The 144,179-nt window shown below is 39.3% G+C and overlaps 2 protein-coding genes and 1 non-coding gene across 6 annotated transcripts; 2 read left to right on the forward strand and 1 right to left on the reverse strand.

Annotated features, from left to right (window-relative positions):
- Positions 1-37,449: 37,449 nt before the first annotated feature.
- On the reverse strand, positions 37,450-37,524 carry Trnas-gga (transfer RNA serine (anticodon GGA)). The gene has a single exon. It is a non-coding gene; the product is annotated as a tRNA-Ser (tRNA).
- Positions 37,525-38,193: 669 nt separating this feature from the next.
- Positions 38,194-63,764, forward strand: LOC126095678 (uncharacterized). Its single transcript, XM_049910435.1, has 3 exons — positions 38,194-38,480; positions 62,216-62,262; positions 63,721-63,764. The coding sequence occupies exons 1-3, from the start codon at positions 38,194-38,196 to the stop codon at positions 63,762-63,764; spliced, it is 378 nt and encodes a 125-aa protein (XP_049766392.1).
- A 4,004-nt stretch (positions 63,765-67,768) lies between these two features.
- On the forward strand, positions 67,769-111,726 carry LOC126095173 (troponin T). Of its 4 annotated transcripts, none has more exons than XM_049909902.1 (12): positions 67,769-67,857; positions 79,722-79,761; positions 79,853-79,978; positions 84,651-84,815; positions 89,610-89,663; positions 91,610-91,828; positions 92,026-92,096; positions 92,317-92,338; positions 92,686-92,766; positions 96,089-96,167; positions 104,596-104,817; positions 111,290-111,726. In XM_049909902.1, the coding sequence occupies exons 4-11, from the start codon at positions 84,654-84,656 to the stop codon at positions 104,811-104,813; spliced, it is 906 nt and encodes a 301-aa protein (XP_049765859.1). In that variant the 5' UTR covers positions 67,769-67,857; positions 79,722-79,761; positions 79,853-79,978; positions 84,651-84,653; the 3' UTR covers positions 104,814-104,817; positions 111,290-111,726. The 4 variants fall into 4 exon arrangements, with proteins under 4 accessions (XP_049765859.1, XP_049765862.1, XP_049765861.1 ...); XM_049909905.1 differs by lacking the exon at positions 96,089-96,167 and adding an exon at positions 97,771-97,849 and having other exon boundaries at positions 111,269-111,726; XM_049909904.1 differs by lacking the exon at positions 96,089-96,167 and adding an exon at positions 97,771-97,849 and having other exon boundaries at positions 67,772-67,857.
- Positions 111,727-144,179: the final 32,453 nt, after the last annotated feature.

The raw sequence follows: 144,179 nt of genomic DNA on the forward strand, positions 1-144,179 counted from the left end.
TTGAAGCTGCATGGGCAGCTGTACCTGTACACGCCATCCAAGCTTTGATGGACTCAATGCCCAGGCGTAACAAGGCCGTTATTACGGCTAGAGGTGGTTGTTCTGGGTTCTGATTTCTCGGGATCTATGCACCCAAATTACGTGAAAATGTAATCACATGTCAGTTCTAGTATAATATGTTTGTCCAATGAATATCCGTTTATCATCTGCATTTCTTCTTGGTGTAACAATTTTAACGGCCAGTAGAGTGTTTCATTTCGGTTGCCAACAATTAATAATAGCACGAAACTAATTTTTCACCATATTCAACCTCAGTCGACACACTGGCCAATTGAGACGACTGTCAACAATGAACTGCACGCTGTATATTTTTGAAATTCTTTATACGATCCTTGGATTAATCAAGCTTACCAACCATGAACGCGCAACATAAAAGGTTCCATTTTTTCATGTAAATTTACGAGACTTATAAAACCACCCTCGTACAATACTGAAAATTTAGAATGCATACGCCCAGGAGTCGGAGCTACCACACTAATAAAAAGCTGGTTATCACTGTTAGCATTCAACCACGATTCTTAAACATTTATTTTAACAACGCGTTTCAAGAGACAATGCTCCCATCATCAGGTTGTAAAATCTATGTCATGAAATTAAACGGACTAAAAAGACAAAATACCATCACAAATAGTGATGGTATCACAAATAGTGATGGTATTTTGTCTTTTTAGTCCGTTTAATTTCATGACATAGATTTTACAACCTGATGATGGGAGCATTGTCTCTTGAAACGCGTTGTTAAAATATATGTTTAAGAATCGCGGTTGAATGCTAACAGTGATAACCAGTGTAACGACAACTGCTACCTCGACTCCATAATGGATTATATTAAAACTAATAAAAAGCGTTGGAATCATTTTAGTAGACATGGACTACAATTTTAAAAAATCATAGGCATAGCGAAAGTAGAGACGCAATAGTTATGGGTGACTAAAAAAAAACACCATCCAATTGTCGAGAAAAAAGTATAATAATGCTGAGAGCGAGTTGCTTATCAATGAAAGTAATATGCAGTACACGAAAATTAAATCAGATTGGAAGAAAGATACAAATTAACATGAAGTACACAAACATTAAATCAGATTAAAAGAAAGACACATAACTACATTGAGAAAGAAATTATTGTAGGGAAAACCGACCTCGCTAACAGTAAGATTAAATATAGCTTTCGATTTAAGAGTACGAAGAGCAGATAGTGAATCAATAAGTGCAGAAGAAAGGGCGTATACACTGCAAGAGTTAATCGAAGACATGCAAAATGGTGACAACTGTTCGAAAGCGTGATAAGACAGAAGTCAGTGTTTGACAGAGTACTAAATGGTCAGATCTAAACAAGTCAACAGGCGTCGACGATACACCTGCAGAATGACAAAAACTGCGGGTCTTAGAAAGTCGAAAATTAAATGTAAAGAAGACAGACACGAAACGAGGAATCCCAAAGGGCAGGTGATGATTTAAAACAATAGAAACTCTGAATAATGAACAGGTGTGGGACATTTGTAACTGCATCCAAAATAGCTAAGTCGGGAAGACTTGTTAGAGCAGACAAAGACAGGAAAATTTGAAATATGTTGTAGAGGATCTTGGGTGTAATACACTGAGACGCCAAAGAAACAAATACAGAAATACACTATGTGATCAAAAGTATCCGGACACAACCAAAAGCACACTTTTTTCATATTAGGTACATTGTGCTGCCACCTACTGCCAGGTACTCCATATCAGCGACCTCTGTAGTCATTACACATCGTGAGAGAGCAGAGTGGGGCGCTCCGCGGAACTCAAGGACTTCGAACGTGGTCATGTGATTGGGTGTCGCTTGTGTCATACGTCTGTACGCGAGATTTCCACACTCTTAAACATCCCTAGGATCACTGTTTCCGATTTGATAGTGAAGTGAAAAAATGAAGGGACACGTACAGCACAAAAGCGTACAGGCCGACCTCGTTTGTTCACTGGCAGAGACCGCCGACAGCTGAAGAGCGTCGAAATGTGTAGTAGGCAGACCATCAAACAGGAATTCCAAACTGCATCATGATCCACTGCAAGTACTAGACAGTTAGGCGGGAGGTGAGAAAACTTGGATATCGTGGTCGAGCGGTTGCTCGTAAGTCACAGATAACGCTGGTAAACGCCAAACGACGCCTCGCTTGGTGTAAGAAGCATAAACATTGGACGACTGGACAGTGGAAAAGCGTTGTGTGGAGTGACGAATCACGGTACACAATGTGGCGATCAGATAGCAGGGTGTGGGTATGACGAATGCCCAGTGAGCGTCATCTGCCAGCGTATATAGTGCGAATAGTAAAATTCGGAGGCGGTGGTGTTATGGTGTGGTCGTGTTTTTTATGGAGGGGGCTTGCACCCCTTGTTGTTTTGCGTGGCACTATCACAACATAGGCCTACATTGATGTTTTAAGTACCATCTTGCTTCCCACCGTTGAAGAACAATTCGGGGAAGGCGATTGCATCTTTCAACACGATCGAGCACCTGTTAATAATGCACGGCTTGTGGCGGAGTGGTTACACGACAATAACATCCCTGTAATGGACTGGCCTGCACGGAGTCCTGACCTGAATCCTATAGAACACCTTTGTCATGTTCTGGAACGCTGGCTTCGTGCCAGGCCTCACCTACTGACATAGATACCTCTCCTCAGTGCAGCACTCCGTGAAGAATGGGCTGCCATTCCTCAAGAAACCTTCCAGGACCTGATTGGACGTATTCCTGCGAGAGTGGAAGCTATCATCAAGGCTAAGGGTGGGCCAACACCACATTGAATTCCATCATTACCGGTGGAGGGCGCCACGAAAATGTAAGTAATTTTCAGCCAGGTGTTCGGATACTTTTGATCACATTGTGTATGTAAACAGGCAGACTAAGGCGCTGTGTCGGCAACGCCTATATGAGACAACAAGTGTCTGGTGTAGTTGTTAGATCGGTTACTGCTGTTACAATGGCGGGTTATCAAGATTTAAGTGAAATTGAACGTAGTGTTATAGTCGTCGCACGAGCGATGGGACACATCATCTCCGAGTTAGCGATAAAGTGTGGATTTTCCCGTGCGACCATTACACGAGTGTACCGTGAATAGCAGAAATCCGGTCAAACATCAAATCTCCGACATCGCAGGAGCCGGGAAAAGATCCAGCAAGAACGGGGCCAATGAAAACTGCAGAGAATCGTTCAACATGACAGAAGCGCAGCCCTTCCCCAAATTGCTGCACATTTCGATGCTCGACCAGCAACAAGTGTTCGGAGCCGAAGGCCCACTCGTGTACACTTGATGACTACAATTCACAAAGCTTTACGCCTCGCCTGGGCCCGTCAATACCGACACTGGACTGTTGATGATTGGAAACACGTTGCCTAGTCGGACGGGTCTCGTTTGAAATAGTATCGAGCGGATGGACGTGTACGGGTATGGAGTCAACCTCATGAATCCATGGACCCTGCATGTCAGCAGTAGATTGTTCGAGCTGGTGGAGCATCTGTAATGGTGTGGGGCGTGTGCAGTTGGAGTGATATGGAATCCCTGTTACGTCTGGATACGACTCTGATGGGTGACAAGTACGTATGCACCCTGTCTGATCACCTGCATCCATTCATGTCCATTGCGCATTCCGACGACTTGGGCATTTCCAGCAGGACAATGCGACACCCCATCCGTCCAGAATTGATACAGAGTGTCTCCAGGAAGACTCTTCTGAGTTTAAACACTTTCGCTGGCCACCAAACACCCCAGACATGACCATTAATGAGCATATCTGGGACACCTTGCAATGTGCTATTCAGAAGAGATCTCCACCCACTCGTGCTCCTACGGATTTATGGACAGCCCTGCAGGATTCATGGTGTCTGCTCCTTCCAGCACTACTACAGACATTAATCGAGTGCATGCCACGTCGCGTTGCGGCACTTCTGCGTGGTGGCGAAGGCCCTACACGATATTATGCAGGTGTACCAGTTTCTTCGGCTCTTCAGTGTAGATCCTAGAATATTTCTCAGGTGTGGGGGTACCATGCCAGTCAGGACGTATACAAAGAATGGCAGCTGGAAGTGTCGCAAGTTTGTGTGACTCAGAGGAGAGTGCACGGAAAGGCGGGAAAAAATAATCTGGCAGACGTGAACTATCTTGTATAAGGGCATTTACTAAGTTTTAAGACCAGTATTAAGGGGAGACTCTAGCAATATACTACATACCCCAGCGTGCCGCTCTCGAATGGACCTCGGAGACCAGGTAAATTTAAGTACAGCACGCACAGAGCATTTGAACAGTCATTTTTCTCTCGTTCCATTCTTGATTGGAAACCCCAAAGTGCGTTACAATTGTAAGTACCCTCTGCCATGCTTGTCGCAATGCCTGCAGCGCAAGTAGATGACGTCAGCGTGACTGTGTCCTGTGTCGGGACGTACCCATTCTGTGGCTACCGCCACAACAACAGGCTGTAGCAGCAGTGCTATGCTATGAGGAGTATTTCGGTGTCGCTATTTCTATGACTATTTCTTCATATGGAAGGTACTTTTGGCCTACCTGATTACTAGTAGCGTGTACTGTCACACGTGTAGAAATGTTGGTAAACGAGCGAAAGCGCATAAGCAAGAGGTCAAAGTTCCGTGGTCCTAAAATCCCATAACCTCAAATCAGTTAATAAACTGTGAGAAGTACTGTAGACAGCGTGGACGCAGATACCCGTCGAGAAGAGTTAGCACCTGACTTCCCCAGCTCGACTAACTGCTGTGTGTTCTCAGGAAGCTAACAGCAGATCATAATAATATTACAACAGATCACATAGGCCTACCAGCTTCTGGGAATTTTTTTCCATATCGATGGTGGTAGCGGGAATGGATTCCGAAGTTGCTTTCGCCGTGATGTTCGGCTCTTCATCTCTAATTTGGAAATTATCTTTCTCCTGTATGTGGTGACGCTGTTGAGTACACCGACTGACCGTAAAGGGAATTTGCCAGCCACTATAGACAGAATACACGAGGATGTATGTAGCAAGGCAGATGTTTCCTCGCGAGTGCCAACCACATAACGCCAAGCATTCGTCAGCAGTCTGCCAGGGCATTACGAAACAATCCATTGTACCCCTCCTAAGGACCGCGACTCTGAACTAAGACAATCGAATTAGCTGACTGTTGCCAAGAAAACGATGCGTACCCATGTCAACAAGCCAAGCTGTTCTTGTATTCATATTGCTCGTGTCAAAGTCCTACGGCAGCAACGAATCACGGTATCCACATCTACCGGTATACACAGTATACCTACAGGGTGTTTCAAAAATGACCAGTATATTTGAAACGGCAATAAAACTAAACGAGCAGCGATAGAAATACACCGTTTGTTGCAATATGCTTGGGACAACAGTACATTTTCAGGCAGACAAACTTTCGAAATTACAGTAGTTACAATTTTCAACAACAGATGGCGCTGCAGTCTGGGAAACTCTATAGTACGATATTTTCCACATATCCACCATGCGTAGCAATAATATGGCGTAGTCTCTGAATGAAATTACCCGAAACCTTTGACAACGTGTCTGGCGGAATGGCTTCACATGCAGATGAGATGTACTGCTTCAGCTGTTCAATTGTTTCTGGATTCTGGCGGTATACCTGGTCTTTCAAGTGTCCCCACAGAAAGAAGTCACAGGGGTTCATGTCTGGCGAATAGGGAGGCCAATCCACGCCACCTCCTGTAAGTTTCGGATAGCCCAAAGCAATCACACGATCATCGAAATATTCATTCAGGAAATTAAAGACGTCGGCCGTGCGATGTGGCCGGGCACCATCTTGCATAAACCACGAGGTGTTCGCAGTGCCATCTAAGGCAGTTTGTACCGCCACAAATTCACGAAGAATGTCCAGATAGCGTGATGCCGTAATCGTTTCGGATCTGAAAAATGGGCCAATGATTCCTTTGGAAGAAATGGCGGCCCAGACCAGTACTTTTTGAGGATGCAGGGACGATGGGACTGCAACATGGGGCTTTTCGGTTCCCCATATGCGCCAGTTCTGTTTATTGACGAAGCCGTCCAGGTAAAAATAAGCTTCGTCAGTAAACCAAATGCCGCCCACATGCATATCGCCGTCATCAATCCTGTGCACTATATCGTTAGCGAATGTCTCTCGTGCAGCAATGGTAGCGGCGCTGAGGGGTTGCCGCGTTTGAATTTTGTATGGATAGAGGTGTAAACTCTGGCGCACGAGACGATACGTAAACGTTGGCGTCATTTGGACCGCAGCTGCAACACGGGGAACGGAAACCCGAGGCCGCTGTTGGATCACCTGCTGCACTAGCTGCGCGTTGCCCTCTGTGGTTGCCGTACGCGATCGCCCTACCTTTCCAGCACGTTCATCCGTCACGTTCCCAGTCCGTTGAAATTTTTCAAACAGATCCTTTATTGTATCGCTTTTCGGTCCTTCGGTTACATTAAACCTCCGTTGAAAACTTCGTCTTGTTGCAACAACACTGTGTTCTAGGCGGTGGAATTCCAACACCAGAAAAATCCTCTGTTGTAAGGAATAAACCATGTTGTCTACAGCACACTTGCACGTTGTGAACAGCACACGCTTACATCAGAAAGACGAAGTACAGAATGGCGCACCCACAGACTGCGTTGTCTTCTATATCTTTCACATCACTTGCAGCGCCATCTGTTGTTGAAAATTGTAACTACTGTAATTTCGAAAGTTTGTCCGCCTGAAAATGTACTGTTGTCCCAAGTATATTGCAACAAACGGTGTATTTCTATCGCTGCTCGTTTAGTTTTTATTGCCGTTTCAAATATACCGGTCATTTTTGAAACACCCTGTAAATCTATATTCCGCAAGCCGTTGTATACTGTGTATCAGGGAGTACAGAGAGTACCACAATCGAGCCTCCACCCTCCCTCCACTTTTTTCCGTTTCATGAGTGAATGGAGTGCCGGTGGACACGTTGTGGATACCTCTATCTATATGTTCAGCTTCGTCAAAATTTCGCCCTCATGTCAGTAGGCGAGACATATGACGATGGAAATTATATGTTTCGTGACACATAATGAAATGTAGGCACCCGGAATTATTGAAGTACATCTCTCTGTGATGCACGGGGCTATCTCCTAGAGTCTCTCACTGCAGATTGTTAATTATATCTATAGCAACGAATATCATCCGTTAATGTTATTCCCTAAGGATCTCAAATCGATAAGCAACACTCTCACGAACTGGACGAAGTTAACAAGAAAAACGCCTTTTGGCTGTTGCACATTAACTTTTTATTTTATTTATGAACCCAGCGCGTTTCGCCTTTTTAACGAGGCATCTTCAGTGGGCGTCCTGGAATAGCGCGTGATTTTTTTTCACTGTCACATATCGGTCATAGATTTATAACAGTTCATGGAAGTTTATTATTATAAAATGGAAAGGTACTTAAAGCAAAACGTCTAATTCATCATTTGAGAAACAAGCAGCTTTCCCTCATACACAAAACTGGCTGAAAGCGTTCAGTTCTTCGTGAACTCACTGTGTTTTCGTAACTTAGCACTCTATTTGCCATTTTCTGTGTCTAAAGTGCCATTTATTTTTGTAAGTGTTGCCAACTTTCTCAATTTTTGCTGTCATTTATTTTTTGTTTGTTTGACTACATGTGTGTTGATGTAAGTATGTATGAATCCTGCAGGGCTGCCGACAAATCCGAGGGGGTGGAGATCTCTTCTGAATAGCACATCGCAAGGCATCCCATATATGCTCAATAATGTTCATGTCTGGCGAGTTTGGTGGCCAGCGGAAGCGTTTAAACACAGAAGAGTGTTCCTGGAGCCACTCTGTAGCAATTCTGGAAGTGTGGAGTGTCTCATTGTCCTGCTGGAATTGACCAAGTCCGTCGGGATGCACAATGGACATGAATGGATGCAGGTGATCAGACAGGATGCTGACGTACGTGTCACCTGTCAGAGTCATATCTACATGTATCAGGGGTCTCATTTCACTCCAACTGCACACGCCCCACACCATTACAAAGCCTCAACCAACTTGAACAGTGCCCTGCTGACATGCAGGCTCCACGGATTCATGAGGTTGTCTCCACACCCGCACACGTCCATCCCCTCGATACAATTTGAAACGAGACTCGTCCGACCAGCCTGGGTTAGGCTCCGAAATCCCACATCGATGATATTTCGTTGAATGGTTTACACGTTGACACTTGTTGGTGGCCCAGCATCGAAACTTGCATCAATCTGCGGAAGGGTGCAGTTCTGTCACGTTGAACGATCTCTTCAGTCGTCGTTGGTCCCGTTCTTGTAGGATCTTTTTCAGTGCGCAACAATGTCCGAGATTTGATGTTTTACCGGATTCCTGATATACACTGTATACTCGTGAAGTGATCGTAGGGAAAAATCCCCACTTCATAACTACCTGGGAGATCATGTCTCATCGCTCGTGCACCATACAAGGGACGAATTGTATTTGAGATCATCTGTTGGGATGTTTCTCTATTATACAGGCTGTCGCAGGAGGAATGATTATTTTTAAGAATATGACTGGAATGATCATTTGAAGCAAAAAACTTTATATGGACATACGCCCAATTTTGAATGGTTTCTGAGATACAACACATTTATTTATTTTTTGTATTATTCAATACACTGTCAGTTTTACACATGTACAGATGTACAACCGTTAGTAAACATTACAATATGGGTTTTCCAAAGTATCAATGTGCTGGACACTCTGGTAAACACTGTACGACCACGAATTCAACTGTTGGGAAGAGCCGATGGTAATCTTCGGCAAGAGCAAACAGCTAGAGCACTACCACTGTAGACGCCGTAAACATACACCATAACTGCATATTCTTCATTAGTATATATGTGTGGCATTTTAGCTAGCACCTGAACAAACACAGTTAACCGATGCTTCTCTCTGATACACTTTCAATCTCTCGCGCTACTTCACTGACCATGGAAAACTGTACGTTCAACAGGCTTGTTTAATGGCAGTAGGACATACCGAGGAAAAAACTTGAAAGCAACAAGTTAAGCTGGTCTAGAATAAAATGTCAAAGAGGTCTGGTGTGTAAGACACACACTTGGACGCCACTAGCCAAAAAAAGTACCTTGAGGGGGGACATTGATGAAAAACACGCACTATTTCAAAAATGCACCAAATCCACAGTTTTGGAGATATGGCAAGGAAGTTTTGTCCCACGCTTTACATGAAAGTAACACATTTAGATACAAAATCCTTTGATTATATAGATTCAACTTTTTTAATGAAATTTGAAGTTTTATTTTCAAAAAATAATGTATGTCCCTTTTTCTCAGAAAGTATTCAAGAGATTTCTACAAACAATTCTCTGTTTCATCTCTTTATATGTTGTAAGCTTCTCTCATGAGGTTTTTGGACTAGGTCAAACAGGAGAATTTTCATAATTTTTTAATTATAATTCCACAGGTACAATATTAAATTCATGCAAAATTCCAAGCACTTTGTCCCATATCTCGGCTTGCAATCATAATTTCAAATTTTGCTCTTGAGGCAACATTTATTAGGTTTACAGAAATATGTGTACAAAATTTCATAATTCTACCATTAATAGAATCTGATAAAAAGGTACATAAACTTTAAAAAAACAAACTTTTCAAGAAACTCAATTTAAAATTCAACCTAACTTTTTTCTTTATGTCACTTCTTGAGAAGGCACCACATTTGTACTCTCTGTCGTCTTTCCCTTCAAAGCTTCTCTTCTGGCTTCTTATTGTCTGTCTTCTTTCCTTTACCAGGTCTTCAACTGACTTTTCAGCTGCAGAGACGCGCTGTAAATCTATTTTTCTCAGGATGTCTTGAGTAAAATTTCTTATGTTGAAGCCTGTTCTTTCTAATACCTTCATCCTCCTGAAGTTCCCATCATTAAATACAATAACTTCATCATAAGTTGCAATCCTGACAACTGTAGCAGATGTAAATGTGTTTTTAGGGCATCGTTTCCATATGAGTGAATTTAGAGACTCATTTGGATTTTGGATTTTGCCATGAACACACTTTTTGAGAAGTACAGGATCGACCAGGAACCTGTAAGTGGGCTTGACAAGGTCCAAGATACAATTTGGAAGCCTCTCCTTGTGAATGTAGGGGTTGTTATTGAAGTGGTATTGAAATGCTGCTTCAAAACGTGGGCTTGGCAGGGAGGCTGTATCACACTTTTAATCAAGTTTCAGGCGCTTCGGATGCGATTTCAACATTGAATCTTTGGGAACTTACTGTCCATGAGCTGTACTAACAAATAAAAAAGAAATCGAAAGTTGACATTTTTGGTCAATTTCATCAACTTCCCCCCTTAAATGTGTTCTATCACACAAAACATTCGGAATGAAGGACATGTCCATATCAAGTTTATTGCGTTCCGGTCATATCCCTGAATACTGACCATTCTTCATGGGACACCCTGTACAAACAGTTATGTAAACAGTGAGTGGTTAGTCACATTCACGCCGCCATTTAGTACAAGCATTATTGCTGCTTTTATTTTATTTATACAATAATTTTCTTGTGCAATTAGGAGGCGTCTTTCGCTATTCAGTCTATTTTAATGTCTTTCTGCCATGTAGCAGGCTTGTGGCTCATTTTTCTTAAATGTTCTCCAAAAGTTGGATGGCTTGTCCCATATTTCTATTCTCTGATATGTTCTCTGTATCACATGTCGAATGTTCTACTAGTTTATTCTACATACATTCCACCATAAGTGTTGCATAGTAGTTCATATATTCCTGCTTTCTGGTAGACGTCTGTGTCTTTTGTTATTTGTGGAATGTTCTTTTGGACTGAATTGCCTGTTTGGAAACATTTATTATTTTATGTGTGAGTTAGTGCTTGTATGTCACTAATTACCACCTTGAATCTTCTTTCTTGTTGTCATATATTCTTTGTGTTGTTGGTGTTCTGTCACTTCAAGTCCCTATTTATATGAGGTTTTATTGTGTTATTTTTTGTGGCTGTATGTATTGTGTTTATTGACTGCATTTTTTTGTTTAATTTTGAGACTAGATTACTATTGTACCCAACGTTTGTTGCTGTTTTGTGTGACAAGTCCAGTTCTTCCTGGTGGTTTTCTTTGCTGAGTGGTACTGTGTTGAGTCTACGAAACATCTGAGTGCTGCTTCTTTATGTTAGTGTGGGTGATTTGAAGTCCAATGTATGACTTTGATACATGTTGTGGGTTTATAATAAATTTCATAGTTATGTTGGTTATTTTGTTTTTTGTTATACCTAAGGCACTAATGAGAACGTGTGGCGCCATAAAACGGAGATGCGATCGTGACTCACGGAACTTCTGATGTAGAAGGTTTTACCGTCCCTAGAGACGCTTAACTGAGCTAATCCAGTACATCATCAGCAAAACCCTTTGGAAAAGAGAACAGGATTCAGATATTAATCAGTTTGATGACACAGCTGGGCGATGATACTCAAAGATGTTGACAAAGCAGAGTGAAGAATCAGAAGACAAGACTTCTTGAACATACGAGAGAGACCATTACTCGAAATCAAGACCCAACTGGAACACACCAAAATAAATCAGTAACAGATTAGCACTGTAGAATGTCGGCAAGATGGACAAGATATTTAAGTCGTGTGTTGTACTTCCTGGCGTGTGTTCGCTGTAGTCAACGGTTCGGCCTATGTGGCTGTAAAAAAGCTAAAACTACACCCCGCCCAAACAGGCCATAAAGGCCCAACGGTGCAGACCGACCGCCGTGTCGTCCTCAGGCCACAGCCGTCACTTTATGTAGATATTGAAGGGCACGTGGTCAGCACACTGCTCTCCCGGCCGTATTTCAGTTTACGAGACCGGAGCCGATACTTCTCAGTCAAGTAGCTCCTCAGTTTGCCGCAAGGGTTGAGCGCACCCCGTTTGCCAATATGTCCGAAAGAACAGACACCGTATCCAATTAAGTATATAGTTCTGGCGATACCGGCCATAACCTTCTTCTTCTGTGTGAATGCACACATATTCCCCGAACTCTTACGGGACTTGGAAGAATGTCTTACACGAGTTATGAGTGTGTTGGGGTGGGACACTACGAATGTAGTGTGTGGACATACAAGGTGAGAATGTGAGTTTCGCGGGAGGCGTGCGCGAGATAGTCCCTGCTGTCGCACTATAATCTGTGCCCTCGGTGGCTCAGATGGATGGAGCGTCTGCCATGTAAGCAGATCTCGGGTTCGAGTCCCGGTCGGAGCACACATTTTCACCTGTCCCCGTTGATCTATATCAACGCCCACGCGCAGCTTACGGTATTAATATAATTCTAATTTCGTGCTTAACATTGGTGATCTGACAGGAACCGGTGTTACCACTGCGGCAAGGCCGTTGGATGTGACTGTAGCGGGTGTTATAACAAATCTGGAGATGTTCCTAATTTCGTCGCTCTTGCAATCCCAATTTTCGTCCCGGTCACGAAACTTATAACTGTTATTAAAAATTTATTTTAGTTCCTATTTATAGATATTATTTTACTTTTTTTCACATGGGGAAACGCAGGCGAAGAGAAATAAATTCGTTGCACGAAATGCTTGGTTTGTTGTCATGAAATACGCTATTCACCCACACAAACATACAAACTCATATCTGACAGATGTTTATAAGGTTGAAAATAACTGGAAAACATTGTTCATTCGAGGCCTTTGCGTGATTTATAACAGTGAAAGTATTTGCCAATGTTAGTGTGGAAAAATACATTTAAAATAATTGTACATTTTAGAATTTTTATGAAGGACGAAATTACGAACTTTTTTAATTTCTGTTTCTAAAGCGCTGATGATTATGTCAAATACTCTCTTTAGTGTTTTATAACAGTTTAATTGTAACTTGCCTACAAGTGAAGAATAAATTGAGGGATACATATACCAATTTCTGACGTTTTCGATAACCTTTCAGGACTGATACAATCTCTAACCTACTAAAGTGACGAAATTTTCGCCTGCTGCATTGCATGTTCAATACCGATAGCGGAAACTATAGAAGTACAATCACTTCTCGAGGTATGAATGATGCTTCTTTCTTGCAGGTGACGTAAAAACTTACGGCGTTAACACGAGCACAACGGTGTTTAGATCGTCCTGATGTCAAGAGAAATGAGTATACATCTTATCATAGAGGATTTCAATCATTGTCATCCAGACAGTGATGGTGAAACTTCTCGCGAAATTCCATAAATTGTGTCTGTTGCAGACAAACAGAAAAGCTGAACGGTCGAAAACTATTACAGATGAAACAACGTCAACAGCTGTTCCGACATCATTCAGTAGGAGTCTAAGAGTGCAGTACCCATTACGTCTCACAAGACATCGTGGTCAGTCAGGCATACCTAGATATCCAGCTTCCCCGCAGTTGGATACGTCTTGGAGGTCCGATGAAGAGGACGCCACCTTAACCGTGTGTAAGTCCAACTGATTTCTGATCAGAATCGTTGCACGCCTCAGCCAACGGAATGTTGATGCTTGTGCTCGCATTCGAGTGCATGTATTGGTTAAAACTCGTGAGGATGAAACAGTTAAGAACAACCTTACAATGAGCTGGACAACGCATCGAGCACTGCCTGTGACCTTTGTGTGTTAACACCAGCATTTGCCCTGTTTTGTACGACTCAAGAATGAATAAATCCACCATGCTCAAATGAAAGACACCATTGTTTTTCATGTATAATTCTCTATCTGCTTTATATGTCATGACCCCCTTTGTATCTGAAAACTACGAGTTGCATCAAGATAGCGTCTTCCAAAATGGCCGCCGTGTTATTAACATATTCTCAGTTTCCGCCCTCTACTACCTCACACTGTTTGACTTTACATTTCTGTTTATACACAAGTTTCTGTTCTAGAATGGCTGTTCCATACTTCTGGACCACCCAGCGCTTTGCGTTTAGTAGGCATACGAACACACGCTTCCTAGTTGACGGACGTGACGTCACACAGAAAGTGCCGGAATGGCACAGCTGAGCAAGGTGACACCCTATTCTGTTCCTGGCAGATACGGTGGCCGTTTTCTATACCTGAAGTGTGGCATCCGTGAGTCTTTACACTGACGACAATTTATCATCAAGTATTTGAAATTATTTATCAGTCTTTATTTTTAAAACCGTGATTTAACATCCTAACGTAAATAATTAATGTTGGTTGGTCTTGGCCAGGGTACTGGACAAACTCTATAACACTTTTGATATGTGGTGAGAGTCACACTGAAATTTAAATTAATTTGGAAATTTTTGTGTCGGCACCCAAAATAGAAAAGAAGACTACAAACGAGGCCTGGGCTGCCTTCCTCACCAGGATATAATGTGCACTTCATAAAATGTGGCACTGCATGAAAATTTAACACGTCTTGTTCGACAGAATTAATACAAGGTCACTAGTTTCAACCACAATATGTGGTTACCTTCAGGGCTATTGATAAGACAGCCAAATGAAAAGTATGAGATATAACCAATTAATTACAACATTACATAGAAAACAGTATACGTAACCACACAATACTTACTGCAGAAGCTCGTCGCAGTTGCGTAATCACCAGTCATCACGCTGAACGGTTTCCAAACTTCACAGCGTTAATATTGGAACTATGCGCTAATCTGGACAGTGGAGCGCAGGTTTCTGCAGTTTATAATCCAAATAACAAAATATTACATATGAAAAATTTCAAAAGAAAAAACTACAGTCCAAATCAAAATTATATTAACCAAAAGCTCACGATATTCAATGATACAAATACAAATTAAGTTCTCTAAAATCAACAGTAAGAGAGGAAAGTAACAAAACAACCTATAACTCGTCTAGAGTAAACGGTACTGCTATTAACGCAATAAAGTTCATGACAAGATTCTGAAGGCATATTGTGTAAAGGAGTAACAGAACAAAACGCAGTATGAAAGTAATAGGTGCGAAACAGTAATGGCGAGCAACCTGCAAAGGTCGCAGCGCTTGCTGGTCATCTATTCAGCGTCATCTACTTTCCTAGGATACAGCCACTTGGCTCGTACTGCAGGGAAGGAAGGATGGCTCCAAGCTGCATGCACGGGGCACTCTTCGAGGAAATACCAAAATACTTTCTCATGGCGAGACACTGCGACACATCTCCAGCGAGCGACTTCATCCCATTAATAATTATTTAATGAAACATATGAGAACTAATAAAATTACGTGATCAGCTTCTCAATAATGTTAAAAAAATTGAACCCATCTTCACATTCCTCGTTCAAAAGACCCTGCGAGAACCTTTTCTTATCACTATATATCTCCCAACTCTTCTAAACTTCAATGTATAAGGGACAGTCAAATGAAAATCGAAGATCCACCACAGCGGGACCGTGAAATGGTTCCAATCAAAAGTGATCACCACACGCGTTAAGACGTTTACCCACAGGGAGACGAGATTTTCAGTTTCTGTGTCGCAGATTGCATGGCGGATCAACAACCGCACCCAATCTTGCCCGTCCTCATCGGACTGCAACCTACGTCTTCGCATGTCCACGTTCGCCAATGATGTGAAAATTACATGCTGAACGATCCGAGCTGTACATCTACATCTACATCTACATCTACATGGATACTCAGCAAATCACATTTAATGCCTGGCAGACGGTTCATCGAACCACCTTCACAATTGTCCATTATTCCAATCTCGTAGGCGCGCGGAAAGAACGAACACCTATATCTTTCCGTACGAACTCTGATTTCCCTTATTTTATCATGGCCATCGTGTCTCCCTATGTAGGTCGGTGTCAACAAAATATTCTCGCCTTCGGAGGGAAAAGTTGGTGATTGGAATTTCGCGAGAAGATTCCACCGCAATGAAAACCGCCTTTGTTTTAATTATGTCCACACCAAATCCTGTATCACTTCAGTGACGCACTTTCACGATAATACAAAACGTGCTGCCCTTCTTTGAACGTTTTGCATGTACTCCGTCAATCCTATCTGGTATGGATCCCACACCGCGCAGCAGTATTCTGAAACAGGATGGACAAGCGTAGTGCAGGCAGTCTCCTTAGCACATCTGTTACATTTTCTAAATGTCCTGCACATAAAACAGTCTTTGGTTAGCCTTCCCCACTACATTTTCTACGTGTTCCTTCCAATTTAAGTTGTTCGTAATCGTAATTCCTAGTTATTAAGTTGAATTTACGGCCTTTATATTTGATTGTTTTATCGTGTAACCGAAGTTTAACGGACTTCTTTTAGCACTCATGCGGATGACTTCAGACTTTTCGTTATTTAGGGTCAATTGCCAATTTTCACACCATACAGATATCTTTCCTAAATCGTTTTTCAATTTGTTTTGATCTTCTGATGACTTTATTACTAGATAAACGACAGCATCATCTGCAAACAAACTAAGAAGGCTGGTCAGATTGTCTCCCAAATCGTTTAATCGTTTATATAGACGAGGAACAGCAAAGGGCCTATAACACTGCCTTGGGGAACGCCAGAAATCACTTCTGTTTTACTTGATGACTTTCCGTCAATTACTACGAACTGTGATCTCTCTGACAGGAAATCACGAATTCAGTCACATAACTAAGACGATATTCCATAAACACGTAATTTTACTACGAGCCGCTTGTGTGGTACAGTGTCAAAAGCCTTCCGGAAAGCCAGGAATACGGAATCGATCTGAAGTCCCTTGCCAATAGCACTCAACACTTCATGCAGGTAAAGAGCTAGTTATGTTCTGCGATAACGATGTTTCCTAAATCCATGTTAACTGTGTGTCAACAGACCATTTTCCTGCAGTTGGAGCCAGCGGGCTACCCATTGCTACGCCGTCTGTCTGATCGTAATACTGGCCGTTGTACTGGAAAGAGAAATACGTAAGTGTGTGCCTGAGTAGCTCGACCACGTCATTTACAAAGTACTGGGAAATTAGGTCCAAAGCGTCTTTGATAGGCACATTCGTAAACAGCTCCACTACATCAAAACTGACCATAATATCATCCTCAATAAGGCGTAGATGGTTGATTCTGCTGATAAATTCTACTGAGTTTTTTGTATGATGTTCGCAGTGTCCCACATGCGGAGCGAGGAGGTTGGCGAAGTACTTCGCCAGCTTGTATGTTGGAGAACCTATTGTGGACACAATAAGGCGAAATGGCGTCCCGTCCTTGTGTATCTTCGGTAAACCATAAGCAGTAGGTGGTCTAGGCACCTGTGGGTGGTCTAGGCACCTGTGGGAGAAGGTTCTTAACCAAGCTATCTTCCACTGAATATCGCTTAAGAAGATCTGATGATTTTCTTACTATTCTTGATGTCGGGTCGCGTGGGAGCTTCCGATAAGTATCTTCGTTCAGTAGCGCACAGATCTTCGTATCCTAGTCCTCGAACTCCATAATTACGGCGACATTGCCCTTGTCAGCAGGAAGTACCACAATGCTTTCATCATTACGTAGTGCTCGAAGGCCGTTGGGCTCAGCCCTGGTCATGTTGGATGATTGTAACTTCGCCTTTGTCAGTACACAGCTGGTTTCTCGCCGTATTTCGTCCACTGTTTCATGTGGGAGCTTGAGGACTGCCTGTTCAACACCGCTTATTTAGGCACACAGTTACGTCCTGCTATTTCGTGTACAACGGCCAGTATTACGATCAGACAGACGGCGTAGCAATGGGTAGCCCGCTGGCTCCAGCTGTTGCAAACAACTTCATGGAGAATTTTGAGGGTATTGCCATAGATACTGCGCCATTGAAGCCGAAATGTTTCTTTCGATACGTTGAAGACTCGTACGTCATTTGGCCACACGGACGCGAGAAACTAAACGAGTTTTTGGAACACCTCAATGGCATCATCAGTAATATCCAGTTCACCATGGAGGTGGAAAAAGATAATGCATTGCACTTCCTCGACGTCCTTGTCCACCGTAAACGAAATGGGTGCCTTGGCCACAGCGTCTAAAGAAAACCCACACACAGACCAGCACCTGCACACCACCAGTCATCATCATTCAGCACAGAAGCGCACAGTATTACAAACATTGGTGCATCGTGCAAGAGTAATATCAGACGACAATAAACTGCCCCATGAACTGAGCCACCTACGCAAGGTTTTCAGGATTAACGGCTACAGCGCCCATCAAGTGAAAGAAGTGACTTCTGGGAAATATCAGAATAAGACCACCGACGAAGAGCAGGAAAAGAAACGTGCCCTGTTGCCATCCTGTGGCTCTGTGTCGGGCAAGATAAGCCGCCTGTTGAAAAGACACAAGATCAAATCAATCTTCAGGCCTCCAACGAAAATCCGTCAATTACTGAGACCAGTTAAAGACGCAGTAGGTCTCAGAACACCTGGAGTCTACGAAATACCTTGTGAGTGTGGCCAGAAGTACATTGGACAAACAGTGCGCACTGTGGAACAGTGCAGGAAAGAACATGAGAGGTATTATCGCCTACGCTATCCAGAGAAATCTGCGTTAGCTGAGCATGCGTTAGAAAACGGTCACCACATAAAATTTGACGATACCCCTGTCGTGGCGCGCACTAACGGCTCCTGGGACAGTTTAATATAGGAAGCTATGGAAATAAAAATTACCGCAAACGCCGTGAATAGAGACGGTTGCTTGCAGCACAGCGCTGCGTGGGATCCAGCGATAGCGCGGTTGAAGAGGGCACGTCGAACGCCGACTCAAAACATGCCCATATATGGCAATGTCACGGGCACCAGTGACGTCACAGCCGGCAGCCAGCGTGTATAAGGGCGCACCAACAGCCCACTGGCAGTCATACCACTTGACAATGGCCAAGGAGTGCTTGGCCGAAAGCTCGTGTAGTTTTAAGCAATTGACGCGGTTGGAAACCCGAGAACATTTGATTCAATGTGAACATTAGTCAACGCCCTCCATCCGGTGGTCCCCCGTGCGCGGAAGTCATCAGTGGTGTACTTTGGTTCTACTTTTTCTTGTGCTTTTGATCCTCATCACTGCATGGCTGGCGTGGTTAGTAAAGGATTTGGCAAGGTTATGTCAAGAGATGGATGGATGTCCTTCCTGTTACCCCATGGGATGCAGAATATGTACCCCAATTGTGTAGTGATATTTCAGTGAACGCGAGCGAAAGTTTTCGAAATGTTTGCTAATCGTTGAACTGAGGTGAAACTTGGTTACCAGCCTGGTATTCTCCTAGCGGGATGTACCTAAAAGCTTCATCCAGGATGGGCAGCACACTGACGCTCATCCTTAGTCCGCTGAGTGGATTCGATTTGGGACCAACGCACATTCCTCTCCCAGAAGCAGCACTTCAACATAGACGACCATCCCAGTGCGTTGCTGGTGCCATTTAATTGGAAAAAAATTAATGTTACTACATAAAATACACTCCTGGAAATGGAAAAAAGAACACATTGACACCGGTGTGTCAGACCCACCATACTTGCTCCGGACACTGCGAGAGGGCTGTACAAGCAATGATCACACGCACGGCACAGCGGACACACCAGGAACCGCGGTGTTGGCCGTCGAATGGCGCTAGCTGCGCAGCATTTGTGCACCGCCGCCGTCAGTGTCAGCCAGTTTGCCGTGGCATACGGAGCTCCATCGCAGTCTTTAACACTGGTAGCATGCCGCGACAGCGTGGACGTGAACCGTATGTGCAGTTGACGGACTTTGAGCGAGGGCGTAAGTGGGCATGCGGGAGGCCGGGTGGACGTACCGCCGAACTGCCCAACACGTGGGGTGTGAGGTCTCCACAGTACATCGATGTTGTCGCTAGTGGTCGGCGGAAGGTGCACGTGCCCGTCGACCTGGGACCGGACCGCAGCGACGCACGGATGCACGCCAAGACCGTAGGATCCTACGCAGTGCCGTAGGGGACCGCACCGCCACTTCCCAGCAAATTAGGGACACTGTCGCTCCTGGGGTATCGGCGAGGACCATTCGCAACCGTCTCCATGAAGCTGGGCTACGGTCCCGCACACCGTTAGGCCGTCTTCCGCTCACGCCCCAACATCGTGCAGCCCGCCTCCAGTGGTGTCGCGACAGGCGTGAATGGAGGGACGAATGGAGACGTGTCGTCTTCAGCGATGAGAGTCGCTTCTGCCTTGGTGCCAATGATGGTCGTATGCGTGTTTGGCGCCGTGCAGGTGAGCGCCACAATCAGGACTGCATACGACCGAGCGACCGAGGCACACAGGGCCAACACCCGGCATCATGGTGTGGGGAGCGATCTCCTACACTGGCCGTACACTACTGGTGATCGTCGAGGGGACACTGAATAGTGCACGGTACATCCAAACCGTCATCGAACCCATCGTTCTACCATTCCTAGACCGGGAAGGGAATTTGCTGTTCCAACAGGACAATGCACGTCCGCATGTATCCCGTGCCACCCAACGTGCTCTAGAAGGTGTAAGTCAACTACCCTGGCCAGCAAGATCTTCGGATCTGTCCCCCATTGCCATGTTTGGGACTGGATGAAGCGTCGTCTCACGCGGTCTGCACGTCCAGCACGAACGCTGGTCCAACTGAGGCGCCAGGTGGAAATGGCATGGCAAGCCGTTCCACAGGACTACATCCAGCATCTCTACGATCGTCTCCATGGGAGAATAGCAGCCTGCATTGCTGCGAAAGGTGGATATACACTGTACTAGTGCCGACATTGTGCATGCTCTGTTGCCTGTGTCTATGTGCCTGTGGTTCTGTCAGTGTGATCATGTGATGTATCTGACCCCAGGAATGTGTCAATAAAGTTTCCCCTTCCTGGGACAATGAATTCACGGTGTTCTTATTTCAATTTCCAGGAGTGTAGATGATTTAGTATTGTGGCGTTTTAATTGATTGACAGTCAGATCTACGATTACTAGCAGTGAGCTTGAAATTTTGCAAGAAACTCGAATCTATGATTGAAATTACGCAATTAATTTTATTCGGCTCTGCTTCTTTGTGATGTGGACTGGACTACACAGACTTTTTGGCTTCAGCACCTGCGTCGTGCTCCTTCAAAAAGTCTTTGCGTTATAGGACAGACACACCCCGCATTAATGTCCACTAGTAGGTGTCCAGGCACATTTGATAAACCACAAAAATATGGGTCCACGTTTAGGAAGTTAATACCATTACTTTTTGTCCAACTGTAAAATTTATCTGAGTGTGCTGATTTCATTCCTGTCCTCATTATAAATACTATTACCATGGCCTGTAGGCGTTCTTATTACATCATTTCTGCTATTCAGTAGATATATTTAAATACAATTGTTGTGAATTATGAAAGTGAACATCTGTCGAAACTTCCTGGCAGATTAAAACTGTGTGTCGGACCGAGACTCGAACTCGGGACCTCTGACTTTCAAGGGCAAGGTCGCGAGTTCAGTTCTCGGTCCGGCACACAATCTTAATCTGCCAGGAAGTTTCATATCAGCGCACACTCCGCTGCAGAGTGAAAATCTCATTCTGAACATCTGTTCCTGTACTTATATAGCAATCAGTCTTGAGTATACAGTCAGAGTTCATTTATGTCAGGGCGGGCCATGACGTGCCAAACCTGTCAAGAGCCATATGCGCGGGCTACATGTAGGCTGAGGCTCAGCCTGTCTTGGTTTTGCTCGGTGTAGTATTTTGCAACCGGCACAACTCTCTTCTGTTCGGCAGAATCGGGGCGTCAACGCTGTTTATTCTTCGCCATTTGTTCGTGGTATGAAGGACGTTCAGAGGTCCAGTGGCTGTTTGCACAAAAAGAGACATAAAGAGATATAGTCACAAGCCTTTAAAAATGATTAGGAATGAGAGAAGAAAGGGATTGGTATTCTCAATATCTATGACGCAGTCGCATGATTGATGGGTACTCCAAATTCGCTATGAAACGACATTAAAGTACCATGCAGAAAGAATTTTAAGACTTAGTTGACAATGAGACAGTAAAAAACTACTCTGATCGACAGACGGGGTTCATTGCTCTGTACATCAAGTATCACTTTCTGCTAAATTTGCAGGCATGGAGCATTTGAAGAAATTGGTGGTACTAATATTGAATTTCATGAAGTCGCACGCATTATTCCGCTGTCAGTTGCAACAGTATTCGATGGAAGCGAATGAAGAGTGTGGAGAGTTTATACACGGTGGTCCGTTGATAGTGACCGGACCCAATATCTCACGAAATAAGCATCAAGCGAAGAAACTACAAAGAACGAAACTCGTCTAGCTTGAAGGGGGAAACCAGATGGCGCTATGGTTGGCCCGCTAGATGGCGCTGCCATAGGTCAAACGGATATCAATTGCGTTTTTTAAAATAGGAACCCTCATTTTTATTACATATTCGTGTAGTACGTAAAGAAATATGAATTTTTTAGTTGGACCACTGTTTTCGCTTTGTGATAGATGGCGCTGTAATAGTCACAAACATATGGCTCACAATTTTGGACGAACAGTTGGTAACAGGTAGGTTTTTCAAATTAAAATACAGAACGTAGGTACGTTTGAACATTTTATTTCGGTTGTTCCAACGTGATACATGTGCCTTTATGAACTTATCATTTCTGAGAACGCATGCTGTTACAGCGTGTTTACCTGTAAATACCACATTAACGCAATAAATGCTCAAAATGATGTCCGTCAACCTCAATGCATTTGGCAATACGTGTAACGACATTCCTCTCAACAGCGAGTAGTTCGCCTTCCGTAATGTTCGCACATGCATTGACAATACGCTGACGCATGTTGTCAGGCATTGTCGGTGGATCACGATAGCAAATATCCTTCAACTTCCCCCACAGAAAGAAATCCGGGGACGTCAGATCCGGTGAACCTGCGGGCCCTGGTATAGTGCTTCGACGACCAATCCACCTGTCATGAAATATGCTATTCAATACCGCTTCAACCGCACGCGAGCTATGTGCCAGACATCCATCATGTTGGAAGTACATTGCCATTCTGTCATGCATCTTGTAGTAACATGAAATTAACAAATATCGTTACGCAAACAATACTTTTGACGACACTGTTAATTACTTTGGAATTAATTAAGGGCTGCCTTTGCTAACATGTTTTCGAATAGAGCAGAAATAAATACCTTAAAATACTATTTGTTGTTCCTCCAAATGTTTATAATTAGTATAGAATTTATATTTTTTTAACAGCAACACAGAATTTAAGTTACGAAGCAATTACTGATTTAATCTATAATGAAAGGTATTAACTAGGAATAGTCAAAATAAATTAGAAAATCAATTACATATATAAAACTAAGCACAAAATTAGATCTGGTACTATATTTTTTTAAACTGAGGGCCAACCTTTCTTTTTAATGAAAATGCAGATTATTTTAATGAAGCAGATGACAAAACCAGAGGGGTAGTAAAAATATCTCAAATTGCTTCGTCACATCACCCCCTCATGGACTAACCAGATAGAAATTGAAAATAGCTAACTGGGCAGTTTCAGTGACCACTAGTGACGCCAAAAAGTTGGTTTAACTATTTACGCAAAAGGATCTGGAGGATAGCCAGAATGGGTACGGAAATTGTAGGAGAAATTCAAGTAGAAGAAATGGAGGAGATGACTTTAATTCTGGATCAAACCATTTAAACTAGATAATGCTCCAGGTTTGGCTCGCACTCGAGAAGGTAGTGATGAAGAACCACTTGTATATAAATGTGCTGTAATCACAAGTAAGGGTAATGCAAATGATAGTAGTAAAACGAGTGTAATTTCTAATTCTAGTGAGATGTTGAATGATGGTGTGGGTAGCAATGTTTATCCAATAAAAGGAGAGGAGGAACTTACTATAATAAAATCAAGTGATGAAACAGCTTGTGTTGCTGGTGCTCAGGATGCCCAGTGTCAAAATGGATGTTAAATTTTTAAGAGAACACAAGGAATTCACGTGTTTTGCTTTGTGGTCTAGTACAGGACACAAGGACAAACTAATCAGTCAAGTATTTTAGGACAATGAGAGTGACAGAGGGTCTGATTGTGGCAGTAGTGGTAATGATGATAACGGTGACGAATCCAGGAGTGATGAGGACGAGGTATTTGAATTTGTAATTGATAATGATGGCCTTTGGTAAGTAAAGAAAGAATAAAAGAGGATAATATTAAGCCTAATGAAGAGTTAGAGTTTGAGGGTGGTAATGAGGAAGAGGGCCATGTTATCTGTCATTTGACTGAGTCTATAATAATTTTGATAAGCAGGATGATGGTTTTTCTAGGGAAAGGATTAATGAGGATGTGTTGTATGAAGAAGATCATATGGCAAGTAAAAAGGAAGCGTGGCTCCCTGTAATAGCAGCAAGGGTACAAGGGATACATGTTAAGTGTTTACTGGACAGTGGTAGTGACTTGAATGGCATTTCACAGGCATTTTTCGAATCTATTAAGAACACAGAGGGTATCGTAGCGATGCATGTTTCTGGAATAAAAATTATCGATGCTACTGGTAATCTATAGAGTGTAAAACAAGAGGTACTATTAACTGTGGAATTGGCAGGACAGCTGTTGGAATGCAGTTTCTTGGTGATTCAAAATTTCAGCATTGATGTAATATTTGGAACTAATTTCTTGCGCAGATGATGTGTAAATATTGATTTTGCTAGTGGTAAGTCTAGTTTTAAGTACAACGGAAGTAGGCACAAAGTATCATTTTGAAAGGTATGGACAAGTGTATGGAAACTGAATTAGATTCGCCATTAACAGTTTTGACCACAGAGCAGGTTACTGACAAGGGAACCTCCCCATCGCACCCCCCTCAGATTTAGTTATAAGTTGGCACAGTGGATAGGCCTTGAAAAACTGAACACAGATCAATCGAGAAAACAGGAAGAAGTTGGGTGGAACTATGAAAAAAATAAGCAAAATATAGAAACTGAGTAGTCCATGCGCATCATAGGCAACAAAGGATAGTACGAGCTCAGGAGCGCCGTGGTCCGGTGGTTAGCGTGAGCAGCTGCGGTGTGAGAGGTCCTTGGTTCTAGTCTTCCTTCGAGGGTAAAGTTTAATTTTTTATTTTCAGACAATTATTATCTGTCCGTCCGTCCGTACGATGCGAGGTAAACTGCGCCGTAGTATCGGGCAAGGTAGAAGAATCTTTTTACCCATTCGCCAAGTGTACAAGTTAGGTGGGTCGACAACGTATTACTGTCATGTGACGCACATGGCGTCGCCAGTGTCGTATAGAATGTATCAGACGTGTTTTCTTGTTGAGGAATCGGTTGACCTATGACCTTGCGATCAGATATTTTCGGTTCCCATTGGAGAGGCACGTCCTTTCGTCTACTAATCGCACGGTTTTGCGGTGCGGTCGCAAAACACAGACACTAAACTTATTACAGTGAACAGAGACGTCAATGAACAAACGGACAGATAATAACTTTGCGAAAATAAAGAAAAAAAATTCTTACTCGAGGGGAGACTTGAAGCTAGGACCTTTCGTTCCGCAGCTGCTCGCGCTAACCACGGGACCACGACGCTGCTAAACTCTGTCTCTCCTTGATGTTGCTTATGTTGTGCATGGACTACTCAGTTTGTATATTTTGCTTATTTTTTTCATAGTTCCACGCAACTTCTTCCTGTTTTCTCGATTGATCTGTGTTCAGTTTTTCAAGGCCTATCCACTATGCCAACTTATAACTAAATCTGAGGGGGGTGCGATGGGGAGGTTCCCTTTTGAGGAAGAAGAGGGGGAGAGAGTAAGGTTGGAGATAATAAAGAGAGTTGAGGATATTGAAGGTATTACAAATAGTCAAAGGGAGGAATTAAAAGGTATTCTCCTAAGCAACAGTAAGTCATTTTCAGACAGGCCAGGTTTGGTAAAAGATTTTGAGTGCAAACTAAAGTTTAAGGATCATGAACCATGTTCGAAAAACGTTATATTATTCCATTTTCAAAAAAGAAGTAGTGAGGAAAGAAATTCTAAAGATGGACTCATTAGGGATAATTGAAAGGTCAAACACTTGTGGTTGTAAAGAAGAAGAACGGTGGTGTCAGGTAGTTTCTGGATGCCTGGAAGTTAAATGAAATTGTAATAGGAGAGAGAGACAAACCCACTAACATACGGTAGATGAAATTGTACAAAAGTCCGGTGGACGTAAATTTCTGAATTTTTTTGATGTGACTTGTGGCTATTGGAATATCAGATTGGCCACGGAATCTAAGCCATGTACAACATTTTTACATGAAGGTTAGCGCTACCAGTACTGTGTGGCGCCATTTGGTCTGAACTTGTCTGTGTGTGTTTATCACAACTATTGACTAGGTGCTAGGTGAGATATTAACCAATGAAATAACGGACTATGTAGATGCTATCCTAGTAGCGAGTGCAGAATGGTACAAGCACTGTAAGATTCTGAATGAAGCACTGAGAGCTATGCACAGAGGAGGTATGAAACTAAAATTAAGCAAATCTGAATTTTTAAAGAAGGAAATTTCATTTTTGGGTCACCGGATTAACGAGGAAGGTATACAGCCTGATATAGAAAAGCTTTCTGCTATTGCCGATTTCCAACCCCCAAAGAACAAGAAGGCTCTTAAAGATATGTTTGGTTTGTTTGGCTTCTAATGAAAGTTCGTATCAGATCAGGCATTTAACCGTCCTTGCCCTGGTAATTTATTGAAAAAGAATGTGGTGTGGAATTGGACAGAGGAGTGTGAAGAGGCATTTCACAGTTTGAAAAAAGAATTAGTTAGGACATACAAATTTTTCACTGCCTTTCTGTAGGAGTACTGGTGCAAGTTTTTGTGGTTTGGGGGATTGTGAATAGTGAAAGTAAAGTACTATGAAACCCAACTGTGCATCTGTCGGCTACATCATTTAAAGTAGACAGTACTACACTTCCACCCTCTATTCTTTCAGCCAGTACGTCGACGCCGAGGACAATCAACGAACAAATAAAAGCGGGCGAACCGTCACAACTGTAGCAATATTCCACAACAGGTCGCAGTAGCTTACGAGCTGTAGTCAGGAAGTTTTAATTTCCACCTCAAACAGCTAACATTATTTAATTAAATTTGTTTGTAGGTACATGTCTGCAGTCTACACAAACATTGAAAATTCCTGTACCACAGTAACCTACCATGCTGCAACAAAGCTTGCTGCCTGCTGGGTTCATCAATTCCTCATACCCACTCAAACATGTTGAAAAAACGAGTCAGCACCAGAATTCTTGCAGCTGTGAAGGCCAGTCATTACGATATTTTTAGCCTCATATACAACGTGGACTAGTGCTAGGTGTATCACTACAACTTTGAGACGAAGGAGCAATGTAACAGTGAAAACACGTGGATTCAGCATCACCGAAAAACGCAAAGACCAAGCCATAAGACGGCAAGGTGAAGTCTGTGTGTTTTCTGGGGCTGCCATGGTACACTGTTAAGATATTATGTTCGTAAAGTGAAAAAAGTCACAGGAGCATACAACAGAAATCTCATGGCGACGAGAGCCTGTCAAGACTAAGTCTTGGGAAGCTCCCCAAAGATGTGTTTATGCTCCACAACACCCCAGTTCGTTCTACACAGCAGACAGATGCATAGCTTCTTTGGGCTACCAAATTATATACAAGGTGAACAACTTTGCTTGCGCCGTTTGCCGATAGGTGGCGACAACGGTAAGTAGCGGTCGAAAGAAACAGATCGCAGACGTCAGGCAGTTAGCTTGGACCTCGGTCAACATAATTTCATTCAAACATTAGTCGATTTGTGTCTGCATCATAAAGTTGTGCTTGATTGAAAATGTCAGTTTACGAGACTAATTCTCGTCATTTGCGGGAGGTGTTACCGTTTTGTTTCAATATGAAGAAAACATCGGCTGAGTCTCATCGAATGCTCTCAAGTACATACGGTAAGGACGCTATTAGCGAAAGAACGTGTCGTGAGTAGTTTCAATGCTTCAAGAACGGTGATTTTAACGTCGTAGACCGGCATAGTGGTGGAAGAGAGAATGTTTTCGAAGATGCAGAATTGAAGACATGGCTGAGTGAAGACTCGCGTCCAACTCAAGAAGTATTGGCACTATTAGTGGGAGTGACACAGCAAGCCATTTCAAAACGTCTGAAGGCCATGGGCATGATTCAGAAAGAAGGAACTTGAGTCCCGCGTGAGCTGAAACCAACAGACGTTGAACGGCGTTTGTGTGTTTGTGAACAGTTGCTTCAGAGGCAAAAACGGAAGTGATTTCTGCATCGCATTGTGACCGGGTTCATTACGATAACCCTAAACGCAAAAAATCATGGGGATATCCCGGCCATGCTTTCACGTCGATGGCCAAACCGAATAGTCACGGCTCTAAGATCAGCTCGGCGTAGTGTACTATGAGCTGTTAAAACGAAGTGAAACAATCACAGGTGCTCTTTATCGAACGCAATTAATGCGTCTGAGCAGAGCATTAAAAGACAAACGGCCGCAATACAGCGAGAGGCACGATAAAGTGATTTTTCAGCACGACAACGCTCGACCCCACGTGCAAAAGAGGTCAAAACGTACTTGGAAACGTTAAAATGGGAAGTCATATGCCACCCGCCGTATTCTCCAGACATTTCTCCCTCTGATTATCACCTGTTTAGATCAATGGCGCATGGACTGGCTGACCAACACTTCCGATCTCATGAAGAAGTCACAAATTGGATAGATTCGTGGATCGCTTCAAAAGATGAACAATTTTTTCGACGCGGGATTCGTACACTGCCCGAAAGATGGAAGAAAGTAGTGGCCAACGATGGAAAATACTTTGAATGATACATGTGTAACCAATTTGTTTCATTAAAGCCGCAAATGTTGGGGAAGAAACGGCGGAAGCAAAGTTGTACACCTTGCAACTAATCTGATATTGTTTCATTTTCAACATAAAAATGTAATTTAATATATTACATTTAATTGAACATCCTTACTTTCCACTCGGTGTATGTGCTTATTCTACCTTATATCGCTCCAGACAGAATCTTCTAACTCTCTGTAGGTTCTGAGTGACTGCTGATAATGTATGTAAATGGTACTGGATTTTTCCATATATTTATGCAAACTTCATACGTTTATTGATGTTCAGTCAGCTGCCAATCTCTGCACCAGGCGCTAACTGCTGCGTCGATGCCTTATGTCTACTCAGCCAGCAACAAGCACACAGAGGGGTTATAAGAGCACAGACCTCACAGGGGACAGCTCTTCACATGACAGACAAGCGATGGCTGCAGTCTGCCTTTCCACAAGGCCACCAGAAGTCACTGGCCCAGGAACCTTTTCTCCTCCAAAGGTCATTTGACTGAAAGTACTACCTGTAGTATCCTGGCACCCGAGCAGTATTTATGCCAGTGCCCAGGCTACACTCGAAGAGTTCACTCCGAGTGAGTTTCCTGGGCAAGGTGTCAACTGCAAAAGCATTCCCACAATCAGGATCTCGCTCTGGAGCTGCTGCTATGACGACGCTGTGTCCATTCGAGACTCATCGCCAGGAGCTGCCAGCTATTGACTTGCACGATTTTTGCCTCTACACCAAAGTGATGTGGCCTCAGATGTCTTGAAAAGCAATCGGACTTTTTGATATTTGCTTCTGTTTTTCATCAGAAATACGCTGGACTTTTATTCTCAGGACCTTAACTTTCACACATCCCTTCCAGAGTGTGACTGTGGTACACTTAGTCTATGGACATTGGAGTTTGGAACTTTCAGATTACTGTGACATTTTAGGGTCTTCAGCCTTCATATAATATTGCTGTTCTCTTAATGTCCAAGAAGTGACTTATTTACAATCAATGTGTTCCATACCAAATCCCATCAGAGAAGACCAGTCATGTGTGCTACAATTGACTTCATATTCATCTCAAAGAAGGGTATGTTTTGATGTGAGTTCTTCCACTTTCAAGTACACTTACTGTCATGTTTCTTCCAGCATGACAGAACCGGGGATGTCTCTGCCCAGGTGTTGTTACTGCTCCAGCAGATGCACAGCACACATGAACTCCTGATCGAGTGGCTGGCGGCCATCACCACGTTGCCTGCAGAGCTCTCCAACTGTCTCTCCTGGATTGACTCCATAATAAAGGGCGCCCTTGCCGCTTCAGCAGCTTGACGTGAAGGTTGAACCACGGGCAAACTATGTCGCATGCATGGAACAACACTTCTTAGACCGTAGCACACAGAAGATGCCCACTAGTTTTCCTGTCATACATGGGTCCAGACATTAAACACCTTCTAGAACAACTAAATTTGAAAGCGGAACCGCAAGATCTGCCCTATGACAGGTTGATTTCGAGCTTTTTAAGAATATTTTACTCCAAGGTACATATGGTGGCAGTCCACAACAAGCTTTTCAGCTGCCATAAATTTGACCGTGAATGCCTCCAGGGTTTACCTCACAACTGTCATTTCCAGTATAGTAATCTTTAATGTAAACAATCGTTTTTGAAGTCTCTCAGGTCGATAGCCTAATGAAGGATCGTCGTTTTTTCCTTGGCCAGATATTATCTGGTCCCTGTTACACCTGGTTGGTTGGTTGGTTGGTTTGGGGAAGGAGACCAGACAGCGTGGTCATCGGTCTCATCGGATTAGGGAAGGAGTGGGAAGGAAGTCGGCCGTGCCCTTTCGGAGGAACCATCCCGGCATTTGCCTGGAGCGATTTAGGGAAATCACGGAAAACCTAAATCAGGATGGCCGGACGCGGGATTGAACCGTCGTCCTCCCGAATGCGAGTCCAGTGTCTAACCACTGCGCCACCCCGCTCGGTACCTGGTTTGGTGGGTTCCTTCTTGGGGGACTCCTGGTTAATCGGCCATAGATGCTGGCTGTAGCTTCCCCTATGCCCCAGGCATGGCTGCCATGTCTGCAGATCTGACCACTTAAATTCTGTCCTGTATGTATTCAGTTGAAGGGCTGCCAGAATCCACTGTCATAGATAATGGCCATCAATTTTTTCTGCAGAGTTCTCCACTTTCTGCAAAGCAAATGGGATTCCATTGATACATATTGCACAATCCTGCCCTTCTTCTAATGGTCTAGCTGAACACTTAGTCAGTACCTTTAATTCCCAGCTGTCCGAGCTCCAGTGTCATCAACATTTGGATGAGGTCCTTATGCTCTTCTTGGTTTCTTGTCGCTCCACTCCTCAGGGCAGGTCAACCCCAGCAGAAAAACTCCACAACTGACCCCATCAGTGGCAATTACCTATCATCCAGCCTGGCAGCACACGCCCTTCCTCTTGGCTGTGCAACACAACTATTTCTCTCCCGAACATAGCCTGTGGGCAATTGTCTTCACCAAAAGCTGCCGCCATTGGTTTCCTGTGGTTGTTTCCAATCTTCTGACCAGGTCTTTGGCTGAGGTGATACTTCAAGAAGGCACAGAGTGCTGTAAGCACATTAACCAATTGCAGCTTTGCCGTATTCTTCTTCCTGTGTCCAGTAATCTACCAACATCTTTTATTCCAGAGGCAAAGCCCTCCTCAATGAACACTCCAGACACCACTTGTCTGTTTCAGCTCTGGCCTATGACTGGCTTCCTTGAGGTCCCCCAGCTGCTGCACATGCATCGCAAATGCCAATGCTGATGGAGGTGCACCTGAGACCCCCCCCCCCCCTCCAACCCACTCCAGCCACTGGCAGGGCCCTATCCCTTCCAGAGACATTGAGATGTGCTACCACCTCTCCTCCTCTTTGGAGGGGGGGATGAGGAATGCTGTGTCGAGGTCTTGTACCTATTTAGTCAGTAAGCAACAACACAGACAGGTTATGTGGACACAGACCATGCAGAGGACGACTCTTCAGATGACAGTCAAGGGATGTCCACACTCTACCCTGCCAACAGGCAGGAATTGAAGCATTGCCAGAGGTCACTAGCCCCACAGACCTTTCCTCCTCCATGGGGCATGTGACCAAAAGTATTACTTGCTGTAACCTGGCGCCTGGGCAGTTTCTAGGCAGGTACCTAGGCTACGCTCAAGTTCACTCTGAGCTTATTGGGGGTAGGCACTGATTGTAAAAACATCCCCACAATCAGGATTTCACGCTGGAGCCACCGCTTCAATGACAACGCCGCCAACGTCCATCTTCGCTTCCAGGGGCTGCCAGATATGGACCTACACCATCTGTGCCTCTATATTGAAGAGACATGACCTCTGACACCATGACCAGCAGTCAGACTTCGTATTAATGGTTCAAATGGCTCTAAGCACTATAGGACTTAACATCTAAGGTCATCAGTCCCCTAGACTTAGAACTACTTAAACCTAACTAACCTAAAGACATCACACACATCCATGCCCGAGGCAAAATTCGAACCTGTGACTGCAGCAGCAGCGCGGTTTCAGACTGAAGCGCCTAGAACCGCGGCCGCAGACTTCGTATTATTTGTCTTCATTTTTGATTGGCAATCACCTTACTTAAGCATCTGTATGTCACTTCGGGACTTTGATTGTGATATGCTTAGCGTATGGACATTGGATTTTGGAACTTAATATTAACTTTTTTTTCAGGTCTTCAGCCTTCAGATGTTATTGTTGTTCTTTTAAGATCTAAATAGTGACCTGTTTTCTAATATTTTGTTCCAAATTAACTTCCATAGTTGAAAAGTATTTATGTTTGTTACAATAAACATCATGTTGTTGTTGTTATGGTCTTCAGTCCTGAGACTGGTTTGATGCAGCTCTCCATGCTACTCTATCCTGTGCAAGCTTCTTCATCTCCCAGTACCTACTGCAACCTACATCCTTCTGAATCTGCTTAGTGTATTCATCTCTTGGTCTCCCCCTATGATTTTTACCCTCCACGCTGCCCTCCAATACTAAATTGGTGATCCCTTGATGCCTCAGAACATGTCCTACCAACTGATCCCTTCTTCTGGTCAAGTGGTGCCACAAACTTCTCTTCTCCCCAGTCCTATTCAATACTTCCTCATTAGTTATGTGATCTACCCATCTAATCTTCAGCATTCTTCTGTAGCACCACATTTCGAAAGCTTCTATTCTCTTCTTATCCAAACTATTTACCGTCCATGTTTCACTTCCATACATGGCTACACTCCATACAAATACTTTCAGAAATGACTTCCTGACACTTAAATCTATACTCGATGTTAACAAATTTCTCTTCTTCAGAAACGCTTTCCTTGCCATTGCCAGTCTACATTTTATATCCTCTCTACTTCGACCATCATCAGTTATTTTGCTCCCCAAATAGCAAAACTCCTTTACTACTTTAAGTGTCTCATTTCCTAATCTAATACCCTCAACAACACCCGACTTAATTCGACTACATTCCATTATCCTCGTATTGTTTTTGTTGATGTTCATCTTATATCCTCCCTTCAAGACACCATCCATTCCGTTCAACTGCTCTTCCAAGTTCTTTGCTGTCTCTGACAGAATTAAAATGTCATCGGCGAACCTCAACGTTTTTATTTCTTCTCCATGGATTTTAATACCTACTCCGAATTTTTCTTTTGTTTCCTTTACTGCTTGCTCAATATACAGATTGAATAACATCGGGGAGAGGCTACAACCCTGTCTTACTCCCTTCTTAACCACTGCTTCCCTTTCATGTCCCTCGACTCTTATAACTGCCATCTGGTTTCTGTACAAATTGTAAATAGCCTTTCGCTCCCTGTATTTTACCCCTGCCACCTTTAGAATTTGAAAGAGATGAACATCATAGTCATTTTATACCCAGGTGTTTTTTCTGCACCGTCTTTGGTGGACTTATTCAAGAGTCAATGGAGTAATTTTTTATGAGGCAGTGTCGCAATTGTGTTGTCTGAGCCAGGTAGACATTATTTTGGAATGTACTCTTCCACATTCAAATACACTCCTGGAAATGGAAAAAAGAACACATTGACACCGGTGTGTCAGACCCACCATACTTGCTCCGGACACTGCGAGAGGGCTCTACAAGCAATGATCACACGCACGGCACAGCGGACACACCAGGAACCGCGGTGTTGGCCGTCGAATGGCGCTAGCTGCGCAGCATTTGTGCACCGCCGCCGTCAGTGTCAGCCAGTTTGCCGTGGCATACAGAGCTCCATCGCAGTCTTTAACACTGGTAGCATGCCGCGACAGCGTGGACGTGAACCGTATGTGCAGTTGACGGACTTTGAGCGAGGGCGTATAGTGGGCATGCGGGAGGCCGGGTGGACGTACCGCCGAATTGCTCAACAAGTGGGGCGTGAGGTCTCCACAGTACATCGATGTTGTCGCCAGTGGTCGGCGGAAGGTGCACGTGCCCGTCGACCTGGGACCGGACCGCAGCGACGCACGGATGCACTCCAAGACCGTAGGATCCTACGCAGTGCCGTAGGGGACCGAACCGCCACTTCCCAGCAAATTAGGGACACTGTTGCTCCTGGGGTATCGGCGAGGACCATTCGCAACCGTCTCCATGAAGCTGGGCTACGGTCCCGCACACCGTTAGGCCGTCTTCCGCTCACGCCCCAACATCGTGCAGCCCGCCTCCAGTGGTGTCGCGACAGGCGTGAATGGAGGGACGAATGGAGACGTGTCGTCTTCAGCGATGAGAGTCGCTTCTGCCTTGGTGCCAATGATGGTCGTATGCGTGTTTTGCGCCGTGCAGGTGAGCGCCACAATCAGGACTGCATACGACCGAGGCATACAGGGCCGACACTCGGCATCATGGTGTGGGGAGCGATCTCCTACACTGGCTGTACACCACTGGTGATCGTCGAGGGGACACTGAATAGTGCACGGTACATCCAAACCGTCATCGAACCCATCGTTCTACCATTCCTAGACCGGCAAGGGAACTTGCTGTTCCAACAGGACAATGCACGTCCGCATGTATCCCGTGCCACCCAACGTGCTCTAGAAGGTGTAAGTCAACTACCCTGGCCAGCAAGATCTCCGGATCTGTCCCCCATTGAGCATGTTTGGGACTGGATGAAGCGTCGTCTCACGCGGTCTGCACGTCCAGCACGAACGCTGGTCCAACTGAGGCGCCAGGTGGAAATGGCATGGCAAGCCGTTCCACAGGACTACATCCAGCATCTCTACGATCGTCTCCATGGGAGAATAGCAGCCTGCATTGCTGCGAAAGGTGGATATACACTATACTAGTGCCGACATTGTGCATGCTCTGTTGCCTGTGTCTATGTGCCTGTGGTTCTGTCAGTGTGATCATGTGATGTATCTGACCCCAGGAGTGTGTCAATAAAGTTTCCCCTTCCTGGGACAGTGAATTCACGGTGTTCTTATTTCAATTTCCAGGAGTGTACATTTAGTGTCACATTGCTTCCAGCAAGACGGAACCAGTTTATGTCTCTGCGTAAATGTTGTTACTGCATCCACCAAATGCAGCACATCGATTGGCTGGCGACCACATCCACGTCACCTCTGGAGCTCTCCAACCGTCTCTTCCAGATCGACTACATGTTCAAGGGCTTCCAGACGGCGTTGTCGCCGTTCCAGCAGCTCGACAAGAAGGCCGAGCCATGGGTGAACTACATTGCATGCGTGGAACAGTACGTCTTAGCCCTTGGCATCACAGTTGATAGCAATGCCTTCTTTCTGACTCACGTGAGCTCAGACATTTGCCACCCGGGCCGGCCGCGGTGGTCGAGCGGTTCTAGGCGCTTCAGTCCGGAACCGCGCGACTACTACGGTCGCAGGTTGGAATGCTGCCTCGGGCATGGATGTGTGTGCTGTCTTTAGGTTAGTTAGGTTTAAGTAGTTCTAAGTTCTAGGGGACTGATGACCTAAGATGTTAAGTCCCATAGTGCTCAGAGCCATTTTTGAACCACCCGGAAGTGGAACTCTACAGTATACCCTATGAGAGGTTGAAGTCGAGTTTGCTAGAATACTTTGGATCACAGGTACATATACATATGGCAGCAGAAAACCACAAGTTTTTCAGCTGTCATAAACTTAGCGGACCATCTTAACACGAATGGATGGCACACTTCCAGGGTTTATGTCGTGACTGCCATTTCCAGTCTAGTAATCCTCAAAGTAATCATATGTGGCTTCCTTGGCCTGGGATATGATTCTTGTGCATGCCCTGATGATGAACTATTTGTGTACCTCCTTAAGTTGGAGGACCCTTCCTTAGAAACATGTCTCCCGAATAGAAGAGCTTTTGAACAGTCTCTTAGATCATCAGCGAACCTGCAGGACCCATCACAAGTGTTTAACGCCCGACCAACACGCCGCCCTCAGCCCCAGCTGCACTCCCCATGAAGTCGGTTTCACACAATGCAGACAAATACTCGGTAGCCTGACTTCGCCCTCAGCAGCTCCCTTCCAGAAGCCTGTGTTGTATTAGTCACCAGAGACACCAGTGACACTACTGGTGTGCTAAATGCAACTCTTGTGGGAAATCCGGATATAGTGCTGAAATGTGCCAAGCAATATTCAAAAAGAAAGACAACTAAACACTTATTGACCCGTCAGACACAGGGTGGACGACAGGGCAGACATATTCCCGGACATATCCTACATCCAGTCTGTGCTTCCTCATTCAGAGGAATCTCTATCGCTCATGGTAGCCTTCAAAAATGTGCCCATTGTGGTACAGATAGACACAGGGTCCTCCATCATTATCATACATCGGTGATCATATTGACACTCCACAGCACAATTATATCATTAGAATCAACAGCTAACTTTCAGCCGTAGTTCAGTATCGTTCAAATGAATGCACAGCCAGGATTTTGGTTGGTAATGCTCCTGAAGCAATAATTCTCTTGGGCCTGGGTCTGTTCTATGCTATTGGCTTAGAAATCCATGACTCTGCCCCCACATCAAATCGCTAGCCACCATCCCTTACCTGAAGTACCTCTTTTCCAAGATTAGCTCAGGTGCGACAAAATCCTTCTTGGGTCTCAAAGCTTTTGAGGCACATATGGACTTCCCCCGGAAGTGACACTGAAATTCTTCAAAGCCAGAAATGTACCTTCACACTGAGAGACAAACGTCGACTGGAGCGACAGCGACTGCGAGGTGAGGTGTACCTCCAGCTTGCATTGGCTGAGGATACCCGATGCTGCTTGGTAGTCAATACTCGTTATGGACTGTTTCAGTGTAATAGACTTTCGTTTGGCATTGCCAGTGCTCACAGACACGTGAATGAGGCCCGAACAAGATGACAAAGTTAAGAAAGAAGTCAAATGATATTAGCCGGGCGGACGTAACTAACCCCCATCATGACTATCGACTACGCAGTTGCATGCCTTCCTAGCAAACATGTTTACAAACGGCTATAGCACGGAAACGATACACTTCCGGACATGGGTTACTATTCAAAATATTACATACTAACCCCTCCCCCCCCCCCCCTCCTACAAGTCCTAGATGTTTGAAACGGGAATTCCCGAAAACCCTGTATACCGCACTGTTTATAGGTATTTCTGGCGCATTAAACGCGTTGCCAAATAACGTTGGTAGTAGAATGAGATTTTCACTCTGCAGCGGAGGGTGTGCCGATATTAAACTTCCTGACAGATTAAAACTGTGTGCCGGACCGAGACTCGAACTCGGGACCTTTGCCTTTCCCGGGCAAGTGCTCTACCAACTGAGCTACCCAAGCACGACTCACGCCCCGTCCTCACAGCTTTACTTCCGCCAGTACCTCGTCTCCTACCTCCCAAACTTTACAGAAGCTCTCCTGCGAACCATGCAGAACTAGCACTCCTGAAAGAAAGGATATTGCGGAGACATGGCTCAGCCACAGCCTGGGGGATGTTTCCGGAATGAGATTTTCACTCTGCAGCGGAGTGTGCGCTGATATGAAACTTCCTGGTAGATTAAAACTGTGTGCCGGACCGAGACTCGAACTCGGGACCTTTGCCTTTCGCGGTCAAGTGCTCTACCAACTGGGAGGTAGGAGACGAGGTACTGGCGGAAGTAAAGCTGTGAGGACGGGCCGTGAGTCGCGCTTGGGTAGCTCAGTTGGTAGAGCACTTACCGGCGAAAGGCAAATGTCCCGAGTTTGGGTCTCGGTCTGGCACACAGTTTTAATCTGCCAGGAAGTTTCAACGTTAGTAGTGACTGGAAACCGCTCAATAGCGGTCAAATCTGTGAGCGCATATAGTAATTTCGAGCATTTTCGAGCGACAACAAATCTGATGCCAATTTGCAACTGCGTAACGCAGGGATGTCGGCTTTACGGTCACGAACGACGTTGGGCGGGGCCGAGAGTTAACGACCGAAGTGGCAAGGAACCGGACGGCATACGGCGCTCTCGTAGCAGCCTCTGGATGTGTGCGGGGGCGGTGGAAGCGGCGGAGGCAGCGTCTGGAAACATGATCGCGACCGTGCGCGCTGGGCGAGCGCTCGATTTGACTGGGCCGGGCGGCGACTGCTCTATTTCTGGCCGTCTCGCCGGCGGGGGGTGGGGGGCGGCGGCGCCCCGGGGGCGGGGTGGTGGGGTGGCGCCGCCCCCTGCGAGCCGTGGTGGTCGCCGCGCGCTGGCCCGCCCTCGCCAGATCCGCTGCAAGCCTCGCGGACTCCACATTCCACGGCCCTCGGATTCTTCGCGGACAGTGTGAGTGCCTCGCGGCTCAGCTGCGTCTGTGTGTCGGCCGCTTGCCGCTTGTGTGCGACTGCAGGTGATGCTTGTGCTGCCGCGGTGGAACGACAGTGGTGAACACAGGTGCAACAGGCAGACAGTGCAAGTGTTCTCTCTAACGGCTCGTATTCGGGATGCGCGCCGCGAGAAGCGACTGGCCTTCGTCTGATGAAATCTACGTGAAGAGCTACGGAAACAGTGCGGTAGCTGCCAGCAATTCGCAGCAAGTTTCAGTTCGTGTCCGGGAACCATTGTACAAGTTTTTCTTCGAAAAGAATTCAGAGTGTTCTGGCGATGGATTCTGAATGAGATTGTGGCCACAGAAGAACACGTTCTGTGGGACTAGAAACCTAACTCGATACTACAAGAATCTACTCTCTCGTTCGCTCGGAGTAACTGCACGCGCTCATTGGTTTCATATCTGTGACAAAGTATGACAGGGACGAGTCTTTCGCTGTATAGACACGTAATTTGGCCGAAGGAGTAGAGCCTATCTCTGTTGCCTGTGATCACCGCTGTTTTCAGTGAGAGTGGCAGTGTGTTAAAAAAAAACTATAAAAATAAACAACTTATAACGACGGGCAGGTGCAATGATGTCGATTCTTGCCTTACTTCTCAAGTCCCGAAACCAACCAAACGGAAACTAACCTTCCTTCTCACACCCACGAACTACTGTAGCTTTCTTAATTTACTTTCCTTACCCTTCGTTCTACACTTTTATTTTACTTTGAAAACATCATTTTCATTTTTCTATTTTGATTATACAGCGTACTTCGGTAACAGGTACTTCGCAATTTAATATTGCCCTGTCGATTTTGTCTCTCTTATTTTTCCCGCCTTAGCTCATAGTTCTCACACTTGCATAATGTTTCCTCAGCAAAAATCTAATTATACCTAATCTAATAAACTGGTAACAGGTACTTCGCAATTTAATATTGCCCTGTCGATTTTGTCTCTCTTATTTTTCCCGCCTTGGCTCATAGTTCTCACACTTGCATAATGTTTCCTCAGCAAAAATCTAATTATACCTAATCTAATAAACTGGTTACATTTTTTTCCAAAATTCAGCACTATAGTGGTAGTTTCTTCGTTCATCACTCTGCAATGTCTAAAACCATATTGCCCCTCACCCATCCCCCTTGAGCTGTGTCACCATGCAGCTTTAGACTCTAATCTGTCACTCCTGACTGACTTACAACTTAAATTCAATGTTAGGAATAAACCTCAGAAGGCATGAATGGTGAAAATAGTTTTTTCATTGTCACTGAGTGCACAGTCTTAGCAGACAAATTTCCGTTGTCACTGAATGCAGTTTTACCAGAGAAACTCCCCCGTACAAGAGGGCATCGCCTCTTTCAGTCTGTTCTGTTCACTGTCACTGCACTTCACGCTAGCTTTATTAACTCAAACGCCATCATTGCTTCTGTTGTGTTTCGCTCCTTCTCCACAGTTCTCATAAATATGCTTTATCCTCAGAAATAACAATCATTCACTTGATGCAACATCTTATAAACATAAGAAATAAAGTGACAATTTTTTATTTAGTGCTACACCAGAACTCGTAGTTTTTATTACTAGATGCTGCACATGTATCTTGTTGAGAAGAGTGAGAATCAGTTACGACACTTAGATAGTCTAGTGTCATTCCAAGTCCACAAGGAAGCGAGAAATATGAGAAATAGGCCTAAATATCGGTAGAGGAAATAAAACGTATAAACTGAAGGTCCCTTTGAAACGCGGGCACCATTTACTTGTCACAAACGGGGCAAAAAAAAAAAAGAAAAAAAAGAAAAAAAAAACCTAGCTTTTCAGCAAATGACTGTACGTAAATGACGAAAGATATGCTGTATGAAGGTCCTGTGTAACGTACACAACACAGACATGTCATAAACGGGGCAACATAAAAAAATTGACCTCTCAGCAAGTGATTGTACGAATATGCCGAAAGGTATGCTGTACTTCTACGTTTGTCATCTACTGCTATGTATAGTAATTATGAAAACTTCCCTGTAACTATTAGTAAGTTTCTGAAAAGAAGAATACAGTGATATAATGCTTATTAGTATTTGCAGCACCATGTTTCTCAAAAATGAACGCGAAATGTGCTAAATGTGTCCGAGCCACGGTACGCAATGTTTGCGTGGTAATAGAGGTGAAAGTTTGCTCTCCCAGAAACTCTTGTTCCCGTATCTAGAACTCTTCTCAGCTATATCTGCGAAAAGCCTCAAGTCATTACATTATAGTTCCCCTCTTTTCAAGAGCATTCGCAAAAAAATCATTCAGTTGGAAAAAAGGCAGTTCTTCAACATATCAGTTCAGTCAGATGAAGTTATGAGTATGAACCATACTGAACCATACTTGCTCTCGTGGGTAATACCGTTTGTAGAATTCTTGTTTCCATTTCACAAAATTCTCTACTCCGGTTTCGGGTTACAAGCCCGTTTTCTAATGTTACTGTTTCAAAGAGTTGCACCTGCCTGTCAGCAGTCTCTTCGTGGAGAGTAGGGAACAGAGATGTTGATGTACAGTACAACCATCAAAGAAATTAAGTAGTAATTCGAAATACTTCAAGATCTTATAATATATATCAGATAAATTAAGTGGTGTATATGAAACATTGATAAAGTAATATCTAATAGATCATACCATATTGAAAATCGGTTAAATAGATTATAGGTTAAACACACAACCACAAAATCTTTCGCGGCGGATATGTTGTACAAACTGTCCGCCTGCTTAGCTGGGTGGTAACGTGCTCGCCTCCCATACAAGCGGGTTAGGGTTCGATTCCAAGCCTGGTCGGAGATTTTCTCCGCTCTGGGACTGGGTATTGTGTTGTCCTCATCATCATTTCGTCGTCACCACCGGCGCGCAAGTCGCCCAGTGTGGCGTCGACTGAAATAAGACTTGCACTTGGCGGCCGAACTTCCCCGGATGGGGCCTCCCGGCCAACGATGCCATGCGCTCATTCGCATTTTTTTTTTTTTTTTTTTTTGTATAAACTGTTCTTGGTGCGCTCCCATCAATTGTCTATTCCATCTGTCTAGTTCATTCTGTATAGAGAATAAAGTACATCAAGAACAGTTTATACAGGTTAAATATATGGTTTCTAAAAACAGAATAATGGACACTATTTATTATAAAGCAGAGAATCGTGGTTCAAGTCAGTAAGTATTTAAGAACGTAGAGCAAGCAAAACGCTTTAGGTCACGGCAGTTCTGGGTGAGCCCTTCTTTCAAAGTCAATAACATCTTTAAAACAGTAATACTATATACTTGTACCCAAAATCTAGATCGTTCGTGGACACAAGAAAAAAAAAAGAGTTTTCTTGTGTAATTATTTACTATGTTTCAGTAAGAACACACAGTTAAGCCAGTTAAGCCAATTAAAATGATTCAATTAGTACTCATAACAGTCATGTCACGTCTAATTAAAAAGCTTGTACTCAAAGTTAACTCTAATTCTTCCAAATTAGGAAACTATGTCCGAGGCATGCTTTGATTTCTTCGACTTACAGTGAAACCAATTCCGCTTCTTTGTTAAACAGAGTATTCGAAGACAATATAGTAGGCAGGCAGTAATATTCATGACCTTCGCCTGGCCTTTTAGACTGAGAAACTGTTTACCTGGATTAGGCAAAACTCCTAAGGTCGTCATTGTGCAATGGCCAACCGAATGTGTATACTACTTGTGTATTTGTAAATGACTCAACGAAAGGGTGCTGCGATTAAGACACTGGTTGGAATAGGATTCAAATCCCAGTCCAGTAAGCTTGATTTTTCCGGGTTTCGCTAATCAGACAAAGACCGAATGGCACCGTTAACAAAAGCCACGGCCGATTATCTTCCTCCGCCTTTTATGATCGAGTTTACGTTTTGTCTCATCCTGTGGGGTGCACGTCCTGCTGAATACAAATATAAAAACTTACGCTGTTAGTTTGAATACTGGTTCGATGCAGCTTTCCGCGCTAGTCTATGTTGTGAAAGTACTTTCATACCTGCACAGCTACTGAACCCTATATCTATTTGAAATTGTGTATGTACCTATTCTAGTGTTGGTCTCCTTTCACAGTTCTTGCATCCATGCTTTCGTCCACTACCAATATATTATACACCAAACGATATTTAACATTCCTTGCTGCCACAGCACATGCCATATCAGTCATCTCATCTTTTAGTTCAGCTCTTTTTTCCGAAATCGGTTCAGTACCTCTTGATCATTTACTCAAACGGTTCAAATGGCTCTGAGCACTACGGGACTTAACTTCTGAGGTCATCAGTCCCCTAGAACTTAGAACTACTTAAACCTAACTAACCTAAGGACATCACACACATCCATGCCCGAGGCAGGATTCGAACCTGCGACCGTAGCGGTCGCGCGGTTCCAGACTGTAGCGCCTAGAACCGCTCGGCCACTCCGGCAGGCCATCATTTACTCCCTCTTCCTATCTAATCAACAGAATACTGTAGCACCAGATTTCTAAAGCCACTACTTTCCTCTTGTTTACCTTCCACGTTCCACTTCCATATAAGGTTACTATTCACACAAATGCTTTCAGAAAAGACTTCATGACACTGAAATTTATAATCGACATTAATATCTCTTTCCAAGAGAGCTTTTCTGTTAATACCAGTTTACATTTTATATCATCTTTGCTTCTTCAGTCGTCCGCTATTTTGCTGCCCAAGTAGCAGTATTGTCTACACCTTTTAACGTCGTTTTTCTAATCTGATTTCCCTCATCCTCATCTGACTGATTTGGCTACACTCCATTACTCTTGTTTTACATTTCCTGGTGTTAATCATAAAAATCCATTCTTTTCGACTCATCCTCCACGTTCTTTGCTACCTCTATAGAATTATAATGTCATTGCCAAACTTTAAAACGTATACACACAAATAAAATATTTGACACTATAGAAAACAAAGATGACTTCAGGCGCTCGGTTGCGTAGGTTTACCCATAAGGTAAAACTGCAGTTTGTGAATCCGTGTGCCAGCTCGCATTCTCGTCTTTCTCCTATCTCTATCCCTTGTCGAAGGAATCAAGCCATCTCATTATCGACTAGACGTAAAATTCTACTGTAACTTTCCTTTTGCGTATGAAACACAGGCTTGATTGTTCAGAGACAATAAGGACAGAAGAGCAAGGCAAGTTATGCAGTCTTGTTTGTGATAGCAGTGTTCATTCAACATTCATTCAACATTCTTCGATCGACGTTGTCACAATTGTACTCCTGACACTAAATTAGTGGCAATACCACCTACGAGGATAGTTTAACGAGTCCGCTAAAAAGTCAGGAAAACATGTTTGTTTTGTAAACAACTCACCCTAGACATAGTTTTCTTTCAGGGGTATACACTTGGTCCAGCAAACCTCCAGCTATCAAACTGCAATACACTCTTTGACTCCAACTATCATTTCCTCATTCGATTAAAATTTATTCCCAGCAAGCCAAAGCTTCAAGGTAAGGAACAGGAAGAAGTCACTTGGGACTAAGCCTGGTGAACAGGCTGGATGAGGGACCAAGTAAAAGTCTAATTCGTGCACTTTCGCCTTTGTTATCGTTGATGCGAGGGATGGTGAACTATCCTGGCGAAACAGCGCATTTTTTGGGCCAACCTTGCCTTTCTTCAGCCAGCGCATGTTTCAAATGGTCCAACAATGAAACATAATACGATCCAGTTATGTTCCTATCTTTTTCCAAGTAATCTACGAGGATTGTTCGTAGGGAAACGCAAGGAACAGTGGCCATCACCTTACCACCTAACAAAATGGTCTTTACCATCTTTGGAGCACTTTCGCCAGCCTTTGTCCATTGTTCTGACCGCCGTTTTAACTCTGGTGTGTAATGATGCATTCAGGTTCCATCAGCAGTAGCAGATCGGCACAAGCCATGAGGATTGCGATTAAATATCGCCAGACATTGTGTTGAAATGTTGTGCCGGATGCGCTTTTGGTGGTCTGTTAGCATTCGTGACACCCGTCTCGCGTGCAGTTTCTTCATAGCCAATTCTACGTGCTCGATATGCACTAGCTTATTTGAGATGCCTGTAGTCTCAGCAACATCACGAATTTTTATTCAGCGGTCTTACATTACCATATCATGGATTTTGTCAGTGGTTTCCTTTATGGTGACATCAACTGGGCGGCCGGAGTGCGCTTCATCTTTGGTGCTTGTCGGACTATGTATAAATCCAAACGTAAATGGTATCCAGTGATGGTGCAGATTGCGCGTCAACTTCATCCAATCCTGTTTTGATTTATGTGTCAGTCCAGCTCTTGAAATTAAAATGTTTAATAACAGCACTAAACTACGTTTTCTCCATTTTCAATCTCAGTCAACACACTGACCATTTCAAACGGCTGTCAACAATGAACTGTACACTGTACACTATTGAAAGTATTTATACGATCCTTGGAATAATCAAGCTGACCAACCCGAAAGACGCAACAAAAATGTTCCATTCTTTCATGGTAATTTACCAGGCTTATCAAACCGCCCTAGTACCTTCAACAGCATGGAGGTCGATCAGCACTGAATCCAATAACAGCCGATAGTATAAAGGAAGCAACAAGCCGCTACGGCTAACGTTATGCCATGTCATAGTGCAGTAGCTACCAAATGTGCACTTGACAGAACAGAACACAGTCATTATCTTCAGTATGATGTAGGAACAGCTGATCAGCAAGGGTGTCTCAAATAAGGTCGTAGTACAGTAGGCAATAGTAATCCTCATTACTTACAAATGACTGCTATCATTCGCCTTGTGTAGAACAGTCGGGGCACTGGTCATTTTGAGTTCTCTGTTATTTTTTCTGGTTTTCAACATGATACTATACAGCGCGACACATGCAGTTCTAAGCTCATGAAATGGGTCCATTTTCTTCCTACACCCGAGGACATACATCATTTCCACGTTTCACACAGTATGTGAAGAAGGGACAGCTGGACATTGCTTTCGTCCGTAGGACATTGTACTTTGACTTGCATTCTTACTGGATAAAATTAGTAATAAGGTCAAATCATATATCCAATCACTCATTCAATTATACTGACACGGAATCGGAAGACGATAAAGCGAAAGAGGAAGTACTAAATTCGATCTTCCATAACTGTTCCGCTAAAAAAAAGGCGTACTACAGCTTCTACATTGACAGAAAAAAATCAACGCCAAAAAATAATTAATGTAGAGTAATGAAATTTCGGAATTAATTTGTCTGTGTAACATAATTAAGTGATTAACACTGCACGATCACAGATTAATCGCGATATAACCCACGTCAAATGTAAATGCGAGTTAAGCCATCACCGATGCGAAATACTGGTATGTTAATAACCAGTGAAACCGGCTGACTGTTGAAAGCAAACATACAAACAAACGGGCACACATTTTATTGTACAGGTGTCGGATGTCAGTTTGTGTGATGGAGTTCCACGCCTTGTTGCACTCGGCTGGTCAATACAGTGACAATTAATGTTGGTTATGGATGACACTGGAGTTGTCGTCCGATGATGTCCGATATGTGTTCGATTGGAGACAGATCTAGTGATCAAACAGGTCAAGGCAACATGTCGACACTCTGTACAAGTTGGGTGACAACAGCTGTCTGTGGTCGAGCGTTATCCTGTTGGAAGCACCCCCGGAATGCTGTTCATGAACGGCAGAACACCAGGTCGAATCGCCAGAATGACGTACAAATGTGTAGTCAGGTTGCGTGGTATAACTGCGAGAATGCTCCTGCTGTCATACGAAATCGCATCCCAGACCGTAACACCAGGTGTACTGTTCGTGCGTCTAACTTGCAGATTGGTTGAATGCCCTCAGCTGTCCTCCTTCTAACCAAAACACGGCTATCACTGACACCGAGACATAATGAGCTCTCATCAGAAAACACAAGACCCCAAACGTGACCTCCAACACGCTTCCGCTTGACACCACTGAAGTCGCATATGGTGTTGGTTTGGGGTCAGTGGAATACACGTTCAAGGGTGTCTGGCTTGGAGCAGTCCTTGCAGTAACCGATTTGTAACAGTTCACTGCGTCACCGTACTGCCAACTGCTGCTTGAATTGCTGCTACAGATGCAGTATGATGCGCCAGAGCCATACGCAGAACACGGTGGTGTTCCCTCTCTATAGCGCCATGTGGCCGTCCGGAGCCCAGTTTTCTTGTGACCGTACGTTCCTGTGATCACCGCTGGAAGCGCCACAGCCATATGCAGAACACGGTGGTGTTCCCTCTCTATAGCGCCATGTGGCCGTCCGGAGCCCAGTTTTCTTGTGACCGTACGTTCCTGTGATCACCGCTGGAAGCGCCACAGCCATACGCAGAACACGGTGGTGTTCCCTCTCTATAGCGCCATGTGGCCGTCCGGAGCCCAGTTTTCTTGTGACCGTACGTTCCTGTGATCACCGCTGGAAGCGCCACAGCCATATGCAGAACACGGTGGTGTTCCCTCTCTATAGCGCCATGTGGCCGTCCGGAGCCCAGTTTTCTTGTGACCGTACGTTCCTGTGATCACCGCTGGGAGCGCCACAGCCATACGCAGAACACGGTGGTGTTCCCTCTCTATAGCGCCATGTGGCCGTCCGGAGCCCAGTTTTCTTGTGACCGTACGTTCCTGTGATCACCGCTGGAAGCGCCACAGCCATATGCAGAACACGGTGGTGTTCCCTCTCTATAGCGCCATGTGGCCGTCCGGAGCCCAGTTTTCTTGTGACCGTACGTTCCTGTGATCACCGCTGGGAGCGCCACAGCCATACGCAGAACACGGTGGTGTGCCCTCTCTATAGCGCCATGTGGCCGTCCGGAGCCCAGTTTTCTTGTGACCGTACGTTCCTGTGATCACCGCTGGGAGCGCCACAGCCATACGCAGAACACGGTGGTGTGCCCTCTCTATAGCGCCATGTGGCCGTCCGGAGCCCAGTTTTCTTGTGACCGTACGTTCCTGTGATCACCGCTGGAAGCGCCACAGCCATATGCAGAACACGGTGGTGTTCCCTCTCTATAGCGCCATGTGGCCGTCCGGAGCCCAGTTTTCTTGTGACCGTACGTTCCTGTGATCACCGCTGGGAGCGCCACAGCCATACGCACAACACGGTGGTGTGCCCTCTCTATAGCGCCATGTGGCCGTCCGGAGCCCAGTTTTCTTGTGACCGTACGTTCCTGTGATCACCGCTGGGAGCGCCACAGCCATACGCAGAACACGGTGGTGTGCCCTCTCTATAGCGCCATGTGGCCGTCCGGAGCCCAGTTTTCTTGTGACCGTACGTTCCTGTGATCACCGCTGGAAGCAATCATGTACAGAGGCAACATTCCTGAAAAATCTTTCTGCAATTTGTGGCGCGAAATTTGAATACACATCATCTTTCAGATGTAGAAACATGAATACCAATTTTATTTTACGTCGCACAACTCGTTCTTGGTGTTGCAATTTTTTTCGATTATAGTATTTTTGGGTGATGTAAGGACACAAAAATTCCATACCTAGATATAAGGGAATGCAAAGTTGAAAATCGTCTAAACTCGTACGAAAGGTGGAAGGTCGCTGGACCTGGCAAGGTAACGGTAATATCCTGGACTGTTTATGCGACAGACCTGACCGCCCCCAATAGGATAGGTGAGTGGTCGGTGCGGTTGACTATTATTTGGAGGGCCTGGGTTCAATTCCCACTACTGGCAGGGAATTTTCCTCGGTGGGTGGACTGGAATGGAGTCTACTCGGCCTTGTGAGGCCAAGACTACAAATACAAATACAAACTCTGGCTGGGATTGAGACGGCCCTCGGTCGGCTAGAATGATGGAGCTTTACTTTTCTATGCAATAGATCTGATCCTTCATTTACCAATGGTTTACAGTCAGATCGCTACAGCATTGCACTATGATTAAGGTTTCTTCCCGTTCCATTTTCGGATGGAGCGTAAGAGGAATAGTTGCTTGTAGCCTTTGTGCAAGCTGATATTCACCTCTGCGCGATCTCTACGAGATAGGTACGATTTGGGTTATGAATATTCATAGTTTTTGTGATTAAAAATGGTTTTTGATGTTTTCTAAGCAAGTTTTTACAAGGTCTACGTCATCATTTTTTCGAGTGGCTGGCAGTTAAGATTTTTCAGTGTTTCTGTTGTACTCTCTTGTCAGTGGAACAAATCTATCACAAATCGCATCCGCCTTTTTAGTATATGTTCAAAGTTCCCTGTTATTCTGACCTGAATTGTAGTTCCCCAAATTTCTACCAATGGACAGTGGCCTGCCATTTGCTTTATGTACAACTGAACATTTAGGGCTGTTCAACTTCATACCTCCACAAATTATTATCCAAATACACTACCAGACATAGTAAAGTGAAGCACCCAGAAGACACAGTCGGATGTCATTGGCTGGCATGTAAATGGTTAGACTGCAATTCTCTATAACAGGAAGAATGGCCACCAGGTGCATTATTGTGAAGGATACGGAGATTCCATGTACTCATATGAGACAGCACTATCTCCCCTGACAGATTTGAAAGGCACCTCACTGTGCGTCTACATCTGACTGCCCATTCAAATCACACAACTTTCAGATTTTTGGGGCATTCAAATGTGACACTGGATCAGTGCTGGTATGTACGGAAATTTTAGGGCATTAATGTTTGGACTGACCATATCTGACAACAACAAGGAAAGACTACCACACTGTCTACATAGCACATCATAAACCGTTCACATTCCCACTTGCCTTCTGAGAATAAGTAATGGACTCCCTGCAACATTCTGTCATCTGGAACCACTGGTAGGAGACTGGCAGTGGCCGGACTAGGGATCTACCATCCCATGAGCAGGCTACCATTAACATCACAACATATCCGGCTGCATTTGTAGTTGTGCCATGAGGGGTACCATGGTCTGTTGATGAATGGCATCACATTATTTTTAGCCATGAATTGCAGTTCTGCACTACCCGGATGACCACCGTCAATGTGTACTGCAGTGTCCTGGGAAGACATCATGGCAGATGGTGGTTCTGCCAATGGCTGTTTCAGAATTCTCAAGAGACGTTGTTGTGAATTAACACATCCAGCATGTATAGGCAGATGTAAATCTCCAAGCAATTCAGGAGACATGACACCAACACCGATTATCAATCAACATATGGGCAGGTGTAATTGGCGATAGATTAATAGGGTCATACATGCTACCACAAAGGTTAATTGGGGTACTTTTTCATTAATGTATTGCCAACCTTGCTGGAGGCTGTGCTATTGCAGCAACGAATACACGTGCGAACATCTAATGCAGATATCTCAGGGCTGCTGGATTGGTCAGAGGAGAGGGGAGGGGGGGGGGGGGTCAGTCAGACCTCAATCCCCTAGACTTCTGATTAAGAGAACACTGGAAGGAACTGGTCTATGCCACGCCAATCAATGATGTGCGGGCACTACAGGGTCACATCTTCAATACAGCCCAGCAGGTACAACAACCGGATGTACTTCAAAGGATGCATCATTCCTTCTGCCAGAGGACAGAGGGGCACATTTTCTGGATCAACTTCACGTTGGGCACTTCCTGTAAACACGTGTTAGGCAGCAAGTACGCATTTCCGGACCCATATTTATTGAATGTATCACAGAAAGTATGCATTTCTGGACCCATGTTTACTGGATTTATTTTTCTTGCTTTGATGAGTACTACCACCTCTCAAAGCACTCAACACTTTTTTTAACACCCTGTACATTTAGAATGTGAGGACGAAGTGCACTAGACCACACGGAAATGGAAAGCTCCTTCTTTGTGTAAGATCCTCTTTATCAAGAATTTGCGTTGGCCTTAAAAGGCCCAAGTGAGTACCCAACAAGGGTACGGAAGGGCAGCTCCCAGCCACCACCCCCAGTTTCTGCCTCAACAGGGGGGGGGGGGGGGGGGGGGGGGGGAAGAAAGAAAGAAAGAAAGAAAAGGAAAGAAAATACAACTTCACAAACCCAACTCATATCCTGAACCCTGCCAACTAAAGAGACGTACGAATTTGGTAACAGTTTGAAGAAGGCCAGAATATGTAATGGATACTGAAAAGTAATGGTAGCTCATGCAAAATTATATCTGTGTGCTACAATGTGGTGACCTACAGCATTCAACTTACTAGGGCAGCATTCATAACTAAAATGAATATATTATTTTTGCATATGTCAATTGATATTTAAATTTTATTATTAATAATTCAACATTGTGAGGAATAAGATACAATGGAAAAATAAAGAATGTTGATAACAGCATGAATTCAACCCAAGTCAGAGAGCTGCCAGTCTGTGCTTTAGTCCACTCACTAACAGTGGCACTGAGAAAGCCACCCTTTAAAAATCCATCACACTCTATGATTGTACAATACGCTATAGACAATTTCAGAGAAAAATACAGACCTGCTGCTGTGAGCAACATAGCACTCTTAGTGCCAGAAGAGATGACATCACATAAGATCACGTGCAGTGGAAAATGGACAGCTGCATCATTCCTCTGAATTGATCCTAATGCAGCTGGCCGTCATTTCAGGACTTGATGCTGGTTTCTAGTTATCACAGACACAGAACTATAAAACATGTTTTTGTTCATTTTATTTGCCTATCAGCACACATTTGAAGACAAATGGCATAATTTTAGCGCAATTTCCAGCTCATATGCAAAGAGAAATTGTGTAATTTTAGTGCAATTTATGGTTTTCATTTGAACCAAAGTGGCACATTTGATATTTACAGTGAGCTATTGCATATGATAACTGGAAGCCATTGCTAACAAATAATATGTGTAGTGAGAGCTATTTGTTGTGAGATCTCACAGCTGTTTTGCCATTCACTGGGAAACAGACATGAATTGTTTCACCCCCCCCCCCCTCCCCCCACACCCTCAACTCTGGTCCTGGATATGCTCTTGAAACTACACATTCAGTTTAACTCATCAATAACCCAGGTATTAAACTGTGGGAAATTGAAAAACCGTATAACTGGCAACGTGTTTTAAATGTTCAGGAATGGAAAACTGTGCATTTCACAAAACAAATAAGCATAATATCCTATACTTATAACATCAAGGAGTCACAAACAAAATTGGTATTCATAAAAATACCTGGATGTAACAATTTGTAGGAATATGAAATTGATTGATCATGTGGGCTCAACTGTAGGTACAGCAGGTGTCAAATTTCAGTTCATTTGTTGAATACTTGGGAAATGCAATCAGCCTACAAAGGGGATTGGTGACAAAAAAACTCATGGGCACGTCCTAGAACACTCCTCAAGTGTGTGGGACACGTACCTAACAGGACTAACAGGGGATATTGAACGTATACAGAGAAGGGCAGCACGAATGCTCACGATTTGTTTGCGCCATGGGACAGTGTCATGGAGGTGCTGAAGAAACTGAATTGGCAGACGCTTGAAGATAGACACAAACCATCTCGAGAAAGTCTACTTTTACAAAGCTTCAGGAATTGTATTTAAATGATGGATTTAGGAATATGCTACAACCCCCCTCCTCCTGATATCACTTCTGCACGGTTAGCAATGACACAGTTAGACTAATTACAGTGCACCCAAAGGTGTTTACACACTCATTCTTCCCATGCTCCACATGTGAATGGTACAGGAATAAGCTGTAATAACTGATTCAGCGGAGAGTACCCTCTGCCATGCACTTCACGGTGTTTTGTGGAATATTGATGTAGATGTGAACATATTGAATGTGAATGATAACACATATCTTGTAAATTCTTCTCTTGAATTTATTAATCAGCTACTTAAACAAGGTTATGACTTCTTAAAATCGTGCCACGAAGAGAGATCCATTCTGTCTTACATTTTACCCACCACATCAAGAACAGCTTCTTGTTGTCACCCCAATGTCCACAATTTCCTGGTCAGACCTGATGCTCCTTCTGTACCCATATCCCTATCCTATTGCTCTTACCCCTGTGACTGCTGTACCACACTAAGACTTGCCCTACACACTCTCCTGCCACCACATATACCAGAGATTTAACTGGCAAAACTTATATTATCAATGGGAGAACCATCTGTGAAATAACATATGTCACTTACCAGGAGTTATGTAAACACTGTTCAGCCTACTTCATTGGAATGACTACAACCAAGTTATCATTTTGGATGAATGGACATAGGCAGATGGTGCATACTGGCAACACACAATATCCTGTCATAGAGCATGCTCTACCACATGACAGTCATGACTCAGTGCTTGTTTCACCACACACACCATCTGGGGTTCTCCCTCTTGGCACCAGCTTCTCAGAACTCTGCAGGTGGAAATTAGTGTACGCCTGTGTTCTGTCCTTACCATCCACCTGGCCTAAATTCACGTTAATTTCTTTGGTCTCATCATTTCTTTTCTGTAACTATTCCATTTCTTTACTTCCTTTTAGTTTCCCTGTAACACCCCCCCCCCCCTCCCACCACCTGTTCACCACACATGTTGCACTCCGCTGGTTTAAGCTCACCCAACTATCAGTCTTTCCTTCTCATCATATTCAATAAGGTCCCCCTTATCCAGGGTTCTGGGCATTTTTTCCATAACTGTCCCCATTTCCTAAACTTCAGCAGTCCTTTCCCTTCAACTCTTCTGCCAGAAGAAGAAGCCACTGGCTCTGAAAGCTTGCATACTTCCATAACTTTTATACGTGTTTTCTCTTGCTGCTGCCTGGCGAGTAGATTTTTTCACTTGTCTAATTATAAAGGGGAAAATACATAACATCAACAACACAATGTTAAAAATAACATCATCTGAATACAGAATGAGCAGAACAGAAACTAATGAACTAGTTCAAATACAAACAAATAAAAATGAAGGGAGATAGGAAAAGATCATCTAAGTTAAACTGTAATTAAAATAAATGCTAGTCTTTGCAGCAGTGAGATTATAATAGCGTATTGGTAAATAGTTATACTTATAACATAAATGTGCATTTAGTTCTGAAACATCAGTTAAAAAGAGTGAAATTTAATGTAACTTGATAGATAAAAAATCTACTAACCAAACAGTGGCAAGAGAACATACACAAGACACATGTGTAGGTTAAAGAAATTCGCATGCTTTTGGAGCCAGTGGCTCCTTCTTCTGGCATAAGGGTTGAAGAGGAAAGAAGACGGATGAAGGAAAAGAGCTGCTGGGATTTGCAAAAAGGGGGGGGGGGGGGGGGGGGAATTTTGAAAAGTCACCCAAAACCCTAGATCAGAGGAGAACTACCGGATAGGATGAGAAGGAAAGACTGATTGCTGGAGACTGCACTGGATGAGAATTGAAAGAGATTACAGACAAAGAATCATGCAAGAGTTAACAAGAATGGAAAGCTAAGTGCATTATACATTGCAGATGTGAGAGGGGGGAGGGGATAATGCAAGGTGTAGAAAATTATAAGCAGGCGACGAAAGGAATGGTTACTGAAAATAAATGCTGAAGCTGAAGAAATTAACATAAATTAAGGCCAGGTGGTTGGTGAGAATCAAGGACATGTTGTAACGCCAGTTCCTAGCTTGGTTCTTACTACCCACCTGGTCTTAATTTACAGGGTGATGATAATTAAAGTTAAACTTTCAGACCACTGTCGAAATAACACCACTGGTCAGAATGACATCAAATTGCAATGGAACATTATCTTTGAAGGGGGAAAACATATGGCAATTTAATAGTGGTTGACTAAAATGACAAATGAATCATTCAACAATGCCTAAGGTGTACGTTTGACATTAAACAAACTGAACTACTCAGTGTGCATGGGTTTACAGGTGTGATACTGTTAGTTATGTAAGCCCGTCCACCACGGTAAGATCACATCACATTGATTTTTAATTGTCCTGAGGCCAGAAACTGCATAAAAAACATCAATCACATTGGTTTTTAATTGTCCTGAGGGCAAAAACTGCATATAAAGCATCGATCCAAATCAAATCGGATTATTAATTTACATGTGACTGGCACAAAACATGTTCATTATGCTGTCCACCATTTTCTGCAACATGTTGAAATCGAGAAACAGCATGTTCCACAACTGATCGAAGTGTTTCCGAGGTCGCGTTCAGAACGTGTTCCGCAATGTGTGCCTTCAATGCAGCTAAGTTTGCAATTGGAATACTGAACACAACATCTTTCAGACAGCCCCACAGTCATAAGTCACACGGATTACGATCAGGTGATCGGGACAGCCAAGCTGTAGGGAAATTCTAGCGTTTCTGAAATGGCACTTCAGTAGCTGCTTAACTGGATTTGCAATGTGCGGAGGTGCACCACCTTGCACAAAAATGACCCCATCCACATTGCTGGCGAGCCGGAATGACGTAGTTGCACAAAAGACACTCATAGCACTTACCAGTGATGGTACAGGTAACAGGACCGGAAGTACCCGTCTCTTCAAAAAAAATATGGGTCTATGATAAATGATTTCATTTTCCACACCACATAATGACCTTTTCAGGATGAAGTGGATCTGGTTGAAACTTCCTGGCAGATTAAAACTGTGTGCCGGACCGAGACTCGAACTTGGGACCTTTGCCTTTCGCGGGCAAGTGCTCTGTCATCTGAGCTACCCAACCACAACTCACGCCCCGTCCTCACAGCTTTACTTCTGCCAGTACCTCGTCTCCTACGTTCCATCTGGCACACAGTTTTAATCCGCCAGGAAGTTTCATATCAGAGCACGCTCTGCTGCAGAGTGAAAATCTCATTCTGGTACTGGTTGATTTGCATGTGGATTTTCTGTTGCCCATATTCGACAATTCTGTGTACTGACATATCCTGTCAGATGGAGGTGGGCTTCATCCGTCCACAAAATCTTCCACAGTCAGTCATTGTCCAGTTCCATGTGAGCAAGAAATTCTAAAGCGTAGGTCTCTCTTGGTGGCAACAGGAAGCAACTCTTGGACATGGGTAATTTTGAAAGGATAGCTAAAGAGCATGTTTTGTAGGAATTTACACATTGTGCTCACGTCCAATGTTCGGGCAATTCTCTGTACACTACACTTTCGCACACCACCACTCGTCTCCTCCTGCATTGCTGTGGCCACTGCTTCCACTGACGTCGAATCAATTCATTTTGTCCCTCTACCATGTTGCACACCATAAGAACCTGTCTTTTCCAAATTTCTGAATCATTTTCTCCAGACCCACTGCATTCAATGGTCCAATGTCTTTTTTCAAACCCTTCAGTGTACGGAACTTCTGCAGAGCAATGTGTGCACAGTTATCATTCTTGTAATACAGTTTTACAAGCAGAGTGCAATCCTGCATTGAGGCAGTCATAGCAAACATCGCAGATGCGAAAGGAGGAAAAGCCACGTACCCGGGGTATTTATACCAACTTCAATGAGTCATGCGCATGACAGGTGTTTTCATTTATGCATTCTGACACATACAGCACCATCTATTCATCAATTTACACACAATTTCTTTTCTTCTCCAATAATATTCCTTTACAATTTGATGCTGTTCTGACCAGTGGTCCTAGTTATACAGCGGTCTGAAAGTTTCACTTTAATTATAATCAACCTGTACATTAATTTCTTGAGTCTTAGCGTTACTTCTCAGAGCAACTATTCCTTTCTTCAGTCCATTTTAGTGTTATATATATATTTTTTTAACCTGTCTATTTTTCTCCACCTCCCCACTTTACCACATACTATGCACTTAGCTTTCCACTCTGATTATCTCTTGCACAATGTTTTGTCAGTAATCTCCGTCTTGCCTATTACTGTATCTTCCACCTATAACCCCAGTTCTCAAACATCATCCTGTGCTGCCCCAATGGTCAGTCTTCCCTTCTCATCCTGTCTGGTAAGTCACCCTGATCTGGGTTTCTGGATGACTTTTCATTCTCCTGCCACCACTTGGTGAGTAAATTTTTTATCTATCGAGTTATATCATATTTTCAAAAATTGAAAAGTTAAAAATGTGAGATTCATAGCAGGCTTGATTGAAAATGGTGTTGCTGCTGGACAGTCTTAAACAATGGAAGAATACAGTGTTTATATTATTGAAAAATGACTCATTAATCCCATGTTAGAAGTATGTCATATGTTCCAAGTTTCTGAAGTGCATAATTGCACATTTATATACAGATACCTATGAGACATTTAGTGCATTCCTGCAGTTATTAACCGAAAGTTCTAAATATAAGATTCACAGCCTAAATGGTTTCAAAATCTGACTCTGTCTTCACTGGCTCAAAACCAGAGCCATAGACAGGTCTAGGAATAATATTTAGAATTGTGAGTTTATTTGGTTTATTCTTATATTGTCTGGTCCATACATGGCAAGTCAATGTGTATTGTTTATCTGGTACTTATTACTGGTGGTGGCTGCCTTTCCAACATTAGAACATCACTTTAATCTAATAAGTGGAATGTTATAAAATTATAAAGACACAGAATGTCTGGCCAAAATTAATTTCAGGAGGTGAAATTCCAATTCTACAGTGTAAAACTTATTCCTAGATGAAGAGGAAGGTGTCAGAAACAGGAGAACAAAGATAGTATGTTGGTAATGCTGCCCCAGTTTCATTCAAGAAATAAGGAGGGAGGGAGAGAGGGAGGGCGAGAGGGAGGGAGAGAGAGATGGATAGAGGAAGAGATATGAGAAGTAAAATGACTCCTAAAAAATAAGGTGAAAGTGTAAATGGAGATAAAGGAAAGGAAGGGATAAAGTGAAAAATATAGAAAGTGGAATAAGGGAAATAACTGAGTAAATAAATCACATAATCATAAAAAAGGAGTGGGGCTGATGACACGTTAAGGAGGTCAAATCCAAGGAGGTGGTGCCATGAATGGACTTATTGTACCAGGTGTTAGGATCCAAACAGCCCATTTCATTTCTCCTTTCTCTTCCTCTATCCATCTTTACTTCTCATTCCATCCTCACATCACCTCTGGATTGAAGCACCCACTCTCTTTGACACCTCCCCCATCATCTTTGCGTCCCCTTGTCCTCAAAAAACAAGGATCCCTCTCATCTTGCAGTCAGATGATCTGCCCCTACTTTCTAATCTTTTCCATCCACCTCTCTTTCCTCCCTAAGAAAGGAACCAACAGTTCCAAAACCTACAAGAAATTTTCTTGATTTTAAATGTGTCTATTAGCAGTACTGTGATTTCGCCTCCTGAAACTAAGTGCTATTCACCCAGTCTGTCTTTGCAGTTTTGTTACTTTCTCAAGAACAATGTTATGAATGACATATACCTGCAAATCTTTCAAAATCTGTTCTTGGTTTTTTTGTGTTTTATGACATTATGTTTATGAGATGAATGTGAAGAGCCAGCTAGGCATTTGGCTAAAAAGATGAGGGAAAAAACTTAAAAAATAGATTGGAAAGTGTGCAACTCAATGATTGTAGGTCTATGAGTGGAGTGAATCTTAGTCTTACCAATCTTTCTGTTTGAAATGTTTGCATTTTACACTCAGTACATTTTACTAGGTATGTTGCAGCTATCTATTTGATATGTACTACATAATTAACTATACTTACAATCATGCATAAACTTCACTTAAATACAAACAATAAGGAGTCAACTCAAATGATAAAATATGTAAGACACTAAATTATGGAATAAAATGAAGCTTATTGCATAACACACTGCCAATGATAACAATGTTATTTTGAATCAGAAGTATCAAATATTGTGCTTGATCTTCATAACTGAACAAAATGTCAGGTATTATAATGAAAGTGCAGATACTCATAAATGTCCAGTGTGGGCTGTAATCATTATATGGTAATGAAACTTGGCAGATATGTTAACATGTTAATGTAGAACTGATTTATGCTGTAGTTGCAATTCTAGCCACCAGGTGCAAATCTGGCACTGTGAGTGCAAGAAAGACCTACGTACAGCAATGTTTCTATATATAATGGATTAGGAATGGGACAAGGACAGATAAGTGAAAAAGGCATAATGACGATTTTATCATTAACTGCTGCTTACACAGTTTGTTCAGTATGAGCACCAGAGATGTTGACAACATACTGCATCTGTAAAACAATATAATCAACTGTTGCTCACAGCAGTTCTGGTGGAATTTGAGCAATGTGTTCCTGTGCAATGTGTTCCTGTATACTGACATCAGGTGGAGACCAAATGTAACTGCATAATAGGTGTAAAACGAAGCATAGGATTATAGATTGAGAGAAGCTGAATGAAACACTTTTGGCTGTCAAGAGAGAGATATGCGTGATGCCTTCTACATCTACATAGATACTCCACAAGCCACCATATGGTGCATGGGGGAGGCTACACTGTACCACTACTTGTCCTTTCCTTTCCTGTTCCACTTGTAAATAGAGCAAAGGAAAGCAATTGTTTATATCCGTCCGTATGAGCTCTGATTTCTTGTACCATATCTTTGTGGTTCTTACACACAATGTATGTTGGTGGCAGTAGAATCATTCAGCAGCCAGTTTCAAATGCTTGTTCTCTAAATTTTCTCAATAGATTTTCTCAAAAAGGACGTCACCTTCCCTCCAGCAGTTCCCATTTGAGTTCCTGGAGCATCTCTGTAACACTTAACATGTTGTTCGAACCTACCAGTAATAAATCTAGCAGCCCATCTTTGAATTGCTTTGATGTCTTTCTTCAATCCAACCTGGCATAGATCCGAAACAATTGGTCAGTACTCAAGAACAGGTCACACCAGTGTCCTATATGTGGCCTCCTTTACAGGTGAAGCACTCTTTGCTAAAATTCTCCCAATAAACAGAAGTCAACCATTCACATTCCCTAACACAGTTCTCACATGCTTATTCCACATCATACTGCTTTGCAGCATTAGACCCAGATATTTAAACAATTTGATTGTGTCAAGCAGGACACTAGTAATATTGTATCCGAACATCACAGGCTTGATCTTCCTGCTCATCTACATTAACTTACATTTTTCCACATTTAGGGCTAGCTGCCATTTACCACACCAACTGGGAATTTTTACTGAGTCATCTTGTATCTTCCTAGAGTCACTCAACTTTGACACCTTATTATATACAATGGCATCATCAGCAAACAACTGCAGGCTGCTGCCCACCATGTCTGCCAAATCATTTATGTATATGCAGAACAACAGCAGTCTTATCACACTTCCGTGGGGCACTCCTGATGATACCCTTGTCTCTGATGCCTTCAATGACTACCATAGTAAAATACTGTCAAATGATCTTTCACAGAAACCAAAGAAATTATGGTCATATATGAAGGCTGTTAGTGGCACCAAAGTTACAATTCAGTCCCTAGTGAATGAGACAGGAACTTTGAAATACTTAACTACATTTTTAAATGTTACTTTACAAATGAAAACTTTGGAGAATTGCCACAATTCAATCCTTGTACTATTGAAAAGATAAATGAAATAAGTATTAGTGTCACTAGTGTTGAGAAACAGCTCAAGTTATTAAATTTGAACAAAGCTCTGGGACCCAATGGAATCCCTGTCACGTTCTACACTGAATTTGCAGCTGTGTTAGCCCCTCTTCTAATGATAATCTGTCATAGATCCCTCAACAAAAAACCGTCCCCAGTTCTAGGAAAAATGCGTAAATATTCAGTCAGATCTTGATAAGATTTCAAAGTGGTGTAGAGATTGGCAACTTGCTTTAAATGTTCAGAAATGTAAAATTTTGCACTTCACAAAATTAAAAATTGTAGTATCCTATGACTATAATCAATGAGTCACTGTTGGAACCAGACAATTCATACAAATACCTGGGTGTAATAATTTGTAGGGATAAGAAGTAGAATGATCACTTTGGTTTATTGGCACAATATTGGGGAACTGCAATTAGTCTACAAAGGATATTGCTTAAAATCACTCATGTGACCTATTCTAAAATATTGGTCAAGTGTGTGGGGTCCATACCAAATAGGTCTAACAGGGGACATTGAATGTACATAGAGAAGGGAAACACAACTGGTCACGGGTTTGTTTAATCTGTAGGAGAGTGTCACAGAGATACTGAAGGAACTGAACTGGAAGACTCTTGAAAAAGTCTATTAATGAAGTTTCACGAACCAGCTTTAAATGATTACTCTAGGAATATACTACAGCCCCCAATGTATCACTTGCATAGGGATCATGAAGATAAGATTAGAATAATTACTGCATGCACAGACACATTCAAACAATCATTCTTCTCATGCTGTATATGCAAATGGAACAGGAAGAAACCCTAATAACTGGTACAATGGGACATACCCTCTACCATGCACCTTAGAGTGATTTGCAGAGTATAGATGTAGATGTAGGTGTAGATCCATAGCAAATGCATTGTTTTAGATATCCCCAGAGCCAAAAGGTATGTAGATCCAGATCAAATGATCTTGTAGCCCATACGCCTGGAAAACTTATGGAGATAACATGTTCTTGGAGGGTTGCATTAGGCAGATATTTCACTGGGCAAGTGACATGAGGTGTTCCCCCATCTTGTATGAAAATAGTGGTTTCCACACAGTTGTGCTTTTCCAAAGCAGGAATCATACGCTGTGCAAGGAGGTCTAGGTAATGTGCAGCCGTCATGGTACACCTGAGACACCTTTTGGGTATATTGTCTTCAAAGAAGAACAGACCAAGAACAAAGGCGCTTGTGAAAACACACGACATGGTCTCATACGGCAAGTGCTGGCTGTTTGCGCACAAAATGCAGTTTAACATTACCCCTGCAGTGAAGAATGTACCTCGTCCCATGATAGAATATTGCCAGGCACATGTCATCAACTCTGATCTGTACCAGAAACCAGAGAGCAAATTCAGAATGTTGCAGTCGATTGTGAGGTTTCAGTCGCTATACAGCCTAGATCTTGCATAGGTACCAGTGTAAAATAGACCGCAAAACTTTCAGTACTGTTAACCATGGGATAGACAATTCTCATGACACTGAACGAGCACTGGCACTATCTGGGACACATGCTGCATGATCAGTTACAGAAGCAGCAACCTTGTCAATAACTTCCAGCGGATGTCTTCCCCTTCCATGCACTATACCAAGGTGATACATACTTTCAAATTTCATTATCAACTTCTTTACACCATTTAATGACATTAAGCCTCTCTCCTCAGACCTTTCAGTTGGGTAATATTATCTCAGTTAATCACGATTTACAGGATGAATAAAGAAATGCATCAGTGTAATTGTTGCCATTCATGTAAAACAGTTTCATTAACAGCACAGCACACAGTTTCTTTTCGTGACAGTCTTACCGTTAACTTGTGTTATGGCTTGTCAAATGATAGCATAGATGTCATACCATCATACAACACTTACACCCGATAGCCAAAATTGGAACTAATTATTTTCCAACATAAATCGATTTTGGAATACTATATTAGCATAGCTACCAAGTTTCACTGCCATACAATAATTACAGCCTACACTGGACCTCCATGAGTAGTTGCGTGTTAATTATAAACATCCAGTATGTCAGATAAATAAATGGGCCTTTCACCATCCATCTAGCAATGTACCATCTCTCAAAAAAAAATTTTTTTACCACTAATAGAATGTAGTTTTTTGTGGTGGTATTTTATAGAATCTTAGTCACCTTACAATTAAAATACTTCTGTGGATGATGTTTAATTTTTATGGATGACTGTGGCTATTTAAGCAAAATTGACATTGTCTAAAGTAAATTATTTAATAGATTTCATATAGGGCATAATTAAACTGATTGTTGACAATTATTTCCCTTTTGGTTACAGCTCTTTTAACCTCTTGCAACCATGTCAGATGATGAGGAAGTCTACTCGTAAGTACATTATTTTATGATCAGGAACATACTTAAGTAATAATAACTGCCTCAAAGTTGTTTCATGTTTGCGACAAATTGAAACTGGTGATGAGGTGAACATTTGAGTCAGTCCTTGAAGCTTGCTTAGACAACAATATTGTTAGTGCACTGTTTGCAAAGTTAAATTTCTTGTTTGAAGAGTCAGTCCAGGAGACAGTTTTAACTTGTCGCAAGTTTTCTGCTGAAGAGTAAAAATATGTCAATGCCATACCAATTTTATTGTTAGTAAAATTCTTTAGTGTGCAAGCTGTGTGATAATCAGGAAATTAGAATAAAAAATATCTGAAGACATCAAGCATATGTTATCATAAATTGAAAGAGAAGAAGGAAATGGATGAAATTAATATATTAGATTCAAAACACCGTTCAGAGAAAGAAAACTGCATTGAGTTCAGTGGCAGTATTCTATACAAGTTCTGAGACAATTCTCTACATAATCTAAAGGAACAAGCAGTCTGACAGAAGTTGCACTGTAGAGCAAACTGAAGTGAATTGTAAAAATTGGCATAGCTAAACCAACTAATTCAAGTGTTGTTTTATAAGGCTGTCACAATTTTTATATTATTTATAATACCTATGCTTTACCAGATTTCCCTCTTCAGTTGGGCTCAGAATACTATGATCTATGTCCCTCCAGTATGAATGTATGCATCAAACACATTGTTCTTACAGTTACCACCATTATTCTACCAAAATTATCTCTAACAACCTTTTGATGCTTACAGCTGCCACATCAACAGTGACATCTGTTTCCTTCTTTAATTTCTTTAGAAACACAACAGAGCATTCACTTGTTACATTTTCTTTTTTTTTTTGCACAGGCAAAAATATCAATATTTTCTCTATATCTATACTTCCCATTTCATGTAGAATTCTCTTTCCGATGTTCCTTGTATCAGGTTGTAATATTTTGAAAGGTTTGTAATTTGGGCAGCTCATAGTCATTGTCTAATTATACAAGCTACCTCACAGAAAGCCATTCTAGTTCCCATGCAGCAGATGCTTCAGTTTTGTGCAAAAAATATTAATGTATAGAAGAGGGAAATGTAAGGAGTTCATATTAGGAACTCTGAAGTAAAAAGATTGAATGGAAGACAAATTGTACTGTGCCTCTGCTATACTGAGATAATACAATACCAAATAGGAACAATGAATAAATCTGACACAAGAAAAATGTGAATAAAACTGTGATGAAGAGCTGACATGCAATATTTCTGTTAACTCTCACTGGAAATGGTATGACAACTCTGTTAGCTGTTCATGACCAAAAGATGAAACAAAGCTACTTGCTGTATGTAACAATATTTATAACTAAATTTGATACTTCATTAAAATAAGTTGTTCATTGTAAAACTATTATTTTGTGTTGAAAGCACCTTACTGTTTAACTAAACCTATTCTTTCTTTCTTTTCTAGTGAGGAGGAGGAAGAGGAGGTTGAGGTGTAAGTATATTGTTTAATTTGTATACATTTTCTTTCTGGCACTATTAACTTTAAATGTAATACTTAATAGCTTCTATTAATAAAAAGTTTAACTTCTGAAGGGTTTACAATATATTTCTTTTTATGATTACAGGAAGTAAGTATTGAACTGGCAGCCAGCACTTATTCTATTTTAGTCAAATGACAGTTACAGCCCTAGAAGGACAATAATTACTGTGAAGTATTTGCTGATGAAATGACACAATTATTACCCATGGACATCAGCCATGAGCAATCTGAAAACACCTATGGTAGCTTGCTCGAAGTTTGTTATTTTACTGTTCCATCCGATACTAGCAGTTCATGCATAGATGTGCATAGTGGAAAATGATTTTGTACGCCATATCAGGTATTGTGCATAATATGATGAGTTTGTAGAAGAAGTGAAGCAGAATATTCAGCACGCCTTATCCATTTATGTTGTGTGAAACAAAAGTGACTCAATATTATGAACATAAACCTCCATTCTGCTACAAGTATTATTCACACAAACAAAGTTGACACCTGGCAAGGTGGCTGATGCGAGCGACTGTACATGGGAAACGCCTTTACAGTCGCTCCCTTCAGCCACTGCAGCAAGTGTCAACTTTGTTTGCATGTATAATAAAAATCTGTTACCTTGCTAACTTTTAGAATATGTTATATAATTTTGTATAACAAGAACTGAAATGCACAGATGGAGTTTATGTATTATATTAGTTTTGTTTTTGTTGTTGTACAGTAATTCAAAACTAAATATTCAAAGAATGTACATCCCACTATCCTTATCAAGTACACACAAACACACACACACACACACACACACACACACACACACACACACACACACACAGATAGATAGATCTATGTTCTCTGTGTCACACCACAATTTTAAGGAAAATTTTACATTTGTTAATTCTATGACACAGAGAGAGGAATTAATGAAGAAAACTAGCATATGCTGTATTGCTATATTATTCAAACACTCTGTGTATTGCTACAAATCTGTTATAATAGAATAATGATTGTTCCCCAATTTTGCTTCTAACTGAACTGCCACAAACAAGTGAAGAGTGCTATGTAATAAACACTGCATGCCAGAGCAGAGAGAGAACTTCAAGATGACAAGTGAATATTAACGTTGATGTGCTTTGAATTTTGTTGTGAAACAAGGCAGATAAGATGATATAAAATTGCATGTGCTTGAAGAAAGCCTACTCAGTTTTTGTGAGAATCTCCCCACAAACAATAGTTATTGAACATAATTTCATTGGTTATCGTTATTACACATATCTATGTTGCTAATGCTCTCCTGTAATGCACTTCTATGTAGATTTGAAATCAATGTCACATATTCTGACAAGCCTAAGCATTATGATCATGTGCTTAATAACTTGTTGGTCCATCTTCAGAACGCAATACATCAAGGTGTGTCACACCAGATGACCATGCACAACTAATGTAATTTCCTACTAATTTGTGACCGCGATGATGGTGCCTGATAGAGACCCAAATGGGTTCCATTGAATTCACATCAGGAGAATTTCATGGCCAAGACATCAACAAGAGTATACTACCATGCTCCTCAAGCCACTGTAGCATAGTTCTGGCTTTTGAGACATGGGCAACTGTCCTGCTGGAAGAAGATATCGCCAGTGGGAAAGACATCAAGCATGAAGGGGTGCAGGTGGTCGTAGCTGTCAGTGTGTCTTCGATTACTATGACCGGGCCCATGTAAGTGCAGCAGAATGTCTCCCATAGCACAATACTGCTCCCACCAGCCTGCATCCTTGGCGCAGTGCACATTTTGAACTGCCGTTCATGTGGATGATGGTATTTGTGGAGATGACCATCAACTGGGTGTAGCAAAACCGTGATTCATCTGACGAGGTGATATTTTTCCATTGATTCATAGTCCAATCTCAATTATCCTGTGGCCACTGCAATCATATGCAATGTCATTGGGCCAACACGTGAACACATAGTGGCTGCCTGCTGCGTAGCACATGTGCAACAACGTACAATGAACAGTGTGCTCCAAAACACTTACACATGCACCAGAAAGTGCCCTTTCAGCAGGAATGCCACAGACTGGCTCAAATCCTGCTTTACAGAGCAGGGAAGCCTCCAAATCTCATGTTCTATGAAGAGTTGTGAACGTCCAACCACTTATTGCCCAGTGGCAGTTTCACTGTCATTCTTCCACTTTCCACAGACCCTCATTACAGTAGCATGTGTAGGCTCAACCATCTATGCCATTTTCAAGATACTTGCTTACAGGATCTGGGTAAGAATAATATCACCTCTGTCAAAGTCGCTTATGTCAGTAGATTTCCCATTTGTGGCCGGTGTCATGCTAGAACGATTCCCCACCCGTCTTTGATCCACTTATATGCTTCCCTTACCATGTCATGTTCCCTCAACAGCACCAGGCAACATACAACTTCAGGGTGGGCTGTGATCATAATGTTTTGGCTTATCAGTGTTTATGCAGCATATGGATTCATATATTATAACATAAAAATATTTTTTGAGTCTATTTCAACTGATGCAATGAACAACTACGTCTGTCTTCTATCATATCCCCATGATAGCGGACCACGGGCAGTGACAAAGAATGGCAACTGAAACAACTTCTGACTGAATTAACAATAAATTAGCACAATGTAGCAACAAGTATGAGAAACATTTTTTCTCTCTCTAGAACAATAATCATAGAAATACAGAATTTTAATCACACATGAATTGCAAAAGGTACATCATTATGAACCTTGCACTGAATAAACAAGTACAATATGGATTTTCCATCTGTACACAGCCTACATTTATGACAGTCTATAACCATATTGGCTCTTATGTGTTTATGGCTTACAATCATCATCATAGCATACCAGATGGTACGTGACTATACATAACAACAATCACAAGAACCCTATTATGTTATTTACCATTTATATTTCATCTTATCAATTGCCAATGAATCCATATATTTATCTTACTTTCAATAGTTCTGCATCTTTGTTCAATGCCACAATGATAGCAGTTATTCAACATTTATTTTTTGTGAAATCATTGTGGAGTATTAAATCTGCTTAAGATTTTCAAGCAGAAACTGTTTCACAATACAGTGAAATCTTTAAAAGAAATCAGTGAAGATAAGAATGATGAAAAAATAAACTTTCTGACATACAAAAGCCCTCAGGGAAGGTCAGAGTGATAAAGCCTGTAAACACAAAGCAAGTATACTGTTTTTCAGTACCAGTGAAAGGCAAAACAGATAGTCAGAAAGAAAAAATTCTCCAGTGCCACAGCACACAGACAGAAATGTGATTAAGCTAACAGCTCAGGAAAGACCTCTCCTGTGGAGGGAAAAATATTTTAATACTAAAAAAAATTACAGTAATGTTCATAGTGATTCTAAGCTGTCATTTTTGTGGGTCAGAGATACATTCATTCCATCACATTTTATTTTTTTGGAATATGGACAAGGTATTATCAATGAAAATCTCACTTTTATCTAATGTTCATAAACTAAGTGACACAAAAAATGCTTTCCAATTAGGTATGAATAGACACTTTTTAGTTGTGCCCTGCTGCATTTGTGATAATACAACTGTATTCAGTAAATGAAATAGCATTACAATAACAAATTAAATTTATTGGTGATGTGGTGTACATTTAATACTGTTTTGAAAAATTGATTCTCTACTAAGTTATATGTACAAGAAAATGACAGCATCTCAGAAATGACAATCACAGAGGAACTAACGAACTATACAAATTAAATTAAAGGTATGTTTTTTAAATGTATGACAAACATAAAATGTATTATGTATATTTTTAGAAATACACATTGGCATTTTAATACTACTTTCTGCCAAATTTATTTCATACTTTAAATATTATAGTGTTCATTTTAATCCATGGGTCTTGTTCCGAGATGCTGTAATTAAACTTTCAAATGTTTTCTCAGTGAAGAATATTACTAAGATTTAACCAAGTTAATTTACTTTAAACATTTTTGTTTTCCTTTTTATCTTCTACGATATGATGTCACCCTTATCAAAGACAGCCACAAGAAGCAAAGAAAGAGTAAGTGGATTGTGCACCAGTCGCACTACACCTGCCAGAAGTCGCTGATACAATATGAGCAATATTCATTTTCACTAAACAGTCATTTCATCACAAAACTTTTATAACTGACTTAACAACCATAACAGAAAAAAGTATACTTATTATTTTTGTATGAGGGACTGATTCAAGCTTGTGGTTAATAATTCCTATTGGTTTCAGTGGAAAAACATTATCTTTAGATATTTATAAATCTACTATTGGATTCCGTGAATTTTGTCTAAGGCAACTGCAATCAATTCAGGTGGGCTTGAATAAAAATGTATTACTGGAACAACAAAGACATCCAGTGATTAATAAATGAACTACACAGAAAAAAAGCTTACATCAACTGCAGAACTCTGAATAGATCATTAAAACAAATTTCAGTTTTTCTTCAAAACCTTGTAAAAGGAATAACATTGTGATGAAATGACTATGTCCCTGATAATGCTTTTTATATGCACTGGCTTTCTTTTTAATAAACAATTAGGTATTTCTTTACATACAGACAAACAGTAGTGTCGTTTATGTTTGCGTTGTGTAGATTTCACATGCTTCAGAAGCATTTAACTGTATTTTCCATATTTTAATTACTTGATTTACTTATGAATGCCATAGATATCATTTTTAATTTTCATTTTTGCTATTTGCAAAATAATGCCCATATGGTTTTCTTTTACTAATTGGACTTTAATACAAAAGTACTTCAAAAAATTTAAAAGAAAACTTTGTCTATCATCATTTTCCTGTCTTTTTCCAATGATGGTATCATTTTTCAAATGTGTTGTTTTTCTTTTTATTGTGAACATGACTGTCTGGCAGTTGTGCGACGTCCTTGTCACTGTCCTTGTTCATTTAGAAACTTTAATGTGTAAAGTGTATATTGATGTCTTATACAATTTGTGTTGTCTGTCAAATGCCCATTTAATTTGTGTCTTCTCCTGATGTGCCCAGAATCAGGACACAATACTATCCTTTAGATTACATTATATAACACCCACATCATTCAAGTAAATATCTATTTGTATTGGAAATATTTCTTGGTCATAATCTGGTACAAACTTAAGCACCAAATGAACATTATGAAATACTGCATTTGATAACACTTACAGACAATGGGTAATGATCTAAATGTTAGTATGGCAGTAAAACTTCAATTCTTTTTTTTATGTTACTGGTAAAATGTCACTCATAAAAACTGATAATGTGAAGGTTAAAAAAAAATAGTTTAATTCATTGTCATCTACTCTACAACAAAGACCAAAAAAATAGTTTCATTGGAGCTCTTTAACAATTGCTATAAATGCCCCTGAACTATGGAACTCAGCCTGTATCATACTTAGACACCAATGGTGGAAAAAGATTTTTTAAGTACTTTGCTCCATTTATAAATAAACTAAATGATGCATCATGATTGAGAACAATATATATTAGAAAAGAGTTAGGTTCTTTATGCTTGTAATGTTGGCTATGCTATTAATCAATATAGTATCTTAGCACCAATTTAAAGGACTTAAACTAGTTTCTTCATGATGTATTAAAACAGAAAAAAACTAAGATTTATGTTTTTGAGCTTAAGAATTAAAAACACAGACACGTTCTATATGATAGACACTGCAAATTAATCAGTCCTATTCCACCTATTCAACAAATGTATTCCAGTTTTAACTCTGCATTATGTAAACAGAAAGTTTGCTAAAGTTGTTTTATAATTAAACAAACAGCCCAATTGAAGCATCATAGGCCTTCTGTCAAGTTATATTTAACCTTATATGCAGCTCCTCCTCAAAGTATAGTGATATAATTTAAACAAGTTTGGAATTCTAATATATAGGGAATTAAATGACATGTGGCATTTCTAGGTTTCACAAAAAGATGACAATCATCTCTTCAAATGAGTGGTAAATCAAAATAATATGTGAAGGAATTGAATTCCCCAGAAATTAAATTTAAACAAAGATATGAAATTCCAGTGTTAGGAGTAATTAGATTTTTTTTCATAAAAGTATTTTGTTTCAAACGAAAAGTGTCTGAAAAGGCTGAGACATATTCCTCAAACAGGTTATGGTTATAAACCTTAAGTTTTATCACTATAGGTTCTGCTTTTATATATATTAGATAAAATGGGTAGCTTTGCTTCCTAGCTGTTCGCTTTTACTGCTTATTATAACATGCAGATGAAATAGTCCTTTTACTGTAGCTCTCTAAACTGCCTTTCAGGCCCTCTAGCATGAAATTATGCATGGTAACAGCAGATGTCCTGGGTAAAGTAAAACATCACTGTATCCTCAGATTCTACAGTGCTTTAGCTATTAGTCATATACTTCATACTGTTGAAAGTGAGCTCTTGTTTCTAAAACAATTTATGTTTATTTTCATCACGCAGTCCAACTCAAAAATGGAATACATCATCTCATTATGTAATGAAAATATTACTAAATGACTAATATAAGGCTAATTAATTACAAAATATCTTCTCACTTTCTTCTGATTCATATTGGACGTACTGTGACTACAATGTAGAATAACATATGTGCAATGAATAGTTCTGACATTTTTAGGAAATTTTATATTTGATACCTGATGAAAATGAAAAATGGTATCCACATTTCACAACTATATGCAGCATAAGGTCAGATGATATTTTATTATGTCAATGTATTCTGTCACTTGTTACAATGTTATAAAACAAGAGTTCATCTTTGAATACAGTTTTAGATTACCCTCTATAAGTAGAATTTAAAAGCCAATATTTTAATGCAGAATTAGTTGAGTACTTGTATGCTAACACAGTATCATATAAATTAACAGTTTTACTACCTGATACTTTTTTTCTTTTTAGGCCCAGAAAGAGCATTGTGTAAGTTTGGCCAGCAGCATTATATGTCAGTCAGTGGCATGCTTCTTAACATAAATTCTGCTTTTTGCTCTGTTAGGAAACTTGATATTTGAAAAATAATAACTTCACTCTCAAGCATATTCTTTTGGTGTATTATATAATTTACAAGCCATGCTATAAATGTGTAAGTGTGAACTACATCTTTCAGTGACAACCAATGAATCTGTGATGTAAGTAGTTGCAAACACATCACATAGAAATTCACTAACAAAACAGAAAGAATGAAAAGCAGAATTTACATATAAATGTGCTTCCTTTGCAATACTGTTGCTCTTCAGATCACAATATGGACTTGTAGCACACTGTCTTATAATGTTTTTATCATATTCTGTGACTGATTGTTTCCAGTCAATTTGACAATAGGCTGCCACACTGAGCACAAACTGTGCAAATGAAAAGTACATATCTGTTACTTATATAAAGAACATGATGTAACAGTATTAAAAAAAGGATAGTTGCTACTCAACATAGCAGATGTGCTGCATCGCAGACAGGCAAAACAAAAAGACTGTCTGAAAGTGAGCTTTTGGCCAACAAGGCCTTCGTCAGAAATACATGACATATGCACAAACACACTCACATAAATGCAGCTCACACACACCTGACCAATGTCTCTGGTTGCTGCGGCCAGAGACTGTGGTCATGTGTGTGTGAGTTGCAATGGCATGTGTGTATGTGTGTGTGTGTGTGTGTGTGTGTGTGTGTGTGTGTGTGTGTGCACGCATGTGTGAGTGTGTACATTGTCTATTTATGATGAAGGCCTTGTTGGCCAAAAGCTCACTTTTTGACAGTCTTTTTGTTATGCCTATCTGAGACTTAGCATCTCTGCCATATGGTGAGTAGCAACTGTCCTTTTCATAATATTGTTACATTCCATCCTGTATTTTCCACTGTTTGATTATAGAAAACAGGACATTTATGTACTAACTTTCACATTTTTCAAGACAGCAATACAGACAGAAATATTAAAAAATGCTCAGAAAATTAAAAGGACATGTGTGCTTGATCTGAAGGTGTGTCCTGAATTGATCAAATGTCAATCCTTTGTCTTTCAGAAAATTTGCAGTTATTGTCCAATATGCATGAAATACATGCTAATGTCATTCTTTCACACAGCTTGCTGCAGAGCACTGCAATATGCTAGCTCAATTAAAAACTGCTGAAATCTACATCTACTGATAATATGAAATTTACTATTACCACAAGCTCTAACATGATGTTTGCTGCTAACTCATCTTCAAATTTAAGGGTACATGAATGTGATACTATTAATATATACTACAAACAGACCTTAAATTGAGTATAAAACTCTGAGGGCCTGTTCCACTCCAGAAAATTCAAGACACAGCAATAAAATATCTTAACAGCATTGCACATGCGGTGGAGATAGGAACTGTCAAAAAATTACAAATACAGACTGTACGTATTGTGCCCAAATAACAAAATGGGGTACTGAGAAACACAGGTAATTGAAATCCATTTGAAACAGGCAACAAAAACACTGCTAGTCTGTACATGTTTACTGTATAATAGAGTTCTGTTAACCACACATTTCCATTTTATTGTACACTGTTTATACTCACCAATGACATGGTCATTAGTATCGATGTTTCTACTTTAGTATCACATAGCATTAAAACGTATTCTAAAAACAGAAGAACAAGTTGTCAGGCTCACACTTATCCTACAATCATTATGGAAGCATAGTTTCTCTCCTGTTTTATTTTCTATGTTTACCCCAAGTCATTGTACAATTAAAGGAACGTACACTGTCAAAATAAGCTTTGTTTGTTATCGCATTATTGTACATATGTTTATGTGTTTGGTGTTGGTAAAATGCTAATATATGTGCGTCTGATAGCTAAATGTATGCTTGGAATTGATGGTCTGGTTTTGTCATGAATCTGTCTGTACCTTTCAAGTGCTTTATGTCTGGTTTGTGAAAGATTTTTATGATTTGTGTTTTTATGTTTGCAATGAGTTAGCTACACGTGAATTATAGTTCTCATTCACCCTCAGTTTTTGTATGATGAATACATGAGAAAGAAAACTTCATAAGATCAAGTTTCTCGTTAATGGTGACTTATTTTTGCAGACAAATTCTTTATTACAAAATCAAAAATCAGCTAATGGTAAATGTGAGCAGAAAATGATGTATGCAATAACATTAGTTGCAGATTGACAGGCTCCCATCTAGATAAGCAATTAACATTGACAATACTGACACAATGTTATGTGGCTCATTTCCCTTTCAGAATAATATTTTATCCCATAATGGAATTAAGCTGTTTTGAATCTTTCTGGCAGATTAAAACTGTGTACTGGATTTAGAATCAAACCAGGATCCTTGCTTTTCACTAATTACATGCCTACTGAAGAGCTATCCAGCCACAACTCGCAGCCTCAATTTTGCTTATATTTCTCTCCAACTTTCAAAAGCTCATACTGGACTATCAGTGAGAGAAAGGACTTCATGGGGAATGGTTAGGAGCAACACAGCATGTTCCCAATTTTAATCTCTCATTCTGCTGAGTGTTCTCTGTTATGAAACTTTTGAGTTCCAGTCCAACAGATGGTTGTATTTGTCAGGATGTTTCTCAACTTCCATTTCCAGTTAAATAAAAAAGTGCCTGAACAATTACCTGCTCTCTTCAGCATATACGGGAAAGTTTTCTTTTCCTGTCATTTGCACAGTTTAAAAAAATGTCAAGTTCAAAAACAAAACACTGTATATGTGATATTCTTCTGCCAATAAAAAATATCATTAAACATGTTATTGCAACCTACTAATATTGTTTTCACTATGGGTGTATGAAAAAATGACAAAGGAAACTAAAATATAATATTCATATTTATGTCTGCAATATGTTCACAACAGAAACATAGGTTACACAAGCCAGCAACACCCAAATATTGTAATTTTTTTGGGGACTTACACCAAAGAAGATATATTGTGTAGCTTACACACACTGTGTGCTGTCTTGCTAGAGACACATTCCTATAGACACAACTTGATTAATGAGCAGATGAATTTCTTCAGCATAAAAAATACCAACCAGTTCTGTCAACTGAACATCACAAGAATGAAGTTTTCTTTCATAGAGCCCTAATGTTCTCCCTTTTGTACCATCAATTAACATATGGTGCAATGTCACTTTTTGTAAATATATTTTTTGAAGTGCTGAGCATGTGACAGTGTTAAGACTTACTTTAGTTTTTAAATTTATGCTGTTTATTAATTAACACTGCACAAATTAATTAATAAAGTTAATGATGATGTGGTTTTCTTCTCAGTTTTCTGTTACTTGTTTTGTAAAAAACACAAATGCATTCTGTTGCCATGTCTACTGTGTGTTTTTATCTGTATTTGAGTACCATTATGCCAAGATGTATGGAAACTTTTTGCTGTTGCACTATGCAGAGAGTAAAGTGAAATACTGTTCCTACTGACAAGCAGAGTACCACTGCCTTCTTCATACAATGCCAGTAAATATACAGAGCTGTAATAAAGCCAGCATTTTTGTGAAACCTGATGACTTTTGGCTTGTATAAAGCCATGTATGGTGGCAAGATGAAACATATTTTCTTGTCAAAGACTGTGTCTTCTGTATCAAAATTTCACTTTTTGTTGGGTGTGGGACCCTTTATGTCAACATACCATGTTCAAATGATCCCAATTCCAACACCAAGTACTTCAAAATCTTCAGTTTTCCCATTTATTATGGAGATTGTGGATTTTTGATTGTAGTTTTGCTATATTGATGGCTTCACCCCTAAATATGGTGGTAATTTTGATTCAGTCAACATGGAGTGAGCCACTTCGAGCAAGGGATGATTCTTTTATTCAGTGACACTATTTTGTTGTTGTGTCTATGAAGCCATTAGACATCACCATATACCTGCCATCCTGAGGGTGGAGAACATTCTCTCACAATAGTATTCCTTATTGTTGTTTGATTGAAAAGGCGTAATCTTATGTCCAGTCTGATTTTCTGCCAAGCTTTTAATTCAATAGATTTATCAGAAACCTCTACCTTATGATGAAGAAAATACACTCGACTCCGACTGCTGTTTTTGTCTATGAAAGTCGCCAAAAAATCTTGCTCCATCTAGAGATGTTTTTCTCCTTGGTCCACAGACAACAGGATGTATTAATTGCAGAAATTGGAATCTGCACCTCATTTGGTGAAAGGAGTGGACACAATCTTTGCTTCAAGACATATTGTGTGTTTTGGGAGATCAACTGTACTTGAGTTTCTGTCACGTATGAGAACAAACATTACATAACACATGTGAGATATGTAGCTACTTTCTGTGCATCACAGGGCGTTCAAGTCACAACCTTAGAACATAGTTCATTCATGGAAAAACAACAATAAGCTTTGTTGACTTCCTTCATGGCTCATTCATTCAGTTTATTCTTGATAGAGAGCTCGCCCCACCATATGTGTGTTTTTATAACAAAAGTTACACTTGTATGGTTTTTCAATTTTCGGTTTGATTTTTGCTCTGATTTGTCTGATTTTTGCTCTGATTTTCACGGCAACTTTTGACCTGTTCACAAACACTTCTTTTTTAACAAACATTGTGTCACTACATTTTCTATTCCTTTCTGAATCCTTGTGTAGTGTTCTCCTAGAATTTTTACTTTTAGTGCCCCAATATTCAGCAAATTGCCAAAAGACTCAATGGCACACCTTAGATTATCATGACTGTCTGGAAGACTGAAAGCATTATCAACATCCATTGCTTGTAACATGTCCACAGAATCAAAGAATTCAAAAGATGCTATATCATGTCATTTCCAACTTCTGTTTTGTGAAACGTGAGACTTTAAGCATTGTTGCTTTGCAAGAACGTTCTTTGGATGTATTGACAGATCCTAATTTGAACAATATTTGATGATGTGGTGCATGACTTGACTTCTTTTGGCTCAGATGGTTTGATGTAAAATAGTCTGTTCATCATTCACTTCAGCTGTATATATCCTAATACAATTCCCCATTATCAGTCATTTTTTTATCTGAGAAATGCTTTGATTTGTATTCTCCATGCATTATAATTTTTATGTAACAACATTTCCATTCAACCTCAGTGTGCAGCAGTCTACATACCATATTCATTGGTCTAATGAACTTGTTAAATCTGCACTTCTCAACTTACAAATACATTTTCATTCTCAAAAAAATGTCACTATCCTGTGCCCAAAATCTGTTGGGATGTGTGAGCTTTGATTCAGTTCTGTTTAGCCTTGTGCACAGTAAACATACAAGGTGTTCATTTTAGCTGAAGATATTGAAATATCTTAAAAACTACACATCAGATCAAAAAAGGTTATAAATGCAATCTACTTTTCTCGTCAGGGGACATCCAATGATACCACTCTCAATCTCCCACCCCATCCCATGAATGAGTGGTTGGGGCAACTTTGGAACTCTTCAATGGGGACCCCCATTTTTTATTGCAGATAATGGTTCTATGACAAAATCTACATACACTGTGTCTGAGGCATCTTCTTCATCACACTTTGTAATCTGAGGAATAGAAATGGGCACAACACACTTCTCAATGGCCCTTGAACATCCAATGGCATGTGGAACCCCATTTCCAAGCTGCAAGAGTAGGAAAGGCCAGTATTTCATAACATCTAGTTGGAAACCCCCATTTGCAACGTTGTATTCCTTCGACATATCGAACAGGGTACTACTCGACGTGCCACTGTTGATGTGGCTCGTGGCGATCACTACTGTACTTTTCAAATTAAAATAAGTGTTTGAGCACAGTGGCACCAACTTCAATACACTTAGTGATCCACTTTTCAAATGACTATGCAAAGGACAGAAGCATATCTGTGGGACTGCCAGCACCAGCATTTCTGATGCAGTCGGTCATGTCTTCCTGGAATGTTGGCACTTATTGGTACACCTTATCCTTTAAATCCACATAGAAAGAAACCCGGTTACGTCAAATCTGGCAGCCTAGCGTGCCTATTAATAGGGCCACTTCTGCCAGTCCACCAACTGGTGCAAACACGGTCTAATACCTTCCATTCTTCAATTGTGAAATATGCTGGGTAACCGTCATGCTAAAACTACATACACTGTCGAACATCCAGGGTAACATCCTGCAATAGTACTGGTAGTTCCTGTTCCAAAAACGTTTGATATTTGCATCCATTGTACATTCCATTGATAAAATGCAGACCAATGAGTTTGTTCCCTACGATGCCACACCATACGTTAACTGACCAAGGACACTGACGGTTGACTTGTCATAACCAGTGCAGACTGTCTACACTCCAGTAATGCATGTTTCGCCAGTTAACACTACCACGGTTTATGAATGCAGACACATCAGAAAATAGTACCTAGGCAAAGAATGTCAGGGTCATTAGCATTTGTTGAGGTGCCCATTCACAAAACACTAACCAGTTATGGATATCGGCACCGTGAAGTTCTTGATGCAGTGACATGTGGTATGGATGATACATATGATGATGCAGTACTGTGACATTACTACCTATGGACATACCAGAATCACAGTATAATCACCGGGCACTTATCCATAGGTTGTGGTGCACTGCTGCTAGCACAGCTATTTCACTAGCTTCTCCTGTAACACCTTGCTTTGTTTCCTTCTGCCGGTCTGTATGCTGGCATCAGATATAAAGATGTTCACAACCTTGTAAAATAACGAATGAGAACGAGCTTTCTCTGGAAAATGCTTGGCATACAAGGCAACAGCAGCCTCAACATTTCTCCTATAGTCTCCGTAAATCAGGATCAGTTTAATTTTTTATTATGTGGTTGCAACATGCAGGGTCCACTTGCACATCTATTCTCCAAATGATAGGTAGGCAAGCAGGCAATAAAAACAGTGCAAGTATTATAATATTTAGAGCCTCTATCTGTTTTACATCTGCACGATACATGAGCTCCAGTCGTAGTGTGCTGCCTGTTATGATACATCACAGACCACTACACCGCCACAACGGCGCATCGAGTAATCTGCTGTTCAATATGTTGAAGGAATACGATGTAGCAAATGGGGTTTCCATCAGGAAGTTATGAAATACTGGCCTGTCCTACCCTTGCGCAATGGAGGTGTGGTACCAGGTGTTATACAATATTCGAGGGCCACCGAATAGCAAGTCATAAATTACAAGTGTGTACCCATTTCCATTCCTCCAATTACAGTGCCATCTGTGGCAAAATAAAAAATAAAATAAAATAAAAAGGTTTCCGACAAAATGTATGTAGATTTTGCTGTAGAACTGTAATCTGAAATAAAAAATGGGGGTTCCCATTGAAGATTTCAAAGTTGCCCTCCGCAGCCATGCATGGGGTGGGGTGGCAGGTCAAGTGTGTTATTGCTGGACTTTCCCCTCCAAGATAAGCAACTTGGAATCATAACTTTTTTTGATCCAATGTGTACTTTTCAATATACTTCAATGTCTTCAGTTAAAATGAAAGCCCTATATATAATATTGCTGTTTCATAATTACATGTCATTCCCAGTCTAAAAGACTTCCATAATACGCAACAGCACTGTTTTATACTTTGCAGCATAGTCTGTAGGATGTAATCCTTTTATATCACAGAAAACAAGGACCTTTTGTCTGTCAGATGAAAAAGAGTTTGTCTTTATTGGTGCAGGACAACCAGCCTCCACCTACTTCTTTTACTGCTGATTCATTTCATGAATGTAGTTTGTAAACACCTCTCGCTTAAAATACCTTTTTTTTTCCAAATGCTCTGAACCATTCACTTTGCATACACTCATCAGCATTCAACTGTCATGGCACCTATTTGCACAAAGTATTCTCGCAATAAATTCTTCATTTACAAATCTTTCTTTATATTTGTCTATAGTATCATCTATTTCACACACTTTTTATCAGTGATCATCCAGTACCATACTGTGCATTTTCTCAATATCTTCACTGTGGTTGCAGTTTTTGGAGATCTTTCAGGTGGATTATCTTCAAGAAAAGTACAGCTGCATTTGAATTCTGATGCTCATTTCTTAACTATTGATAATGAAGGAGTAGATGTTTATAAACATTTTGTGAATTTAGAGAAATTTCCCTTTGTGACAAATAATTCCAAGCAAAGAATTTTAGCACAGTATTCCAGTTCATCCATTTGAGTGAAAACAGCTACTTTTAAAAGCTGTAGAAGCAAAATTATTCCACAGATACTGTTTACAGTGGACTTAAAAATGCATTAAAATACCGAAAATGAGATTTTATTAATATTAATGCCACCTCAGTACCGAACAATGGCTTTTCAACTTGCTGCTATACTGCATACACAAAAGTGTGTGGACATGTGCTCAGTCTCAGTGTAATGAGATAAACAATGCTGTCTGCATATACATTCTCACAATGGGACATCATATTCCTCTGACAAAGATCTTTTACTCTAACCTGTTAAAGAGCTGTCTATGATAAGAAAGCCGTGCAACCCATTTAATAGCAGCTCAGCTAAGACCAGACTGCATTGCACTATGAAGATGAAATACTCAAGTTTGTAGATGTCTCTTATTATCAACCATACTCCTGCTTGCAGTACAGCTCTGCAAACTCACTGAACAGGACAGTTGCTTTTTCACTAATTTTGTTCCTATTTATGGACAAAAGATATTTTACTTGGAGTCAGCCATTGCACTGAAAACAGTTTACATAGCTCCCTACATTTTGGCAGACAATAAATTTATAATCCAAACGTTTTAAGTGATTTATAAATAAATTGAAATAGTACTGATATGAAACAAAAACATCAAGTTGAACACATTTTTTTAAATGTTTCTGTAAAGGTAAATCAAATGATAAGTTGTAACATCACTTCTCTATGTAAGTATGCTAAACATGAAATTTATCAGCATTATAAATAAACATCACTTTGTATCTAATTGTAATTTATTTTCTATTTCTTTGGAATAGGGGAGAAACTGCTCCTGCTGGTGACCCAGAATTTATTAAGGTGAGTTTTTTAATTAAACTGCCAACCAATTTTGTTAGATTAAACCAAAAATAGAGCTAATGTATATGAAATTGTATGATTAATTTTTCAGAGGCAAGAGCAGAAGAAATCCGATCTTGATGAACAGTTGAAAGAATACATCACAGAATGGCGCAAACAGCGAGCCAAAGAAGAAGAAGAACTCAAGAGGTTGAAAGAAAAGCAAGCCAAGCGCAAGGTACATTCACTTTTCAACTGTTGGCTGCAAATATAATTCATGTAATATATGGACCATGTCACTTGCTTTCTTCTCAGTTACTCAAATCAATCAAAAACCTATATCTTACCCATAAATAAGCCACAAATACCAAAGAAGCTGAATAATTTCTACAGAACTTACTTGTTTTGCAAAAAGCTTGTGACAATAATTGAAGAAAACATAAACACACGACTTAAAGTAGTTAGAAATTCTGAATGCAACAACACGTAGTACTCATAATACACTCATCAAAATTTAGGCGAATTTCATAGATTAAACAGAATGTTTGATTTATAATTTGCAGCCAGCATATGAACTTTTCTTATTGTATAAGTTGCTTTTCTTGCTATCTGACTTAATAATCCTTTTTATAACAATGTAAAGCTAAAAAGTCATTAGTGGCACAAAAAATATGTCACTGTATTTAATGAAAAGTGCCCATTATTTGTGGAACATATCACTGACAGAAGACTACAAATAACTAATACAAGTATTCTCCACAGTAACAATTGTAAATGTGTACTCTTAAGGTCTGGACCTGGGTAATAAACAAAAAGTAAATTGATATAACGGCCACCACCAGCAATGAGGGCTGAATCATGAACAGTGCCAGCCATTGGTAATTTGTAATTTTATTTATCCTGTAGATGATACATTGTGTGCAGAGAAACACATGATGATGCGGGATAAGTCAAAAATGAAGATGAGATGATACATGGTTAAACTGATTATGAAAGCATATAGTTGAATATCTTGTGAAAAATTCAGAATTGCTCAATATTTCTAAATAACTTCACACTATTAAGGGAAAGAAATGTGTAAGCAAATTAAATGGAAATTCAGAAGCACAACATACATTTAGAAATTCATTACTAAAGTAAAAGTAAAGGTGACACACTTCTGCATTGAAGTGTTCAGCTTTACATAAAAGGTGTTCAGGTTTACGTACAAAGTGCAAAACAAATAACATGGAAATTCAAAAGTATACATTAAAAATACATTACATATGGGAAAACTCACTTCTGTATTACACAGTTTATGTTTGCATACAAATGCATAAAGCATGGACAGAAAAAGTAACAATTTAAACAGTGCTACATAGTATACAAGATGATGAGCTTTTAAGGTGAAATTAGAATTCTGTGTCAAGAAATGCAGTAATGGAGTAAAAACAGTAATTAAAATTTTTTTAAATTTTTGGTCTCAGTTCTTCAGATTATTAATTGTCTCGGCATATAATTTGGTGCTGTGTGCTATAATTTTTAACTGAGATTTGTTTCTAGTGTCGTGCATGTGGCAATCTAGATTTCTGTGTAGCGTTCCTAAATTCTGAGCTACAAAACAAACCAATTCTATTACACAAAGGTACAGCATTGGCAGGATTTTTAATACTTTAAACAGTGGTTTACAGTGTTCAGTTCTGTTTTTTGAAGCCATTATTCAGACCACCTGTTTTTGTAATTTGAAAATTGTATTGGCTTCAGAACTATTTCCCTAGAAAATTAGGCCATAGCTCATAATGGATTCAAACAGAGTATGGTATATGAGCTTCAAAGTGTCAATGTTGGCTCAGTCTTTTACTGATCTGAGTAGGTAACACATTTTGCTGAACTTCTTTGCTACTATCTCTACATGCAATTTCCAGTTTAGTTAACTACTGACAGTTATTCCAAGGAATTTGGTGTCCTCCACACTGACAATTTCATATCTGCCAATATGTACATCTGCACTGAAAGGGGTATCATTCTCCCTTGTGTGAAAGTTCATGTTTACGCTTTTCTGGGTGTTTATTAGTAGTCTGTTTGCCTCGAACCAATATTTTGTGTGACAGGTAGTTTCACTGACTGTTTCTTGAAGTGCATCTTCTCTGTTGGAAATTAAAATATTTGTATCATCAGCATACATAAAAGAAATAGCATTAGAGATGTTTTCTTGGAGGTCATTTATTAACAATGTGAATAGGACTTGCCCAAGAACAGACCCTTGTGGGACACAAAAAGCTATAGTTAGGCTTTCTGACCTGCAATAGGTAGCATCCTCGTGGTTTCTGACTTCTACACATTGTCTCCTTTCACTTAATAGCTACTGGGCCAGCAGTGATTCTTTTCCTTATAATATCTTCTACTTCAGAAGGTGTTGTTGGAGATAGGAGAAAGGAATTCAAGGGAACATTGTTTTTTGGATAAGAGTGCACAGTGTTTGAACAGGCAGGCAATATATTTTTTGAAATTTCTTAAAAAATTGTTAAAATCATTGACAATTTTATGTGTATTTTCTGTTTTTTGTCCTTCTATGCTCAACTTAAATTCATTGTCTGTGGTTCTCTTTCTTCCACTTTGGTCATTTATTATACTCCATACTGTCTTACATTTGTTAGATGAGTTCCTAATGACATTATCATTGTGACTCTTTTTTGCTGTTTTAATCACTCTTCTACAAGTACATTTGCACTTTTAAAGTACACATTGAACTCTTTCGACCTGCCACTGTCCAGTTTGCTAGCTCTGTGCAGTGGCCCCATTTTTATTAAAGATGTTTTAATCCCTTTTATAATCCAATAATTTTTGTTTTTGCGAATGATGAAACACCAATAAAATAATTACACAAGCATCGCCCAAAGTTCCAAAGACAGAAGCCCCCAGGAAATATGTCAGAGAGCAACCACAAAGCCTCAACAATTTTCTAAAAATTAAATTCTCTGAGCGAATAATACCCAAATTAAAATGAATCAGCTATATAGATAAGTCAGCTATAGATAAGAGGGAAAGCAGCTGATGTTATAAAATCACTCATGGAAAATAAAGAAAAGTGTGTAGAAATAAAAAAAAATGAACAATACTATCACAAATGTCTGCTCAAATTTTGAATTTGTTAATGAACTATGGGCTAGTTCATTCACAAATTTTATATGGTATCCTGGTGCACATACAAAGAGTACTAAAGCTACAAAAGAAGGCAAAATTATCTCCTAGAGATTGCTGCACAAATAAATTCAGGGAAGTGAACATATTAACAGTAGCATCATTGTACATATATGAAACAATTATTCATGTAAAAAGTAAACATGCTACATTGTTAAACAGTAATATCCATAACTGTAATACAAGAAATAAAAATAATTATCATACTAAATGAAACCGACACAAATTGACAGAAAATGAGCCTATAAAGCAGAGTGCCCTCTGTACAACAGTTTGCCAAATTATATAAAGGTAATAGAAAACATGTCTTCTCTCAAAAATAAACTAAAATGTCACTTGATTAAAACTTTCCCACACAGTATTAAAGAATTCCATAAAGCAAAAATATAATGTAATGTGAAAATATGTAAAAAACACTTTCAGAAAGCATAAAGTGATTTTAATCTTTGGTAATTATGTATGTATATCAACATTTTTAGATGCTTATATTTTAGAGGCTATTTTTGAAGAAATCAGTCATTTTACTGATATATACATATAGTTATGTATTTTTCAAACTTGTAATTTTTTCAAACTTCATGTAAACATGTCCAATATAACTGTGCAGAATGGTCCACGGACATAAATAAGTAAATACATGTTGTACAGGTTAACTGCCATGTTTAGCAACTGTAATAAAAGTGTTATTCAGACCATACACATTTTGCTTTATTTTAAATATGCTCTTTTTCCACTTGTATGTATTGATTATTTGCATTTGCAAACAGGACTTTCGCTGTACTTGACACATTTACACTTCTGTGCACTGTCCTGAAGAGCAGTGAAAGTCTTGTGTGCAAATCAAATGAAATCAAATCAAATGCAAATACTAAACACATGCATGTGGTCCTGTGGGCAAATGCAAACACTCAACAAATACAGATGGAAGGCAAAGAAGAATGGAATAAACAATGTAAAACCTTATGGCTGAGGATGTGTTAAAATAAAACAAAATGCATCTGGTCTGAATAAGACCCCTATTACAACCGCTAAAGATGGCAATTAACCTATACAAGCTGTATATGCACAACTGTGGAAAAAGAGGCCAAAACAACAAGGAAAACAATATTAATAAATGAATAAATATGCTGTAGCTTCCTTATATCAAGAATTAACTATCATGCCTATTGCAAATAATTTGGAAAAGGAGGAGGATGGGAGGGCAATGAGAGATCTGCACATAATGTTACATAGTAAAAGGAATAAATTTATGTATTTACTGGAGTTTCAGTACAGACAAATATCTCTTCATAATCATAGTTTAATATTTGCTAATGTCTTTGTTTAACTATCAGTTTGCAAAATAGGTACAGGTTTTTAATGTTATTTTTATCTATTTAAGTCTACACATATGAAATATTTGCATAGTGTTAAGGTTTTTGTTCAGTGAGTTAACTTCATAAATACTCATTCATGAATATGTGCTTGTACTATGTCTTATTTGTTCAAAAAAACTAAATGATTGCTGTGAAGCTTAACTTTTGTTATGTCAGATGTTGGGTGTTTTATTATTATTATTATCATCTTTATTATTATTGCTGAGACACTAGTGATCTGCTATGTCTTATGACTATCAGTAAATTAAACAGGCTGAAAAATGTAGCTGGTACTAAATTCTCTTCATGTAGTCTCAATTCCTTACCACATAATCTGTAGCCTTCTCAAACTAAATACAAAACCATTCCAAACAGGTCATGCGTGCTGATGAAGAGAAGCGCTTGGCTGAGAGGAAGAAGCAAGAGGAAGAGAGGAGACAGCGTGAAATTGAGGAAAAGAAGCAGAGGGACATTGAGGAAAAGAGACGCCGTCTGGAGGAGGCTGAGAAGAAGAGACAAGCTATGATGGCAGCTCTCAAGGTATAGTCAGAATACAATGCTTCTTGGCTTATCCCTTTCATCAACTAATATTCACATTTATTACCCCTACAAAACAGCATTTCTTTTATTTCACACATTTCCAGACTTTCTGGGTCTTTTGCATGCAACTCTGCTCCAGATGTCAATCTGATGCTGTTCTTCATTAAGTTTTCATTTGAAAACAAGTTGGAAAGGACCACAATATAAGTTCATCTTTAGCCACTACAAGGAGACACAAAGCTAAAAAATCACAATCATCTTTTAACTGCAACTATGATCTTAATCACCTATAAACACATAAAGCTATTGGATAGTGCTTGTTGATGCAACTGTAAAGTCTACCACCTCCTCCATAGAATGTCTTATATTATGGCTGAAGGAAAATAACCAAAATTTTGCCAATCTGTCATATCAGCCTTGCGCACTGTGTTACTCAAGATGAATGTAATAGGCACTCACCTGTACCATTCCCATAGACACAATAACATTAGTACAAACATTCCAAGCAATTGAAGTCTGTTTTCGTTATTCCACAGTATTTGCAGACACATAAAGATACTGTTAGATTCAACATGCTGGGTGACAATCTTTTGCTAGTCATATGAACTTAAATTCACTATCTATTAGTGTGCTGCACATCTTAAAGTTTCATATGTCAAATTTAAACAAAGTTTTTTATGAGGAACCATGATTATTTGAGGCTTTTGGTATGTACAATTCCGGCTACAGATGGTCACACAGATTTGCATCTAATTTTCAGTTAGCATAACATTAGATTTGTTTGCAGTTGGCACACAGTATTGGTATTTGGAATCAATAAAAAGCTCTCTGATATGACATTTTTACTTTCAGTTTAAAATTTATTAACGGATAAATGCTTATCACCATATGTTTCCATTAACACTGTACCTCGATGAAGTCACTTTCACACGTTACAGCACTGACAACATACAACACTTAAGTTTGCTTTTCAGTGCTGACAGACTGATTGACCATTGGGAATGTTGTCTTATAAAATTATGTTTCCAATACTTTGAAGCAAAGGAGACAACTTATCAAATAGCAGAAATGTTCAGTTGTCAACAGGCACACAAAAGAGAATGAAAACTTTGCTAGCTTTAGGAAGAAATCCTTTCACACACACACACACACACACACATACACACACACCTGTGCACCTACACAGTCCTGGCTGGACACACACAATGCCAGGATTGCAGTTTGGCAAGTGGACTGGGTTGGGGGTTTAGTTGCATGGGGTGGGTAGAGGAAGAAAGAGGCAGGAAGCAGGAGGAAGGATTGAGGACAGGTAGTGATGACTTGGTCACCGAACTGAGACCCTGGCATTGAGCTTCTAGTCAGCACATTGTAGATCCAAAGTTGTGTGGTGTGTGTGTGTGTGTGTGTGTGTGTGTGTGTGTGTGTGTGTGTGTGTGTGTGTGTGCGTGCGTGGGTGTGTGTGTGGGTGTGTGTATGTGGGCATGTGTGCATGATGTATTTGTACCCAATTCATCAAAGAATTTCATTTGAAAGCTGGCAAAGCTTCCACTCTTCTTTGTGTGCCTGTCGACAGCTCAATGCTTCTGCTATTCAGTAAGTGGTCTCCTTTACATTCTACTAGACCTTACCCTACACATATTAAATTTCATTTTATGTATTGTCTACATAAATTTCTGAAACTTAGCTTACACTATTACTGGAAGGCATTCTTCAGCAGCAAGATTAAATACTTTTAACAGAGCATTCTCTGGCCATCAGAATAATAATATAATTTTTTCGTGATTATCAGTTCTGGTTTTTCAGAAATCATCTTCAAATCTGACATTTCTTTAACTACAACTGTATTTGATCCATTATATAGGCATGTCAAATCACATGTTGTGTTAGATATTGACATTTCATCATCATGCATCTCCTATGACATGCTCAAAGGGCAGACATACTACAGTCATAGTGAAAGGAATTAACGGATCCAAAGATGGTTTACTGAAAAATCAAAACCAGTAACCACCATAAGACTGTTGTATGACCCTGGCAGTTAATGAAGGCAGGTAAAATAAGGAGTGATCACGAATTCCTTAAGACACATTTTCTTTTTTTATGTGGCAGAGTTCCCGCATGTTCTAATTGTAAATGACACGTCAGTTAAACATTCCCTAAATTGTGTTGATCACATTTTTAAATCACCTACATTCCACCAGATTCTATTTCACAAGATTCTCGCATGTGATTTTGGATGAAGTGGTTATCTGTGTTGTAAATATCACCTTCCACTTAAAAGAACTCAAATGATTTGGGTGTACTAATGCAAGGAGAGCTGAAGGAAGTGAGGGAATGATTTTAAATTTATTTTATGCTGTTTCAAACCATTTTAATATTTTTCATCAGTAGCTACAAGTAATTTGCATATTTTTTTTTATTATTTCTGTAATGCCAGACACTCAAACAGCTGTACTGGTTATTACTTAAAAGCAAAATAATATATCACATAAAGTTTTCAAAGATTCACTGTTCTCATGAAATACCATATGTGTTGTTGAGCACACCATATACAGGGTGTACATAAAGTCCAGGAACACTTTCAATTATTTATTACACAAGAACCAAACATTGTACAGATATCATACATATGTCATAAACCCTGAAAGTTTTTTCTCAGGTATACTGCCACAGCCTAGTTTGGTAATTTGCTGATAGTCAGTGCTAGTGGCAAACATGGCGATTTCAGGTGGGGAGCGAGCTTTCTGCATGCACGAGTTGACAATAACAAGTGTGCTACAGCTGTTCAGTGGATGTTTAGAACCAAGTATGGTAAGAAGCCACCAAAAAGGAAGGGACACATTAAAGATCTGGTGCGTGTACCGCCTCTACCACGTGATGTTACAGAACTCCGGGACAGAATATGGGAAGCAACTGCCACAGTTGACAATGCCATGCTGGGACGGGTATGGCAGGAATACGATTACTGTATTCACGTCTGCCGGGTCACTCATGGTTTCCATATCGAATGTTTGTAAAAAAAAAAAAAAACTTTTCAAAATGCACTATGTATCATATCTGTACAATGTTTAGTTCTTGTGCAATAAATAACTGAAAGTGTTCCTGGACTTTACGTACATCCTGTATTATTATTGTATTTTTCCTGTATGACACCTTGTAGTAGATAACTTATACCCAAGTAACTGCAGTTGCTACATTCTCTTTAGATACATACTGTTTTAGAGTTTCTAACTGCATTATATGATGCATGTACCATTTGTAGCTACTTCCTTGTAGTAAAAAGATTTTATGAGATATAATATTAAAATGTTGGACAGTTTTACACTGTACTGTATTAAATTGCAGGATATGATGCATGCCCAATAAGTAGTAAATTCCTTATAGCAAAAAAAAAGGATGTGAAAATGAGGTATTAAAATGTTAGTTAGATTTATAGTGTAATGTATTAAATTGTTTCCTTTCACGCATCATTGTAAACAGTAGCATACATTTACTTTTATTAAGCACACACAAAAGTGTGATTCCTAGACCTAAAATCAATGTACAGTAGGTCTGAATTGAGTCTATCCACTTAGATGTACAGAAAGTTTTTTAATGTTCAGTGTCTAACTGTGTTCTCTCTGTTTTTCTCTATTTTTCACAGCCGGTAAGCTAGTGGTGACCGCTGAAATTTACAGTGTAGTGTGGTGAGACCTGTTGGATCAACCTGCCTATGTATTATCCTGGATACTCTGGGCGAGTGTTGGTTTCTCTGCCCAGAAGATAGTCCTCCTGCATCTTTCTTGACTTAGGAAGAATGCTTATCATTCTAGGAACAACCACCTCAAAAATAAATGGCTAACATGATTTGTAGCACCCCTGTCTAATTCTTACCATTCCTTTCTTCAATAACAGATGCTGTAACAATTAAGCCTCTTACCTTTTCTAACTGAAAGAACTTACTGTATTCCACATATAATCAGCATGTGCTGTAGCAATTTCTTCCTGTGCTATAAAACCTACTAATCTGGCATAAGACCTGTTACAATGTTCTATTCAAACACTGTGTAACAAAATTGCTTTTATTTTTTTATTTCTGGATGTTTAATAAATACTTTGCCATCTTTCTGTTTAAACTGCAGATACTTGAAGGAATTAAAACATGTTTTAAGATTGCTTCTTACAGTGCTGACACATCATAAGGATGTGAAATCTGTGAAGTCTGTGAGCTTTATAAAAAATTTATTCACTGCAAAGATTTTTGTTTTTGTTTTTATTTTTCTCTTTTTCCTTTTTTTAATTCTAACAAAAGTCAGTATGGGAAGAAATTCTCTTTTAATTGCGAAAGTGAAGTTTTTAAAAATCAGACATTTTATTTTTATCTGATTGCTAACAACCAAACAGCATGTACATACAATAAAAATGGTAAAAGAACATTCTAAAAATATAACTGCTAAATAATTCCTCAATACAAAGCTTTTCTGCAAAAGATTTTTGAGGCTTTCAACAGAAATTGGTTCCTGTGCAACGACATACATAGGTAAAGAAAACCTTTTTTCTGTATGGTAAGTCAGTTTTTTAACAATATTCTTTTTTAAATTTTTGTATCTGGGCATCATAATCTTGAACAAAACTAGAAAAGAGAAAAGTTTTCCTGAATACGAATATGACTTACTTTCATTAAATGTCACATACAAAATGAGAATGTGGACAGAAATGTAAAAAGTAAATCAATTTTCAAAAGAAAAAAAAAACGAACATTCTAACAATTTCTGTTTACAGTACATGAACTGAAAATTACAATTCCTTCCACAGGACCAGAGCAAGAACAAGGGCCCCAACTTCACGATTACAAAGAAGGATGCAACCGTAAGTAAACAGCTCATATTGTAATAGTATAGCAACATTACAACATAATACCTCTAAAACCAAAGTTTTTAACTCTTGATTAAATACCTCTTATTGGTCTGAAACCAATTTACATTTTTCTGCCCACTCCTTTGACTGGTGAGCAAATCAATTACTGAGTAACAACGCAGCCAAATTGTGAAATTGTACTGAAATCATAATGCTTAGTGAATGGACAACTTTACAGTTGGCATTTGAAGTGTCTTTCATGGTCAAGAAAAGGTGTCAGCCCATTCCACAATGGAAAAACATCAGTCCACATGTTCTGGTTTACACTGAGAATTGTTGATAACTTCTGCTGCAGTGTTGTGTATGTACCAATCAGGACGCAGATAAGCATACATGACACTTTTATGAATCACTGTTTACGCTCACCTCCCCTTCTCCTTCTTTCCCTAAATAAATGAAGTACAGATTATCAACCAGAGAGCAGAACATTCTCCAATTTACCCACCAGAGAGGACACTATACTGAAGTTGGTGAATGGGAACATGTAATTGACCATCAGCACACATCTGCCAATTTCTCATTCTGTAACTCAAAAGTACAGTATTCTGAAAAAACTGCTAATTTACTTGTCCACTGACATGTTGGTGAAGAATGATTGGCCCATTATGTCATTACCAGTAATTCCAACCCAAACACTGACACTAAGACAAAATATCGATACTAAAGTATTACTGCTGAGAAAAACACAAATATTCCATGGAGGTTTGCAGTTGTCTGCAGAGGCTGGTTGTTTACATTAATGATGCAACCTCTTTAATCATGTCAAAGTTTATGGGGAAGGTACAGTCCTGCACATGGTTGGCACTGGAAAATGTCTCAGTGTGGTAGACTGTTTTAACCTGGTAGGCATGTTTATTTAAGTTTATTCCTACTTACACCTCAGTGCAGGCTGAAAGTTCAATTCTGCAACTAATTATTAAGCTATGGTTAAACTATTTCTTGACCAGCTTCTTTCTCCTAAAAATGCTAGTCACACAAAGTAATGCAAGTGAGCTTCTGTAGAAAAAGAATAGGAGGGACACAGCATCATGGAGATGCTTAGAAAACTGAACTTGCAGGTGCTTGAAGCTGAACGCAAACTATTCCATGAAATTCTACTTACAAAGTTTCAAGAACCAACCTTAAGTGATATCTAGGAATATAATACAACCAAAAATGGGTCAAATGGCTCTGAGCACTATGGGACTTAACTGCTGATGTCATCAGTCCCCTAGAACTTAGAACTACTTAAACCTAACTAACCTAAGGACATCACATACATCCATGCCCAAGGCAGAATTCGAACCTGCGACCACAGCGGTCGTGCGGTTCCAGACTGTAGTGCCTAGAACCGCTCGGCCACTCCGGCCGGCATATAATACAACCCTGCCCCACGTGTCACTACTGTATCAGTCATAAAGACAAGATAAGACTAATTACTGTGTATCCAGAGGTGTTTAAGCAAATATTTTTCACGTGCTCCATTGACAAATGGAATGGGAAGTCCTACTAACTTGTATAATGGGAAGTACCCTATGCCACACACTTCATAGTGGTATGCAGAGGAAGGCCATAGATGTGAATCAGTCTTTGTTTCAGATAGCAGAACATTGTCTAGAAAGGCCTACAAATTTAACGTGTCAAGAACATCACCACCCTATCATATCTGACTGCAGAGTGAATGTTCCATTCTAAAACTTGATAGCTACTTGTAACTGGAAATGTTTTTATGATAAGTCAGAAGTACTTGATCTACTACTAATTACATTTGTAGATTTTATACTATCAAAATTACTTCAATTTTGGATTTTTCCATTATCATGAAATAACATACTTATAGGTGTATAAATAATGCAAAGGTATAACAAAAGAGAAGGTTTGTGAGTTTATAATCTATATGACTTCTTCCTCTTCAACAGTTCAACATGTCATCTGCACAATTGGAGAGGAACAAGACCAAGGAACAGTTGGAGGAAGAGAAGAGAATCTCCCTGAGCATTCGCATCAAGCCTCTTGATATTGATGGGCTCAGTTTAGATAAGCTGCGTACAAAAGCAACAGAACTGTGGGAAACTATTGTAAAGCTTGAAACAGAGAAATATGACCTTGAAGAAAGGCAGAAGAGGCAGGACTATGACGTGAGTTCAACTAAATGAACATTTCACAATTGAAAATACACGTGATAAGTACACAAATAAAAATCAATAGCTTGATGATAGTTACATGAATGTTCTTACCTCTACATAATTTGTTCATTATATATTTCCCATTATTCAGGTTATATCTCTAATCAGAAATGTATAATCCAACACAACTGCATGATTTTGTCTTGCAGCTGAAAGAACTGAAGGAGAGGCAGAAGCAGCAGCTTAGGCACAAAGCTATGAAGAAGGGTCTGGATCCAGAGTAAGTGTACCTGCAGTTACATTCATGAATTCTTACCACACACAGCATTATTTGTATTCTTAGAGTAAATAAGACAATTTAATATCACCTAACCTGTTATTCATACTGCCTAGTATATTCTAATTCTCAGAACCATTCATAGAGATTTATGTTTACAGGATTATGTGATGACATGAATAAACCTTTACTAATTATTCCACTTCTCTCTCTCAATTTTCAGAGCACTGACTGGAAAGTACCCAGTAAGTATCAAAAGCCACTTCACGTTAAACTTATTTTTCTTACTGTTGTAGGGTAGGAAAAACTTTAACTGGCCAACCACTCTTTCAATCATAAAATTAAATTTTCAGTTACATTTTCTTGGATGTTTAATCACAAGACTACTCTCAAAACAATTTAGAAGTAGATCTCTTGTGAGGAAAATTTTTCTACAGACCATTCTTTTTATCTGTATCATTCTAATGAAGTATTTAAGGATGATAAATAGTATTATCTTTATATTTTCAAATAGTAGTCTTCTTGTGTACTTATTCTTCAGTATCGTAAATTATATTAATTTTTCATTTTCTTAATTTTATCACTTTCACAGCCTAAAATCCAGGTTGCTTCAAAGTATGAGCGCCGTGTTGATACAAGATCATATGACGACAAGAAGAAGCTCTTTGAAGGGGTAAGACTTTCAATGCCTCATTTGTAAACAATCTACATTCCTTAAGTATTACGTCTTATACACACCCTCCAAGTAAGTTGAAAGACAATCAACAGTCATTGCTCATGAAACCACTTGTAAAAATGAACATTTTGAAACATTTAAACAGTTGCAGAAATCACACATATTGTGTGTAACTAAAGAAAAAGAGTACAATGTCTAATTTTATTTTGAGCTAAAGATGAGGAAATGATTATAAAGAATGGTAAAAATGTCTTTATTAATTAACCAATCAACATCCAATAACATTGGTAGTCTCTTGTTGTTCTCATTATCTTCTGAAGTAATTTTTCTGGAAACAAGAACTTCACAGCTCCCTCATACACTGAAGGTTGATATAAAAAGAAGTCTGTCAGCCACAGCAGGTATAAAATGCAAATTATGGTACAAGAAAAAAATATAAACCATTAAATTCTGGCACCATATGACAAAAAAAGGCAAAGGATACTGTATATTAACCACTTCTTCATCTGTGATAACCAGATGCATATTTCAATGGAAAAACGATTACAGTGAGAAAAATGGTGCCTCTAGGCACATGTACCAGTCCAATACAAAACAAAGATAAAGTAATGGGAGTCATTTATGCAATATTAAATTTGAAAGAATTAAGACATTTTTTTAATATATACTCAACATAACATAAAAGAGAGAGATGTAAATGACAAAGACAGATAAAAAATTAAACGTAATAAGCCATTAACACTAATACATACAGTAAAGCAATAAATCTTGTTTCACTATATCCTTTAATTCCCATCTGAACATAGGACCTCCAAAAGGAGTTGAAAACCACTCTATTGCTTGCTGTATCTTTTGCATTTTACCAGCATTTTCTCACAACTGTCAGTTTGAGAAACTGAAACAAGAAAAGCTCATAATAATGTAGGAGTCAAAAGTAATCTAAGGGAAAAACAGTGGCCATGAAATATGTTAAAAATCAGGGTTATGTGAATAGAAAAGTAAAAAGTAAACACAAAATCATGAGACAGAGCAAAAGGAGGAATGGGGAGAAATAGAGTTCTTTTATCTGAAGCCGTTATATATATATATATATATATATTAAAAAAATAGAGGGAAACATTCCACGTTGGAAAAATATATCTAAAAAGAAAGATGATGAGACTTACCAAACAAAAGCGCTGGCAGGTCGATAGACACACAAACACAAACATACACAGCAGATATGTCTGCTTGTGTCTGTGTATATGCGGATGGATATGTGTGTGTGTGCGAGTATATACCTGTCCTTTTTTCCCCCTAAGGTAAGTCTTTCCGCTCCCGGGATTGGAATGACTCCTTACCCTGTCGCTTAAAACCCAAATCCTTTTGTCTTTCCCTCTCCTTCCCTCTTTCCTGACGAGGCAACCATTGGTTGCGAAAGCTAGAATTTTGTGTGTATGTTTGTGTGTCTATCGACCTGCCAGCGCTTTTGTTTGGTAAGTCTCATCATCTTTCTTTTTATATATATATATATATATATATATATATATATATACACACATAGTATATATATACACACATAGTTATAATAGAAGGAAACATTCCACAAAGGAAAAATATACCTAAAAACAAAGATGATGTGACTTACCAAATGAAAGTGCTGGCAGGTCGACAGACACACAAACGAACACAAACATACACACAAAATTCAAGCTTTCGCAACAAACTGTTGCCTCATCAGGAAAGAGGGAAGGAGAGGGAAAGACGAAAGGATGTGGGTTTTAAGGGAGAGGGTAAGGAGTCATTCCAGTCTCGGGAGCGGAAAGACTTACCTTAGGGGGAAAAAAGGACGGGTATACACTCGCACACACACACATATCCATCCACACATATACAGACACACATGACACACATGTCTGCTTGTGTCTGTATATGTGTGGATGGATATGTGTGTGTGTGCAAGTGTATACCCGTCCTTTTTTCCCCATAAGGTAAGTCTCTCCGCTCCCGGGACTGGAATGACTCCTTACCCTCTCCCTTAAAACCCACATCCTTTCGTCTTTCCCTCTCCTTCCCTCTTTCCTGACGAGGCAACCGTTGGTTGCGAAAGCTAGATTTTTGTGTGTATGTTTGTGTTTGTTTGTGTGTCTATCGACCTGCCAGCGCTTTTGTTTGGTAAGTCTCATCATCTTTCTTTTTAAATATATTTTTCCCACGTGGAATGTTTCCCTCTATTATATATATATATATATATATATATATTTTTTTTTTTTTTTTTTTTAAATCATGGTATCTTCTTGAGAAGTATTCATTATAAATGTTTGTAAATGTTTTTATTAATTTTTCTTTTTAATGTTCTTTATTTTATTTTTATTTTTTTAAGTGAAAACACATCATTTACTTTTTGCTCTCTTTGATGGTCATGTACGGACATTTATTGCTAGGCAAGTGTGATTTTTCTCTACATATCTATCCCTGTTTTACTTTTTTTTTCATTTTTAACTTTCTTGTCTGTAGTTTAGACATAGAAAGAAAAACTATCATCTGTGTGGCATTAACAAATGGGTGGCTAACTTGGGAACATGGCCTACAAATGCTACCCTGCAAATCAAGATCAGCGGTGCCTGAGTTATCAGGCATATTGAATACATAGTTTTAGTGTGCTCACAGTGCTGTGAAATACACACAATACAGAACAAAGTAAATGAACTGGGAGGTATCTTAACCAGTAAACCTTTTGTATAAACCCTGGCATTAGTATTACAATATTACTCAATTCCCTTTGGCACACAGACATCAGTCTAAAATAGTTAACCAGAATTTTAGTTACATTTAATGGTATCTCTCAATTTTTGCAATCTTTAACTTATTTTTCTAAACTGCTAGACTTGGTTACCTGACTTTGCACACACTGTGTTATCTGCAGCTGGTGGACTCTAATATTGTTTAAATAAATATGCGTGCCAATGGCTAAAAACCATTTATTTATTTCACGAATATATTGCTTAACTTTCAAATGCCATTGATGTCATGAAGACATCTTGCTTATTTTCTTGCATTTCTATACATTGTACTTCCACTTTCATAACACTATTTTTCCTTGTTAATTGTGTGTGGCCTTTACTGTGGATCTTAATCACATTAATTTCTATTTCTTATCAGACGTCAGACTTCATGCTTTTGACAACCGCATTTTTACCTCTTTTGTATCATTACTTACTACCATTTTCAAAACAAAAAGGCACATATCTAGCTGCAGTTTTATTCATGGAAAAGACTGTGATGAAAAAAACACACATTTTTCTTGCTTAGTATAACATTTATTCCTGTCCTCATGCAGGGTTGGGCCACATTAAGCTCTGAGGTAAATGAAAAACTTTGGAAAGAGAAGTACGAAGTGTTTACCAAGAGAAGCAAGAGTAAGTAGTGAGGTGGTTCCAGCCACAGAGAACTGCATTTTTTGCTGCTTGTTTTTCCCTACCTCAGGCACCTCACTGCTGGGACAAAGCAACAGGCCTGCCGATATCTCCTAGAGATGTGTATTACTGCACTGATTTAATATGTTATTTATTATACCTGTGTTTATTCCCTTAGGATATTCTTCCACAGAATATATGGCTGGACCTTTACGAGATTGTTTGCTATTTCATGACTTACAGTCAAATAACAGTTAAATATTTATTAAAATGTGATAACACTAACACAACACTTAATTGTCCATAAAGTTAAAGAGAACTATATGACTGCTTAATGCATCCCTTTACAAATCTTTGTTCATTGCAACATGAGAACTGAAAATTCAGAAATATAATTATGATTTTTAACTTGGGATCAATAATAAATATTTATAGTTCTTTTCATTCTGGAGGATTTCAAGTAACACTGAACACTATCAGCAGCATATGAATGCAGAAAATAATGTTATGGTCATTCGTCAGAAGTTAATGTTCACATTTTTGGTGACAAACACTTGTATAGTGGAGAATGGTCACTACTTGAAGATCAACAAAAGTTAATATTAACAACATATGGTAAAGATATGAGTGCTACATTCCATAAAAACGAAATTTTAAGCTGCAGACAGGTGCAATTAAAAGACACTTACACATGAGCTTTCGGCCACAGCTTTCGTCAGAAAAAGAAAGAGAAACATGCACACCCATTCATTCACACAAACATGCATATTTCATCCACACATGACCATCATCTCTGGCAGCTTGGACCAGAATGTCAAAAGTATTCTTTCAGAAAAGGAAACCAACCTGTATAATATTTAGAATTTATCAGTTTCTTGTTTGAAGTTTCTACATAAGCAGCTAAAGATGAATTTGCTAATCAATTCATCCTTCAACTGAATGAATGACTGCATGAATCTCAGTTCTATCAATTTCTCAAAAGAACAAATGATTCAAAAGCTCTGGAAAAGCAATTTATTGCAGATATTTATTCATATTTCTTTATGTTCCTTTATCTGCAAGTTAAAAGAAGATTTTTGTTCCTCTGATTTCAAACAATACTCTTTCCTATTTTTTGCCTTCATTCAAAGTAAAGAATAAAAAATAACATAGAAAATAATTCACTATATTTCTTCTCTGTAATTACTAAACCTGGATAAATAACCACATTCTCATCTAAAGAGAGCTTTTAAATTCATTGCCTTGTTCATTTCACTGTTTTGGCACATAACACAGATGAATAATTGTGCCATCAAAATTGATCTTTTTTGTTGTAACTACAGCCTATATAGTTCTCTTTCCCTGCCGATGACATGAAAGCTAACAGGTTGCATCTGTGGGTCCTTATGAAACCGTACAGCATGTGCACGTGCAACGTCTTTTCACTTTGGTTTAATTAATTTTTTTTTTTTTAAAGAACAGCACCGGTTGCAAAATCGTATTGCCATCTCTCTGTGGAAGAATGACAACACAGCAAAACTAACATATCTGACTCCTGATGCATTTGTATGACTGATTGTGTGCTCCCATTTAATACAATGCGTGGCTGCTTGGTCTTCCCCTTCAGGGTTTAGCTGAACAAAACAAAGAAGTCCTGGAGAAGCAGTGGACCGATAAGGCTACCGAATTTGATTCAAGACAAAAATGTAAGTTATGTTCAAGAAAAAATTTTACAATGGAGGTAACTTTTTTTGCGATTTTTATATGTTTTTGCAGTAGCTTGGCATAGGAAAAAAGCAACAACATTAAACTTGCAGTTAATTAGCAGTTAACTCTGTCTTGAAACAACTATATCAGTAGAGCTTTTTCAGGAGCCTATGCTTCACTCTTAACAAACACTTGCATATAGATTCATTGTGATATATTAACAGTAAATACCAAATTCAAATGACAGCAAAGCATTTTATTTGAAAATTAGTTAACACTAAAATGTTACATTATATAAAATAGCTTTGTAGTTTACATATCACATTCATCGAGAAAAGCAAACTGCTAAAACTGATTTAAAATTTTTGCTTTCTTTCATATTTCAAGTAATGTTTTTATCCACTGGGAATTTTTTTTCTGTGTAGAAATCTATGCATGTCACAATAAACCCAAGAGCAATGTTGATAATACATGGTAATCATTTAAGACTATATTTTCCGAATACTGAGAAAAATGAACTACAAATTTCTTAGTTCTATAAATTACCCCTTGTCAGGTTAACATTATCAGACAATGTGTTTTATATTCTAATTTAACAGTCCCTTATATAGAATCTTAACATTAAAAAATGATCTTGTCAGAACATTCAGAGCACACAGTTAATAATAACATCTTTTTCACTAACAACTGATACAGTTCTTTTAGATTATAAAAAAGGTAAGGAATAATACAAATAAAACACTCGAACTTTAGTGAAACTGCTACAGTATCTTCTGGTTATATGATGACTTCCACAAGACGACATTAAACAACCTGCAGACAAAATACTATCACTTAACCCAAAGTCCAGGGAATGCTACAGAATCTCTCCATGAGACAAGACACTCAAGGTTACAATCTCTTAAAAAGTCTATGATGATTTTCTTCAGTCTTTTTTGTAGTGCAGTGCAAGGATAGTGGTGATACTAGTGGTCAGCTGGTGTTTCAATATGCTTAGTCTCTTGCACAAATTGAGTTGCTGGTTGTGGTATTCTTCAGACAAAGAGAATACATGATTTATATCATCTTCTGCAGTAGAGTCAGAGGAAAGAATAGGGGAGTCTCTGATGCCTGCTCTATGAAAGTGACTAGGAAAGTTGTCTTGATGGACATTGGGTGCAGTCTTGCAAATGTTAAATCTGTAAACCATGATCTTTAGAGGGTACGGGTTGCAACTTACGGCATTATCTCTGCAACACCATATTTCTTTCCTTTTGACATACTAAAATTTCAGGGATGTTGTTGGATACATTGAAATCATGGTAAAAAAACTGTGTGTTGTATGGTACATCATTTGCGAGAAGGTCCAAGACCCATTTTGTTGGGTGTCTGGGTAAGGTGGTATCCAGAGAAAGTTCAGTGAATTTTCATACTTCTATAGCTCAACCACATTTTGTATTATGTTCTTAAAATGAATGCTGTTCCTCCATACTGCTGGGGTGTTAAGAGCCAGTACACTTCCCAAGTCCTATGTGGTATGCATCTTGTTGCAGTCCTAGATGCTTGACATGCTGATGGGTACTATCTCTGCTGTAAACACTGATATGTTTTGGGGGAGGTAGTACGACTGCTCTTCTTGGAGATAAGCACAACTGAAGGTGCTCGTCACATACAGTTGATGAATTATTTTCAATCTCTCAGTGAAAATTTTAAAAATAGAACGCCACTCATTTGCATAAGTGTTGTGAATATATTGTTAATGTATGATGTTTCTTGTTTGGGGAGCAGATGTATGCTTCACAAAGTGGGTAGTTGAGAAAAAGGAATTCTGAAGTGCAGGTTCATCTTGTGAACTAGATAGTATAAGATGATTGTTACAGATGGTTGTTAATAATGAATGCTTAAATTAGAATAACTGAAACAACTCTGTGACTGGAAAGATTCTTATGACATGACTACATTGCACAGAATTAAACTTTGGGACCCCCCAATTTTTCATAATTAGATGATCAACAGGGGCTTCTCCAGACAAATGATAATTTGTCTCATAAATATTCCAATCATTTATTTCCTGAAGAAAAATTCCTTTTCTTTGGTCTTACAGTCTGTGAGGCAACTGAGATAAGATGGAAAGAGTACTACTAGTACTATATGTGTCAATGCAAATTATTTACTGTAACAACTGGAAACATTTCCAAACTGTGGAAATGTATGTACAAATGATATCATCTGCACACTCAAACATATCATTACAGGGGAAATAAAAATATAAAACTATAGTTCATGATAAGTAACGAACCAGCAGATTGCACCTAATCACAAATGCAAACAGAACCAAAATGTAATGCCTAATTCCTTAAATAGCTGTTTATAAGATGACTGTGGGTGAGAACCACATATTATTCTTAACAGCACATTCTTGAGAGTTGGAGACTTTCTTTCTTAATGATGAGTTACCCCAGGAAGTTATTCTATATCACGTTATTGAATGAAAATATGTAAAATTTGTCAACTCACTGACTTGCCTCTCACCAAGATATGCAATGATTCAAACTGTAAATATGGTTGAACTATGTTGTTTTAGGAGTCATTGTCTTTCCTTAAGTACATTAGCTCCCACTACCACAGTTATAATCTGCTGTCATCAGGACTAAACTGAAATATTCACTTAATGACAGAAAGTAAAACTATTATCTTAAGACTAATACTGATGATTATAACTTCCCAATATGTCATTCTTCTCAGTGAAAAGGTTCTAAAACCAAGATCAGTATTTTGAGCCAATTTTATTTAGTTTTGTTATAATGTGTGAATATCTTGTGCCCAAATGACTGATCTTCCTCAGTTTGTTTTTTCGTACCACTGCAACTGAAATGTGTGAGAATTTTTGCTGTTTTTAACTTATAACTTGAATCACAATTCTCCAGATTTCTTTCCTTGAATGCATGTTATAACTTAATGTGCTTTTATAGTAATAATGTCAAGCTGAATGTGGGACTGTATAAGTTTTGTTTTCTATGCAATTTAATGTTAAATTATTTCACATAATAACGAATTTTGATAAATGCAGCTGAAAAATACTTTGTAACAATGCAGTATAATGATTATTTTATCAGGTTGCCCTCCATGGGGGCATTTTACCATTGTGCAGAACTTCATTTTAAGATTGCTATGTTGTTGGTTCTAGAAAAATAATCAAAGGTAGCAGTCACACTGTTTGTTTACTTTATCTAACTCCTTGGATTGTGTCATATTATAATCAATTTCATATGACAAAATGACAATATTGTAAAGAGGATAGTTCCTACTCACCACATAGTGGAGATGCTGAGACACCGATAGGCCTAACTGCGACTCAGCATCTCCACTATATGGTGAGTAGCAACTATCCTTTTCATAATATAGTTATTATTCCATCCTGCATTTTCCATCATCTGATAAAATGAACACAGAAGGCCTTGACAAACAATAGCTGATAACTTTTACTGACTGATTCCTAATGGCTACTATTTTTAATGAGTTCTTATGTAGTCTCTTGATGAACAAGATTACAGTTTTCTTACAGGTACATAATGTTTTCAAACTACAAACATTTACAACAGGAATAATCTTAGAAATTTGTTCCATTGTTCACTGAACGGCTTAGTTTACAGGACAGCAGCAAATGTGATTAATATGCAGGTTTTGGGTGTAGATGCAGATCATAAAATTTCAATTTTTACTGCCTCCTTTACAAACAAATCAGCAACTATTCCCTAAACGCTGTGAGTAATCCTTATAAAGACATCTACGACAAAGAAGAAACCGAAAGGTATAGTATGCCTTGAAAATTCTTGGTAAAGCATATGTAAATATTCATTAAAAGCATTACATCCCATAAAAATATGTCCACAAAATGAAATGGCAGTATTTTCCCCCCATTATAAATCAGTGTTCGATGTCACACTGGAGAGCCAATAACTAATATAGAGACAATCAAGTAATCAAGGTCTTCTAGAATAAATAGCTTCCCTCCTATATCATACTTATATATGAGAAGATGACTGATAATGATACATTTAAAAGGTTTATGGGAAGAAAGAAAAAAGAAAATCAAACAGAGAAAACTATCAGAGAGCAACTGTTGATTCTTCAGTTATAAGGAATACCCTGAATAAACACATCACTAGAAATTATAACTGTTATTTATTCCTAATCTAATGAACAGCCTTATAGGCTCTTAGTTGTTATGAACAAGGTTAAATTCCATATCTCAGTTCTTATTTCAGCACTCCTAATAGTAGTTATTATAAAGAATTTGTTATGCAGAGGAGAATAACTTTATGACACATAATTTAATAAAAATTACTCACAAACACCAACTGATGTTTTAATCTTTTGACACTCAATCCATAAGTTGACAGAACTTACAAAAATAGAATTTGCAATGTGGTCAACCTTACACATCCAAAGATTGCCTCACTTGGTATAGTTTACTGCCTATTTGTTGATGAATAGAGAGGTAATATTACATCAAACGAAAAATAGGTGCAGAACAGGAACACTAGCTGCAATAACAACTGTGTAGGCATTGAGAATGGCACAGCTCTGATGATCAAGAACCAACATTAGGCTCTATGTAGCACTGATGTATGAGGGTGATCAACAACTCTGAATTCATCCATGCTAGTTAGTGTAGCATCACACTGGGGACTTTGCATCTGGGTTAAAAACAATGCATTCCACACTGACTACTGAGATAACTTATAGTGTGTTAAGTAAGTCATTGCTCATGTTTACAAGATGTGATGACATGAAGAAAGAATGCAGTTAACAATTAAATATTGTACCAAGTTAGACACAGAATTTTTTTCTTCTTCTGGGAAATTTAAAAGCATGTTACCAAAGAACATTAAACAGTTCACAGTATTTTGTAGTTTGATGAGATGAAAAATCTGGTGATGACATTTCTCGACATAGTGAAAGCATATGACAGTGTTCCCTGGGAAAAGGCATGGGCAACCTTGAAGAAAAAGTGAGTTGGAAAGCAAACACTTGAAGTCATCCAGGCAACGTATGAAAAAAGCTCTAGTTGTGTGCAGACACCAGTTCGAAGATCTGAATGGTTTAAGAATGTTATGGGACTAAGACAAGGAAGTGTGATGTCACCACTACTAATTATAATGGTGATGGATGTAATAGTCAAAGAGATGAAAGAAGCCCATAGAGGATGGGGATGAAGCTGTTGATATTTGCTGATGATATTGTGATGTGGGGAACAAACAGTAAGCAGGTACAAAAACAAATAGCCATCCACATGATAAGGTCAAGAAATTTGAAATGAAATTTAGTGTGGAGAAAAGCGAGATCATGGTGGTAACCAGAGGGGAAAGAGAGGGCAAGGGACAAATTCATGTTAAGGGACAGGATATTGAAATAGTGGACAACTTTAAATATTTGGGAAGTGTATTAATGGGGAATGCTCGTTTGGAGACAGAAATCAGCAAAAGAATACAACAGAGCGGTACATTTTAGCAGTGTGTGAGGGGCTTGGTGTGGGGATGCGAAGTGCTAATGAGGTGCAAGCTGGTGCTATACAAGACTTACTTCACACCCATACTAATTTACGGCTCAGAGACTTGGACTATGACCAGAAGAGAGGAGAGTGGGATACAATCCAGTGAAATGAAGTTATGAGAAGTATGCTAGGGAAGACTAGGAGAGACAGAGTGAAAAATGAAGATGTTCAAAATGGTTCAAATGGCTCTAAACACTATGGGACTTAACATCTGAGGTCATCAGTCCCCTAGAACTTCGAACTGCTTAAATCTAACTAACCTAATGACATCACACACATCCATGCCTGAGGCATGACTGAAGCGTCTAGAACCGGTTGACCACTGCGGCTGGTCACGAATATGTTAGGAAGGAAATTGGAGTGGAGAAGTTGACTGAGAAAATTGAAAAGAATAGATTAAAATGTTTTGGGCATGTGAAGAGGGTGGGAGAGGGAAGAATACTAAGAAGAATGATAGAGTTGAAGATTGAGGGCAAGAGACCAAGAGGAAGACCGAGGACAAGATGGATTGATACAATAGAGATGAGTTTAAGGAGGAGAAACCTGCTATGAAACCAAACTGTGGAAGAAGAATGGTGGAAAGGCAGAAAAGTAGTGAAGTACCATTGATACCCCATCCTGACCAGATGTTGGATAGAGGGGAAATGAGGATGATGATGGTGTGATGTTTATTGCTAATTCCCCTCAGTGGAAATGTAATGACTGTGCTAGGTTTTATGACAGACTAAAGTAGTTATCGGAGGTAATACCTATGAAATAAGAAAAAAACAGTGGTATGTACTCATCATTGCAACAAGTTACAATAGTGTGTCACACAATGACTGGAATCTACGTCCCTGCCCCTTCCAAGCAATGTACTACTAACTGCACTAGTCAAGCTGTCTCCATAGTTGGACTGTCAGTGTGCCTGACAGCATGTAATCCTTGGGTAGTGCATAAAATAAGCTAGCTGTCTTTCAGGTAGTCAAGTGTTGAACACTTACTACTTTCCTGCTAAAATGCAACAATTTGAAGATGCAATATCTATCAGGGCATTTTGTTGTTCACAGGTAACATCTGAATAAATTTACATTGTTACAGCTTGTAAACTTCACTTACTGAATCACTGTCATAATATTTGCTAATATTCTTGGCCAAAACACGGTTTGTTCTAGCCAGCTATTTCGGCATTAATTATTGAAATCATAATGCAAAGCATTATCCCCACAGCCAAGCTGCCCAAATGGTTTGGCGAGAGGCCAGGCAAGAAGAAGGGAGACCCAGACAGCCCCGAGGAAGAGGAAGTGAAGCCTGTTGATGAAGATGAGGAAATTGAAGAACCCAAGTTCCAACCTGAGCCTGAAGAGGAGGAGGTTGAAGAAGAGGAGGTTGAAGAAGAGGAAGAAGAGGAGGAAGAAGAGGAAGAGGAAGAGGAAGAAGAGGAATAGACAGGTACACAACAAAAAATTCTATATGTTTATTAAGGAAAGGAAAAAAATTAATATATATCATACGTGTGACTAAAGTATCCTATTAAAAAACACCAAAGTATGAAAGGACATTATTTGTTAAGTCAAAATTAATTATAATATCTCACAAATACATTGACAGGTCCATTCTCAGAACAACCAGTATGAAACAATTATGACACATATTTTAGTTTTCATGACATTATCATGAAAAGAAAAGCCTCATGTAGTTGTCCTAATTCTGCACTGTTGGCACTTGTCGCTGCATCTATTTAGACAGTGTGTCAGGATACACTCTACCCTATATATGCATCCATTATACGCATTTTTTTTTTTTTTTTTTTTTTTAGCAGATACCTCACCAAAAACTAAAAGTAGCTCTCTGACACAAGTAGTACACTTGGCTTCATTTGAATTACAAACACCAGATTTTGCTTATTATCAAAATTACTTGACTAAATATAACTCACAGTTTTCAAACACTGAAAAGACCCTTCTCTACTAATACAAAAAATATCAAAGTAAAACATTTTTTTTCATTTTGACATGTGTCAAGAATATTGCATTTCTATTTAAGGAATCAAAATCTGATAAATACAGAAAAAATACGCTCAGAATTTCTGTTCAGTAACAAACTTCCTGCAATATTTGAAGCTACTTGATTAAGAATTTTTCTTGGGACAGTTCGCATCTTATGTCCTCAGACTTTTCTTTTATAATTTCACTTTTAGCTAAGTTTGTATAGCATACACTATGCTCTCATTATTAGAGCTTACAAAGTGCCCCAATTCTTACAAATAAGTGTAATGAATAATGTAAGATCAAACAATGGAAAATCTGGGATGGAATAGCAACAATATGAAATGGATAGTCTGCTACTCACCACACAGAAAGGGTATTGAGTGGCAGACAAGCTTATTGAAAAGACTGCTAGATATTATTGGCCATCAGACTAAGTCCCTTGTCAGATGTAGCCAAAACACATCCATATTCACATGCATAATTCATGCACTGTATGTGACTTGTGAATGTATGTGTGCTTTGGCTGTATCTGGCAAGGACTTAGTCCAGCAGCTGATAACATCTAGCAGTCTTTTCAATGTCCTTGCCTGCCATTTAATACATACTCTGTGCGATGAGTAGCAATCAACCCATTTCAAATAATATTGAATTCCTAAAGACCAAATTGCAGATTGCAGTAAACCACAATAATATGATTCCTTAGACACTGTGGTAGCCCAATTAGTAATGACAACTTACAAACAACAAGCCATAAAATTACTCTTAAATTAATTACTTGAGCCAAGTATAGTGTGTTAAGTGTAAGTTGGCCAAATACCTGAGGGTTTTGTGGTGAGCAGAGGAAATAAGCCCAACCCCCACACAGACCACCATGGGATGAGGAGCTATGTGGGGGAAGAGGGGAGGAGGGAACAAGCCCCATGTGCCTCCCACATTACAGGCACCTTAATTTATGCTTCACGCTTCAGCAAAAGCAGAATTGATGTACCAAGGTAAAAAAGACTTAAATATTGTTTATAACTGAAACTGAAATTGTCTTATGTACTGGCATGTTTAATAAAGAACATAACTGCACCAATTATGTACACTTACTAGAAGGAAAGGAAACAGTGCAAAATAGAGTGAAGTACAGCACAGTGACACAGCAGACAAAGGATACCTCAGACAGTACTGTCAGTTAGGCAACACTGGCTGAACTGGAAACAAATGACTAGTGGTTGAAGCCTTCCAGTTTCTTTCAATTCAGGATTAGAGAGTTGTTCGAACAACTTGCAAACACACTGTATATCTCCAGGGCTATCTGCAACAACCATCAGAAGATACTGGCTCAGTGCACAAATTCCTATATCTACCTCTATAGTTCGCAAGTGACCTTACAGTATGGTAGAGGGTACTTTGTGTGCCACTGTGCTTCCCCCTTTTCCTATTCCAGCTGTGAATAGATCCCAGATTATAATGATTGTTGGTAAGCCTCCATGTGAGTTAGAATCTCTTGAATTTAACTTCATGGTTTTTTCATGAGAAGCAATATATTGGCTAACTCTTCTAAGAACATCTGCTCTCAGAATGTTGACAGTAAACCACACCATGATGCAGAATGCCTCTGTTGTATCATCTGGCACTGTGGCACTGGAATTGGCTGAGTATCTCCACGATGCTTCGAAGCCTATTAAATGAATCTGTAACAAAATGCCTACTCTCCTTTCAATCTTCTCTATTTCCTCTATCAATCCTCTCAAGTACAGATTCCAGACAGAAAAGTAATATTGAGGTACTGGTCAAATGATGGTTTCGTAAGCTGTTTCCTTTGTGACTGGACTGCATTTCCTGAGGATTCTTCCAATGAATCTCCACCTGGAATCTGCCTTATCTGTGATTAGTTTTATCTGGTAATTCCACTTTAAATCACTTTTTAAGCATACTCCTAGATATTTTATGGATGTGACTGGTTCCAGTCACTGATTTGCAATTGTGTAATCATACAATAATGGGTATTTCTACATATATATGTGCAATATGTTATATTTATTAATGTTGAGGGTCTACTGCCTATCATTACACCAAGTGTTGATCCTCTGCATGTCTTCCTGCATTTCGCTAAAAATGTTCCATTGCAATTTCTCTGTACACAACAGCATCATCCGTGAAAAGCCTCACAGAACTTCCAACGTTATACACTAGTCATTTACATATAGTGTGAAAAGCAATGGTCCAACAACACTCCCCTGGAGTATGCCTGAAGTTACTCTTATGTCTGAAGATTTCTCTTCATTGAGAATGGTGTGCAGGTATTCTGTCTGCTAGAAACTTTTCAGTCCAGTCACACTACTTGTCTTATATCCTGTAAGCTCATATTTTGGTCATTAGCCAACAGTGCGCAACTGTACCAAACATCTTCCAGAAGTCAAGGAATATATCATCAACCTGGACACTTTCTGGATCTTGGGGACCAACAAAGTGAGTTGAGATTCACACAATCCTTGTTTCTGGAACCCATGCTGATTCCTACAGTGTAGATTTTTGGGCTCCAGAAATGTCATCATATGTCAGCGTAAAATATGTTTCAAAATTTTGCAACAGACCGACCTCAGAGATATACGAGGTGTGACAATAAAGTAATGAGACTGATGTGAAAAAAAGTGTTGCTTACCATTTTAGTCAAGTTTAGTGTTGTCTCCTTCAAAGTAGTTCCCTTCTGATTGCACACACTTTTTCCAGCATTTCTGCCACTGATGGTAACATTTCTGGAACTCATCTTCTGTAATATCCTCCAAGACCCTCATCACAGCTTTTTGGACATCTTGTGTTGCTTGAAAATGGTGTCCCTTGACTGCCGTTTTGACTCTTGGAAATAGAAAAAAGTCGCACAGAGCAATATCTGGTGAATAAGGTGGGTGTGGTAGTACTGAAATTTGTTTTGAGGTTAAAAATTGCTGTACTGACAGAGCAGTATGAGATGGCGCATTATTGTGCTGCAGAATCCAATTAACAGCAATGTTGGCACAGACAAGAAGAACTCTTTTATGAAGTCTTTCGAAAATTTCTTTGTAGTAATATTGGTTAACTGTTTGTCCAGGAGGCTCCCACTCTTTATGAACAATTCCCTTGGAATCAAAGAAGCACACAAGCATGCATTTCACTTTTGACTTTGACATGTGAGCTTTTTTTGGTCTGGGTGATCCCTTTGAGCACCATTGCGAACTTTGGTGTTTTATCTCTGGATCGTACTGAAAAAACTAACATGAATCACCAGTGATAACATGGCTCAACAATTCTGGATTGATTTCCATTCGCTTTAAAGGATCAGCTGCCACATTTTCCCGTGTTTCTTGTTGTTGTAGTGTGAGATTTTTGGGCACCATTTTTGCACAAATCTTTCTCATACCAAGATCTTCAGTTATTATTAGACAAACCATTTCTTGATTGATGTTCAGTTCTTCTGCAATCATTTTCACAGATAATCTTCGAACAGATCATATGAGTTCATGCACCCTGGCCAAGTTAAAATCCGTCCATGAGGTTGATGGTCGTCCACTGCGGTCTTCATCTTCAACATTCACTCCGCCTTCACTAACCATTTTATGCAAATGAAAAACTTGAGCTCTTTGACATAACCTCCTCTCCAAATGCCTTCTGAAGTTTACCATAAGTTGTCATCGCGTTTTCACCCAATTTAAAGCAAAAAGAAAGGGCATACCATTGCGCAATATTATACAGTTCCATTTCTGTGACAAGAGACACAAACACTTGTTAACTTATTAGCGGTTCCATTTCTGTGACAAGATACACAAACACGGGTTAACTTATTACAGCACAACTCACAACTGAGCAGTTGCATCGTTGTGCTGCTTGGACTAGAAACAACTTATAGATCAAGGTCAAAGATATTGTGCCTATGCAAGCCTGCAGGGTTTCCCCATCTTGCAAAGAAAATCAGTCTCATTACATTACTGTCGCACCTCTTAGGCCTATACTTCTGTGCATCTGTTTTGGCCCTTCTTGAAAATGCAAAATGTCTGCCCTTTTTTTGGTTCAATCATTAGGTACACTTCCCTCCCTGAGAAACCTACAGTACACTGCTGCTAGAAGAGGAGCAAGATCTTTTGCATACTGTACATAAAACAGTTCTTGTATCTCTTCAGGTCCAGTGGTCTTTTCTCTGTTGAGGAATTTCAATTACTTTTCTATCCCACAGTCAATTATTTTGATATCTGTCACTGACATTTGTGCACTGATTTAAAGCAAGAACATGGCGTGACCTTCCTCAGAGAAACACATGTGTGAAATGACATTTAGTATTTCTGTCTTCCCTGTGTCATCTTCTGTTTTAATGTCACTTTCATCACAGAGTGTCTGGGTGGATTGCTTCAATCTTTCTATTGATTTAATGTAAGGCCACAACTTCTTAGGATTTTCTGTTACATCAATATATAGAATTTTACTTTAAAATTCATTGAATATTTCATGAATTGCTCTCCTTACACTGATTTTGGCTTTGTTCAATTTTTGTTTGTCTGCAACGTTTTGGCAACATTTAAATTTGCAGTGAAGCTATCTTTTTCTTTGGTAGGAGTTTTCTGACAAGGCTGTTGAACCACAACTTTGCTCAGCACATACCTATCCAGAGTGTATTTTCATCATCTGTACTTGACATTGTCAACAACCACTACAGAGTAGGCTTGATCTCTTATACATATTAGTGATATACTTATTTACAGACACAATTACAGACATCAACTTTGCCCATTGATGCTCGACATTTTTAGTGCTGGAGATGAAATTTTCATGTTGACCTCTCAGGTATTCTGAAATTTGGTTCTTATTTATCTTATCATTTTCACAGATAATCTTCGAACAGATCATATGAGTTCATGCACCCTGGCCAAAAATTTCATCCTAATTTTCCTTATATTCCTCTTTACAATGATGTTTGGTGATACTATGATGGATTTGTGATCACTGATTTCCCGTTCTATGATAACTGTATCAAACAGTTCAGGCCTGTAGATGCAAAGAGATCTAATATGTTACCTCATGAGTCAATTGGAAAAGGCGTTTATGTCAATGATTCGCTGTCCCTACTACCCAACTTAATCACTCAAGTTTCACAGTCTGTAGCTGGTAAGTTGAAAATCTCCAATTAATACTATATTACTACTCTTAATGCTACAACATGAGAAAGAAATTTATGTGAAATATTCCCAAAGTTTCCTTTAAATGTTCTGACGCTCCTGCTCCTCAGGCAGAAGATTTATAACAGCATTTGATGACCATATTTGATCCACATTTAACATTCATTCAAAGCCAAATTATTTCACTTTCAGAATCTGTGCTAACCTCTCTAGATATTACAGTATTTTTTACAGCTATAAACATGCCTTCACCACTGGCATTTATCTTTTCTTTGGGATATACATTCCAATCTGAAATTAGAATTTTTGGTTCAAATAGTATTCTGCCTATGGGAAAAAGTGATTGACATATATTATACAATAATTTTCATTTCTTTTAGGCCCAATTACAGAATACACATTTAATTGTGGCCATTTTGTCCATCTTCAGAGACAATAAGACTTAGGCATCATATGGTGAACAGAGTTCTTTGGTTTAGTATGACAACACATGTAGTGGACATACCATTCACCATATGCAGACTTATGGTTTCTGAAGATGGCCAAATGTATAGATGAAAGCATTCATAATTAAAATTGTGCCCTCTGATTAAGGATGGAAGAAACAAAAATGATTGCGCAATAAACTGTGGAAGATATTTTTACAAGCTTCATCACTGATAGTATTGTGATTTTTGTTACAAGGGAGACATGGTCATTGTTTGCATGAACGCAGTTTCACACAAATAAATATACAATTATTGTCTCCTTTGAAATATAGTAATTTTTTGCATTTTTCAGCTGATTCTTTCTATGCTCCAGGGTTTGCAGAAGAGCTTGGCCATTCTCCTCAAAGAAGACCACTTCACATCTCCATCTGGGTTAATCACCTCAAAATTCCAGGACTGAACATCATTCATTGTAGGGGTGGAGCCATCAGAAGTTGCAATATAATGATTTCAGTTATTGCACACATAAAATAATTGGATATCATTGTACCATAAAAATATTTTAAATATACTGGATAATGTTGTTTTTATCGTTCGGTTTATTTTAAAGTCAAAATATTTTTATACATTTACATCTTATACTGTAAGCCTGTTACACATTATATTCTACACCTGTTACAGTTCTCTGTCAATTAAAATGTGTAAGGTTGTTCAGTTTATGTCAAAACAGAACTCTCAATGAAGTATCTTTGACTTGCAACTGACTTGTGTAATTACCATTTATTCTGGTAAAGTCTTCAAGAAAGTCTATCTATGCCTTTAATTACTAACACCAATGAGTTCACATCGCTGGATTCCAGAAATCACCAACATCTTAAATGAAGAAAAAATTATGGACAACCCTTTATTTCTTTTTTTCTTTCTTTTAGATTTTTCATCAATTTTCTTTTTCTTTGGGGGAAAGGTGTATATGTATTTGTGTGTCTATCTACCAGCACTTCCCCGTTTGGTAAGTCACAGCATCTTTTTTTTAAATATGTTTGTATACTTCTTTATGCAATATTTAACAAACAAGATACCTTAATTCCTTATGCCATACTTTTAATATTACATCATCTCTTAATGTCATGGGAACTGTGAAGATTTTTATGTTCATACCGTATACGAACATTTACTACTAGCACAAGACATATCAAAGAACAATAAGTAAAGTTGATACAATACTTTTTCAACTCATTCAAAAGTAACCATAAGACAGGAAAGATCCACCCTGCAATAGCAATATTAGAAAATTTCAGAGAACTGACACAACTACACAAAACATTAAATCAAAATACAACTTGAAGAAAATTTTGAAAATGTCTGCTTGTGTCTGTGCATGTGCGGATGGATATGTGTGTGTGTGCGAGTGTATACCTGTCCTTTTTCCCCCTAAGGTAAGTCTTTCCGCTCCCGGGATTGGAATGACTCCTTACCCCCTCCGTTAAAACCCACATCCTTTCGTCTTTCCCTCTCCTTCCCTCTTTCCTGACAAAGCAACTGTTTGTTGCGAAAGCTTGAATTTTGTGTGTATGTTTGTGTTTGTTTGTGTGTCTATCGACCTGCCAGCGCTTTTGTTTGGTAAGTCTCATCATCTTTGTTTTTAGATATATTAATTTAACCTTTATTTGATAAGTTGCGTTCATGACTCTAGGTGTTGAAATTATGAAGGCTATTCATAAATTAACATCCAACTGTCTATAAAAAAAAAGAACGAAAAACAGATAATTTGTATAAAATCTGTACTTACACATTAACAATACTTCTCCACACAGTCATCACCAAAAGTTAAACATCTGACTTAGCTTGACACCAGCAGCTTTATCCTTTCATCAAAGGATAGAACTGTATAATGTTTCAGCCAGTTGTTTCAGCATCTCTCAGCCCATCATTGGTCATGAAGTGCTAAGCAGCCAGTCAGGCCTTCATCTTGAGGAAGACTGATAGTAACCAGTGGCGGCATTAAGTGTCGGCAACTGCTGATGGCCTCACACCTGTGGGATTGTCGCAAAGTTGTTACATTGTTAGCTGCTTAGTTGTCTGTCTCTATTTCTGTATGAATGTAGTAGTATTTATCGAGGGTCGTCTGGCAGCATTATGACAGTTAAGTCCCATTACAAGATGCATCTAAGGTGTATATCTATGGGGCAACACATTAAGCATACAGGTTTGGGACTGCAGACTGCTTCTGGTAGGCCTATTACATTACAAGGTTCACGCGTGATACACCTGTCGAGGATCACCGCATGTGCACTACACGGCAGTACCGCATGAAACTTGAAGGAGACTGTTTTGTTGTAAAGTCGTTCACACAGACTAAAAAAATTTTGTACAATAAATTAGTAAATTATTTATATAGAGAGGAAGCTGATCACCATATTAAAGAAAGATGTATATTAAGTGTAAAATACACTTACTTTTCTTTATATCATATTCCCAGCCTGCTTGGTATGCACAGTTTTTCCGAATTGACACTTCAATCCAAATAACAAGTAAATGCAACACTGCTTTGTGGAAGAGACAATATGGGCATGAGCATTGTCTTGGCTCTCTGAAACCAATCCTACCAAGTGTAACTTCGCTTTTTTTTCAAGTTATTGGACTGGTACAAGTGAACAAGTCTTTTATCTCTGAAGGTGTGGGTGTACCAATTTCAGCCATACATTCTAAAGGAACCCCATCCTATGGTAAGTCAGTATACAAACACATTTCTTGATGTATTTATTTGGCTGCTACCATACATGACAGAAAAAAAATATTCTGCGATGTATGATAATCACACAGCCTATTGGCTTTATACTAAGAAACTGAGTGCTTTAAATACCCTCCTGTACTTGTCAACGTACTTAGCAAAAATGTTTTTAGGTCATCATGTATGGAGGACCCTAAAGAGACAGAGGCATAGGGAGAAAATGGGAATCTGGTGCATCAAAAAGAAAAACAAAAGGTTTAGACAATTATATCCAACTAAGCTATGAGTTCGAGTATGATGAAATTTCTTAAGAAAATTTCAGGTGTAACTCCTCCAGAGGCCTGCGATGAAGCTCTTATCCAAATGTCTTTAGTTTCTGAAACAGAACCAGCTTCAAGGTCGAATGAATCTGTTAGCCTTTCTGATACAGCATCAGAGTTGGGTGAAACTGCTGTGAACCGAGATTGTGAGCCAAATAAAGACTCCAAAAGTGATCATCAAGAGAAAACCGTTCAAATAGGAGAGTCACTAATAGAATTAGATCCAGGAGAGTGGGTATTTCCAGTAACAGATTTGAAGCATCATGATTTAATTCAAAATGGTTCCAACCAAAACCTAGAGAAACCTGATGAAAGTTATCCGAAAGATGCAAATAAAAGACATTTTACTAAATTTCATTTTACTAGAAAACTGAGTAATAGCAAAAAGCAACATCACAGATGATTAGCTTACTCCATATCTCAAGACAAAGTTTATTGCTTGCCAAGTCAACTTTTTTCACATTTACAGACACAGACAGTAAAAGAAGGATTTTGCAATTGGAAAGAGATGAGTAGGATATTGCAAAGGCATGAACAAAGTCAAGGACACACAGAGTGCATGATTAGATGAATGGAATTCTGTAAAGTAATCAAATATGGAAAAACAATAGGTAAGGAAAATGAGATACTGGTAAGGGAATCACAAAAGTATTGATAAAACTTCTTTGAAACATTGGTCAATATTATATAAACTGAATGATAGCAGAAACAGTGGAAATTTTATAGACCTATTTAAATTGTTATCCAAATATCATCTAACACTAAATGAGCGCTTGCATTGTATAATTAACGAAAAACAACTTTGTCAGCATTATCTGAGCCACAACATACAAAATGAATTAATTACATTTATGTCCAAATCTGTTATCAACGAAATTATAAGCAGACTCAAACAAGCAGGTAAGATAGCGGACAGTGCAGTGTATCGTATTGAGAACGCTCTTGTGATGATCGGAAAAGTGGCAAAAGAAGGTGGATATATGAAGAAGGAAATGAAGAAAGACTTACTAGAGGCGGTGAGTGAAATAAGAAAATGTTTAGAATCTTTGAAAAACGAAACAAAAGCAAATAAGGTGGAGAATAGGAATCCTACAAGAGAGGTTAGGAACATCCAACAAGAGACGAGCGCAGGAGAAGACAGCTGCACTGGTGGACAACTAGTGACATCTATTGGAGAAACTCAGGAAACAGCACATAGCGGACAGTGGCCTGCTGGGCATGTAGCAACATCTATTGGCGAAACACAGGAAACAGCACATAGCGGACAGTGGACTGCTAGTCACGTAGCGACATCTATTGGCGAAACGCAGGAAACAGCACATAGCAGACAGAGACAGACGGAAGAGACACCTACAGGATCTGAGAAGAACTTCAACGGAGACATCGGTGTGGGTAGCTTTCTGGAAACGCAAAAAAAAGACGGAAATAAGACGGAAATCGGAGAACTCAGGCATAAAGTGGAGGAGATAACTGATTTCTTAAAAAACCAACTAGGGATATTAATACAAGAGCAAATAAAGAAAACTCTAGAAAAGGAAAGCCACCTAGACACAGAGAAAACCAAAACTGATGGAAACAACATACAAACTAAATACAACAACAAAGTTAAACCAGAGGGAACGACAATATACAGAAATCCTCTGCTCCAGCAACAAAATCAGCTACATGTCCAAATCAATGCACATGAGCAACATAATAAAACCCGAAATCAGGTTAATGAACTAGAGGAACCAACTTGGAGTACTGTGGCAGGGAGGAGCTGGTACAGAAGAAACCGGAGTAATTATAAAACCATAATGGGTACAAAAAAAAACGAAGAAATGCAAGCAGCAGAAACAACAGTGTGGCTATACATCGGTAACTTAAAGAGAACCACCACAACTGCTACAGTAGTGAAATACCTTAACAAGAACGGAATACTGGGACAACTAGAATGTGAAGAACTGCACACACTGGGCGACAAAAAAGCTTTCAAAGTAGGCATTCCGTTTGAAAAGCTACAAATCACACAAGAACCGGAATTCTGGCCAGAAAACATAAAAGTACGTTGATTTCGTTTCGCAAGACGATCAATGGAAGAGGGAGCAGAGCTCAATTAAACTAAGAAGAAAACCAGAAGAGCAAGAAATAAAAGCAGTCTTGTGGAATACAGAGGGAGTAAAAAGTGCTCTTAACCTAACACCAACAGACATTCTGCAAAACTCGGATCTTGCAATTCTAACAGAAACCTTCCTGATAGACAGCTGGCAACATAAAGATTTCTATAATTATCACCTAATGGCAAAGAAGGGAGAAAGAGGATGACCCATGGGAGGAATATCTATCCTACTGAAAGCCTGGATGACGCCCACCAAAAAAATCATAAAACAAGAAAATAGTATGCTAATAGAAGCAGCAAACATAAAGATAATTGCAGCCTATTTTAAACCACACACAAATGCTGTAGAAATAATTGATGAAATAGTCACACTCATCAAACAATGCGACAGCAAACCCACCATTATTGCAGGTGATCTCAACTGCAGAATAGACACAGAAAACTATAAAACAAAACTAGTCGTTGAAACCCTAGAAGAAGATGGTTTCATCCTACTTAATGATAGACAGATACCTACATACATATGCCACAATGGGAAGAGCACCATTGATATCGCATTAACAAGAGGAGACATAGAAGGAAGTATTCAACCAATATGGCATGACTCCATTACTCCTATATGAAAGCACATTCCAATGAAGATAAAAATAAATATCGTCACGTCACCGCCAGCAAGAAAGACCCACCAAATCACACAAAGAAAAATTGATACAGAAAAATTAACAAACCAGCAAGAACAATTAACACAAATAGAATCTTTCATAGAGGAAGGAGACCTTGAAAAAGCAACAGACCAAATAGAAGACCTCCTAAAAAATTCAGTGATACAAACAATCCCCAAAACAAGGATGGCCAAAAGATGGTTCGATGCTGAATGCTACAGCAAAAGGAACATTGTTCTAAGAACCCTCCACAGACTAAGAAACCAGCATGACGAGGAAACATACAAACTGTACGCAGAAGAGAGGAGAATCTACAAAAAACTGATAGAAGAGAAGAAAAAAGAATACATAGAAAGAGAGGCAAAAAGAGAAGCGGATGAAGCAGAGAAAGACCCATACATAGCAGCAAGACCAAGAAAAATGGCTCATACACCAAATATAGGCCTGAAGGAGTGGGAAGACCACTTCAGTAAGATACTGAACAAACGAGGACTCAAAACACCCCCAAAGAAAGAGAAACAACATCAAACTAAGGAAAAAGACAATACATGGGAACCCCTAAATGAAAATGACGTGAAAGAAGTAATAAAAGCACTGAAGAACAAGAAAGCAGCAGGACGTGATAATATATATAATGAACATATAAAAGATGCAAAAGAGGCCCTCCAACACATATGGACCAAACTGTTAACAAATGCCTGGAACTTGGAAGAATTCCGACACAATGGAGACACTCGACAATAAAAGTTCTCTATAAAGGTAGAGGAGACCCAATGGACCCAAACAAGTACAGAGGCATAGCCCTGGCAAATACTCAATTCAAGATGTTTTCAAAGATAATAACACAAAAAATCCAAGCCTCTGTGGACAGTCATCTCCCAGAACGACAAATGTGTTTCAGATCTGGAAGATCAACACTTATGGCGGTCAGGCTTCTTCTAAACAACATCGATGATGCGCTACAAAAGAAACAAATGTTCTACACAGTGTTCATAGACTTTACCAAAGCCTTTGACCTATTGGAAAGAGAGCTCATAGTCTGAAAACTGGAAAACACAATGGGAGAAGATAGCGTATGGGCAAGAATAATCAAGTCAATCCTCGAATACAACTTAATTACAATATCAGACAACCTCTCTTTTTCGAACCCCATTCTGCAATTGAACAGTCTTACAGGGTGACCCAATGAGCCCTTTGCTGTACATTCTTGCCACTGAAGAAGTACTCCGAATTGGAGAAAATGAAGAAGATGTGTATGTATATGCATACGCTGACAACATAGCCATAGGTTCAACAGATATACAGAAGCTGCAGAGAATCATTGAGAAAATAGACAGATGGTGCAGTGAACACAAACTACACATAAACATAACAAAGACAGAAATGGTAATTTTCAGAAAAGGAGGCAAAACACCCAAGAATGCGGAAATCAGTATCAGAGGACAAAAAATAAAAATCTCATCAGTCTTTAAATACCTAGGAGTGACATTGCAACCAATGGCCAAATGCTTCACAAAACATACAACAGAACGTGCAGCCCAAGCAATAATAGCAATACAGGACATCAAAAACATCCGCCTACTCAGTCTAGAAACAGCCATGAAATTATTCAACACAAAAATCTTGCCAATCCTGGCCTATGGGATGGACCTGACCACCTGACAGAAAAAAATCTAGAAACACTAGAAAAGGTAAAATCGACCTATCTAAAAAGAGCACTAGGTCTCTCAAAGACAAGATCTAGACTAGTGTACCTGCTAGCAAGGGAGACATTCCTAATTGAAGACATCAGACTTCAATATATGATGCCACACACCAGGGCTTCCAGAAAGCAACTGAAGATCATGGAAGACAAACGAGAAAAAATATGGCCGGAGTTTTATGGCACCGAAGCAATGACGAAGCGCTCGTGGACAGCAGCAAACTTCGAACAGTGACATGTCGTAACTAGACTTTCTATTCCCGGCTGTCATCAGCTAATCTGCAAAAACAAAACTTATCACGAGACGACCGCAACATGTGTTGTGAACTGTGTAACAAAGCCTGTGAATGATATCACATAGAACTGTGCAGTAAAAGAGTGAAATCGATAAATGAATATGCAAAAATGTAAAATGTAAATGTAAATGTAAAATGTTAAGCAAAGTAACTGTATATGGCTATTTGGCTGCAATTTTATTAAATAAGAAGCAAAATATTATGCCTTCATGCTCGATTGTACCAGGGATCAAGCCATGTTGAACAAATGGCAATAACATTAAGATTTTGTCATTTCTCAACTGGAGAGATAGAGGAACATTATTGCCATCGCAGAAACAACAAGAGGGTATTTAACAAACACCACTTTAAATATACTAGAAAATAATGGCCTAGACATCTAAAACTGTTGAGGACCGGAATATGATAACTGTGCCAATATGGTTGGCATTAATAATGTTGTAAAAACAAGAATACTCAATATTAATCCCCAAGCTTTGTTCATGCCGTGCAGATGCCATTGTCGAAACTTGCTTTTGTTAGATGCCACTAACACTTCTACAACAGCTAAAATGTTTTTTGGCTTCATGAACAAAGTTTATGTGCTTCTAACAAAATCAAGCAAGCATTGGGATCATATAAAAACTAAACTGAAATTGACATTGAAACCTCTGTCAGAAACATGACAAGAAAGTAGAATCATAGCTGTGAAAGCGATATTTCTGAATTTGATAATATCATCAAAAGTATGAGTGACTTGAAAAATAGAACTGATGATTCTGAAACTCTTGGCAACTGTGAAGCAGTCTTGAAGGGAATATTAACTTTTGAGTTTACTGTTGAAATACACGTGTGGTATGGGATTTTAATATGTGTCAACAGTATAAGTAAACTACGGTAATCGGTTCAAGTGAACTTGAAAGTCGCTATCGATACTTTACGTTCATTTGTGACTGGACTCAGAACTCAATTGTTTGTGGAAAAAAGTAGTTATGAAATTGAGTCTCGGTTTAAAAAAAAAGAAAAAAAGCACAGAAAAAAAAAAATTGATGAACCTATACAATCTGCTGAAATGCAGCTGAGATGCTATAATAGTTGACACTGAACGTCGATTCAAAACATTCTATGAATATTTTGAACGATTTAGTTTTATTTACGATATGAATTATTTGACATTGTTATCCAAGGACGACCTTCCCAAACATTGTAATGATTTAGGTACAATACTTCAAGAAGGCGAAAATAGTGACATACAGCCTTTCGAAGTTTATGAGGAACTCCAACTCACAAAAAGCACAGATATATATAAAACATGTAATAAAAACCACAGCAAAAAATCTTGCAGCAACCCAGATTAGAAATTGAGTAAAACAAACAATGTATCAAACACAACAGATAAAGAATGAGATGCAACACAGAGTCGCGAAATACTAAGAGAAAAAACGACACACATCATAATTCACTCTCATGGTTTTGGAAGAAGGATGGCCACGAAAATGAAGACCCTGACAACTCAAAAAAAACATTAAAATTGCAGGCATCGTGAAACCTGGAGCAAGTTTCAACTAGATCCTCACCAACACTGAAGACTGCAGTAATGTATCAAATAGTGACTTTGCAGTTATTATACAAGGTTCCATTGATGTATACCACAATGAAACAGCTGCAGCAACAACAGCTCTGAAGCCAACACAGACAAGTTAACAAACACAAATGTTATATTATTTAAAATACCTCATAGCTAAGATTTAATCGAATCATCATGTGTAAATAGAGAAATAACCAAAACTAACAAGTATTTCGAAACAATTTGCAAACAGTTTAAAAATGTAATGCTTTTAGATATTAAGGAATGTCTCACTTGCAACCATCAACCCTCTGACAATTGTAACTGCTTGACAACTTGTCATACAAGACATGGTCAAGGCCTACATGGATTAGGAAAGACACTACTGGCCCAAAAAATTGTAAATAATAAATTCTCTTGTATCAGCAAATTAGAACATATGTCTCAAAACTAAGAACCAGATCAAGGAAACATATAAGGCTCACCAAGCCCAAAATGAGTCAGACTTGGGCAAAACAAAGAACTTCAAAACACAATATCAAAAACATACTTCAAGTAAATAATCAGACTAAGCTCAGTGTAAGCAATGTACCACTGTATAGCAAAAATGAACTACTTTTGTTACATATAAATGTACAACCCTAGGAAACAGTGAATTACAGTACTGGCTGGAGGAAATTACGTGTGGCATTCTCTGGATTGGATTAAAAGTGCAAAAATAAGTTTATTTCTACCATTTGGCTACTCACTGGCAACAAGCTACTGTAGACCAAAAGATATCCATGGTGGAGTGTCTATTTATATCAACAAAAATTTGAATCTAAAATATTCAGTCATAGACCTCACAAGCCTGTCTGTTGAAGGACTTTTTGAAGCATCTGCCTTGGTTATAAATACTCAAAAACCCATTACTGCAACCGTTTACTGACTACCAGCTTCTGATGAGGAGATATCCACAGAAAAACTCTCTGAATTAGTCTTACTTAATCCAAATATAAGCAATATAAAACATTTATCACAAGAGACATTAATATAGATGTAAGAGTAAAGAGAAAATCTATGATACACATTCTAAATATCTTAAGATCAATGAATTGCTACTGCTTAAATGAAAAACTGACCAGAATGGAGGCATGCCTTAACAATATAATTAGCAATGTGTATAGGAATCAAGTAGAGTGAGATACCATCAAATTAGAACTATCTGCCCATGATGGCATATGGTTCAAAATTGGAAATTTGACACTTGATGATACTGGGAGACATACATATAGAGCTCTCAAGGAAGAGAACATTGAAATAATGAGTACTGAGCTGAGTAGAATAGAATGAGCCAGAATACTAACCACTGGCAAAGATATAAATGAACGCTTTTCTGCATTCATAACCAATATAAAAAATATATTAGACAGTAACTGCCTTCTTATTACTAAGAGATGTAATCCTAGCAATATGCATAAACCACAATATACAAAAAAGTGGTACACCCCACACCTCAATAAAATCAGAATCCTTTTACTCATGCTGAAGGACAAAATTGAAGGCAGTCAAGAAAACAAGAATAGATCCATAAACTTAAGAAAAATATACAAATCTGAAATTAAAGCTGCAAAAATGAAAGCAAATGAAGAGTATATTTTAAATTCTAAAAACAAATGTAAAGAAAGCTGCCTGGAACATAGTTAAAAGCAAGATAAACATGGGAAAGGGAGGAATCAGTAACCCAAGTAATTGCAACACTCTCAACAAACACTTCATAAATTCAGTAAATGCCCATGTACCAAAATGTGATGATTTACCTGATGCGGAAGCTTTTCTTTTGCAATCACAGAATAAAGCAGATAAAAGATTAACTGGAGTAAAATAACTGCTACAGATATACATAACTCTGTAAACAATCTGAACAATTATAGAACAGAAAACTACTATGGATTCAGTAACTTTGTAATAAAGGCTATAATTAAGGAAGTTAGAACTCCTCTACTCTACCTTGCAAATAAAATCCTTGATGATGTCATTTTCCCTCATTGCCTTAAAATTATGGTTACACTCCCCATCCATAAAAAGGGTGACAGAGAAATACCAGATAACTATACACCAATATCAATTGTCTCAATACTGGCCAACATCATAAGAGTTGTTCACACACACAGATTTACATGTATTTTGAGAGCAATAAATTGCTTAGTAACAACCAGTTTGGATTTAGAACTAATCAATCAACCATAAAAGCTATTGAAGGCCAGATAACTGAAATCCACAATGCTTTCAAAAGGAAACTGACCACCCGAGTAACACTCATAGACTTAAGCAAAGCATTTGATTCAGTATCACTTGAGATAATTGTTAAAAAATTAGAATATTATTGTATTGCATACAAACCACTTAATTGATTAAATCATACCTAAATGACAGGCAACAGTTAGTGTATGTGAACAATGAAAGGTCACAACTAGTGAAAATTAAGAGAGGAATTCCACAGGGCTCCATTGTTGGATCCTTCCTCTTCATTGTTTATGTTAATGACTTCTCAAATTATATAGCCTGCAAAACTGTCTTACATGCTGATGATATGACCATGATCTCCACAGGTGAGAGTATGCAAGAAGTGGTAAACAAAAATAATGAACTTTTTTGAAAAATGTAGGTTTTGGTGTATTGCTAGCCAGGTATGTATAAACAACACAAAAATGGAGGAAATTTATTTTAATCTGAAGGTAAGAAAAGAAGAGAATCACAGTGCCAAACTATTGGGACTAAAAATAGACCAAAGGCTCTCATGGGATGACCATATAAGCTATCTGGCAGGCAAACTTGCACACACAATATTACTGCTGTATAAAATAAGATAGTCTGTCAGTAAAAGCTAATTGATGCTTTGCTACTATGCATTATTTCAGTCACAGCTACAATATGGGATTCTGTTGTGGGATAATTCAACAGGCACAAACTGTGTATTCAAATAGCAAAAAAAGCAATTAGTTGTATACAAGGATAGGGTCCAAGAGAAACCTGTAAGGAGCACTTCAGCCTATGAAGCTTAATGACCCTCCCAAGTCTCTGTATGTATAACTGCCTAATATACATAAAAGAAAATATACAACAATTTACACAGAGAATGAATTTACATTTGCACAGCACTATAAACAACTGCATGCTTGATATTCCATATTCTAGGCTGTCACTGACACACAACAGTCACAAACACTTAAGTCCAAAGTTATATAATAAACAGCCACAATCAGTCAAAACCCTCACCCTCTTTAAATTTGAGGAGGTATTAGACACATGGCTTAAAAATAAAGCATACTACTCAATTGAAGAATATCTTGGAAGTAATTTGGAAACAATGTATAAACAATGAAATAATGTAACTATCATTAACTAAATATGTAAAACTGTATAATTAATTCTTGAATGTAAACTACATAATGTTTATTACTGAAATCTTCTGATTAGTAAGAAGTTTATTTATTTGTGTGCATGTGTAAAATGATGATTTATGTAAAATGTAAAAATTAATAACTACTAAAAAGATGTATGTATATATATGCATAATGTGTAATGTACAATGTAAAACTTAGTAGCAATTATACTTTTATGAATGTGTAAAATGTATTTTGATGAAGCCAATTCCATGGTAAACATGCTGAACAGCTAACAAATAAACATATAGAATCCAACCTACAGGACTCAGTCAAAGACGCAAAACAACTTATTCAGTACATATTAGAATATAATTTGGAAGAAGTATATACAAATCTTTACAAAACAATCAGAATAATGCTCACAGTTCCGGTCAGTACAGCTTCTGCCAAGAGAAGCTTCTCGAAGCTAAAACTGATTAAGACATACTTAAGATGCGCAATGTGCCATGGAAGACTATCTGTGTTGTCAGTACTATCAATGGAAACAGAAATGGTGGCTGGTATTAACTACAATGTAATCTTAAAAAAATTCAGTGTGGTGAAAAGCCAGTAGTTTTGTTTATTTTAACATGTGTTTGTTTAACGTAATTTTTGTCATTGAAATAATCCTTGTATACTATAATAATAAAATTTGTGTGTAATGATTATCAGTGGATAATTAACCTTGTTTAATTTAACATTTTCTTTCTGACTGGAAAGAGAAAGAGGCCTCGCACAGCTGATTCATCGCCGATGTTCAGTTTTCGCCTAGCACTGCCACTGATACTTGGTGCCAAGTCTGACTACAGCAAAGTTGTTGAAAGATCTCCCAGTCAAAAAGTCTAAGTTTTTACTTCATTTGGTTCACAGAAGGGGGCCGTGTATTTTCATTAAGGAAAATTATTCCTTCAGTAATCACCCCATTTCATTTGTTTTGGATTGATCATCAGAGTTTCGTAAGAGCCTCACAATAATCCATTGGTGTCACATATTCTCAAATGTTACTGTAACAAAATACATTGTCCAAACTGATTTGCAATCCCCAAAAAAACTGTAACCATCACATAGCACTTTAACATTGTCTGTTTGAATTTTTTGGTCTTTTTTAGAGAATGAGAGTGCATCCAGTGTTTGTACTGTTCTTTAGATTCAGAGCACACAAATTAATCTATGTCACATCCCTGGCCATGAATTTATTCAGAATTCCTCTCCTTTTAGTGGCAGTGCTGAAGAAATGTCAGTACCAAACCATTCTTTCAGTTCTATGAACAGTCAGTTAGGCATTATGGGGCCCATCATGCACAAAACTTATAGTAACCTAATCTTTCTGTGACAACATTAAAGACAGCTATCCTAAAAATCTGAAGCATATCTTGAGAAAGTTCATAAATTGTGAGCTAATGTCTTTCATGCACAATTTCATCAACAAGTTGCACACACAATTTCACCATGTTCCACAAGTTTACCAGTCATATCTGAATGTCTTTCTTGAACACTTTCAGCATGCACATCTCTGTCACCAGCCTTGAATTTTCTGCACTACTCCCTCACAATACCATCATTAACATCCCATCCCCAAATACGTGACACAACTGCTGCTGGGAGATGCAACAACACTATCCATTTTGGTTGCTTGCTGCATACACGCTGACAAATTCAACAGACAACTGATTGGCGCAACACGACTTTCAAAATCTCCAAGACTACAAGAGCTACAGAAAAGTTACTGAAATTAAAGGAAAATAATCACGTCAATAGTCTCAGGTTGTATATTAAATTTTTATTAATGTATGTCTTCTACAGGAGTGAGACACACACTGATGTCAATCACAAACTTTGCCCACGAAAGACCTAACAAATGGAACTAAAACAACCACTCTCCCACAATGTATGAGTCAGACAATATACTGTACCGACCAATTTTTATTAGTCCAACCTTGGAAAGCTTATTTATGTGTCAATGGATTTATCACATTATAAACCTGAGAAGATAAATTTATATTGTTTGCATTTATAAAACATCAATGTAATTTAAGCAACATTATAATTGTATACAAGCACCACCTGATGGTGGCGGAACAGTTATTCGTCGAAATATCATGGAACTTCGACGATCAGATCCAGCAGGACATCCGAGAACCTTGGATACAGCACATTTGCCAGGAAAGCCTCAGATCAAACATTATAATTGCTTTTACTTACACAAAATTTATCTTATTCTCGAAACTCGTGTGCACACAGTATTTCTTGCATGAAACATTAACTGGCTTTTGGATAGCAATGACTCTAAATACAATCACAATCAAAAGTTCTGAGCAACCTCTCAGCATTCATTCATTTATTCATCATGTCCTGTGGCTGTCAACAAGAAGAACATGAAAGTATCTCAAAAAAGTTGAGGTGTGCGTTACCAAAAGACAAGAAATCATAGAAACTTAATCTGCATATTGTATTAACAATAAACTGCTTGATGCTGTTGACACCTTTTCCATCTAAAATTAATCAGATAAATTAGTAAGAAAGCATTTGACAGCATGCCTCGCTGCATACTGTGAATGAATGTCTGAGTATATTGACTTGGTTACCAGATATGTGAGTGGCTCAAAAACTCCTTAGATAATAGGACCCAGTATGTTGTCATGGATGGCAAGAGTTCATCAGAGACAATGGTATCGTCAGGAGTATCCCAGGTAACAGTGTTCTTGTTTCTGTATACATAAACAATCTGACAGACAGAGTGAACAACAATCTGTGACATTTTGCTCCCTTTTATGATGATGCTATAGTGTACACTGTACAGGAAAGCGTTGTCACTGAATGACTATAGGAGAACAGAGAATGACTTAGACACAATTTCTACTTGGTGTGAAGAATGTCAACATGTTTTAACTGTACAAAAATGCAGATAAGAAGCGAAAATAATTCTTCAGTGTTAAAATACAGTACCAGTGGTGTTCTGCTTGACACAGTCACGTCAATTAAATACTGTGTGTTCCATATAAACCTCAACTGCTGTACTTTAATGAGTCATAGCATCTGACCAGTAATTAGACACATTTGCAATATTTTGAAATAATATACAACTGAGAGATTACATATATACAAACAAAGTCCTCACACCAAATGATGGAAGTGCCTTCCATCAGCATTAATGCATGACTGTACTTGTTTCACCATATTCCACAATGTTCAATAAAATGTATCCTTGCCAGTGTTGCTTATCTTGTGTGTCATGGCCTTACAGAGCTCTGCAGCTGTCTGACTGTGGTCTATTCTTGTACATTTGGCTTTTAAGATATCTCCACAATTAAAAATTTGGGTGGGCAGGGGGACTAGGTCCGGTGGTCGAGGGGCCACAAATGTTTTGAGATTCACCAAATAAACTTGTTACAAGTTTACAAGTTAGGTGTGTGATACATCACTCCATCTGGTTGGAAATAACCTTTTCATCACACACAGTGGTGTTTTGTGGATGGTATGGGCTGTTGAATGTGTTGATGTAACATTACAGATGGAGCCATGCCTCATCTGTAAACCAAATTACGTCTGCGTGTTGAATAAGAAATCTCTGAAACCATTGACAGTTAATGCATTCTTTTCTCATTAACTGTTTCTTGCGATGCCTGCATCATGTGCACTATGTATGGCCGCAACACATATTTCTTGCCACCTCTCTGACATGTGCTATATGAAATACTTGTATCCTGGCTCAACGCCGCAACAGTTTCCTCGGAGAGTTTTTCTCTTTATTATTTTGTTTTACACATCTAGTTCCACAGGACCACACTGAGGAGCAAATCTCCACAGTAATGGAATAGGTCAGTACATTACAATAATAAAGTAATAACAGATCAAATAAAATGTTTATGAATCCTAAAAAGACATGAATGTATAAGACAATATTATGAAAAAGAAAGTTGCTACTCACCATATAGCGGCGATGCTGAGTTGCAGATAGGCACAACAAAAAGACTGTCACAAATAAAGCTTTTGTCCAGTAAGGCCTTTGTCAGAAATAGACGGCAGAGACACACACACACACACACACACACACACACACACACACACACACACACACAAAAAGCAACCCACACACACAACTGCAGTCTCAGGCAACTGAAATCACACTGTGAGCAGCAGCACCAGTGCATGGTGGGAGTGGCGACTGGGCTGGGGCAGGGAGGAGGAGGAGGGTAGAGGTGCTGGACAGTGAAGTGCAGCAGGTTAGATGGAGGGCAGGGGAGTGGTGGGGAGCAGGGGAGCAGTAGCGAAAAAGGAGAGAAGTAAAAAGACTGGGTGCAATGGTGAAATGAGGGCTGTGTAGTGCTGTAATGGGAGTAGGGAAGGGGCTGGATGGGTGAGGACAGTGACTAACAAAGGTTGAGGTCAGGAGGGTTATGGGAATGTAGGATATATTGCAGGGAAAGTTCCCACCTGTGCAATTCAAAAAAGCTGGTGTTGGTGGGAATGATCCATATGGCACAGGCTGTGAAGCAGTCATTGAAATGAAGGATATCTTGTTTGGCAGCGTGCTCAGCAACAGTGTGGTCCACTTGTTTCTTGACCACAGTTTGTTGGTGGCCATTCATGCAGACAGCCAGCTTGTTGATTGTCATGCCCAAAGAGAAGGCAGCACAGTGGTTGCAGCTTATCACATGACTGGTTTCACAGGTGGCCCTACCTTTGACGGGATAGGTGATGTTTGTGACAGGAGTAGGTGGTGGTGGTGGGAGGATGTATAGGACAGGTTTTTCATCTAGGTCTATTACAGGGGTATGAGCCATGAAATAAGGTGCTGGGAGCAGAGGTGGTGTACGGTTGGACAAGTATATGTGTAGGTTCGGTGGACAGCGGAATACCACTGTGGGAGGGGTGGGAAGGATAGTGGGCAGGATATTTCTCATTTCAGGGCATGACAGGAGGTAGTCAAAACCCTGGTGGAGAATGTAATTCAGTTGCTCCAGTCCCGGGTGGTACTGACTTATGAGGGGAATGCTCCTCTGCAGCCTGATGGTGGGACTTTGTGAGGTAGTGGGAGACTGGAAAGATAAGGCACAGCAGATTTGTTTTTGTACAAGGTTGGGAGATAAATACGGTCTGTGAAGGCTTCAGTGAGTCCCTCGGTATATTACAAGAGGGACCGCTCATCACAGCAGAAACGATGACCACAGGTGGCTAGGCTGTATGGAAGGGACTTCTTGGTACAGAATGGGTGGCAGCTGTTGAAGTGGAGGTACTGCTGAAGGTTAGTAGATTTGATATAGACAGAGGTACTGATGTAGCCATCTTTGAGGTGGAGGTCAACATCTAGGAAGGTGGCTTGTTGGGTAGTGTAGGACCAGGTGAAGCAAATGGGGAGAAGTTGAGGTTCTGGAGGAAAGTGAATAGGGTGTCCTCATTCTCAACCCAAATCACAAAGATGTCATCAAAGAATCTGAACCAGGTGAGAGATTTAGGATTCTGGGTGTTTAGGATGGATTCCTTTAGATGGCCCATGAATAGTTTGGCATAGGATAGTGCCATTTATAAGTTTATGTAAATCCAAGAAAGATGACACTCTATATGTCTATACAAACACAATAAAAAATGTAACACATGAATCAGATTAATTTTTCAAGGAACTCCTTAACAGGATACAAGGAGTGACCCACGAGCTTAGATTTGAAAACATGTGGATTAGTGGTAAGATTTTTGAATTCTTATGGTAGCTTACTGAAAACAGATGCAGCAGAATATTGCACAAGAGTCAAGATGGTGGGATCCAAATGCAGACTGGAGTTCTGCCTATTAACTGAGTGAAAGCTGCTAATTCTTGGGAACAGGCTGATACTGTTAACAAGAAATGACATTAAAGAATATATGTATATACTGAAGGCCAATGTCAGAATACCCAGACTAAGGAACAGGGGTCGACAAGAGTTTCATGAACTTACACCACCTATTGCCAGAACCACCCATTTCTGAGCCAAAAATGCCCTTCGAAAATGAGAAGAGCATCGCAAAATATAATACTATACATCATAATTGAATGAAAATAAGCAAAGCAGACTACTTTTCAAGTTGAACTGTCATCCGGAACATGGGCTTTCCACAACAGTTTACTGTCTATCTGAACACCTAGAAATTTGAACAATTCAGCTATTCTATTTGCATACTACATACTCCGGATCTAATAACATTTTTAAGCACCTTACAGTACAGTTTGTCATGGGCTACTGTAGCTCGATTGTGACTACAGTCTTAACAATTTGATATAATTCCCACTTTGCTCGACATGATATCCTTATCCCACTAGTCATCCAAACAAGCTGCCTTTTGCTGCTAGTACCCTGTTTTGAATGGTCTAATTGAAAGCAACTTTCGAAGAGCAGGAGAAATGTGTTAAGGAAAGATTTGTATTTGTCATCTATGTTATCAGCACTATAAACATCCTGCCACTCTTGTTCCTTAATGCCTGGCCAGCCAGAAAGCAGTCTGGCAGCACGGTTGGCAACATCTTTCAGATGCTAGGGATGCCACACAGAAGCAGTTCCCACAGAGTGGCTGATAGTGGCACACGAGAAAAATGAGTTTTCTGAATTTGATGCTGTAAAAAATTCTGTATGTAAATGATGCAAAACTACGTCAACTGCTGTAATTAGTTTTTTGGTAGAGATTCTATGAAACACTTCTCATTCAATTTTGACGAACCTATAAATTTTGAAGGGTTTGCAGTGAAAAATGTGGTCACTGGCTACTTTACACTTCGCTTGTTTTAGGTGACATGTTGCTATATTGATTTTATAGTTGAAACAAAAGCCATATTTCAGTACAGTATGGAGAAAGAAGTTAAAGTACGAGGTTGCCCAGAAAGTAATGTACCACGTTTTTCTTTCTTCAACAATTCTTTATTGAACACAGTGAGAATTGTGCATATGAATGAATGGTGTTTTATCTACACACCTTATCTTTTCACGTAATCTCCATCACATTCTATGGCCTCCCTCCAGCATGAAATAAGGATGTTTATTCCCTGTCAGTACCAGTCCTTGTCCTTGTGGCGGAGCCAGTGCTTCAGTGTGTGAATCAACTCCTCACTGTCCTCAAAATGTCTTCCATGAACGGCATCCAGTAATGGCCCAAACAAGTGGAAGTCCGAGGGGGCTAGGTCAGGGCTATCAGGTGTGACAGCCATGGAAGGACTCCCCGACCACTGCAAATCATGGAGCTCTGCCGAACCACCTTCTGATGACCTCACCCCCTGTGCCCAGCAACTAACTGTATTCCTGTCAATAGCAGATGCTCCATAGACTGTGCACAAGCATTTGTGAATAGTACCCACAGTTTCTTTCTCTGCAGTGAGAAATTCAATGATGGCACATTGGTTGTAACGTACTTCACCTACAGATGTCATTTTGAAACTGTCCTGCAGTTACACTATCTGTTGGAAATGAGGGAAACTTGGCACACTCACTCAGGAGACTACAAATAATACATACGTAATGTTTCACATTCGTAGCATTTTTTTCGGCTGAGAAAAAAATGCGATGCAGTATTTTCTGGGCAACCCTCATACTTTATCTGTGGGCACTGGCACCAAGAAGGCTGCCTGAGCATGCCACGGCCAAGTACCCTAGCGTGCAGCTTAGTCACGACCATTTTGTGGAAACACACACACCTTTTTCAAATTAGTGATCGCGAGTTATTATTGTACTTACTACTGGAAGAAAATGATGAAGTAGAAGACATTCTACTCTAACAGTTGCTTAATGGAAAAGTTGAAACATGTCCTATCTTTAAGATATGGATTGACAAAAATTTTGTTTACTATGCTTATCAATAGTCAGTTACTAAACATACACAAAGTTCTGTGAGTTCATCAGGTTAAATGTTTTTCAGTTTAACTATTTACCAGATCTGACCAAACAAGCTTTGGGGAAGAATTCATCAAATGTTTGTATCCAATGACACCTGATGCGAAATTAGCTGTAACACTAAAGCAAGAAAATTCAAAATACTTTGAAAACTACAGCAGTTTGTTTATCTTTTAGTCTGTTATAAATAGTGTTTTTCCAGATATCTGGCAAATCCGAACAAAATCAGAACAATCACATTTTCACTTCAAATAGAACATTCCACCATTTTCAAAATAGTAAAGCAGGTTTGCATTAAAATATGGCATGTTTCGGGGACAATCACATAACAAATTATCTCAGCTGCGTCAACACTGAGCCTGTCGTAACCACTGAGACATTCTCTCTAGTATCTTGTAAAGCAGTTGGCTGCAGAGCTAGCTACGTTGCATTTTCAGTAATGGGTAGTTTCGTAGACCACTACAGTATTACATTTGAATACTTGAATACCTTTAAAGGAAAGACAACCAAGTGACACCTCTGCGAAACTGAATCCAAGATGTAATTTTTTTTATCTACAGCTATACTCTGCAAACCACTGTGAAGTGTGAGGCAGTGGATATGTCCTATTGTACCAGTTGTAAGGGCTTTTCCTCATTCCATTCACATATGGAGCGTGGGGAAAAAGACTAAACGTCTCTGTGCATGCTGTAATTTTGCCCACATGATACACATCAGAGTGATATGTAGGGGGTTGTAGTATATTCCTGGAGTCATTATTTTAAAGCTGGTTCTTGAGACTTTGTAAGTAGGATTTCTCAGGCTAGTTTACGTATATCTTCAAGTAACTGCCACTTCAGTTCCTTCAGCAAGTCAGTGACACTCTCCCACAGGCTAGCATTCATGTTGCTCTTCTCCATATACTCCTACATTCAATATCCCCTGTTAGTCCTTTCCAGTACGGGTCCCACACACTTGAGCAATATTCTAGGATGGGTTAGATGAGTGATTTGTAAGCAGTCTCCTTTGTAGACTGATTGCATTTCTCCAGTAGTCTACCAATAAACTGAGGTCTGATACCTGCCCTGCTATACTCTTGACAGGGCCCATGTGATCGTTCCATTCTGTATCCCTACAAAGTATTACAAGAAGGTATTTGCAAGACTTGGCTGACTCCAACTGTGACTCGTTGTTATTGTAGTCATAGGGTAATTTGTTTTTTCGTTTTGTGAAGGGCACAATTTTACATTTCTGAACATGTAAAGCAAGTTACCAATGTATGCACCATATTGAAATTTTAGCAATACCTCAATGAATATTTACGCAGCTTCTTTCAGACAATACTTTACAACATATAATTACATGATCTGCAAAACTTTGAGGCTATTATTAATAATGTTCATAAGGTAATAAATACACAACATGAATAGCAAGGGTTTCAACACGCTTCTCGGGGTACACCCAAATTTACGTCAGTATCACTTGATCACTCTCCAAGACAGCTTGCAGCATCTTCGCTAGCAAAAACTCCTCACTCCAGACACAAATTTCACTTGATACCACATACCATCATACTTTTGATAATAAGCATAGGTGTAGTACTGAGTCAAATGCTTTCTGGAAACCGAGAAATACTACCCCTACCTGACTGTCTTTATTTATGGCTTTCAGTTAATTTGTGCTCGTTGGCATGGAGTAGGCCATTATATTCGAGATACCTCTTCATGTTTGAGCTCAGAATGTGTTCCAAAATACAATAAATTTATGTGAAGGATATTGCATGGTAGTTTTGTTGATCCCTGCTGCTACCCTTATTGTAGATGGATATGATATATGTTTCCTTCCAATCACTGGGCATAGTTTTTTGCAAGAGGGATCGATGACAGATTGTAGTTAACAGGGGGGATAACTCAGCCGCAATATGAAATTTGGTAAGGATTGCATTGGGTGCTAGGGACTTTGTACAGTTTTAACGAGTACTGAGAACTGATTGCAAATGTTAAGCATACAATTTCTCGTCAGGTAGAAGGTATTGCTTTAAATTGTTTTATAAAACAAGTGTTTCGAATAACATCTTTGGTTGTTAGTGCTAGAAACAAGCACTGAAGTAATTCGTTTGACATCACAAATACCATATTAGACTATTTTCATTTGAATGCAAAACGTAATTGTTTTATATGAAGCTCAATTTTCTAAATTTTTTGCTTTCGGTTTTGATCACGTAGTTGCTTACATACTGGCAGTATTTTTTACATGCTTTAAAATGTAATGTACACTAAATGATTTCCAGGGCTTAGCTCTGTACTGTACTTCATTTTATGTAACTTATTGCATGTGTGAAAATTAAAATTTTCTGCAAAGATATTTACCATTTTGAAACACTTTAGCTTAGCTATGGCCTTCTTCAAAATTTTCTATAATTTGCATCATCCATATTGCACAAGAAGTTGTACTTCCTCACTTGCTCAATAAGTTTTTCTGTTTTTATGATTTCCACTGAGTGTACTGCGCACTCCCTGATAGACACATCTGCCTGCCACTGCTGCTGGCTCAGCTGCCGATGTGAGAAACGGCAAAAAATGTGGCAGCAGGCACTCTCCTCCATCAACGACAGCAGTCAATTTGCACTGTGGGACAAACTGGCGCTTGCCACGGCAGCTGACCGGTCACCACAGCGGTAAGACCTTCCTCTGTGTTCTGCGTAACCAATGTGACACACACGCATTTTAAAGACATGGCCAGTCCGCAGCGGCTCAAGGTCACAGCCCACTCAGGCAAACCACATTCTGTGTGGCCAATCCTTTAACCAGGTTTAAAAAACTCTCTCTGCCACCGGATTAACTTTTCTACACAGTCTGTAATTATACATAACACTTATTTGAGTACAAAAATCTTTTAGTGTTAAAATTTATATATCACTGTCTGATATGCCATTCACCCTTTTACCAACAGTTCTCCAATCATCTTCAAACCTCTGCACTCAATGATGGTCATTGTTTACCACTGTCACTGTTTGTTACACCAGGTGTCTCCAGTTACCTTAAAATTAATAAAATTGTTGCCTTTCTCAGAACATCATGCACATTGAATTCTCTCTGAAATGCCCATTGTGGTGCAACCAAGGAGTTTGTCTTCCAGTAAGTTTTCACAATAAAAACCCACTCTTCTGTTGTGTACTGCATGTTTCTGTGAACAAATCACTAACTTGCTTGCCATTGTCATGCAGCCTGAACTATACACTAACAGACTTCACAAAGTGTGACTGATGAGGTTATGAATGAACCAACACAAGCTCAGCAGACATGGCATTATACCAGACAAAAGGACCTCATGCACAGAAACAACACTCAGCTTGACAACGGCAGGCAGTATTTGTGATTCTCCCAGAGCTACTGACATTATTAAAACAACTTTCCCATTTCTATGAGCTTTTAGTGGGAAATTATGACTCACTGAAGTAGTTCGGGATTACATGGATTGCCCTATAATTAGACACAATCTTATAAAGTGTTATGAAATGGAATGAGCATGTAAGATCAGCAAAAATACTAGGTGCCCTTCTAAACGCATTAATTTCAGAAGAACTCAATTCAAAAAAGGTAGTGCGTATAGACAAACCACATCAAATGAATGGTTTTCGAAATCACAGGTCAAGAAATCAAAGCATATCTGAACACACTGAAAAGCATAAACAGGAAATCTTCCACCAGAATATTACAGGCTCATATAATAAATTAAATGAACTCTAGGTCAATGTGCAAGACTGTGGAAGTATAGACCATCCCTATGTACCGTGCTTCACTAAACTACTTTCATAAAGAACTGTGTCAGTTGTAAAACAATTGATATACATGACTTTTGTTTAGAGCAACATTTAGAAGTATGTGCCTTGAGTATTCTGTAAATAATTCTACCCTTTTAATCGTAGCAATATATAGAGCACCCTCAGGCAATCATGCCCTCTTTCTGAAGCAGCTCGACTCACTCTTACTTCATTTATTTAATTCTAAAATAGATGTCAATAATACTTGGAGATATTAATAGCAACTTCTTAACACACTGTAGTGGGACGTAAGATCTGGAGAATCTGATACACACCTACAATGTTGTCCCAGTGGTCTATTTTCCCACCAGAATACTTCTAATTCAAGCACCCTAATTGATAATGTATTTGTAGACCAAGGGAATCCGGGCAGTATCACCGTTAGTAAAATACTGGATGGTCTCTCTCATCATGATGGTCTGAGAGTTAGCATTCATAATATGATTACTTGCCAGAATAAAACTGAGCCCTAGTACATGGTAGTCAGGTCCACAAATGATGAAACAATTAAGGCCTTTAATGTCATGCCTCAAAAATGTAGACTGGAATCACATACACTATTAAACAGATCTCAATTCCAATTCATCTTTAGGATTCATAAGATACATTACAACCATGCTCCTTTTCTTTACACATGTTACGCATTTCCTACATAGAGTTCTAGTAAATAAGTGTTTTTTCTTTTGCACACTATGTTTTTTTTCCACCTTTACATGACAAAATCCAGAAATAATTTTCACTTTTGTGTCATCTGAAACACTGTTAGGCCTGTCTGCATGCTTACCACACGTGTCCTGTTGAGGAAACACTGTCCCTTTCAATGATTTTTGTATGTTTTTTAATATCTTTTTAGGTATACTATGTAGGGACAGAAAGGCTTCTTGAGATGCAAAAACTATTATGCCACCTTCTTTCAAAACTTTTACTTTATGGTTACAACAGATTTTCTCAGAATTTCAAACCTACATTTTTATTCTTCACTGTTTCCCACAGCATCACACACTAAAACTAATCCATGTGAGTATTGGGTCTGTTATTTCATACAGCAAAAATATTAAAATTTTTAGTTATCTTTGACCTTCTTGAGACTTGAATATTGTCAAAACACTTCAATTTTTATTTAACCTTCAATGTGATGTGTTTTCTTGCACAATATGTAGACATCGATGTGTCAAGATTTCATCAGTCATAGATAATTGTCACCTTCCATCATCTTACAGTAAAAAAGAAAGGACAGGATAATCTTTTGCTGATCACCAGCACTGCCTAATGATTACCATACACTAATAAACACATTTTTGTTACAGAAATTAAGGATGCAGTGAAACTAAGCATGCATTTTATGATTAGGGGACAAATACCGAATAAAACAATTCATGTTTTCATACCCATATATGGAAATGCGTCATATAAGTTAATGAGGAACAAAAATGTAATAACACACTATCTGTGTAAAAGGGGTAAAGTCGAAAATCATCTTTGTATCCTGTCTATGGAGTTCATGTGGACTGATTGTTGGTTAGCTCAAATAAAGACAGCAATAATAAATAAAAAAGGGCTTTCACAAACTAATAAAAATTAGATATATTATTTCTTTATGGTGGATGCAAAAGGACCAGGAGGTGAAGAGCTAGTAGTTAGACACGAAGGTGTCCTGATATGAGTCCAACAATAATGATAACTTGCAAATGTGCTACATATGTTACTGGAATGGCACATGAATGCTCCACATACAGAAAGTGATAAGTCAGCGATGAGGGGAGGAAAGAAAGAAATATTCTAAAAGCTTTTTCTCGGAATTCATATATTGGCTAAACAGAAGTTGTGAATGCCTCTGGAATATGTCAATATAATGTTATTCAAATTTTACACATAGATTGAATCTCTTATCATGTGTCACTCAGCATATTGACAGGAGTAAGTCCAAAAGACACATATATCTGTTTTATTTTATCTTATCTTATAGTTATGGAATTCTTTAGGTTAATTCTGATACTATATTGGACCAACTGATTCTTTCTACAAGAAATTATCTGTACCAATCAAGCAATCTTTACAAAAAAAAATGGAATTTTGTATATAACAAATAAGCATCATTGGGCTGCTGACAATCTGCTGTGAGCTCACACAGCGTGGACAATAAGCTGTAGTGTGCACACATCTGATGTAGAATTATTGGAGACTATATAATTGCTCCTTAATTTGTTGGCAAAACCTTAATAAGTAACAGACATGGACAATTTTTTTATTGAAGTTCCACTGGCTCTCCAAGAGAAAGTATCACTTGGAAGAAATAGACATATAAAGCACCAGCACAATGGGTGCCTGGTTCACTATTTGTTTGCATCTGAGCATGCACTCATCCAACTCTTTCCTAATTACATGTTCTGATGGCTCCAGATGATTTAACACATTCTTTCATTGCAACCTGTGCAACATCCATGGACTCTCTTCATCCTGTCCAGATGTCATTGCACAAAAACCTGCAACGGTATATTGTGGCAGACATTGTGCACCCAATTTTATGGAAGTGATTACAACCACTTTCTTTTGTGAGTGCTTCTGTTGTTGTTGCTGGTATCATAATTTTATAATATAAATGTGTGTCTCAAAATCAAACCTGTATTAATTTTTTTATTCATGTTAAGATATTACATGGTCCAGTCACCGCCTCTGTTCGATGTCAGAATGGAGTAGCATCTTTGGTTGACAGAGTTGTGTACATTCAGAGCTCTCTTATAAATGAGTGTTATTTGTGTAATGACAATATTTTAAGGCAATATTATATCACAAATAAATAAATTAGTATCTACTGTAAGCCATCTGTTGGTTTCTCTATTATCTTCTTATTTTTCAGAAAAAGAAAACATTTAATAGGCATGTATTTTGGCCTAGGTTTTGTTTACATTATCAAATACTGTTAAATTACTTGATTATTTCAATAAAGTACAGTTTGTAAGGTAACATGTGAGTTGTGGCACCCTGAAGATATTCTAAGTGTGGCCAAACGGGCCGCTCGGCAAGCAGCAAACACGTGGTGCTGAACGTTAGCTGAGCAAGAGCCCCAGTGCATGGTCCAGGATGATCGCGTGGCTGGGAATTCCATGTTGACGCTGTGGCGAGGACGATGCTTTGTGTCGATGAAGGAGATTTCTATGACAGGAGTGCCAAACATGGCGGACTTTGTGAAACCTTAATGGCAGGCATTTCACAGTTCATATAGAAATTAATAGTAGCCAGAGGAATCATGATACCTCAAAAAGAAACATGTACATTACCATTATTTGCAAGATGATTCTGATGGAGTAATCAGATTTTCAATATCTTTATTAATTTAAAGTTTAGTATCTGACGGTAAATTATACAAGTAACACCCAGAAACGCATTTCCAAAATTTAAACACTTCATCCAATTTCATCAATTGGCATGTCTTTAGAAAGCTATTAGTGTAAACCTAAATTGGTATAAATTACAGACATGTAACTTGAATAGTACATGAGTTATTGGAGGTCAAAGTGGCCGATTACTATCAGTCGTGTCAGGTGATAAGTACTCCACAGTGACATGAAAAAAATGGTAACAGCATGCTTATACATATATTTATTCGTCTATGTCTTTGTTTATATCCGATATATACTATTCATGAAGAAACTGGTTAACACTTTGAGTGTCAAACTTGAGCGCAGCTCGTGTGACAGGCACGCTGTGAGCATCCCATGCCCAAACTCTGCTCGTCTTCCTCCATTCACTTTGTTTTTGTTGCGCTCACATCTAATATTCGGGCTTGGCATGCTGTGATCTGCCCACTGCATGGCGCTGCCATTGTGTGGATATTTCTGAAACTATTTTGGCATTGTCAAGGATAATTCTCAGTTGTTCAAAAACACTGTACTGTCGCGTGGCACCATAGTTTTTGTGCATTTCTTGTTGCACTTGCAGTGCGTTTTGCAATAAATATGTCAAAGTTTTTGGCTAATACTGAGACTGAGAGGCTTTTGAATGAGACATTTGTTGATTCCAGTTCCGAAGGGGACGTTTCTGAAAGTGAATACAGTGATTTTGCTTCTGACGCAGACTCAGGTACAAAAGCAACATTGTTTTTCCCTTCCATTGTTATACATTGTTTTGTGTAATAAGTCTGCTATTTAGGTTACGTGTCCATTGCATTTTTCAGACAAAATTTCACCTCTGTCGATATATAATGTACTGCCTAATACTGAAGGCAGTACTTCAAATGTAGTGCCATCTACAGAGAAGACGTTCTAGTGTTCCAAAATCTTCGGATGCGGAATTAGGTTGGACTGCATTAGACATGCAACCTTCATTGCCTGAATTCAAAGAGGAAAGTGGATGTGTGACAGAGGTGGGTGACTGCAGCAGTCCTTTTGATATTTTTTCAATTTTTATCCCTGAATCAGTGGTGAAACACATTAAGGCAGAAACTAACAGGTATGTGAAATGTATTGCAGATAAAATGAGAAGATCACGCAAAATGAAACCCAACAGCATGTGGAGCTCATGGACTGGGGTACAGCTTCATGAAATGTATTTGTTCTTTGCTGTCATAATCCACATGTGCCTGGTGAAGAAAAATAAACTGCATAATTACTGGTCTACAAACAGCTTTGTTTCCACACCTTCTCCAGGTTCAGTTCTAGCTAGAAATAGATTTTTTGCTATTCTCTCTTGCCTACATGTAAATGACATTGTCTCGTACATTTCAAGAAACGAACCTGTCCACAATCCCATGCACAAAATCAGACCATTCCTGAATCATTTACTCACACAGTTTCCAGCACCGTTTTCACCTGAGGAAAATCTCACTATAGATGAAGGTGCCTGTGGATTCAGGGGAAGAGTTATGTTTCATGTCTATATAAAAAACAAACCTGATAAGTATGGTATCTAACTGTTTACCTTGTGCGATGCAAATACAGGATATGTTTTACACACTGAAGTTTACACATGTAAAGGGCAGGAAGACAATTTAGTCACTGCCCTTTTTCAGAGACTTCTGTCTGGCTACCTCAAAAAGGGACAAACTATTTATATGGACAGATATTACACTTCACCTGCTGTTTTTGATTTCCTGTTGGAGAATAAGATGAAGGCTGTGGGGGCGAGCATGCCTAATCGTAGAGGGCTTCCTAAGCAAGGTGTAGTCAGCAAAAAACTGAAAAAAGGGTGACTGTACATTTATGAGGAAGGAACACTTGTTGTACCTGAAGTGGAGGGACACAAGAGTGTTCTGTGTTTGTCAAGTTTTCACAAGATGACCAAAACAGAAGTAGAAGTACGTAGCAAAGCAAAACGGGTCTGACAAAGAAAATGAAACCAGATGCTATTCTAGACTACAACCTCAATAAGACAGGTGTAGACAGAAATGACCAACTTATATCTTACTACCCTTTCAAGAGAAGGCAAATGAAATGGTGGAAGAAACAGTTTTTCCATCTTTTTATAATGCCAGCAGTGAATACTTTCATCTTGTACCGTAAAACAAGAAAAATCAGAATAAAGGCTACCATTTGGCAAATTTTCTTCTGCAATTAGGTGAAGAATTTTCAAAGAAAGGTGCTGTACATCAACATACTGCTACTCCCTAAAATGTGTGTAGCAGCAGACTCCTAGGAAGGCATTTTGCAGACAGGATTCCTTCCACTGAAAAGAAGGCGCATCCCACAATAGTGTGCAAAGTTTGTGCAGAGAAAAAAAACTGTCCAATGGAAAGTCTTCAAGAAAAGAAACAGTATGGTGGTGCCCTGACTATATAATTCCACTGTGCATGCCAGAGTGTTTCAAATTGTACCATACAGGAGAAAATTATTGTTAAATGTACAGATAAGAACCTCCACAGAATTTTTTTTCACTAAATATATACTGCAATGGTGTCCTAAATTTGTATTTAAATGTGCTTTATTTTACAAATGGATCAAATAGGAACCTTTCCTTCTAAAAAAAATGTTTCCATATCTTTAAATAAGGTTATAAGAATGAAATGATAGTTAATTAAAGAGATGCCAAAAATGCCCGGGATTCTGTTACATGCATGCTCCAAAGCATTCGGGACTCAAAGTGTTAAATATTTACTGTTTTAGAAGGCACAGCGACATTAGGCTACTAGCCTACCTTTTCCTCTATTCCTCTGATATACGTTTATTTAATTTGTTTATGTATTTAATAATGTGTGTTAGAGCATGTTTATGGTCCAGCTGTAGGAATATCTATTTAATTTCAAGTTATTTAAATGTAAATCCAGTATTTTGAATGTGTTGCATTACGTTTGTGTGGGTGCATTGGCTTGAAGACATGATGCGAGCACTCTAGCCAATCACAGCGCTCATGAAAGGGGAGACTGGATCGAAGTGGGAGAAGAGTTCAGCGAATACACGACAGGACTGGGAGGTGCTGGATGGCGCAACGGATGCACAGTGGCAGAGAGACTTGGAGAGTGTGGAGCGGTTTGCACATAGTCACGAGAGACAGAAATACTTTGGAGTGCCGACTTGTGAACTTCTGAGACTTCCGAGGTTTCTACAGTGAAGATGTAGTACGCATTTAGAAGTGAATATCTCACAAGCTATGTGGTCATTCATAGCTAATTACGTTCAGTAGGAATTTATTGTTTCACTGTTCTTCAACTTATATTTTATTTAATTGCTGCACCATCAACACCAATAAGTGTTTTGCAGAAATATACGGCATTCTCAAAAGTACTTCTGCTACCGTACTCATCATTATAAGTCGTTACAATAATACCTGCAGATTTTATTCAATTGCAGTCTTTATAAATTTCTATATTAATTCGCAATTGCCAAGTGACAGAAACCTTCAACCATTCGATTCATGTGTCTATTCATATTGTATACTGTACTCAGCAGTATTTGGCTTGTAATGCAGCAACTACGTATCCCAGCCCCTAGACAACGAAACCAGCCAAAACTTTTAATATTTCAACTCTGAGTCGGAGAGTACATAGTTGAGGGCCACCCACACATCATCATTCATCATTTATTATTTGAAAGCCCACAATCAGAGGTTTCTCATCTAGGATTTGTGCCCTGCAAAGTGGTAATTCCTTTGCTCTCTGTTATTCAGTGTCCTATGCAAAGTGTAAAAACGTATGCAAAACCAGTAGAGATTTCTGTAGAGTGAACCTCTCACAAAACACAGTGTGAGATCAGTTTTTGCCACAAGTAGGTTTCTGGGAATAGTAAAATTACGCAGTAATTTTCACAACTAACACTTGTTATCGATAGAGGTCCTAATTATCACATTAAAGGCAATATCCGTGGGGGCTCAGAGTCTAAATATGTTGAGTGCAGGTAACAGTAGCAGATAGTGCATTTAATGCACAGCGGTATTGGGGACGTTTGGAACACGTGGTAACCGGCGGCAGCTACAATTACTTCAGGCAACTTCAGTGGCAGACGCAGATCAACAGCAGTACGACAGCAGCTTCTTCAAGTACTCCAGGGCAGTCTTCAACGTTGACTTCCACTACACCGATGGCATCACCATGGCAGAGGGAGCCATCAGATCAGATAAGTGCCTGCGCAAATAGTGAAACAGTTTTTAACTCTGAAGTTCAAGCTCCACTTATAGATCTCGTGAATATAAAACAGTCATCTAGTATGTGTAATTCTGAAAGCGGAAGTGAGATGGTTAGTCCAAAATCAGAGCACAAAAGTGTAACTAGTAGAAATTCAGGCAAGGGGAATGAATGTGGGGGAGATATTATGTATCAGCTAATGCAAAGGATCCAGGGAATGGCAAATAATATCAGAACAATTCGAACAGATATGGGCACATTGCAAACAGTTACGAATACAATTCGGACTGATATGGGTACAATGCGAACTGAAATATGTTCCGCTGTGAAAGAGGAAGTTGAAAAAATTAGGGGTAACCTTGAAAAAGCAATTGATGATAAATTAAAATGTGTCCAAATGGACATGGGAAAAATTAGAGATGAAGTTGTAATATTAAAATCTAAAATCAAATCAGTGGAAAAAGATCTTGGGGAAAAAATGGATAACATACAGATGGAACTTGGGGGCAAGGTAAGCGACTGTATAAAAGCGCAAGTTGCTCATAAAAGCGATATAAATTTAGCAATTAGTGACATTGCCAATTGTGTAGGTGAGGGGGAGAAAGAAGTGAGTCCAATATCACTAGTGAAAATGAATTTAAAAAACAAATGCAACAGATAAAAAGCGATTTAAATTTGTTAGTCTCCCAACAGGCCACATTGGATATAAATATCCCTTGGGTAAATACCGGATCTGTGAAATGTTACACAGATGATGGAAGAATCACCCAGAAAATTTCTTGGCTGTGTGTTGGGACGCTTTTGTTCACGGCATGTCGGACGAAGCGAAAATAAAATACGTTAAACGGCATTTGGAGGGAGACCCACAGTCTTGGGCAAATGTTAAATGTAGTTTGCGCGAATCATACAAAGAGTTCGAAAAGTGTTTTTTGAATAAATTTTGGAGCAAGGAAAAACAGACGTGGATCCAAAATGAATTCTTAAATGGGCCGAGTTACAGGTGCGGTAATGGGCCAATGAGAGATTTTTGCAAGTGCAAACTTGGCAAGCTTATGCATGTGAAACATCCGTTGGGGTTTTACCAAAAATCACCATATTAAAAAGGCGATTACCAGAAAATTTGCAGTGGGATCTTGTCCATAGTGCAAGTGATTCCATGGACAAATTTCTAGAAGTTGTAGAAAAATTAGAGAGGGCTTTGAGGTTCAGACCTCAGAGCAAATCCGGTGGTAGTTATCAAAATGGGAATCCAAATAATCACCACCAGAATAATAATCGTGAGGGAAATCAATAG

This window comes from Schistocerca cancellata, chromosome 8, assembly GCF_023864275.1.
Source record: "Schistocerca cancellata isolate TAMUIC-IGC-003103 chromosome 8, iqSchCanc2.1, whole genome shotgun sequence".
Lineage (NCBI taxonomy): Eukaryota > Metazoa > Arthropoda > Insecta > Orthoptera > Acrididae > Schistocerca > Schistocerca cancellata.

What these genes read in the sequence shown, in the direction of transcription:
- LOC126095173 (XM_049909902.1), top strand. Translation starts at nt 84,654, where the DNA reads ATGCGTGCTGATGAAGAGAAGCGCTTGGCTGAGAGGAAGAAGCAAGAG. An exon ending in CACTGACTGGAAAGTACCCA is followed by an intron (nt 92,339 to 92,685) that starts GTAAGTATCAAA and finishes TCACTTTCACAG; the next exon opens with CCTAAAATCCAGGTTGCTTC. An exon ending in AGAAGAAGCTCTTTGAAGGG is followed by an intron (nt 92,767 to 96,088) that starts GTAAGACTTTCA and finishes GTCCTCATGCAG; the next exon opens with GGTTGGGCCACATTAAGCTC.
- LOC126095678 (XM_049910435.1), top strand. Translation starts at nt 38,194, where the DNA reads ATGTGTGCGGGGGCGGTGGAAGCGGCGGAGGCAGCGTCTGGAAACATG. An exon ending in TCGGATTCTTCGCGGACAGT is followed by an intron (nt 38,481 to 62,215) that starts GTGAGTGCCTCG and finishes TTTTGGTTACAG; the next exon opens with CTCTTTTAACCTCTTGCAAC. An exon ending in GATGATGAGGAAGTCTACTC is followed by an intron (nt 62,263 to 63,720) that starts GTAAGTACATTA and finishes TTTCTTTTCTAG; the next exon opens with TGAGGAGGAGGAAGAGGAGG.